Below are 144179 nucleotides of genomic sequence, written 5' to 3' on the forward strand. Positions count from 1 at the left end.
ATATTCTTATTCCTCTTTATAAGTTAAGATAGATTTCCCAGGGGAATTCCCTGGCGGTCCAGCGGTCAGGACTCCAAGCTCTCATTGCCGAGGGCCCGGGTTTGATCCCTGGTCGGGGAACTAAAACCCTGCAAACTGTGTGGTGTGGCCAAAAAAAAAGAGATAGATTTCCCAGGAAACAGCTTTAAGGTTTGCCAAAACTTGTGTAGGACAGACTAAATGTCTAAAAGTGTCTGACAGCTACTTTCATCTTAAAGCATCTGAGCAGGTATGGTCACGACATTCAGTATTTCAGATTTTAAACTGCAGTCTTTATCACTATTAGACTCAGAACTACATTATTTTCCTGAAATTGTGGTTTATTGTAATCTTAATCCATTTTCTCAAAGACCATTCAACAACACATTTATGCTATTCCAGTAATTACCATGCTACCCAGAAAAACAAGTGAACAGTTTATTAAGAATTAAATGAGGGTATGGAATGTGATACAAGTAAGACACTCAAGATGGATATAATAGTACTACTCACACAAAAATTTAAATCTCTTAAAAAAAAATCACAAGACAAAAGAAAAAGCAATTCCATCATCAATAAAGTAAGGTATTCCATGCAAAAACTTCAAAGAAATCCCCAGTCACCCCCAACCACCCCCCAAGCTCCTAACAAAAAGCTATCTGAAATATTGCCATGCTAACATATTAACCACAATATAATCATTCATAGAAAAGCAACACACTAATTAAGCAATGGATTAGATGAAACAACACAGGCTGCAATATCGTAAACTCATAGACCATGATGATTTTACATGATAAGCAATTCCAGAGTCACTCATAGGGTGAGCAATATGGGCTAAATGTTGAGAGATAAGGTATGTAAATATAAACTCCATTAACTCATCTCATTATCTTCTAATTATAAAACCTAGCTTCCAGAACCTGAAAAATTACATAAAATTTGGCATACTCCATTTGTGTTCCAAGAATGACGTTAGGATATCTGCCATTATTAGAGAGCTGTATAAAGCACTTCATGGTCAGGAATTGACCTCTTAAATGATCACAATTTACATCATAGAAACACAACTCCAGATATGCAATACATTTACTGTGATTAACTCTTACTCAAGACAAGAAACATGATTTTCTAGCACTTTATGTACAAGTTACTGCAAAAGCCCAGTTAATTTAGAGACCGAATAAAATGTAAAACAAATGTGAACTGGTACAGAGAGTGAAGGGGAACAGCCTCATTAACAAAGATTTAATGGGTTAACAATCTTGCCTTGACTTCTGAGAGAACTACAGTCAACAAACAGACTGCCAAGCTGTAACTCATGTCTCTGTACCAAGATGCTTTAGCATATTTCATGGAAAAGATAGTTTTATGTTAAAAAATAGGAATGGCATTTTATGGGATAGCATTCCCCTCCACAGCTGCCCAACGAGCCTGGTCACCAGGTGGTGCATAAACAAAGCGTTATTTCCAAGTGGGTGTACCACGTCATGATGAGGCAACCCAGGAGCGGAAGCACCCATTTCACTGCACCTGCCTATTCAGGAGGCCAGGAGAGAACTGGGACACCTACATTTCATGGTTTTGGGTTGAGCTTACCTATGGTGTACAGACTGGCTATAAGTAAAACAGTAAGGCCAAAGAAAAAGAACAGGAGAAAAATAACTTCAGAGAAAAAACTACCCACTCCCATCTGCTATTTTTTTCCCTTTAGATTTAAGCTAATTAGAACAGGCTGGAAAAATTTCAGGATTACCCTTCCCACATCTGAAAATTCAACTTCCTATTTACATTCCATGAAAAGAACACTATAATTGTTCAGTGGCAGGATTTAGCCTCTCTAAAAAATAGAAGCTCTTGCTCTAATTTTCACAAAATGACATGAGAAAATTTTCCAATGTGAAACCCAGAGTTTGAGGCTAGTAAAGAAGTGTCTTTAATAATCAGGACCATCATAGTTAGAGCTCTTTGGAATGTGTGTTATACATACAAAGTTATCACAAATTAAACTCCCAGAGTATTTATGAAACAAGCTCTTAAATGGGAAAGACTCCTAATGAGACATAAATGCTTCCATCAGCAAATTAAATCTGATGAATCAATCCTTCCCAAGTGACAAGGTCTCTGCTAACGACTCAACATAGCCTCTGGAATCAAAGGTAAAAGATCATTCAATCATGATGATGCAAGATGAAGTACAGATGAGCAGTACATATGAAAAAAATCTGTAAACCGCTGCAGTTCTAAAACAGTAGATTTATATTACAAAGCAATGTAAATAAATATGGGGCTAGTACAAAAGCTCTTATTTACAGTTTTACAAATGAAACTGTATTCAGTGTAAATGCTGTGTTTTAAAGAACACAGTACTATATTAGTAAAATGAGTTCTGTTGAGGGGAATTACAGTTTCTGTTAGAATCAATGTATAACGTATAAAAGATTCAAGTTAACTCTGTTTATAATTTAGTACAGACAAACCCAGTTTAACCTGGAATGGCATCTGTTAAAGTGCTGAAAAACAGGAAATATTTAGAAAACACTGTACATTATTAAAGCTTTATCAAGTCAGAATGTTAAAATCCTTTCACATTTTTAACCTTTTGCCACAGGCTTGTGGACAAGATGATTTTTCTCAGCAAAGGAGTAAAACTTACGAGGCCACCAGCTGCTTAGATGATTTTAGGTTCAGTGTTGCTAGTTTCCTAAAACAACTATTTATCCATCAACCATACCTTCAGGCCTTACAATCTGGTAAGTAATTAAATATTCAGGATAAGCCTAGAAGAGAAAGATTAATTCAAATATTGGTAAACAAATTTTTTGAAAGGAGATTTATTATAAGGATTCCTAGGGAAGAGGTTCTAAATTAGTGCTGTGGATCAGAAACATCAAAGGGCATTTTCCCAAAACAGCCTTACCTTGACTCCAATCCCTTAGACTCTCAATCAGCAGGTCTAGGATGAGTATTAAGCATGTGTTTGTTTTTAATAACTGAGGTGATCCTGATACGTATCCCCAGTACACAACGCTCTAGAGATGCTTTTGACTGGATCTATGTCACTAAGAGCAAGAGGGAATGATACATTTCTTTGCTACAGAGAGGTTATCTATTAAATATAGGATTCTAATTATATTTTACAGAAGCTAAAAAAAAAAAAGTATGGTTGACAAAATCTGAATAAGGTCTGTAGGTTAGATATATTACATTAATCATATTTTCCTGATTTTGACAATTTTAAGGGAATGTCCTTGTTTTTAGGAAATACACACTGAAGAATTTAAGGGTAAAGAAAGATGCCTATTACCTACTTCCAAGCAGCTCAGGAAAAAAAAAAGTATACACACATACAGTAGGGAGAGCATGATAAAGGAGAAACAGAGAATGCTAAAATGTTAACATTTGGAAGATCTGGGTAAAGGTTATAAGGGAATTCTCTTTATTATTTTTGCAATTTTTCTTTAAGTCTGAAATAATTTCCAAATATGAGTTAAAAAGAAATCCAGCTCTTAAGGCAATATGCCTTGTCAATTTAAAAGATTAGTAAGAGGTTAAAGTATGGCTCTAAAGCATTTTTGAAGATGAGCAAATAAAACTGAATTACCTGTTCTCCTCTGTAAATTACATATTCAGCTAATGCTAGTCCATTTACACTGGGTCGACCAGTGACTGAGTGATGTCCTGGAGGAGAATGTGCCATTTTCATTGCACTGAACTGCAGGAAAGACTTTCCCAAGGTTACCCGGCAAAAGAGCAGCTGCCTATAACATGTGAAAAGGAAAAGATCTCCCTGAAGACAAGTCGTACGTGACAATTTTATTTATGTACACTACATAAGCTTTTTAATGCATTTATACATGAACACTTATGATTGTTTCTATCATTTTACCCTTTAAAGAACTTTGTAAGAATGTCTTCTACTACTCTCACTAATGAAAGAATTTGTCACTTTAATTAATCCTTATTTTAACTATAAAATGATATCTTATAGCGATTGTAATAATCTTAAAGTGATATAGACTCTGCCATCCTGTTTGTATCCCAGCAAAAGCACAAATCATAGCCCAAGTGGGAAGGAGGAGGAGGTTTGAAGGGGCTTCCATGAAGTGCCTTACAAAGTTGAACATTTACCCAGGTAAGTCCCGTGGATTCCACTTTCAAAATGTATTGAAATCCATTCTCTTCTCTTAACTCTACTGTCACTATTGAGTCCAAATCACCAAAATTTTCACCTGGACTGTAACAACGGCCTTTGAATTTTCACCTGGACTGTAACAATGGCCTTTGAATTTTCACCTGGACTGTAACAATGGCCTTTGAACTAGTCTTTCTGTTTCTACTGTAATTCTTTTTTTTTTTTTTGCGGTATGCGGGCCTCTAACTGTTGTGGCCTCTCCCGTTGCGGAGCACAGGCTCCGGATGTGCAGGCCCAGCGGCCACAGCTCACGGGCCCAGCCGCTCCGTGGCACGTGGGATCTTCCCGGACCGGGGAACGAACCCGTGTCCCCTGCATCGGCAGGCGGACTCTCAACCACTGCGCCACCAGGGAAGCCCTCTAATTCTTGTCTAAATTATTTTCCATCCAAGCAACCAGTGATTTAGGGAAAAAAAACCAACAAACAACAAAAACCATAAATCAGATCGCATCGCTTTTCTGCTTAAAACCTTTTAGAGGCTACTCACTGTGCCTAGAAGAAAATCCAAATTCCTTTTAGTGGCTCTAAATTCTTGAATTTTACTCTGTGTTCATTATGCCCAGGAGCATTAGTTTTTCTTCCCACAGGCCAAACTTTCTTGCCCCATGGCCATCAGACATACTGTCTCCTCTATCATCTAGAATGATATGTATTCTACCACTCTTCTACTGGCTAATATTCATTTTTCAAGTTTCAGCTGAAATGTCACATCTTCAAATAGGTCTTCCCTCACCAGAAGTTTTAAGTATTACTTTCCCACTCCCCACAGGCATATGATTGGCCTTCCTTAGATCCAATGAACTTTTTATTACTTCATTGTTTCTCTAATTTCCTTTTTTCTATATAGGAGAAGAGGAGATTTGGTGGACTAATTGATGATTCTGTCTCCAAAGAAGACGGGCTATGTACTTTTTATTCTAAATATGCCCTATGGAAACCTTCTTAGCGTTTCTTTCTTTCTTTCTATATATATATTTATGGCTGCTTTGGGTCTTCATTGCTGCACATGGGCTTTCTTTTTAGTTGCAGAGAGCGGGGGTTACTCTTCGTTGCGGTGCGCAGGCCTCTCGTTAAGGTGGCTTCTCTTGTTGTGAAGCACAGGCTCTAGGTGCATGGGCTTCGGTAGTTGTGGCTTGTGGGCTCTAGAGAGCAGGCTCAGTAGTTGTGGTGCATGGGCTTATTAGATGCTCCGTGGCATGTGGGATCTTCCCGGACCAGGGCTCAAACCCGTGTCCTCTGCATTGGCAGGCGGATTCTTAACCACTGTGCCACCAGGGAAGCCCTTCTTAGCGTTTCTAATAGATTTTCTATTATAGTCACAATCAGTCCCATGATAATCCAGCATACAGAAATCTTAAGTTAATAAATAAACTTATTTCCAGACATACAAGCATTCTACTCCAAAGACAGCTGAGAAGAGGTACTCGAACAATGCTTACTACTAATACTAATAATCAGAACTATTTAGCCTCCAGATAATATATGACAAGTAAAAGTAGCAATGTTCCATTTACAGAATCTCAAGAAATTACAAGCCTCCTAACCATTCCAACTTATGATCTAAAATAGAAATGGGTGGGAGGTCATACCCAAGAGGACTGACTGTAGATACCTATGTGAGTCTAAATTTAGGGGGCAAACAACAAGAACAAAACATAAACAGTCTTTGTTTCCCTTCAGGACTACAGTCCTTTACCCTTGGTAACCTTTCAATGTCAGCTGGGAAGGTTTTAAAAATCCCATGCACAGACCAGACCCCAGACCAATTAAGTGAGAATCTCTTGAGGGTGGGACACAGGCGTTAGTTTTTAAAGCCCCTTAGGTAACTCCAATGTGCTGCCAAAGCTGAGAACTACTGCTCCAGGGTTTCTACATCAGTGATCAGAAGCTTCAGCATCAGCTAGGAACTTGGTAGAAACTGGCAGAAATTCAAGTTCTAGGGCTCCACCTACTAAATCAACAACTCAGGACGCATGGCACCAGAATCTTTGTTTTTACTAGCTGTCTAGGTGATTCTGAGCTTGCTCATGTTTGATAGTTACTGTTCTAGGTCTTTATAAGCAGTGTCCTAACTATAGAATAAACCTCAGTAATTAATCTTACTTGATTTTTCAAATGGTGAAAGATAATTTATTTATCTATAAGGATTTTATCAATTAGACCCAAGTCATTTGAATGATTTTAACAACTGAGTTAGACCAGGGTAACTGAAAGTAGGAAAGAAGTACAAAGTAGTTCTTTGATAATGTGCTTTCTAAAGGGGCTGATGTATTTTATTGTAACTTTTTGAGTGTAACATCACAGATTGAGGATTAAGATCACTATCACACTGGAAGAGAGACTCCCTCACACATTGCCATGAAATGATTAGGTGTAACAAGTAATGCCATTTTAGCCTTTGAATACTAGATTTTTAAATAGTCCACAATAAAATCTCTTTCATGCCCAGTGATATCTTCTATTCCATATTCTAAAAGCACCATATGCTCTAATGATTGAATGAGTTGAATAGGTCAAGTGTGTAGAACTGTGCTTGGCCCATACAGATCATTTAATAAATATTAACCATTACTAGAACTGGTGAGAGGACCAAAAGCAACCTGAAATATGACTAGCTTGGATTCCTAAAGTTGTCCGAGATAATGTTGTGCCCCCCAAATTTCTCAAATTTGAAACCAGTTCTTATCTGATTCTTATCAACATAAACGAGAACAAGTGATCTCTTACCTGTGGCAAATGTAACAAGATCTGTCTTTGTGTACTGGACACCCAGTACCTCCTCCGATTCCATACACATACTGATTGCTTTTGGAAGAGTTTTCAGCAAAATAGATCCCAGCTCCAAACATGCCACCTATGTAGGCATGCCTTTCGTCAAAGCCTTTATGAATAATTGCATTCACAAAGGGAGACCCTAAAATACATACAAATACATAACATTTTAAAATTATCTTAGAAGAAAAAGAACAAAAGCTAAAGCCTCTTAGAAGTTACATTCTTAAACATATATACACCACCACCACAATAAAGCAAATTCAAAACACAAGGGTTAACAAGTTAACTGTCAGCTAGCTCACCACTTTAGAATAAATAGTTATTTTAGAAGAATTGCTAATATGAATGAATGTTTCTAATAGGGTGGCGGTTCAGATGCCAAAGTAAGGACACATACAGATTCAACTAGAAAAACAAACAGATCACCTGAAATATCAATGCTAGAGTTATCAAATTCCAGGCCCCAAATTCATACGTATCCAGACCAAGAGTCTCATAATTCACCTCTTACGGCAAGGCTGAATGCAATTAGGTCATGCAATGATGCCCACATCTGTGTACTTTTTCTAGATATCAAAAGTGGCCAAAGTGATCTTTTCATGTTCATTTTCTTCTTTATACCTCTTCTCTCCTATCCTTCCACTTCTCTGCCTTTTATCACTTGCTAGTACCAGATTTCAACTGTAAATGTGGTGTGTTCCTTCTTTCCCTACATATTGACTTCTTTCTCCTCCTTCCTTGCACGTGTGCCAAGAAGGAGCTTAGCCAAAGGAGAGGAGGTACTAAGCATGGGTACCAGGCCAGGGAGTGGAGTGAGGCTGGGGGTTGGGAAAAGCCAGTATAACACAACTAACTGATCCATCAAGATCTGTGTCCCTGTTCATAAAGGGACAGGAAAATACACTGAATTCCACTTTACAGAAATACTGAAGAATACAATAACTTATTTGAATTTGGAAAACCCAAAACCATTTCTATTATAAAACAGAAAAAATTATTCATTACAACCATCAAGTCAATACATAAATAAATATGCTCTGTGCCAAGAAATTATCATGATGATTTTTAGGGTATTGGAATGAGAAGTACCATTTAGATATTATATACCAATTCAGTCTGCTATAGCCATTCTTCCAGGGGACTGTGAAATTTAAATGTTGTGTTTTATAGCACTTTACCAGTCTCTAAAAATTTTCTGCAATCAAAGCCAACTGAAGGAACAGACTGGACCGATCATGGATAATGTGCCTGAAGACTTGATAAACACTACAGTAATATCTATATTAATCTTTGCTATAAACACGAAACACCAATCATCAACACCTACCAACTTGCAACATAAACAGGAAATTTCAAGAATGACAAGTAATGGTGCTCGCAATTCAACAAAAGTTCTCAGAAAACTCCACAGGTTCAATGACAGTGGCTCTTTTCGCTGAAGTTACATGTAGCCTTGACACTTAGAATCAGTCAGAACAGGTTGCATATATTCTTCTGAGGCAATTTTCAGATCTTATTTTAACTTTAATTCACCCAACCAGTTAAAAGTAAAACACCATTTTTCAGAGTAATCATCACACAAAATCAACTATATTAAAATAAAAGGGAAAATATGAATAGTCAACATTCTCATTTCTACACTTTTTCTGTTATGGTAATCCTATTTATACACAACCCACTGTAAAACATAAAAACTCAAAAAAGACGTTAAAAATACAGGGACTTCCCTGGTGGCCCAGTGGTTAAGAATCCGCCTGCAAATGCAGGGGACACGGGTTGGATCCCTGGTCTGGAAGATGCCACATGCCACAGAGCAACAAAGCCCGTGCGCCACAACTACTGAGGCTGTGCTCTAGAGCCTGTGAGCCACAACTACTGAGCCCATGCGCCACAACTACTGAAGCTCACATGCCTAGAGCCCGTGCTTCTCAACAAGAGAAGCCACTGCAATGAGAAGCCCGCGCACTGCAACGAAGAGTAGACCCTGCTCGCCGCAACTGGAGAAAAGCCCATGCACAGCAACGTAGATCCAACACAGCCAAAAAAAAATCACAAAAAAATATAAATTTAAAGATTTACAGAAATACTATTTATTTTTTAAAAATGACATGAGGAATATACAGATTCATTATTATTTCAAACCTGACAAAAAATGCGGAGGAGGATGGTGGTAGGGTTGGGGGAGAGGAATCTTACCATGAAATAGCATTCTTTCATTTGCATGGTTGTGGTTTTCTTCAGAAACTTCTTTCCTCCTGTGAGTGTATCTTTCCCATAGTTTCTTGTTACAAACTTTCTGAATCTTTAAAAAGAAACCAGAAAAATAAAATCTCTACATCATAATAATTAATCTTATCCAAAAATGGGCCACATAGGGCCAGAAGAAAGGCAAAACTTTTCTCTGAAATATAAATTATGTGTTATTTTTAGTCAACTAAAAAACTTTAACCCAACCATAAAAATGGAAATATAGGTACATTTTGGAAATCAAAAAACTACAAAGGGGAAAAAAGCTATATGTAAAGGTCAAGAGTACTGTTAATTGATTGAAATACTTCCATTCTCATTACTTTAGAATTATTACTAAAACACCTCCAAATCAGACATGCTGAGTTCTGTATGGAAGTATAAGAAAGAGAATACTATCCTTTCCCCCCTGCTTTATCTGGCTCAAAGTACCATCTTTATCTGTTTTTAATTAAAAATATTTGAAATACACAAGTCAGAATGGCCATCATCAAAAAATCTACAAACAATAAATGCTGGAGAGGGTGTGGAGAAAAGGGAACCCTCTTGCACTGCTGGTGGGAATGTGAATTGGTACAGCCACTATGGAGAACAGTATGGAGGTCCCTTAAAAAACTAAAAACAGAACTACCATATGACCCAGCAATCCCACTACTGGGCACATACCCTGAGAAAACCATAATTCAAAAAGAGTCATGTACCACAATGTTCACTGCAGCTCTATTTACAATAGTGAAGACGTGGAAGCAACCTAAGTTCATTGACAGAGGAATGGATAAAGAAGATGTGGCACATATATACAATGGAATATTACTCAGCCATAAAAAGAAACGCAATTGAGTTATTTGTAGTGAGGTGGATGGACCTGGAGTCTGTCATACAGAGTGAAGCAAGTCAGAAAGAGAAAAACAAATACCGTATGCTAACACATATATATGGAATTAAAAAAAAAAAGGTTATGAAGAACCTAGGGGCAGGACAGGAATAAAGATGCAGACGTAGAGAATGGACTGAGGACACGGGGAGGGGGAAGGGTAAGCTGGGACGAAGTGAGAGAGTGGCATGGACATATATACACTACCAAATGCAAAATAGATAGCTAGTGGGAAGCAGCTGCGTAGCACAGCAAGATCAGCTTGGGGCTTTGTGACCACCTAGAGGGGTGGGATAGGGAGGGTGGGAGGGAGACGCAAGAGGGAGGGGATATGGGGATATTCGTATATGTATAGCTGATTCACTTTGTTATAAAGCAAAAACTAACACACCATTGTAAAGCAATTATACTCCAATAAAGATGTTAAAAAAAAAATTGAAATAGCCACACCAAACACACACACACACACACACACACACACACACACACACACACACAAACACAAACACAAACACATACACCTACCTAGTACTCCCTCTATCCCTCCCTACCCCTCCAATTCCTAAAATTTGTCTGGAGAAGAGTTAAAGATGGATACTGGTTTCATTAGGAGTACTGTCAAAATTTACAATCCTAGTGCTGTTTCCTAGCTGTATTTAAGGGTGCTACAGCCCCCTGCTGGTCCTAGAACACATCTGGGAGCTGGTGGTTTTAGTCTTGGTTCAAATTAACTCAAAATACCATCACAGACATAATCAAGGCACACAACTGGCATAAACAGAGCTCATTAATGTTTAAAAATAAAAGGGAACAAAGTTTTATCAATGAAAAAACTTTTATTAGATATTACATTAAAATACCTTTATAGAGGAAGAAAACAGCATACCTCCCAAATTCAGTAACTTTGGAAATCAAACACATATTCTCTTCCCTGCCTGCACCCTTAACAAACCTCTACACATTCTGTTACTGCTTGCACACAAAAGGGACTTGACTGAAATTTGCCTGTAGTAGGAGTAATTATTTGTCTTATTAAAAATTACTATATATATATCCATGAATAGAAATCTCAAGATGTCACTCAGGTCATACTATGATATGAACTAATAAAATACAGCTCCCAGAAGAATAACCGTTTCACCTGAATAATGTGTTCTTGTTTTATATCATCTTATTTCTAAATAGTATGAACAGAGCAATCTCAATGAATAATTTTAGTATTCACTAATTCTAAAATATGACATCTATTAGTATACTCATAATAGTATATTATTGTGAAACAGTACTACAACACAGCTGAAAGATTTGATACTGTTCACCTTTGAGTTTAAAATTTAGGTATTAGAAAGATACTTGCCACATTTTAATTATAACTCTAACTCTTATAATGATTAAGAATATACCAATGTAGTTAATAGAAAATCACTATGCATCTCAAGTAGAGTATGCAGTTTGGTTGCTATATAGCTTCAACAACAACAATACAAACTAGCAAAGCTGAAAAAGGTCCTGAGAAGAGTAACTGATATCAATAACAGTCAGGACTCTCTTTAAAACATTTTTTTTAAAGACTATTTTTGGAAATATGGAAGGTATACAAGGAGTACTACTAAAATTACCAAAAATTGGTGTATGTGGGGACTCACAGAAACCTGGAATAGTCACAGTTAGGACAAACAAACCATGGTGCAATTATAAAGATGGGAGTCCTTCCATGAGTCACAAAAAAATTCAACTTTGTTACAACAGAGTACCTTAATAGTAGTTTACATATTTAAAGTCCTAAACCTGCAGGATTTACCTTTACCCCAAGATAAAGCATAATCCCTAAACTTAAATATGTTCAACAGAGGCTGAACTAGTGTTTAGTACAGAGATTTGGGGATCTTAACCTTCCAAGGACATATTCTTTCCCAAAATATCCCCATATGCCCTGTGAAAGACTTATTGGGCTGGACAGATTACATTCTTGTGAAAGTTAATCATGGCTTCAGGCTTTGAAAACTATGGTCTCAGCAAACTTTATTTCCACTAACTTATTACCTTGAGAATATTGTATCTGTTGAAGATTCCACCTGCATGACCTCCATCTCTGTGCTCTCGGACTGTACTCTGCATCTGATGGAAAAATATTCCAAATATACGTGCATTAGCTTTTGTGTTTTTTTTTGATTTAGGGAACATGGTTCTTGACTCATATGATTCTATTTTTGAGAATACAAAATGGGTTTTTAACATTTTTGTTGTTTAGGGAATGAATTCTATAAGTTCACACGTACTATTTTTGAGGGATAGCAGATAGCTAATACAATCAATCTAAAAATACATATAGGTGAAAATTATACAATGCAAACTACAGGAAGAAAAAGAAACAAGCAGATGCATAGGTGAGCTAAACATACAAAGCCAACCACTTCACATACCAAAAAAAACCCCAATGATTTATTTGTTCCCATTTGTTTTGCTCTAATAAAGCACAATTTGTATTTCATTGAGAGTTGGAGTTTCCTGAGCTTTAGAACTAAGTCTCACTCAACTTTGTATCTCTGTGCTCAGCTCACACATTTAGGGTATGATGTTCTTCAAAGTGCAAGGCAGTATTCTAAGATTTTGGTGGATCCAAGAGTTTTATGGAAAGAAAGCTAGAAAAAAATTTCCTAGATAAGTAGCATTCACATGTTCTGGGTCTTGTCTAAGATACTGGGCTTTGCAATTGCCTTCATGAAGGAACAAAGTATTAGCAACCTCTTCTTCAACAGAATTCTGTGTATTAATTGCAGTGCTAAACCAAGTTATTAGAATTAAGGTTTACTGAGATAGTGTACTTTAAATGCTGATTTCAGAAGTTTTCCAGGTGGTAAAGAGTTAGGGACATTAAAAAACCCTGCTACATACATGTTCAAGTAGATCTGGAAACTTCTGGGAAATTTAGCCTACTGAACCAACATTTATTTAAGGTATATGAACATACCTCTTCCTCCACAGACTGAAACTCTTTATCATCAGGAGACAGATCTATGAGAATTGTTCCACTTCCAGAGGTGTTCAGAGTTAAGTATGGGTTAAGACCTATCAAATGAAATTTAAAGGTAAAAAAATATTTGCCAAAAAACCCCCCAATAAACATCAACCCAAAACAACCACCTAATTTATCTGATGCTTACTATCGATTTTAAAAAACTTTTTATTTTAGGATAATTTAGATTTACAGGAAGGCTGAGAGCACTCAGAGTTCCTGTGTGCTCTCACTCCACTTCCTAATATTACCATCAGGAACATTAATGTTTCCTTAATGTTACCATTTTACACAATCATAGTACACCTGTCAAAAATTAAGTAAAGTTCAGATTTTATTCGGATTTCACCAGTTTTCCCCACTAATGTCCTTTTACTTTACCAGGATCCAAACCAGAATATCACACTGCATTTAGATGACTGTTTTTTTTAATCTTACAAGTCATAAGGGTTTTGTGAGAATAGTTCACAAAATCTTTCTATTCTTTATTTCCTGTTTGTCACATGTTTTCTTCTTCAAATTATTTCCTTTATTAACTAGGCAGCGCTTTCAGCATTTGGTCCCTTTATTTTTTGTAAAATTGAGGAAGAAACTTGCGTGGCCTTAGGTAATTTTAAATCATCCAAGAATGAGAAGTCATAAAGTCTACTAACGATGGAATGCTTATTCTAACCCATGATAGATTCTTTAATTCAGCAATGAATTTGTCATATTTTCTGAATGTCAACAGTCAAGATAATCATATATATTTTTGTATCTTTACTCTCACAAAAGCTTTTTAAATGGAATCTTAAAACAGAATTTTCTAATTTCTTTGTTACAACTGTAACACAACTCTCCTTTAATCTCTACAAGATCTCCAGAGCTCCACTGTTTTCTGAGTTAGGGCTCAGATGCTTTACTGCTGGGTTAATGCATGATGGTTTACCTCTGGAGACTAAGAGCACTGTTCTGGTCTGAGTAACAGTACTACCACCAACATGCCAAACTCTAATAAAGATGTATAGATATGGCTGAATTACAATGTCTACAGGAAGTATGGAGACTATACAGAGAAGGTATTTTATAGAAAAAATACTTAATAGAATAAAGTCTGTGACAAACACTTGACTAAGCCATCTTCTAATGGCCTCAAGAAGACATTTATCAGTGCTGAAAGATGAGAACAAGTAATCTATTTTTTAAAAAAATAAATTTATTTATTTATTTATTTTTGGCTGCATTGGGTCTTTGTTGCTGCGCGTAGGCTTTTGCTAGTTGCAGCGAGCGGGGGTTGCTCTTTGTTGCGGTGCGTGGGCTTCTCACTGTGGTGGCTTCTCTTGTTGTGGAGCATGGACTCTAGACGCGTGGGCTTCAGCAGTTGCTGCGCACGGGCTCAGTATCTGTGGGTCACGGGCTCTAGAGTACAGGCTCAGCAGTTGTGGTGCAAGGGTTTAGCTGCTCTGCGGCATGTGGGATCTTCCCGGACCAGGGCTCGAACCTGTGTCCCCTGCATTGGCAGGCGGATTATTAACCACTGCACCACCAGGTAAGTCCCAGAAAAAGTAATCTACTGACTTGATGCACTGAATGATAGCTAAGGCTGTTAAGTCAGCGAGATGAGAGAGTGTCAGAAGCTTGCCACTGGTTCCATTTTGCAAATTGGGTATAATATAGGTATAGAATCTTGGCTTCAAATGAAAATGAGGAAGGTGGTAACTTTATGCAGGAAAGTGACCCTGATGTGCTAGATCAGACAGAGTCATTCTGTGTCATGATGTTTCTCCTCCATGTAGGAATGAATGTTCCTACTAAATTGTAGCTGGATGTTATCAGAATGACCAGAGGCAGCACGGAGGTAGGTACCTGACACTTGAAGGCGGTGTACCTGTTTCCATCGTTTCCTGAGCCTTTCAACAGTCTTAACTGCTATCCTACCAGATCCAGTGTTTTCTAGTAGAGTCATGATGCCAGTCCACAACTGAGGGTTCCAGCTCCTCTTCATACTAACATTCTAGGGAGCCATGAATCTTCCCTCTTCTTTATCTCATAAAATTTTGTCTTCTATACTAGAAATATCCAAGACTATCTCGCATTTTAAATGTTCTGCCCCAGTTCCTATCAGGCAAGTAAAGTGCATCTACCTTTAATCAATTCTATTCCAGAATTCCAGTCTAAAACATTCTTTAGCTTGAATCACCTGATTTTCAAAGCTCTCTTTTTTCTTCTTCAAGAGATGGACCTATCCTGGCTAGCATACATCCTTCCCTAAAAATGCTCTCAGTTTTGCTAATGGGGGTTTGTCTTTAACCACAGTTGTACAGCCAGGTCTTCAATTACAGGATGTTTCTGACCCTGGGGTACATCACTCCCTCAGTTTAACAATGAACTTAAAATGTGGTTCTGACACCTAAAATAATTCATCTTTTATACTCAAGACCTGATATACAGGAAGTGTGAATATCTACTGAACAAATGCAATTTGCATTTTCCTAACATATCAACATTCAAGAGAAATAAAATATTTTTCAACTTTGTTTTGCTAAGTTTCTTTAGTTGCAACATTACTATTCCCCAATATTTTTTTTTTTGTTTTTCTTTTGTTCCTCAATATTTTTACTGCAAGTGTTTAGAATTTAACTACAACAAAAGAGATTCACAACATTATTTTATGGGCAGGCCTGAACACCTAGTCATTACCTATTATATTACCATAAGATATTAGATATCCAAGTTTCAGATCTTTTAGAACCATACAATTTTTGAGCTACAATAACTTCAGAAATAAGTGAATGGAAATAACGGAAAAAACTTCAGAGATAAAGCAACACCCACATTTCTCAATGGCCCAGACACTTCACTTAGGTTCACAGAGTTAAAGGTAGCAGCTCAGGAAGCTTAACAGTGGCAGATTTAAGATTCGATCCCAGGTTTCTGGAATCCTACTCAGTACGCTCCTTATTAAGTGGACTCTCTGTTACAGATTTTAAAATTATCATTTACTAAGTTGAGGGCTGCCTTTGTGCAAGCTGTTAAACTGATGATAGCAATGACTTAAAATGAAATACCTTGTTGCCCAGAGATAAGTCTCTCAACTCCTTTAATTAGTTTGTGTCTATGTCCATAAGCATTGATTCCAATCTCCTTCAGCTCCTTGTGCCCCATCTCAACTAATACATCCAAAGTGATCTTACAAAAGAGAATGAAACTGTTTAGAAGACTTGTTTGGAAGACATTCATATATTGGTGTTCTCACAATGTATTAGATTTATCCATTTATTTCAAATTATTCTAAACAGATTAGAAATGAAAGCACACCAGCTGTTAAACTGAAACTGAAAAGATGCAGATAATTAAACAGAAAGTTGAGTCATGAACTACCAAAAATATCATTATTTTCATTTAATATAAGAACCTGAGCAAAACTAAACTGTAAAACAAAAATGCATTTTCAAATTAGCCACATTTAGGCACACTATTTTACCATCGCTCTGCATCCAACCTATTTACACAATGTCTTAATGTAATGTTCCTACAGACTCTGGACTATGCTAACTGATAACTTGAGCATCATTGTTCAAACTAAGCCTTTTACCTCAAATATATTATTCCCATTTTGTGAAACTGAAGACATTCTTTAAAATCCTGTATTTTTTTTACAAATCCTCCATGAAGCTTTCCCTGAACAGTCCAGCTTGTAGTAACCCTTTTTTTCTTATAATTTCTATGCCAAAAACTTGACTCTTTATATGTTCTTGGTATAGCTCCCTAACTAGATCGAAAGTTCCTTAGAGGTGCAAGTCTATAATAATTATATTTTCTGGACTCAAAAAATCAGTGAATGTATTCTGACAGAACACTTTAAATTAGGACTGTTCTAGAAACGCCCAGATATATAGTTTGTGTGTCTATGTGTCTCCCCATAGTGGCTAGCAAAGTGTCAGGCTTAGAGTGGGTAGTGACTGACACAACAGAATTGAACAAACTGAGCTCAAGGATAACTTACTTTTAAGAAATGAATACGCTAAACTTACTCAAGAAAGCTATTTTACTGCTACTACATAAGAAACAATTTTTATGTGCTAATAAACTAAATGGATATTCCAAGAACAAGCCAAATTAGAAGACTGACTGATTTCCAGTCTCTTAAAAAAACATCCTTTTCACCCCTCAACAGGCTGAATGGTTCAGGGCATTTCAAGTATGTTCTATTTTTCCCTTGAGGTTCCCCCAAACACCAAACCAAGCAAAACAACTCATGTACTTACCTGTTCTCTCTCAAATATATCCATTAGGTGTTCAAGTCCAAGATTCCTTACAAACTGAGTTATGCTAAAATCTACTCCTGGAACTAGAAAATAAAAAAAATCACAGTACACAAAATTTCATATCAGAATAACGTGTATCAACATTATAACAGCAAAGTTTTGTGACATTATTACATGCATGAAGAATGTAAAGATGAAGCAAAATATTAACAGCCGTTTGGGATATAATATTAAACTTAACATCAAAAATTGCAAGGAGAAAGCTATAAAATTTCAACATTATTAGAAGAGAAGAGTTAACCAATGGGGAACTCTCACGTTACAAAGATATCTTTTATCTTTTCTTTTTAAGAAATTTTATTTTTAATTGTATCTTTCAAATATGTTTCCATACAGCTTAAACTAATAAAATGTTATATGTCAATTATATCTCAATTAAAAAAGCAAAGTCTCCCTATCTTTGAAGAGGTAATAAGCTATTTTACAAAAAAAGTTTATGAAAATAAGTTCCAGTGTTGCATAGGGTGAGATCAATTTTGACAGGTAAAAGGTAAAGAGACTGTAGGTATGTGTCTTTTTTTCTTTTCTTTTTTTTTTGGCTGTGCCACATGGCTTGTGGGATCTTAGTTACCCAACCAGGGACTGAACCTAGGCCCACAGCAGTGAGAGCGCTGAGTCCTACCCACTGGACCGCCAGGGAATTCCATTTCTTTTCCTTTTAAAAAATGATATTCAAAATTAGGTATTTTGATGTGGGGTTAAAAGTATTTCATAATTCTATAATAGTACACTGGAAGAGATAAATAAAGGCATAAGTACTCAACCAAAAGGACTTCTATACCTTTCAAAAAGTATGTTTACATCTAAAGAGTAGGTTAGCAGCAGAACACTCATCAAGTCTCATCGCAGAGGGAGAAAGTTTCATTAGGAATTCTAATACTAATGTAAAGAAAACAATAAAAGGCTAAAACTTTTAGGCTATGTTAATCTGATACTAACAGTTGTATCTAAGGTTAAAAAAATGGCTTTTTAGTAATCCAAATGACAATATGTGGCTACAATACCAGTTATTTTGGCTGAATGTCTCACCTTCCTTTTTCTCCAAACTGGAAGCACCCTCTGTTCCACTTGAACTAACTACTGAAGACAATTCAGAAAAACTGCCGGATAAGTTGTCAAGACTGCTGGCTGCAGAAAGGCTTGATGGGCTGGATGGACCTGAAGACAGAGCATCTGCAGTGGCTCCTGGGCTTCTCACGCCATTGAGCACTTGAGATTTATAACATGAAGGCAGAGCAGAAGGGGGCATGGCTGCTGTCAGGAGAGCACTGACATCATCTGCCTAGGGTATATGTCAGAGAGATGAAATCTGCAATAAGCAAGTTTTAAAATTCTATACTATACCCAACAGAACGCATTAAAAAATATGAAAAAAACCCAGCAGATTTGCACTAGAATTGCTTATTATATAAAAATTATTTTACAAAGTGAACCAAATAAGTAATATTCAGCTAAATAAGTGATATTCAGCTATTGAACATAAAACATTAATACAGAACACATCTTCTGAGACATACAAAATAAAACTGTTAAATGTGGCAAAGCAAGAAAAAAATCCTAAGATACCATGATTGAAAAGCACTGAATTTTAGAAATATAAAATTTAAAAAGATTTAAAATCTTTTAAAGGCATTCTGAAGATGTAATTCAATCTACATAGAACTTTAGCAAACAGAATGAGGTGTGTTTTTTTTTTTTTAAATATCCAGTAATATATTTGTTCCTCAAAACTGAACATTTGGAAGGGTAGGAAAAAAGATAATCATTTTAATCAAATCTGCTAGAATGGAAAAAAAAATCCCAACTTTACTGGTATATTAATTTGTTTAATAAGTAACAAATAACTATTCTTTAACAATGCTCAATTAAGACACTAAGTAATTAACATTCAGCAAGAAGTAAACAGTACTTGTTTTCATGGCTTTTCATTTATACTGCCTTTTCAATCCTCACCCTTTTCTTCCCCTGAATCTGAGGACTCCCATGACACTCATAGTTGGTATCTAACACTTAAAAGTAACATTAGCACAATTTTTGGGGTGCTTTTTATGTACTTGATACCACGCCGAGGACTTTAAATATATCACCTCATTTAATTCTCATATTAACCAGATATATTTTACCTGCATTTGGAGATTAGGTAACTGAGGCTTTGAGGTTAGGCAACTTGCAACACTGTACAACTGTAAATGGTAGAGCTGGAATTCTAAGGCAGGTCTGTTTGACTCTAAAACCCATGCATGTTTAGTGCACCCTGTTTCAATGTCACTTAATTATATCTCGTGGACTAACATGTGCAGACTGAATTAGAAAAGGTCACTTCTAAGGTAGTTTGGAACTGGAAGGATATTTCTCTTAAGAAATAATGTTGCAAATATGGTTGGGTTGTCAGCCTGCTGAGAAAATTCAATTCAACCCCCAATGCAGCTGAACTAAATCAGCTTCTCAATGTAACTTGCAACAGTGGAATCTCAGTAGAAAGCAGTGCGCAGAAGAGACTCCCCTTCCTCTTCACCTCAAGAAGAATTTCTTCCCCGTTTCCCTCCACTGCTCTGGGTCAATGTCTTCAGTGGCAGAGGCAAGAGAAGCACTTGCATCACAGTGGCCAAAGCAGAGGTTGGAGGCCACAATGGAGACACCTACAGGAGTTTCCTTGGGAGAGGAAAGAAAAAAAGACTTCCCATGGAGAACTGGAGGAACAAACTTGTTTCATGAACAGTTTTGGTGGGGTAAGCAATAAAATCTTTGCGATGAGGCAGTGCTGGGAGGGAAGAAAATCTCTATAAAGGCAGGCTTTGCGGCTGCACCCTGAAGGCGATGTTCCCAGCTGGGGAAGTTCATAAAGACCCATGGGCCTGTAGCATCTTGTGCCCTATGCACTGTAACAGCATCCACTGAGGGCCTTGCCTGCTTGTTTCCTAACTAATGTAAGCAGCTATACCTTATACTTCTTTTTCCCATTTCTAAAAGTACTCAGCTTACAGTAACTGATAATTCTATTATTTACTCATTATGTTTTAATACCAAAGAGGTCTAAAATTTAAATTGGGCTAAAAGCCAGATTTTGCCACATTCACCATAAAGACATTTTATATATACCAAGTGAATTTTAAAAAGTCAGGAAAGCACTGAGATTTTTCAAAGAGCCCATCACTTACTGAAACTAAATCTAAAGGTGTTTGTCCTTCCTGATTTTTAAGAGTTGGATCAGCTCCATGGGCCAACAATAAAGCACAAAGCTGTGTTCGTCCCTTTTGTGCTGCTTCGTGCAAAGGTGTGAAAGCCCATTTGTCCGTAGCATTGACACACGCATTATACTTTATTAGTAAAGCTGCTACATCTACATGCTGTAAAAGAAAATACTCCTGTTACAGTCGGAAATATTATTTTATTGTACTTTAGTTCTTAAAAAGAAACCAGCTATATACCTATTTTTCCAGTTTTAAACTTACTCTAGAATGAAAAACTGTGTTTTCCCCCCATCATCATAATTTATGGGTAGCTGATTAAAAATTACAGTAGTAGACATTTACCTAACTTGAGAAAATATCTAGAAAATCATTAAGAATTCTACACAGGAACTAAATTAATAGGACTTTAACAGTTTCTAATTTATTTAAGTGTTATAACTGCTAAACATCAATTTATAAACCAGCAGCTTTCCTTAATTAATCAACTGAAGATGGTCAATACTGATTGTTAACATTCAAGGCTATTATAAGTCAGGAACAACGCATCTCATCTCTACAGATTCGTATGAATCCCAATGAAGTTTCTGGGCACCAACAAATAAACAAAATCACCACCATCTCACTGAAAATAAGATGCATGTGCTAAGGAAGGTAATACAACAGAAGACAAAACGTGCTGCATGTCACATGGCAAGCTACAGCAGATTCGGAATTGAAACCTGGAAGTTATTTAACCTCTTTAGTTCTCATATTTACTTCTCTGTAAAATGAATTCCTTTTGAATTGTAATACTGATTTTCACTTTAAAAATTTCAGACATTTTTAAAGGTAACATGAAAGAACTTACCCCATAAGATGCTGCATTGTGTAAAGGAATAAGTCCTCCTTTGTCTTGAGCATTCACATCAGCTCCATGTTGTAGCAGATACTCTGCAACTTCTAAGTTATTATAACCAGCTAATTTAGAAAAAAGGTAAAATTACTTGTTAATATAAAAAATAGCTACATATATGTATATATACAAAGGATAGGATTTTTAAAATAAGAGATTTTTATAGAAATCTGAAATTCTCCAATGGAGTCTATTAAAGATTTATCTTATGAAAAAAAAACTGCCCACCGGCCTCAAGTTGGAAGCTTTCAGTAATGATACCCATTTGTTTTGGAGACTCTAAAGTTCTATTGACTGTTATACTTAAATCTTTCCTTTTAAAACCTTCTTACCAAAGTCCCTGCCTTCATAGTTGTTGTATACACAACTTCCTGAACTCAGGTACATGGTCTCAAGGCTGCAAGCAAAAGACATCCAATCATATAAAAGCCAAGTTAGGAACACAAGTGGCTAGCAGAGCAGAAGACAACACACCAGTGTGGGTCTCAGGGCCCCATTTCCCCATAAGGCCACAAGGACATGCTTTTTGCTAGAGAGAACGTAAGGGTGCATATCTCTACAAGCAGCAGAATCCATTGCTGCTAAAGCCATGAAGTAATAAAACTTAGTATTTTATAAATGTACCGTAACCTCCCAGCTGTCATTTTGGGAACTGTCAGCTATCTTAGTAAATGCATGCTCACGGTAAAGTATGTATATTTTATTTGACACATAATCAATAGTTTGAAAGCAAATCTGGAACTTAATTTTGTCAGCATAAGATCAGGTATCACTTGAAACTTTAAAATAGTTCAAAGTATTTAACTCATTCATTTTTACTGTAGTTTTCAGCCTTTTGCTGAAAGAGCTAAAGCAAAACAAACAAAAAAAATTTAGTAAGATCAAGTGAAGAAAAACGAAACTACAAAACTACCATAAGCTAAATACTACACCAAATCCAAAAGTCCTTCCAGATCTCAAGGTATAATACCGCCTAAGTAAGAAACATTTTGTGTATACAATGTATTTGCCACTTACAAAGAACACAGACTTAAATAGTAATATTAAATGTTCTAGGTAAGCTACCATAAAGATACAAAGCTGATATACGCAATTATGCACAGCACAGCACAATTCAAATCAGAGGTCAGGCCACATTTTGTCTTCCATGGACTAGAAACTCCTGATTGCCAGTGGAAGAAGAAAAGCTTTACCTCACTTTGTTAGCATTTGTGGCTTATCACTTTTAGTGCACTTTTAATGCTCTAAAAGACACATAGATGGAGTAATTCTTTTCCTTTGCCAGTGGGGTTCCAACTTACATGGGGTCATAATTTAAAGGTAAAAACCACATACACTAAAATTATCTCTTAAGGGACTTCCCTGGCAGTACAGTGGTTGCAAGGGGCCCGGGTTCAACACACCTGGTTGGGGAACTAAGATCCTACATGCTGCACAAGGCGTGGCCAAAAAACACAACAAAAAACCCCCCCAAAACAACAAAAACCTAGGAACATAGTTGCTCACACTGTGAGACTGAAAGGAACTGAGAGAAGAGTAAACTTACACCTCCTACATTACACAAAGTGGCAGAAACACCTACATTCTTTTTCTCTTTTCAAACCACGTGTATTTAGATAAAACTTGTATGAGTCAAATGTGCCTATGATGCAACTCCACTAAAGTATTAGTTGTAGCTCAGTGATTTTAATGGCCCATTCCCTAGCATCTTTTTTTTTTTAAAGGAATATGCATTTGTAACTACTGTTTTTATTTATTTTTTATTTTTATATTTATTTTTGCGGTACACGGGCCTCTCACTGTTGTGGCCTCTCCCGTTGTGGAGCACAGGTTCCGGATGCGCAGGCTCAGCGGCCATGGCTCACAGGCCCAGCTGCTCCGCGGCATGTGGGATATTCCCTGACCAGGGCACGAACCCGTGTCCCCTGCATCGGCAGGCGGACTCTCAACCACTGCGCCACCAGGGAAGCCCTATTGTTTTTATTTAAAAATTTTTTTTTGGCCAAGTGGCATGCAGGGTCTTACTTTCCTGACCAGGGATTGAACCCGTGCCTCCTGCAGTGGAAGCATGGAGTCTTAACCACTGGACCGCCAGGGAAGTGCCCCTAGCATCTTCAATGCAGCTCAAAAAGCTGTGCTGAAATCACAATGCTGCATTACATGCAGTGAAGACAAAGATACACAGCACCAATTTTATGAGTGAAAACTTCGAACAAATGTTTTGTACTCAACTGTATTCCTCAAATATCCTGTGTTGAAGCCCTAACCACTAGTACTGTAGAGTGTGACTGTATTTGGAGATAAGGCCTTTTAAGAGATAATTAAGTTAAAACAAGGCCGTTAGGGTCAACCCTAATTTAATGCGACTGTTGTCCTTTTAAGAGGAGGAGATTAGGACATAGAGACACCAGTGATGCACATACACAGAGAAAACGCCATGTGAAGCCCCAGAGAGAAGGTGGCCATCTGCAAGCCAAGGAGCGAGGCCTCAGAAGAAACCAATCCTGCCAACATTTCCAGAACTGAGAAAAAACATTTCTGTTGTTTAAGCCACCTAATCTGTGGTAATTTGTTAAGGCAGGCCTTACAAACTAATATGACAAGTAACAAGAAGTTTATGTAACTTCTCGAAGTCTTTAAAGATTTTTTCCTGCTTATGCTTAACAGCTATCATCAGAAGAATGGAAAGATTTAGCGTTCCATGAGGACGGCCAGCTCAGCAGGCCTACTTTTAAAGTTTCTGTAGCCAAAACACACTCACCAAAGATGATTCAAACAATATGATGACCTGGAATAAAGGTTCCAAAGCACATGGTGACTGGCAGAGCCTCTTTCGATTGTTCTTAATGAATGTAACGTGCTAGCGCTAAAGTGAACATGGCCCTGTACAAATACACTAGAGTATAATTGCTGTATTAGAAGATACTTGATTTGAATCTTTCAAATTTACTTACAGGAAATATTTTACTCAGGTAAAACCAATCTTAGATGTCACCAGCCTCAATCTGTGACACTTCATTCACTTACCTGCTAAATGTAAAGGGGTCGAATGTCGGCCTTGGGTATCACGGCAATTCACATTATCTGGTGAAGACAACTTCTTTACTCTGGCTAAACAACCCTTCTTGGCAGCATCCAACAAAGCTGCATCTCCCCTAAGTAGATCTTGAATATCTGTATCTCCATCTTTAACAAGATCCAACGGAGTATTTCCATCTCTATTTTTCTTTGTAGGGTCTGCACCATGCTGGGCATGTGAAAAACAGAAAAGGAGGAATTACCTTAAGTTTGCCCTTGGTCAATGAGAAAATATTCAATGTAACGATACCAAAGAAAACTTTTTTTTTTAAACATCTTTATTGGAGTATAATTGCTTTACAATGGTGTGTTAGTTTCTGCTTTATAACAAAGTAAATCAGCTGTACATATATCCCCATATCTCCTCCCTCTTGCATCTCCCTCCCACCCTCCCTATGCCACTCCTCTAGGTGGTCACAAAGCACTGAGCTAAAGAAAACTATTTTATGCAGAGACTATACCTTAAAGGTTAACATGACTGTTAATAATGCTTAATTTAATAAATAAAAAATTACAATAAAAAATACAGAGGCACTTAAATATTACTGGACTTTAACAATGCAATAATATAGTCAAAATTTTAAACTACATTCAAAACAAGGTAGTATTTCACTAAAAATTACCTTTCACATATGCTATTTTTAGTTTTCACAAACATATTTCAATGTTTGTATAAATTTAACTATACTCTTGTTTTTACTGTAAAATATCTACACTGGTACCAGTATAGATAAACAAGTACTATCAATTTCATTAGTACTAGATAAACCTGGCTTATACTGTTCATGACATTTATTCTGAAATCTAGGCACAGAATTAGATTTTTGCTTCATACCCCCTAACTAGTTTAAGTTTATATTAGAATTATTAGAAATAGCATAAACATATTCTACATAATATACCCTGTCCATAAGTACTTAAATATACCTGGAGCAGAAGTTTGCAAATTTCATATTTTCCTTTTGCTGCAGCTTCATGTAAAGGTGTAAATTTCCATAAGTCTGCTACATTAACTACTGCTCCATGCTTAACAAGAAGTTCTGCAACTTCATAATGTCCGTAAGAACATGCATTGTGCAAAGGTACAAGGCCTCTGAAAAGTTAAATAAGCAACACAACACAAAGATATATTTAATTTAAATAATTACATACAGCTGATAAATTTCTTGACCTGCATAAGAAATTTTACTGATTTAAATTTATAGAACCTAAATTTATTGAAAGCAGAAATGGAATTACTTTGGGGCAGGGGGGTGGGCAGAGAGGACATTTTAAAAATATTTAAAATTGCAGAGAACACAACAAACATCTATTTTGCAACATCTAGAATTAAGAATATTCTATTCTATTCTATAGCCATGCAGCGCAGCTTATGGGATTTTAGTTCCCTGACCAGGGGTCAAACCTGGGGCCACGGCAGTGAGAGCACTGAGTCCTAACCACTCAACTGCCAGGAATTCCCAAGAATTATATATATATACTTTTTTTTCCTTGTCTTTTTTATTTTACATCTTTATTGGAGTATAATTGCTTTACAATGGTGTGTTAGTTTCTGCTTTATAACGAAGTGAATCAGTTATACATATATATATATATCCCCATATCTCTTCCCTCTTGCGTCTCCTTCCCTCCCACCCTCCCTATCCCACCCTTCTAGGTGGTCACAAAGCACGGAGCTGATCTCCCTGTGCTATGCGGCTGCTTCCCACTAGCTATCAGTTTTACATTTGGTAGTGTATATATGTCCATGCCACTCTCTCACTTTGTCCCAAGAATTACATATTTTTAAAGAAAAATAATTTTAAGATAAACTGGAAGAATTCAAGTATCCTCAATGCAAACTGAAAAATTTACCACATTGAAAATCAGCATCACACTATTTTTGTAGTCTCCTTGGCCATTATAAAAGGCATTATGCAACTAAGTCTTTATATAAATGCTACTCATCATAAAATCTCAACTGAAATTAAGAAGCTTTATTTAAGCCAGTTAGGAAGCAGACTTCTCTGAAAATAAAAGAACTACCATCTATCATAAAAATGTTTTCAGATTTTCCTAAAAAGGTCAGATAAAGGAACAGAGAGGCCATGGCAATTGTTGGTACTTGCCCTTTATCTTTAGCGTGCACATCAGCTCCGTGTTGCAGCAGATATTCCACCACAGACACCCGATTATAGCCAGCTGCAAAATGGAGTGGCGTAGACTGACGCCCTTCAATGTCTCTGCAGTTGACACTCTGAACAGTACACAATTTCTATAGGACACAACACAGTATACACATGATGTTACATATTCCGACTTCTTTTCATTCATTTAGTAGAAATTTCAAATGTCTGATTTATTTTCTTGTCTCATCTTATCAGTATTCTCATACACATGATGCTACATATTCTGACTTGTTTTCATTCATTTAGTAGAAATTTCAAATGTCTGATTTATTTTCTTGTTTCATCATATCAGTATTTTCAGAAACTCTTTGCTATTTATTCTTATTTCATCTTGTCATTTATTGAGAATCCCTCTGGTCCTCTTATCTAAAATCATCTACCTTTGCTAAAGCTAGTAGGTAAATTTTATTATTACCATTACTGCTATATACATAAAGGTAATGCAAGTACCTGAAAGCAATCATAGCTTTCATTTTGTGAAAAATGTATGTAGAGATACACTGGATCATAGAAGCATGATGGCATCACCTGGGAACTTGTTAAAAACTCAGATTCTCAGACTCCCACCTACTGAATCAGAATCTGCACTCTGACACGATCTCTAGGTGATCTGTAAGCACATTAACGTTTGAGAAGTACTGTTCTAGAACAGTAGTTCTTAAATTTTCATGTGCAGTGGGTGCAACCTCCAGATTTCCTAATCCAGTATGTCTGAGATGGGGCCTGAGAAGTTGCATTTCTAACAAGCTCGCAGGTGATGCTGATGCTGGCAGTTGAGGAATTACACTTAGAGAATTATACTGTACTATATGGAATGAATTAACTAATAGAATGATATTGGTTAGGTACCATCCTTGGGAGAATTAAAAAAAAGTCACTCAAAGAATTTTTTTGTGTTTGTTGGTTCACATGAGGACGTCCAGCTGAGAAAGGCTGTCAGAGTAACACTTAAAATACTCAACAGTATTTTGCATGAAAAGTATGAACATTTGGGGAAGGAAAGCAACATAGATAATAAATCATGGTGTTCAAAAAAAGTCAAGAGTATTTTAGTAAAGAATATTAGTAAAAACCCTTCCCTCCCCCCCTTTTTAAAACTACCCTACCCTAAAAGCAGGGATAACTTTAAGCCTAATAAACCAAAGGAGCCAGCTATCAGTGGATTTATCTCAACAGGTTTAGTAACAGGTCTGATAAAGCTCTTCAGTGCTTCCCAAACAAGATGTCCCAAGAAACACTGAGAAACAGTGTTTCATGGGTCTGAAGCCAGGCTCTAGGAATGAGTATTTTTAACACGTGTCAAGTGCTGCTAGGTTTGGTAGTTACCACTGGCCACTCTAACTTCCTAGCTCTCAAGTTTAATTTTGTCCACTCAGACAAGTTTTCTAATAGTAAGCTGTCCAAAAAGTATGTAGCCTGATAGCTCACCAGTAAACACAACCAAGCACATAATTAAGTGTTCACTGGGTAAATGTCCCAGTGATTCATACCAAGCCACCTGTCTAGAGATATACAAGGAACAGAAAGGTTGTTGGAGATAAATTTCCTCTAAGTGACTTTATTATTTTTTTAATTAATTAATTAATTAAATTTATTTATTTGGCTGTGTTGGGTTTTCATTGCTGCGCATGGGCCTTCTCTAGTTGTGGTGAGCAGGGGCTACTCTTCATTGCGGTGCATGGACTTCTTATTGCGGTGGATTCTCTTGCTGCAGAGCATGGGGTCTCGGCACGTGGGCTTCAGTAGTTGTGGTACGCAGGCTTCACTGCTCCGCGGCATGTGGGATCTTCCTGGACCAGGGCTCGAACTTGTGTCCCCTGCATTGGCAGGTGGATTCTTAACCACTGCGCCAGCAGGGAAGTCCCTCCTCTAAGTGACTTTAAAAGCAGAGATAAGGGAAGACAGCCTAATGACTATCACAGGGATAGAGAAAGGTCTTCCTCAATTCAATGGCATTCTGTTATTCTCTAAGTCCAATTCCTGCCCCCAATCTCATCCTCTCTTCATCTATTTCTTCCTCTAGGCTTCTTCTATCTCTATGAGAACAAAGCCTGGTCTTTAATATTAGATGGACTGAATGTAGTTTTATGCTCTTTAACATATGTAAGTAGATGAGCATTACAATTTTTTATCACCACCTCCACCCCACACACAAAAAAATCAGCTAGTTGACTCTAACTCCACCTGCCCAACTTATCACTCCTCCAGGAAAAAACTCAGCTCACTACCCTTAACTCAAGTGATTTGTTTTTCCACAAGTCATTAGTCAGTAAGAGAAACAAAATCCCCCCTTCAATATCATGTTAACCTTCTAATTAAGGGCATGAGAACGTAACTATGAAACAAGTCAAACAATAAAATTGCATAATAGCATTTTTCTTTCAAAAAATGAAATTATTAAAAAAAAACCCTTAAATTATTTGGAGATGACTGTACTACCTACACACATAAAGCAATAGGAAAAGATCACATGGACTTTTAAATCAACTTCCAGAAATCTCTTTATTTAAAAGGACAGTGAATAAATGTCCTCAGAGCTCAAGTTCTGATGAGGCCAACGTTCACATTTTGTTCTCAGGAAATGTAAAACTGACTTTGTGGGGTGGGTCTGTTCAGGATTAGCAACACCATATAGAAATATAGTGAAATTGGTTGAAATAGAGACTTCTGCCATGAATCAAATCAATAATTTTAGCTTTTTATAAAATTTCTTATTACCTATCAATGCCCCCTCAAATAGGACCTAGCACTGTTTTGAAAATCTGTGGGGGAGGTGTTGGTGGGGAGGGAGGGCACAACCGGGCTTCTCCCCCCGCCCAGCTTTGGAAATTAAAATTAACATTATTGCATTACTAAAGAATTATCTGGGCTTCCCTGGTGGTGCAGTGATTAAGAATTTGCCTGCCAATGCAGGGGACACGGGTTCGATCCCTGGTCTGGGAAGATCCCACATGCCGCGGAGCAACTAAGCCCGTGTGCCACAACTACCGAGCCTGCGCTCTAGAGCCCGCGAGCCACAACTACTGAGCCTGCGTGCCACAACTACTGAAGCCCGAGCGCCTAGAGCCCGTGCTCTGCAACAAGAGAAGCCAACACGCAATGAGAAGCCCACGCACCGCAACAAAGAGTAGCCCCCGCTCGCTGCAACTAGAGAAAGTCTGCGCACAGCAATGAAGACCCAATGCAGCCAAAAATAAAAAATAAAATAAAAGATTGTTAAAAAAAAGAAAAAGGAATTATTTAATCATGAAACATGCCGAGTTAATTTTAATTTATATTAGTTGACCTGAAAAGCAGTCTTGCTCTTTCAAAATTTTAATGTTCTGAGTTAGTTAGCTGGATATACAGTTTCTGTAGGTAACAGAAATATCTGGTATAGGCATTGAGACGTTACATGTGATTCTACAGTAAAAGCAAAATTTGAGAAAAGGTTATTCTAGGGAAGACTGTTATAGGAGATGGGGGCCATAGACGGACTCAAGTTGGCTCTTCTGAGAAAGAAAAAAATATTTCAGTCCAGATAAATTGAAGATTATTAGGAGACAGTGTCTCTGAAAGGTGGTGACACTATATTATTACTATATTTAAACACTGGGTCCTCACAGAGGTAGAGAGGGCAAAGAAATGAAGAAACCAGAAAAAACATATAGACAGAGGGATACATTTAGTTTTCTTCCTTTCCTGTTTTATGTGTCATATGTAAATAATAATGGACAATAATTTCATATATCTTATTCTTTGAAAGGGACAAATGAATAGGTTCTTTAAACAAAATGCATTCCCATAAACACAGTCACAAATTTAAATTTGTGACTATTTAATTTAAAATAGTCAAATTTAAATTTGTGACTATGATGTATTTATTGAGATGCATGTGAAACTAAAAAGTTTCTTTCATTACCCAATGATCCTCATTTGCAGAGCAGAACTAGATTAGCATTATTTACCTTTTAAAACAATGCACATATAAATAACTAGATTTTTCATTCTTACAGTATATTCATTAAACACTGTCAAAATAAAAACACAAAGTTAACAAAACTATAAGATTATGTCTTACTTTTACAGTTTCTACATCTCCAGCCTTTGCAGCCTCCAGCAATTGTCTGTCTGCCTCTGAATTACCTAATGGGATACCCTCTAAAAAGAAAGAGAAGTAAAGAGTGATTAACTCCCATTTGGAAGGTGGGACCAAGTTTTAAGGAAGGCATCTTATCTGAGAGTAAAGTTCTTTTTATAGTTTGGTGATAATTATGTAGGGAATCTCCATGGTAGTAGGCGAAAAGCAGTAAAAACTTTTGAAACATTACATATGTCAAATGTATGTAGATGTGAATAATAATTATAAAATGAGATTTAAGCAATATAAAGGAACATAATGTAATGAAAGATGGCTTGCTCTATAACCAAGTCAGTTGACTGGGGGTAAAGTATTAAATTAGGAGAGCAGGGCTTCCCTGGTGGCGCAGTGGTCGAGAGTCCGCCTGCCGATGCAGGGGACACGGGTTCGTGCCCCGGTCCGGGAAGATCTCACATGCCACAGAGTGGCTGGGCCTGTGAGCCATGGCCGCTGAGCCTGCGCGTCCGGAGCCTGTGCTCCACAACGGGAGAGGCCACAACAGTGAGAGGCCCGCGTACCGCAAAAAAAAAAAAAAAAAAAAAAAATTAGAGGAGAGCAACAGCTAGATATCTAACCATGGTTCTGCCATCGACTAGCTACCTGAATTGGAGCAAGTCACTTGAACTTTCTGGGCCTCTGATTTTTCCAGTTCTAAAAAGAGAGAAGTTGGACTAGAAACATCTGAAGTTATGTTCAGGTCTGAAACTCTATGATTTATAGCTCATTTAAAATCTCATAGGAAAGGAAGAAAACATGTACCTTGTTCTCAGAGCAAATAAACTTCAGATGGATTAAAGATGCTAAGTATAAAAAAATTAAACCTTAAAAATACTAAAAGAAAATATAGGTGAATATTTTTTGTCTTGGAGCAGAAAAGCATCTTAAAGCAGTATATCAAAGGCAGAAACAAAACTAATTTGGAAAAATATCTGTCAGGCAATAACACAGCATTAAACAAAATCACAGGCAAAGAACAAAATGGAAAAAGTACTGCAACATAAATCTAAGAAATGCAAATTAAAATAATGAAATACTGGGCTTTTTTTTTTCATCCATTAGTGGGCAAAGAGCAAATGGGGAGTTACACTGTCAATATTTCTATAATTTGCATTTTAAAAAGAGTCTATTACTTCTGTAATTTACATACACGCACATAGACACACATTCACCCAAGGAAATGATTAAGAATCATAATACCTGGGGCTGACAAGGAAAACAGGTCCTGTCACATACTACTGGTAGGAATGTAAAATGGTACATAACAGTTTTTCTAGAAATGATTTAACAATTATGTTAACCTTGACTTGGAAATTCCACTTTGATAATTGACTCTAAGAAACTGGTTGGAAAGGTAAGTAATAGCACTTAGTATAAAACTAGGAAGACTGTAAATGTCCATCACTAGGTAACTAAATAGGACTAATGTTATTACCCCCAAAACTGACACTGAAACAAATGCATGGTATACGGGGAAGTAAAGGTAATTTTGAGAGCAGTCTTGTAGTTAGTTCACAATTTTAGAAGTTCACAGGAGATCTTATTGATCTGCCTTCATCTATTCAAGCAGTGTTTTTCTCAAAATGTAGTTTCCAGCAAGGATCATCAAAGGTGACTACAAAAGGTACAAAAGGCTTGATCTGTTACATTTCTTCTCATTTGAGCTTTGAGATGTCAAAGACACTCCATTAAATTCTAGTAAAATACAGAGATATAGGCAAAGACACTAAAATTTATGGGACCAGATTTCTAGGCTGAAATGTTTAACCTATGCCAAATGTGTAGATATCTGATCTAAATTGATTTGATTTTAAAATGTAATAAGTATCAGTCCATTCAACAGTTACATGTAAGTCAAATAGTTGGTTACCTTGTATGAATTCTATATGCTTTATATGAAGGATGTAAAAAAGAGTGAAGAGGCAGGGCCAGTCTTTAGAATACTATTTATCACTATGGTTGCTCTTCTAAGAGACTTCATCTACCCTTTTCAGTTTTCCTTTCTTTAAAAAGAAATAGCAACTGTCGTGTCTCAATTTTAAAAACTTTCTAGATAAAAACTTAAGAGACAGCTATATACTCACAGAAGCTGGGCAGCAAATGCTACTGGAACAAACTCATAAAAGAATTGCAACATTTGGGCATTGAGTACAATGAGTTGATTAAGAAGAAATAACAGCCAACAATTCTGAAAATTTTTCTTTTCACTACCAACTCCTACATGATATGTGAAAAAAACTTCAAGGTTAATTTAAACAATAATAATTTCATGGAAGTATTCAATACCTTGAAGAAGTTGCTGCACGTTTTCATTTCCCATCTGTAAGGCAGTAAAGCCCTGAAGGGATATAATGTTAGGATCACACCCATAGCTGAGGAGCAGGCGACAGGTTTGTAGATGACCACAATGCGCAGCTCTGTGCAGAGAAGTCTGACCGAGATTATCCAGAGCATTAACCTTAACAATCAGAAAAAGGTGAAATTAGCCTGCGGTACAAAATTTAAAATGATCTACTCATGTATCCAGCACTTGTTACTAATTAAAAAATCTCAATTAATCTCTTATGAAGCCCATTATCCAGTGCCAAAGAAAGTATTTTTGCTCAAATCTAGAGTATAAATTCACCAATTCATGAAGGTCCAATTTTTGATTAAAAATATTGAATAACAGTTGTTTAGCATTGAAGTACTCAATAGATTCACCACATTTAGAGTGAGACACTGCCTAAGAAAGTCTAATGCATGTACTTTTATGGATCTCTGAGGTGCAGAAACGTCGAGAGACTAACCCCAAGATAACAGTTGGTAACAAAGCCAGAGACTAAATTAGCATTAAAATACTTATTTCTATTGTCTTAATCTTCTATCTTATTTATCGTGTAAAATATAATCTGTATGGATAAGGACACTATAGTATATTCACACAATAGAATACTTCTCAGCAATAAAAAGAACAAGCTATTGATACATGGTTCAATCTCCAAAACATTATCCTAAGTGGAAAAAGTCTTACATAAAAGAGTATATATTGTACGATCCCATGAAGGCCCAGAACAGGCAAATCTAATCTATGTTAGAAAAAATCAAAATGATTGTTGCCTCTAGGCATGGAGACTGCCTTGGATGGGACACTGCCTCTGCCATGAGATAATGTTCTCTATCTTCAAGACTTTTGGTTACACAGGTGTATGCATTAGGCAAAATTCAGTAAATGTACATTTAAGATTTGTACATTTCATTGCATGTAAATTTCACATCCAAACAGAGACTATAAACAAATATTGACCTCTAGCTGATGCCTATTAAAAGAATTTAAGGAGAAGTGTGTAGTAACTTGTGAATTACTCTGAAGTGTGTCAAAAAATAAGACATTGATGGATAGAGAGAGAAATTGATGGATATGTAAGAAAATAATACGGTGAAATGCTAGCGGTAGAATTTAGGTGGTAAGTATATGGTTATACTCTGTAAAATTCTTTCAGCTTGGTTGTATTTTTGAAATTTTTCATAATTAAAAAAAAAAAATCACCTGTAAGACCCCTCCTATCTCATCCCCACCCCCCCGCCCAGGAAAATAATTCTTCGAAACCTAACTGAGAAATCAAATTCCTCAGTAATCAATCATGTGACCACTAGTGTTTTGAGACACTGTCCAATTCATATTCATGGAATCGGAGAAGACCTGCAACAGGATTACATAGTAAGACTTTCGCAATGAATCTAAAAGTATCCTATAAAGAGCTAGTCTCCATGCTTACAGAATCAGAAAAATCAACTTAAAATGCCCAGAGCAATTAATCTGTTTATTCATGTACCAAAACTCACTGCAATGTGAACTATATATCCACTTGAAAACTTTATTTGGGTGCCACTCTGTGTTAGGGTTTGGGTGACGAACTCGTCCTGGTTTGCCTGGGACTTTTCCAGTTTTAGCACTAAAAGTCCTGTGTTAAATCCCTTAGTCTTGGGACAAACCTGGATGGTTGGTCACCCTAGACAAGATTGTTTCACTGAGCTTCACAACTCAAATTTAATATGCAACCAGATATTCCTCAAGTAACGCACCACATGTAAAAAAAAGTGCAATCAACGAAAAGTTATAGGACAGACAGACAAATGAGATATGCCAAGCAGTCAAGCAGAAATAAACTTTATTTTTTCAATACTTTACAATAGGAAAGATTGAGATTATACATTATCAAGAATTCCCCCAAATAAAAGAGAAATTAGGACACTGAGAGTCAACATAAAAAGAAACTGTAGAATTCTAAGTGGTTCCTTGAGTGGAAACCCAAGGAAGGACAGATTAGAAAATCAATCTGCAAAGTTCATTTAGAGAAGAGCCTCAGGGGTCCCCAAGGGGTAAAGGGATCTCTATTTCTTTCTTCTCCCTTCATCACAGCAGCTCAATTCTATTATATAATGAATTCCTACCACAGATTTTGTTTGAAGAAAGCAACAATCGATGGCTATAAACTGAAAACTGTTGAATTAGGCGACTGTTATCTCTTCCAATCTGAGATGCTATGTGTATTGCTTACTGAGTAATTTTTTTTAAGTTCCTGGGTAAGAAATAATGACTTTTAGCCTTGATGAAAACCTGATTATTCCATGAATAAAATGCTTTGTTTTCTTTAAATCCACTTGACTTTTTTTTGAGGTATAGTTGACATATATTATATAAGCTTCAGGTGTCCAACATAGTGAAATCACCTTTTAAATCACTTTTTACTTTTAAACTTAAGTATACCGTTTCTACAAATAGGAAACCAATATTCTCCTAATAAAAATTAAAACTCTTATAAAAATGTTCATTTGGGATATTCCCTAAAACCATCTTACATGCCACATTTTAGAATACATTTCTCTACTGAATGCTCTGGAATGAAGGACTTTTGTGATTGATTTAAAAAAAATGCTTTGTGTACAAATGCCAACTACAGAACTTCGCAATATGAGGAGCTGTGTTTTTATTCAAGTTACTTAATTTATTTCCTTCTGTTCCATGATCTCTGGCTTAGTTATGAAATAACAGAGGGTAAGAGAGACTGTGGTTGGGGTAAATAACAGGAGTTATCATGGTAACCAAGCAACAGAAGATAACAGAAGAGAATCCCAGAAAAGATGATAGGTCATAATAAATATGCCTGGCTGGGGATATTCTTAAGAGTGTATTGTTAGAAAAAGAAGGATAACTTGACCAGTGGGGTGTGGTTAAAAGGAAGGGAGAAGGAAGGATATATAGGAATAATGTTTCTTGAGTAAATCCACAGACTTTCTAGCAGAAAGATATAGAAAAAGTATCTGTAGAACTAATCTGAGGGAAAAATACCTATGAAAGAGTAAATAGCTTGGGAAGTCAGGCATTTCACCTGCTAAATAGAAAACAACTCACTGGATTACCAAAGATTACCAAAAATGAAGTATACCTTTGCTTCATGTTTCACCACTACTTCGACAACATCGTTATGAGCTTTCTCAGATGCAACGTGTAGAGGAGTCAAGAATCTTAAAGAGAAAAAGTCAGCCGGACAATGAATGTATTTTCCAAAAATAAAAGTGTCAATAATTTTTAATTATTAAAAGCAAACTTACTCTTTAGTCTTTTCATTGATGTTTGCTCCTTTTCTTAGCAGCAGTTCACATATTTGCTTTCTTTTGGGATATGGAGATGCGGCAGCACAATGCTAGATAATTTAAATTGCAGCATTAATCAAGGACTATACATAACTGATTTTTAAGAACTTTCGTGTTTCCAGTCAAGAACAATTAAGAAGTTATTTCATGTCTTTGTTTCATTTTTGACTTAACTTTGCTCTTCAAAGACTTTCCTTTGGATAGAATGTGCAATGATTACCAAATTCTGACAGGGCCTGAAACCCCTATTTAGCAAGTGATACGTTATTAAATATTTTGATTAAGCTTCACAGTTGTCCTATATCTCTGAAAAAGCTACTACTGCTGTAATGAAAAACTTAAATTGTGACCAACAGTCCTTTCAAAACTGTTCCCAAAGAGCATGGTGTTTATGTTATTTTTTAAAGGTTAATAAAACACCCCAAAGGTTGGGATTTCTTTACATGAAGAAATAACACAGCACTTGTCAGCTCTGGATTCTGCTTAGAAAAACATTGATGGAATAGCCAACAAACTGGGTGGTATTTATATCTTCCTCAATGAGTTGCTCCAGCAGGATAAGGACTTTGAATTACTTGTTTGGTAAAATCAGTGGTAGAAAATTATATACTCTGAGTTGGAGGCTGCAGGATCTATGTCTATGATGTATCAAGGAGAAAAGGAGATAGGAGATAGGGATTTGCCAGTTATAAACCCAATAAGTATCTCATGGTCATGTCCCAGATCTTCATCTCTCCACCATCCAGGATTATACCCATACACAACAGGTGTTCAATAAATGTCAGAATGAGTGAACGACTAAATTAATGCATGAAAGTTAAGTTAAAACTGAAACCTGAGATTTCATGGAATAAAAGTTCTGGATAACTGTCAAGCTAACTTGCGCACACATCTAAACATAGTACATATGAAATGTGTCTGATTTTAACCTATTGCTAATTATAAAGCTTATCTGATCTTCATGACTTTGCTTCAGATTCATTCTTTGATGTTGTTGCTGTCACCAAAATCATTCCTTTGCCCTCAATAAAATCATTTCTAATTGGTGAACACAGCTCTTTTGGTATGTTTTGAATAATCATCCCAGGACATCTATCAGGATGGCACAAAGAATGGAAAATAGTTTATAACCAAGAATTCTTGAGTTCATCCATTTCAAACTGCATCCTTACTCTTCTGCCCCATCCTGTTACAGACAGGGCCTGTAATCTCTGGAAGCCTGGAAGACAATGCCTCTGCAACACAACTATCTACCAACAGTTAATTCCCTGTATTTTAAGGTTAATAAAAAAAATGAGTCGTTTAATGGTAGAATACTCAGAGGAAAATAACATGTAGAATTAACTTTTCAGACTGGAAGATTTTCCAAGTCAGTTTTTCCAAGTTTCCCTGTACCATCTTGATACTGTTATGATTTAAATTTTGCAGTGGTATTTCTTATTAGTCTGCAACTTTGCTATTTTTTTTTAACACGGATTTTTTTTTAAAGTAGCAAAAAGTTCTACAATGTTTTATAGATAGGTTTCTACATAAAACTTCAGAGTTTATATCATGGCATAAGGAAGAAAATTAACCATAAAAGATATTAGGTAAGTAAGGCTATTACAAGTTAAATCTTCCCCTAAAGACATTAATTTACTTAGTGTCATCTTCCCTCACCGAAAGCACATTCTGCAACTCATACAACTTTGTTCCTTTAAATTTCTACTTCTAAGGTAGCCTTTGATCACAACATTCCCTTTCCTATCTTCCACCACTTACCTCTACTAGCTTCCATTCTTTTCTTACTGCTTTTCCATAGACTGCCCAATTCTCATCTACTTTGTTACAGTACCACAGAGCTGACATTACCTCCATCAGGGAAGCTGCCTCTACTCACACAGATACTTTACTCACACAGTATAAAGGGGATATATACAGACTTTAGATCTAATTCTGAAAAAATAACAATACCAAAAGGAAAATCAAGTGGCTTTTATCTTGATGGCAAGATTATTTTCTTTTTCAGTGGGTTCCAAATTTTCAATCATAAACATTTATGCTCTTTATAATTAAAAAAAGCAAATGATATATACGATTTATGATAATAGAAAAGTCACATATAATACATGCCAGTATGTGAATAAAATTTTTGTCTGGAAGGATGTGCAAATGAACAACAGTACTGCATTCTGAGCAGATGTGGTTGTCTATTTCTCTGTATTGTTTGAAATTTTTTCTTTATATACCTACAGGCATTAATTCTTAAAAAGCACATATTTTTAAAACAATACTATTATTAAAAGTAGGACATTATGTTAGTCATCCGCCATCACCAAAAGAAGACATTATGATTAACTTAGCATGTTTTTGGTTATTTCATTTTAAAAACTTAAATCTGAAACATTACCAATGCTGTTTCATGTGTTTGAGGATGCTTAAAATTCACCATTTCCAGAGAGAGATGTTTTTTGATTCGTGTAACATCAGCTTCCCGTGCAGCTTGAAGCAACGAGTGACCTTTAAATTCATCTAGATAAAGAAAAAGCATTTAAATCTGCATGAGAATTATCAAATTTATGGGGCTTGCCAGACGTGGTATTTTTCTTGAACTTATTTTCAAAATTATCTACCAAGTAGCCAGAATGAAGCTCTAAAGATAGTCTCCAAATATAACCCTTGGAAAGGGAGACAGTGGTATGCCAGCTCCCCTCAGTTATGACCCAATTCATTCCCATGTGTATACAACATGGCCTATTCAAGGTCTATTTTGGTCTGATATAAGGATTATTGCTATATATTCCCAGACCAGAGAGTTCTGAGAATTTTCCAAAGCACAGAAATTTTCTCAGTGAAGAAATAAAAGAAAAGGTGATCATAGTCCCCATATTAACATTACAGCAGCAGCAGATGGTTCTGCTCACACATCAGAGAATTGGGGACTAGACTAGTGGGATATTTCTAAGAGCCACCTACTGATCACAAATGAAAGAGGGCATTTTCTCAAGATTCCTCGCTATTATTCATCAGACTTGTGAAACCACCCATTATATTTTACTATTCCAGAATAATACAAGCTTAACACAAGTTTCCTATTTATGTATAGTAATACTATATCTGAAATACGTGGCTATTTCTCACCACTACATCTATTTCAGTTATAGACAGAAAAGCACAGAATTGCCCAGATACCAAAGAATATTAGATGGTAAGATCTGGGGACTATGTTTACAAGACAGCAATCCTACAAATAACACTTTAAAACTTCACAGCAGCTAATAAGAAAGTCACATCAAAGATAGGAATAAAACTCAAATTCTTTCTTTCCAAAAGCATACCATCCATAAGAGTAACACACACAAAAAGCATTTAACTTGACTTGAAAAAAGCAAATACAAATATACTTTCTTTTCATAGCATCTTAAGAGCAAAATGAGTAGAAAACATTCAAATGATTAAATATGTTAGTGTGGACAATAATAGATACCCACGGCTAAGGAAAATACCTTATTATTCAAAAATTTCCAAAAAACAAACAAGAAAGAAAAACTGTTAGTTTACTGATATAACAGCTTAGCTGAATGAACATTCATCATTTTATACTTACATGCTAATCTTTCTTTTAACTGTGGCGTTGGAGCCAAGTCTATAGCACTTTTATTGTGACAATTCAGCAGTGTTGGATCTGCGCCGTAACTTAGGAGAAGAGAACACACTTCAACTCTGTTCTTGGAAGCTGCCTCATGAAGAGGAGTGAACTGCCACAAGTCCATTGCATTTACGCAGGCACCATGCTGGGGGTGGGGTAGGGTGGGTAAAGCATATACTTAGCGCTCAATTTTTAAGAGAATTTAGAATTATCAGTGGTGTGTAATTTAACAGCATGCAAGCTTAAAAAGGTTATGTTCCCAAAGGTCACTTTTCAAACCAATTACTTCAGAAAGAGTAATTTTTTTCCCCGCAGAAAAATAGTCAGTGGTTGCCAGGCCTACCCACAAGTGCCTATTGAATTTTATTGTTAAAAATAGTTTAAAATGAAGCTTTACATTTAACCTGCATCTTTTCCAAGAACTATTTTTTCCTTTCCTGAGATACAATGTACATACGGTAAAATGCACAGTTCTTAAGTATACAGTTTGATGAGTTTTGACAAATGTATATACCTGTGAGACCATCACCCAATTCAAGATAGAGGATGCTTTCATCACCCCAGAATGTTCCCTCATGCTCCTTTTATAGACAATTCCTGCCCCCATTCTGACTGTTAGCACTATATATTAGAATTACCTGTTCCTGAATTTCATAAAAGTAGAATAGCACAGCATGTACTTTTGTGTCTAGCTTCTTTCACACAATGTTTCTGAGATTCATTCATTTTGTTGTATCAAGTTTGTTTTTATTGGGGACTTCCCTGGTGGTGCAGCAGTTAAGAATCCGCCTGCTGGGGCTTCCCTGGTGGTGCAGTGGTTAAGAATCCGCCTGCCAATGCAGGGGACACGGGTTTGAGCCCTGGTCCGGGAAGATCCCACATGCTGCGGAGCAACTGAGCCTGTGTGCCACAACTACTGAGCCTGTGCTCTAGAGCCCATGAGCCACAACTACTGAAGCCCGCGCACCTAGAGCCCGTGCTCCGTAACAAGACAAGCCTCCGCAATGAGCAGCCCGCACACCACAATGAAGAGTAGCCCCCGCTGGCCACAACTGGAGAAAGCCCCGCGCAGTAACGAAGACCCAACACAGCCAAAAATAAATAAAAGTAAAAAAAAAAAAAAAAGTTTGTTTTTATTGCTGAGTAGCATTCCACTGTATAGATATACCACAATTCACTTATCCATCATCCTGTTGATGGGCATTTGGACTGTTTCTAGTTTTTGACTATTATGAATAAGTTGTTATGAACATTCACAACAACTATGAATGTTGGATACATGCTGTGATTTCTCTTGGATAAATGCCTAGGGGTGGAATTGTTGGGTCCTGTGGAAGACGTATGTTTACTTTTAGTAGAACTGCCGAACAGTTTTCTAAAGTGGTTGTATTATTTTTGTATTGCCATCAGCAACGTTTTGAGTTCTAGGGCTCCACATCCTTGCTAATATTTGGTATTGTTAGTCTTTTTAATTTTAGACGTTTCCAAGTATTGGATATGGATAAATCACAGAGGTCATTCTAGCTCAACCTCTCATCAAACACAAAATCCCTTCCATAGCATTTCTGCAGAAGGCAAACTAGCTACTTACTCTTTTAATACTTTCAATGATGGGAAACTAATTCTCAACGAACACAGTGTTTTATAACTATTAGATAACTCCTGACTCTCCTGAGCTTGACTGCTCTGGCAACTGCACCCTCATCTCACTTAGCGTCCTCTCTATATATGACCTCCTCCCACTCTTATTTAGTGAACACTAGGTCTTAGGAAAACACCATTCAGTTGCCTGTAAGTCCCAATGCAATCTATCTCATATTTCACTCTCATCCACAATTAACATTCCAAATATTCTGTTAAATTCAAGATTCAGTTTTATGATAAGCAAAAGCATTACTGTTAAATGTGTAATATTATAGTCACCTTATACATTTTAAAAGGCTTATGGGCTACTCAGAGTATCTAATCATTATAGTAAAGTTATTTCTGTGGGAAAATATATTCGGTGGTAGCACATGCCCAAAAGGAAGCAGAGAGGCATTGGAAACAAATGCTGTCTTTCCCTTCTCATGACAGCTGCTGACAGAATGAGGAAGTTTCAAGGGCAGAATGAAAGCGGAGTGAGAGAAGTGTAAAGAAGGTCAAATACATATGTAGAGACTGGGGGACAAAAAGAAATGGGTGTGGGTAACATCCTTGAATCCACTCTCAAGGAGAATATATAGCTTCTATTCTCATCCAACAGGGAGCAAAACAAGAAGTTTCTTGCCAGTCCCTGGAACCTGCTTGTTAAACAAGAGCTGCCCAGCATAACGGAAGAAGTGAAGCTTACCAAGTAAGCCTGTTCCAACCCAAAGTACAACTGGGCAGGTCTTGAAAATCTAACTGGTCGTTTTAATAACATATGGTCCACTAAAAATTACTTCTGATATTTTCAAGAGTTTTGAAACTTCAAAACTTTATTCTGATATTCACAAAATGGGACAGGTACTTTATATAAAAACTCTTACTGTATCTCAAAAATCTCAAAGCAGTCAGATGCTGATCTATCGATCATCCACATTTTTGTAATGATTATAAATACTCTTTCTATATCTACCAAGCACTAAAAACACAAAGAAGACATATATACTATGTATTTCAAGTAATATTTTATAAGAAAAGTATACAAGAACTAACCTTGACCAGAAGTTCAGTTACTTCATAATGACCATAGGAACAGGCATTGTGCAGGGGCACCAGGTCACTACAATACGAGAAGGGGGAAAACCCTGTGTTATTAAAGATTCCCTAGGCTTTAATTTAATTTTAATTAAATTTACACAAATTTAACTAGCAAATAGCTTATGTGACCTTCTAACAAAAGTGTATAAAACTTGATAATATGTATTTGAACCCTAAGTCCTAACAATTCTAATGCCCAAGTCTCTTTCAAATCAACCCCTCCACCCCTGCCCCCACTGTTACTGCCATCCCCTTAGTTTGGGCCTTGTTTATTTCTCCCTGTACTACTGAAATGGGCCCCACTTCAATTTATACTCCAAGCTATAGCCAGTTTTCCTAAAAGGTAAATCTGATATGGTTAGTCCTCATTTTCACGTCCTTCACTGCTACTTCCTTGCTTTCAAATGGTGGCTCCAACTGTTTAGCCTGGCATACAATGATCTGACTCTCTAGCCTTACTTACCCTTCCATAACAGTATGCTAAACCATTTAAAGTTCCCAGAACTCCATAGTATCCCCTGGGTGTAATGGGATAGATTTCCCTTCCTTCTGATTTCTACACATCTTCTACAAACTCAGAGCTCAAACACTGGCTCTTCTTTGAAACTTTTTTTTTTAAAGATTCTGTAAGGTAAACTGCTATATTCCATAATATAAAACCCAACTCCTTCATGACGGCAATGGAGGAAGAACTTTCTATACAGGAAGGTACAGCAGAACCTTAAAATCCTGAATTATATCTATAAGTTGCTCCTCCTTGGGAATCACTCACTAATCACCACAGACATCATCATGATGGCCGCTGCTGAGGGATGGCCACTGCTGAGTGATGGCTACCCATGGCTTAGTCTTTAGTTCTATCAGTCCTCTCTGTAGAGGCTCATGGCTTTCCTCACCATTTTGATTATGATTTCTTACTTACCTGAGCACCAATTTCATTCTCAACTATCTACTAGCTACCTCCACCCAAGTTTCCATCATCATCTCATAAAACCAAGCCTTCTAAAAGTGAACGCAAGGTTTCTCCCCTCCAAGATAATTAATTTTCTCTACTGGATTTCAGTATGTGTATCATTGGGTCTCACTCATTCAGCTTCAGAATATGAAATGGAATAATCTCTACTATTCTCCCTCATCACATCCAGGTATTTGACAAACCTTAACCATTCTTACACTGTAATATCGCTTGCATCTGTGCCTTCTTTTTATTTCCATTTCCTCTGCCACTACTATTGCAGATCTTACTACGCCTGAACCCCTACAATGCTCACTCTCCTAACTGCTCTTTTTGCCTCTAGTCTCCTTCTTCAATCTACCCTACACATTGCTGCCAGATTGTGTTTCCTAAAACTCCTCTTTGCATAGAACTCCTCTTTTAGAAGAAGCATTCCCCTTGCTTAAGATCCTTCAACAGCTATTGTGGCTCACAGAATCAAGCTGAATTCCTTAGGCTAGAATACCAAGTTCTTTAAAAGCTGGTTCTTACCTACTTCTCCAACCCTAACCTTTACTTCTCCCCTATATTAATCATAGGCTTCAGCCACGTTGGTCTAGTCATTGTTTCTTAAGATATGCTGCAGTATCTGTTTTAGCACCTTCTCTCACATCAGTTCTCTTGCACGGAGTGATGTTTCCTAAACTCTCTGCTTTCTTGAATTAAGTCCAGGTCAAGTATCATCTCCTCCTGAAGGATTTCTCAACCACTACAGCCAGCACTAAGCATTCCCTCCTAGGAACTCCTATAAGTGCTATCCCTTTCTATTTATCACCTCACACTTAGTAGAGAACTTATACTGTTAGGTATCTTTTCATGCCTCCTAGAGTACAGTGTAAGACCTATGGGTGGTGGCCTTAAGGTTTTATAATTCCCTGTGCTCTCAGAGCAATCTGCATATTATAAAAGCTCAATAAATGTTTTATGCTGTTTAGTAAAAAATATGATTTTTACAAGATTACAGAGATTATCACAAGTACAGTAAGATTTAAGAAATCCTCATTTTTGTTTAAATGCTTAGTTACCCTTTATCTTTAGCATGAACATCAGCTCCATGTTGCAACAACAGCTGTACAATCTTTACTCTGTTGTAACCCGCTGCCAAATGCAATGGAGTTGACTGAAATGTTAAACAGACAAATTAATAAAATTCAATAGCTAAGAAATATGCATGAAAAGGTAAAAATCCAAATATAAAACCAGAAATCCAGAAAAACCTTTATAACTTCAGTCTAAATAATAGTAATAATCTGGTTTTACAAAATCCAACATATATACTGAAGGCATAGTATAATAGTTTACAAGTTCACTATTGCAAATAGGAAGCTACCTAAATGTTCATTATTAAAAAAGTTTTACTAAGGTTAAGAATTAATCCAAATTATTGCTTAAAAGAAAATATCAGCATTTTTGTCAAATGTTTTAAGTTAAGAGATAAACACAATTTCATGTTACCAGGAAATGCACACAAACTTAGTTGCAAAAGGAAGTACCTTTCTGCCATCACTTGCATGGCAGTTGACATTTAATGGTGTAAGCAGAGCCATCATTTTTTCCTCATTGCCACTCCTAGCATACAAAAAAATGTATTAGCAATTTTTATTCTTTATCAGATCCTATCTGGAGACATGTATGTGACCATTAAAAAAAATGCATTCTCTTTTAGAGAGTTTGTTTATTGTAAAAAAAAATAAAATTAAAAATTAAATGGTGAAATATTTATGATACATATTTATAACACTAGTACACACCTGGCACTCTCCAAGAGTTCATCTTTCTTATATTCACCTGTGAATTAGGGGAAAAAAAAAAAAGCAGAAATTAAAACAAAATTAATTACAGAAGTAATGTCAGTTTTATGCATAAAGATGCTCAGTGAACTATATTTAAAGTAGAAAAAATTGGAAATAAATGTCCAATGAATGGAAAATAGTTAATCAACAGAATACTGTGCAGTTTAAAAATATATATATGAAGACAGACAGAATACCTCTGTTATGAAAGTGAAAAAAAGATTCAATGTTATATAATGAAACATTACCGCAACTATATGAAAACAATATGCACAGAAAGAGGAAAGCCGAGAAGGAAATAAATCAAAATTTTAACAAAGTTTGTCTTAGGGGGTAGGTTATGGGTAACCTTTTCCATTTCTTTTTTACTCCTCAAATTTCATAAAACCAATGTTATTTGTTTAACAGACAAAATGCATTCACGACTTCATTCAAAATCAGAACAAAACAAAATCCAATATAAAAATATAACAATATCACAGAAAGTACAAAAGATACTCTATAGCATCACCAATGGAACATAATCATTAACATTTTTATGAATCCAGAAGATTTTTCTACACTAAAATTGTTTTATTACAATGCTGCTTTAAATATATACAAATAGGGCTTCCCTGGTAGCGCAGTACTTAAGAATCTGCCTGCCAATGCAGGGGACACGGGTTCGAGCCCTGGTCCGGGAAGATCCCACATGCCACGGAGCAACTAAGCCTGTGCGTCACAACTACTGAGCTTGCTCTCTAGAGCCTGTGAGCCACAACTACTGAAGCCTGCACGCTTAGAGCCCATGCTCCGCTACAAGAGAAGCCACTGCAATGAGAAGCCCACGTACAGCAACGAAGAGTAGCCACTGCTAGCTGTAACCAAAGAAAAGCCCACGCGCAGCAATGAAGACCCAACACAGCCAAAAATGAATAAATAAATTTAAAAATATATATATATATACACACAAAAGCAGGACTAAATAAACTTCTTATGCCTATAGCCTTTATATTTACAAATGAATACAAGCAAAAACTTTAAAATCGATACAATTTAAATTAACATAATAAAGTGTTTACTTATTTGCTTCAACGAAATCCTAACTGGTGTCCACAATATGAATTGTATATTGATTGCTGTGCAAGCCTTCTTTTGAGCCCCAAGATTTTTAACAAAGGTAAAAGTAGGGAATAGCATGGAATAGGGAAGGAGGAAATGAACACTGAATTGTTGGTTACAATAGCTCACTTTTCTAGAACTCTTTTAGGGGGCTAGTCTAAATTTGCTCAGTAATACCAGAAGAAATATCACAAAGCCCAAGCACAAAAGCTCACAGCAGAGCCCCTCAAACTCTTGACTATTAGACATAATTCTAATGGTGATCACACAGTAGATAAGAATACAAAAAATAATATGGCAGAGAGTTGCTTCAGAGGAAATACTCTGGTAAGGGAGAAAATATGTGAAGTAGATACTACCACTCAAAAAAGCCTGACAGTCTGAAATAAACCTAAACCTAGGGAACACAGCCTTATATATCTTAATATGTTCCAAGCACATGAATATGTTCTAGTAGAACACAGTAATTCTTACTCTTCATGGTACTGAAATTGATGTGCCCAGAATCCTGTTTAGAAAAGCAAGAGAATGATTACTAACACACAATTATCTACCACCCCTGCCCCCAATAAGGCAGGAATCACAAATTTAAAAGCTAATTCAAAAAAAAAAACCACAGGAAACTTTACCTTCCTTGGACAAGAATCAAATGTCAACTGTTCAGATGCAAAAAAGAATAGCAACTGAGGGCTTCCCTGGTGGCGCAGTGGTTGAGAGTCTGCCTGCCGATGCAGGGGACACGGGTTCGTGCCCCGGTCTGGGAAGATCCCACATGCCGCAGAGCGGCTAGGCCCGTGAGCCATGGCCGCTGAGCCTGTGCTCCGCAACAGGAGAGGCCACAACAGTGAGAGGCCCACGTACCGCAAAAAAAAAAAAAAAAAAAAAAAAAGAATAGCAACTGAACTGATACTATTAAAAAAATCTCATTGAGGTCATTAACTGACAGTCTACCTAGCAAGTTCATTCTTTATATTCTTCCCAGAATACCCAAAGAGAGTATGTAGACTTACCAGTCAGCACTGCTTTGGCAGACGGGTCTGCTAAATCCAATGCTGTCCTTCCATCTGTATTTCGAATGGTTGGCTCAGCTCCATGCTGTAAGAGCACTGCAAAACAGCAACACTACCTTTCAAAATGGTAATTGTGACAATTTGATTTTAATAAATCATTTTCTCAAAAATTCTGGTCCAGGGGCTTCCCTGGTGGCGCAGTGGTTGACAGTCCGCCTGCTGATGCAGGGGACATGGGTTCATGCCCCGGTCTGGGAAGATCCCACATGCCGCGGAGCGGCTGGGCCCATGAGCCATGGCCGCTGAGCCTGCGCACCCGGAGCCTGTGCTCCACAACGGGAGAGGCCACAACAGTGAGAAGTCTCAAAGTAATTTAAAGACTTTTTATATCCTGATAGTATGGTAAATGTTATATTTTAAAGATAAGAATATATAAAATATTCCATTATTTAATGTATTAGACACATTTAATTTATCTCCCCTAAGCTCAATGTCAGATTTTCCTTTGCTAAACAAGTGAGTAAGGACAGATAAAGAACTAAAAGGCAAGTTTACTTGAAAGCTTGTTTTCTCACACCAAATGAACACTGTCTAGAAAGATTACTCTATAATAGCAAAAATGAAATTTCTAAAGCTGTGAATAGCCCAGGAATAGGGATCTGCGGGATTAAAAAAAAAAAAGAAAGAAAGAAAAAGAAAAAAGCACTCTGTAGAGTTAACAAATCCCCAATCAAAACTGCTACATTACAACCCAAAAAGCATAAAAAGACTTGTGCTATACTCTGTACATATTGCTATTTGGTTATATAAAGATATTCCATCACAATGTATAAATAAGGAGCTGGGGAAAGACAGGCAAATACATGCAAAAAGGGAAGCTCAGCTCCTGTTCCTTTATAGGGTTAATGTTCATTCCACTGTACTCCTATCTCTAACAGTGATGTCCAATAGAAATAAAATGTGAGCCACATATGTAATTTAAAATTTTCTAGCAGCCAGATTATAAAAATAAAAAGAAACAGGTTAATTTTAACATATTTTATTTAATCCAATATACCCCAAATATTGTCATTTCAATATTTACATTTATATTGTAAGCAATATAAAATTGAGATATTTTGCATTCCTTTTCTTTGTACTAATCTTTGAAATCTGGTATGTATTTTCCCCTTACAGTACATCTCAATTTGAACTAGCCACATTACAAGTCTTCAACTACCATACTGGACAGTGCAGATCTATAACTATATTTGGAAAATCCTACATTATTAAAGCTAATTATTTATATGCCTGAAACTCAGGTACCAGAAAAGGATTCTGAGCAGAGGGCAGATAACACAAAGGACAAAAACAACCAAAAAAAGATAACACACAGGAAAGGAGAACTGGACAGAGGTTACTAGGTAATCCTTTTCTTATCTTTATAAATTACCTAACCTAATTTAAACTAAGCTCATGACTTCAGTATAAGGTGATTTGGGTTGGTGGAGGGCTGGGAGAGAGAGAAAGAACAATTTAAGTCTAGCATAGAGCCCCTAGACTTTTCCTAGTGCACAGAACTGGTTTTCTATCTGTCTCAAGGATTTCAAGTGTCCCTGTTTTGCATCAGGAAATAGAGGTAAGGTAGCAGTCCAAAATCTGACTCTGTTAAGCTCAGAAAAGTCAATACCGGGTTAATGACAATTCTCAAATAAGCAGCCTTCTCGCGTATAATTTTCTGTCAGTGACCAAACTGTTAAGCAAATCCTATTTCATTCATTAAAGTATCCTAAATGACTGACAGTTTTTCCTTCAAATGCTTCTTGACTTATCCTGCCATTTCTACTCTCCTACAACCACCCTAGTTCATGCCTTCATCATTTCTCATCTGCATTATTCTATAGCTTCCTAGCTAGTCTCCCTAATGCCATCCTTTCTACTCAGCCCTCTACCACATCACTCTTTCTAAAATATACTGCTCTCACCACACTGTCCCCTCCTTAAAAGTTATCAACGATTCCAAACTATTTACGTAACAATATCAAGCTCCTTACCCTGGAATCCGAAGCTCCTTATAAAGAAGTCACTACCTACCTTTTTGACCTTTCTCCCCAGTACTTCCTGGGAAGACTCAGGAAGGAGTGACTCAACTCCAGCCCAGTCACTGCACTCATTATCCTCTAACACTCTGTTCACTTCCACCACGCCTTCATCTGGTTCTTTGTGTGTTATTCCCAAGAGAATCCATATTTCTAGAGAAGAGAAATTCTGTACTACTCTATTCTCTAAAATACTTAAGCTCAGTACCACATACAAAAAGACACTTAGTAAACAGTGGTTGGATTAATCACGAAATGTTCTTAAATACTTAAATTCAGCCTGGCAGAATTTGATCACATTAACAAATGAATTCAATTAAGATCGAGAATAGTTACAAACTATTTCAGAAAAATTCTGGAATGTAAACAGTCTTACCAATGCAAACATCAATCTTTCCTTTAATTGCAGCTTCATGGAGAGGAGTATAATTCCAATTATCACGAGCATTTGGGTCTGCACCATGTCGCAAGAGGAGATTGACTACTTCAGCATGACCAAAAGAGCATGCGTTATGAAGAGGAATAAGCCCCCCATCATCACGTGCTTGGACATTTGCACCATTCTGAAGCAAATATTCAACTACATCTTTCCGTCCAAAACCTAGAAGAAAACAAATGATCCACATTTAAATTCTCCAAAGAAAACATATCAAATTAGAATCAATAAGTACAAGCCATGCTAAAATGTTTTTGGATGCAAAACAGTAACAGATTCAAGAATTCATTGATGAAATATATCATTAACTAATCTTAATTAGAAAGTCAAAGGGTCTCTCCAATACATTAGGTAGTACTACTACTAACTTCAGAGGAAGGTTATGAAATTAGTGACTGAAAGCCCAAAGTTCAAACATTTCCCACTCTACAATAGCATTCCTAATCGCAAATGATGAGTTCTGCATATTTTGTGTGCAGACATTTTCAGGTATTCAAAGTATATACTAACCAACTCTTGGTAGAATCCCTTTCCCACATGTATCTCATGAAATGTTTCTATTGAACTGGGGGACTATGAGACAGCAACAAAAATGTTTGTATTTGTCTATGTAGTGAAGATAGAGAGAGGTGATACTAGGCAGAAGTGTGATATGAGGTGTCTTCAAAGGAGCCCTTACTTTGCCACCTGCACAACACAAGCAACTTCTGCCTAGGTAGGAGGCCTTCTTTAGAAATCCATGTCCCACAGTTCTGCTGCAATTGCCCCCGTAAGGAAAAAAAACAAAAAAGACAACTCATTTATACTGGTTAATAGATTTAGTACCAATGAGTTTCAATCTTTTACCATTCCTACGTAACAGCACCTGAAATCTTTTTACACTTGATAGTAAAAAGAAAAGGATTTCAGGCATATGTTAAAGTAGTTGGGGAGACATACCTGTGTATTGGGAGAGAGACAAAAGACCTTTACATTCATCTGAAATTTTATCAGAATATTCTTAAAACCACCAAGCCTGAATATAGTCCTTCTAAGAAGACCAGAGTGGAGTTGAATGAGAAAGCAACAACATACAATGTTTCCAAGGTGTATGTCTGAGGCTGGCCTGGCTGCAACTGAGGGAAGAGTTACATGACTGAAGAGATTAACTGTCTTGTTTTGTTTTGTCTAAACATTCTAAGCTCTATGTCACAGAGGTGGGTGTCTTTGATACTCCCTATTCTTGATCTTTGATTCTCCCTACTCTCAAAGAGTTTACGATTTAGGATGTGGAGAAACAGTAATCTCAATATACTATAACTGTCATAAAAGAGGTATATAGAAAATGCTACTAGAACTCAAAGAAGAGAATACCTAATTGGGGGAAAGCAGAGAACAGGAAGGACTATCCCAAAGGAGAGTCCAGTGATGACATGTCAGCTGAAGGCTTACAGAAAAATGAAGGGATCATTAGGAAAATGAGAGGAGAGAAGTGAGGTGAGGAGAAAAGAGACAGGGAGTGGGAAAAAGCTAAGCAAGGAAAGAGCACTGCAGTTGAAGCAGAAGAAATAAGATGTACACAGGCATTGAAGTGTGAAAGAGCTAATCATTCATAGTAGCCAGGACACAGAATGCCCAAGTAGGCAGAAGCCAGATGAGGAAGAACCTTACAAGCCACACTAAGGTGGTGCATGGATTTTGTCCTATAGACTAGTGTTTTTCAAGCTGCTTTCAGGCAATAGATTTAATGCAATTTTTTTTGCCTTAAAAAAACTGAGATATAATTGACATATAAGGTTATATTAGTTTCAAGTACACAACATAATGATTTGATACTTGTATATAGTGCAAAATGGACACAATAGTCTAGTTAACATTTATCACTATGCATAGTTAAAAATTTTTTCTTGTGATGAGAACTTTTAAGATCTACTCTCTTAGCAACTTTCAAATATATAATACAGTATTATTAACTACAGTCATCATGCTGTACATTTCATCCCCAGGACTTAATTTCACATAACATAATGCCCTCAAAGTCCATTCATGTTGTTGCAAATGGAAGATTTCATTCTTTTTTTACAGCTGAATTATATTCCATTGTGTATATACACCTCAGTTTCTTTATCCATTCATCCTTGATAGACACTTAAGTTTTTTCCTATGTCTTGGCTATTGTAAATAATGCTGCAGTGGCTCTATTTACAATAGCCAAGACATGGAAGCAACCTAAATGTCCATGGACAGATGAATGGATAAGACAAATATCATATGATATCGCTTATAGGTGGAATCTAAAATATGATACAAATGAACTTATTTATAAAACAGAAATAAACTCACATAGAAAACAAGCTTATGGTTACCAAAGGGGAAACGGAGTGTGTGTGTGTGTGTGTGTGTGTGTGTGTGTGTGTGTGTGTGAGACAAATTAGGAGTTTGTGATTAGCAGATACAAACTACTACATATAAAACTTAAATAACAAGGTTCTACTGTATAGCACAGAGAACTTTATTCAATATGTTGTAATAAACTATAATGGAAAAGAATATGAAAGAGAATATATATACATATATACACACACACATATATAAAACTGAATCACTTTGCAGTAACCAGAAACTAACACATTATAAATTAACTATACTTCAATTTAAAAAAAAGAAAAATAATGCTGCAGTGAACATGGGGGCGCACAAGCTTTTTTGAGTTAGCATTTTCTAATGAAATCCTATATAAAATTCCAATATGTGTCTCGTTCACTGCAAAAATACCCAATGCCTGGTACATAGCTGGCACTCATAAGTTGCAAATTAGCTGAATTCAATTTAAAACAATACTATTCAGGTTGAATCTGCTGCCTTCTCCTTCACAAAGACCCAAAGGAAATTACCCCCCTATTCCAGAGGCATCCTGTAGAAACAGTATGAAAAATACTGCTACATAACACATCAATGGTCACTGAAGGACAAGCAAATACTTACTAATATATTGTATATTTTAAACCCCTGTTTTGCATCTTCCTTAAAAAAAAAAACAAAAAACTAATAACATGCTAGAAATCAACTCCTATCAGCACACATTTTATTGACTGCAAGTACCAAAATTTAACAAGTTCCTTTCTCATGAATAGTTAGGTTGTGTCTAATCTTTTGCTACTGCACACAATGTTGCCAGGAGTAACTAAAGACAGAAGAGAAAACTGACAGTATCTGACAACTTCTTTAATTTTGGGAAAAGAGATGACTATCAGATATCTGAGACACAAAGTAAAACAGGATATTTTGTGAGATAAGATTATTTGTTTTTGGAAATGCTTAGCTTGAGGAACAAATGCCCAGTAAGTAGAAGGTTCTGTGGATTTTGATCTAAGGAAATTAGTATGAGCTAGCAACTGACATTTTGAAGTCCTGACCATAAAGATGGTGTTTGAAGCCATGCAAGAAAATGAATGAAGTTGACTAGAGAGCACTACTAGTTTTCTGTTTTGTTGAAAGAAGTGTATTTTCTATCAAGGATCAATCCCTTCTACACTGTAGCCCTTGCTCACCTTCTCAAGGTCTGCCCACTCACATCAGTCTCTCCCTCTCCACCATATCATTCCCGGAAGTATGTAAACATGTTCTATATCTTCCATCTTATTAAAAACATTCTCCCTGAATTTACTTTTCCATTTCTCTGCTCCCCTGCATATTCAAACCTCTAAGGATTGTCACCAGTTCTCTCATTTACTCTTCTCCCAAATCCAGTCTGGCCTCTTCCTTACAACTGCTTTCATCAAGGCCACTTACAATCTCCATGTTGCCAAACCCAAAAGACACATGTCTGTCCTCATCTGACTGACCTCTCAGCAACATTCGACAACTGACTACTTCCTTCCTTGTGAAACATCTCTCCGAGTTTCCATGACATCACACACTCCTGGGTTTTCCTTGTTTCATCTGTTCGTTTAACAAATGATCAGGCAATATCAACCATGTAATGGACACTTTTCTGGGTGCCTGGGACATACTAGTGTACAAAACAGCCCAAATCTCTGCCTTTGAGGAACTTCTACGGAGGTGGAGCAGATGAACAACAAATGCACAAAATGAGTACGTTAGAAGGTAATTAGAGGGAGACTTCCCTGGTGGTCCAGTGGTTAAGACGTACGCTCTCAATGCAGGGGGCCCAGGTTCGACCCCTGGTCAGGGAACTAGATCCCACATGCATGCTGCAACTAAGAGCCCGCATGCTGCAACCAAAGATACCGTGTGCTGCAATGAAGATCTGGCATAGCCAAATACATAAATAAATAAATATTTTTTTAAAAAGGTAATTAGAGAAAGAGTAGAATAAGAAGTAATCAGGATGTGTGTATGGAGTGGGTCATAAAATGGAACAGGGAGGTCATCATAGGCCTTACTGAGATGGTGACATTTGATGAAAGACCTGAAAGAGAGAGTGTTAGCCCTACTGACCAACTGTTAGAAGGTCAGAGTAAATGGAGCCAAGTAAGAAAGGGGTAGCATAGCAGGAGATGAGGTTAGAAGTAACGAGGACCAGCTAGAGAGGCTTGAGGATCACTGTAAGAACTTTGGCTTTTTTACTCTGAGGAAAAAGGGAGCGTCACTGCAGGGTTTTGAGCTGGTAAATTACATGGTATGACTTATATTTGAAAAGTACCCTCTGGCTGTTGTGTTGAGACTAGATTTAAGGGGGTTTAGGATAGAAGTAGATGAGAGATTATGGTGGTTTGGACCATAATGTGGTGGAACTTGTCAGAATATTAAGTAACAGATTCTGGGTACTCTGAAGGTAGAGCCTGCACAGTTTGCTCACATATTGGACGTGGGGTGAGGGTAAGAGTGAGGAGGTTAAGAGAGGTTGGGGCCGAGAGAGGAGTCATGGATGACTCCAAGGTTTTTGGACTAAGAAATGGAGTGGTGGAGTTGGCATCAACTCAGATGGGGAAGGCTACAGCCAAAACAGGTTCATGGCAAAAGATGAGGAATTCAGGTTTTGGACATGTCCTACTTCCCTGGGGGCTTCTTGCTTATTCTACCCCATTTTTAATGCCAGGATTCCTCAAGACTCAGTTCTCTACCCTCTTTTCCCCTCTTAGATGATCTCATCTTCTCCTATGGCTTTAAGCACCACATAGATACACAACCTGCAAATTTAAATCTCCAGTCTAGACTTTTCACCTGAATTCCAGGCTGTTTACTGGACATATCTCCACCTGGGTATTTCAAAGGCATCTCAGACTCAACATGTTCCCTAACTTCTCTTCATTCCACCGACACTGCCCCAACCCACTGTCTCCAGCCTGAACTACTGCAAAAGTCTCCTTAATTGGGCCTCTCATTTCTACTCTGTCCCCAGAGATCTTTTAAAGACAATCATCATACCATACCCCTGTTTAAAATAATTCACTGGCTTCCCACTGCTGCTTAGAATAAAATACAATCACGCTCCCATGGCCTACAAGGTCTGCTGCATGAACTGGCCATTACCGCCTTCTCAAACTTCATTTCATACCACTCTTCCCTTTCTGAGCTGTGATCCAGCTTTCTTTCAGTTCATCAAGTATGCCAACCTTACTTCAGTGGTACATGCTGCCTGTCTGCTTGGACTCCTCCCTTGCTCTTTGCATTCCTCATTTCTACTCACTGTCTAACCTGTTTAAATGTCTCCACCTTAAGAAGGCCATTCCTGAGCATTCTATTTACAGCAGACCATTCGGCACACCCACACATTCAATTCAGTTGGTTTTCCCCTCTCCTTCACTAGAATGCAAACTTCAGAAAAAAAACACAGGAGTTTTTGTCTTTGTTGTTCACAGCAGTATCTTCTGGCACTTATTAAAACTTGTAATTACTGTTTAGTACTTATCTCCTGGACTCTCAAGTTCCATAAAAGGGGATCAATGTCTATCTTAGTTCATCATTACTTCCCCAGTGTCCTTCACACTGCATGGCACATAACAATTTGTTGATATTTGCTGAATTAATATATCACGGTATGAGAAAAGGAGACTGAGAAATAAAACTAAGAAAGAATGGCGGGCTTCCCTGGTGGCGCAGTGGTTGAGAATCTGCCTGCCAATGCAGGGGACATAGGTTTGAGCCCTGGTGCGGGAAGATCCCACATGCCGCAGAGCAACTAGGCCCATGAGCCGCAACTACTGAGCCTGCGCGTCTGGAGCCTGTGCCCCGCAACAAGAGAGGCCGCGACAGTGAAAGGCCCGCGCATCGTGATGAAGAGTGGCCCCCCGCTTGCCGCAACTAGAGAAAGCCCTCGCACAGAAACGAAGACCCAACACAGCCAAAAATAAATAAAAAAGCAGTTTCTTTAAAAAAAAAAAGAAAGAAAGAAAGAAAGAAAGAATGGCAAAGCAGAAGCCACGAGGGAAAATTTCAAGGAGGGAAAGGCCAAATCTGCTGCCACTATGCTCTGACCTGAATCTTCCTTACCACAGCCTGGGTACTGTTGATCACACTGTCCTCCCAAGTGAGCCACCCACAGCTGCCCCAGTCAATGGCTCTGCTATCCCAGCCACGCAGCACCCACCTGGAAGAAAAGCTTTTAAAAAAGACTTAGGTTGGAGAGTAAGAGAAAAGGAATCAAAATAAAGAAAAATTAGTAAAGGTATCTCTTTCTTTGGAAAGTTACTTGATGTGCCCAAGCACTTTGAGAAGGATCACTATTTCTTCGGTGGTGATCGACACATGTGGAGTAGTCAAAATGGTGACTCACAGAGTAACTTCCCAAAAAAGGAGTGTGAGGTGGGCATAGAAATAGGTGTAGTAGAACATCTAGTTGTTACAACAGATAGTGTCAATTAGGAAGATATCTGTTCCAAAGGATCAGTGATCAAGCTGAAGAAAGGTCAAGTGTAGCCTTTTGTTAAAATACCATTGAGAAGAGAAGATGGCTGCCTCAAACCAGAGCCGAAGAGAGAGAATCGATACTGATGTGTCTGACTAAACACTGAAATTGAAGTTTTAGCTAGGGAGGAGACAGGGGGAGAAAGGGTTACGGTGATTTTATCTACATAGTTACCAACAGTCCAAGACACAGATGACTTCTACTTCAATAACTGTATCAACATGATTTCCTAGCCATTAAGAGGTCTGACACCCATCTGGAGACTGACTGACAGACCAGCATGTTTTCCAAGTCACAGTGTAAGGACTATATATGTGTGCAGAGGTCATGCTGCTATCCTGAGACAGTAGATAAGAGTCTGAGATTTTCAATGTTTGAAGCCACTTCTTGACATGAAAGGAATTATTTAGAGGGGGTCAGCAGGTAGCTAGTTCAAATTTTAAAATCTACTTTTGGAAGTTTGGTGAAACCTTAGCTTTAAATGGCTTCCCAAACTCTGAGGGTTAATTCCTGATAAAATCCCCATTCTTACAGTGTCAAGAATAGTTCAAAGCACTTCTGTTAAGTACTCATTTCTTGAAGAAAAAATAGTTTTGCAAGGTATATTCTGTTCATGCTCTCACTGGCCAGGTAAAACATGAATAAGCATATCCTCAGAGTCAATGCCAATCTTCATATCCTAAGGATCTCTTTATAAAGGAATCAGAAGCCTACAGTTAGCAGTCATGGCTGCTCAGGATACACTGTGGTTTATTTTATAACTATGGAATAGCACTCATCTTCAAACATGAAAATCCTGATGAAATCATACACTGAGTTTGAATCCACTATAAAGCACTGACAATGAAACAAAACAGGCTTATTTGGAAAGTAAATCTGCTGATCAATAAACTGTGTTACTTAATGGCAGGCATTGTCCCCTGTTCATTTCTGTTTACTGGATAAGGCTAGTATCTGGTATATAGGAGGACTTGACAAACATTTGTTTGGTGCATAGCTAATACTTTGTTGGAACAGTAAGCAAACGACCTCCACAGAAAATATGAAGTTAATGATTTGTGATGACTAAGAAAAGTAGTCTATACAATTTCTCTTTTGTCAAGTTTCGTTACAATCTAGATGCCATCAGTTTCAGCAGTCCCAGGAACTGTCTTGCCAACCATGACTATTGTTAACAGTATCATATTTTGCTGCTCTACTGGAAACATGCTTTCATCTGCATGGCTTCCAGAAAGCTGTGAAGCACTGGAAGTCACTATAGAGAAACCAACTTAGACTCTTAGGAAGTTTCATTGAGAGCCACCACCTCCCCCTTTTTACAGTCCAAAGGTGGAATGGGCCATTGATGATGCAGCTGGTCCAATATGAAATGACAGTGATGTCTTGCCAACCTAAAGGTAGGCTGGTGTCATGTAGGGCTTTGTCAGAAGGAAACATTCAGAAACAGAAAATGTCAACCAATGCCATGAAACAGAGAAGGCTCCTGTGGCCTAGGAGATGGGAATGTATAATCAAGCAGCCTTCAGCTTGACTTACACAGCCAGGACTCGTGTCAGATTTTTTTTAAGGGATATCATTTTATGCTTCTCATTTACTATTAACTTTAGTTTACTAAGATCTAGAAAAAGTACTTCCCACGTATATTTCTTGAGAATGAGGAACACAAGGGACAAGGTTTTGCCTAGCTCAACTTGGGACAAATAATCTGGTCAGAGTGGAAGAAACTTGGAAAAGGATGCCATGGCCTCTGGGGTGATGAAATTCTGACAACCTGAATGCGGAAATACTGTAACAAGTACTCCAGACTGGTTGTTACTGAAGTCAACTGCCTACCTCTAAATCCAACAAGAGCTGAGGAAACAGGTATAACTCAAGTCTTGATAATATACTGGGAGATCTGATAAGTCAAAAAAAATTCTGAATTATTAAATAGACTGGTTTTTATTTGATACTGGGGTTTTCTACTGATGCAGAACTTAATTATTCCCCACAGCAAAAACCAATCCTGGAAACAAAAGTCTATAATTCTAGCCCTAGGTAAGAAATGTGGGTACATTTTGTGCATCTCCCGTAATTATGACAGTGACCTACAGCCAAAAGAAGGAAATGCTTTTGAAACATTACTGGAGGTCTTCAATAGCACCATTTTGGGAAAGGATATCAGTGGCAATCACAAGAGCTATTATATCTTTGGTAGCTGAGTTGTTAAAATCTTCCATTGGAGGAATCATTCCACTTTCTTATACCAGTCAGAATCTGACTTACTGGTCCAATTGCCTACCCTATACAGAAATCCTTTCTACAGCATCTCTGAAAGATGCCAATCCAACCACTGTTTGGAGACTTCCAGCCAATCCCACAGTTGAACAGACTGTTAGAGGCAGTCTGACTCCTTGTAACCTTTCACTACTAGCCCCTAGTTTTGACTGCCAAGGCCAGAGGAGTCATATCCTCTCACTTTTCTACTTGACTATCTTACACATATGTGTAGATAGAAACATTGTTTAACCTTAGCCTTCTTTTATCTCTAGAATAAGTAACTCTAGTTTTCGTATCAGTTGCTTGTATAATAAGTTCCAGATGCCCTAGTTCTATTTCCCTCTTCCAGGGGAAAAAAACAAACAAACAAAAAAACCCCTCTTATATGCAATTCACTTAATTGAATATAATAAAGTTAAGTCTGACTAGTTCAATGTATATGGCTGAGTAGCATACTACAAATACAGAACAGTAACAACATGCTACAAATACAAAACAAGTGTTACCTTGTTTAACTAGAACTCTAACAATGCAAGTTCTTTTTAAACCTGTCATTCTCTAGCTACATACATATGTGTCACCTCCTTTCCACCATCTCTGTACCTGAATTCCCTGAACCTAATAAATTATTTTACATATTTTCCTACTGAATGATACCTCTCTGCACACTCCAAAGAATGTTTAAGATTCTCAAGCCAGGGAATTCTATTCCTCACTGCCCAGTCCCCCAAGTTCTAAGATTCTTGAGAATACTGTGTATTTCTTTCTTTGGCTATGATGGACAACAGGATGACTTTCTCCCAAAGATTCTGTCCCTCTTCATTTTTCAGAAATGAGCTCAGAGAAGCAATCTCCTTTACTGAGATCTGCTGTTTTCTAGGGGATTATACTGTCAAGAATTTCAGATGCGATTGCTTTTAGCAAAATTAGAGCTGTAGCCTTCCTACCACCAACCTGCCTCTACAAGTTTCATTCATATCCTGTGTGTGTGTGTGGGGGGGGGGGTGTAGGTAGGGGGCTGGTGGCAGAGCGACTGAAGAGGGAACAATTTTTCTCGTTAAGAAGTGACTTCTTAAAGCATGCTTATCTAAGAAATGTAATCTAGACCAATAATAGGAGAAAAGTTCCTATTTACATTGATTACTCTTTTCATTTGATAGAAGAACTTAACTCCTTTAGGACTGGCAATTGATTATTCCTTTAATCGAACTAAATATTTTACATGAAAAGACAGACCAAATTTTTTCTAATCTGTTCTATCGTGATTCACTTTATTTTTCATTCCTGTTCCTTGGAAATCCAAACAAAAGACAAAATCATGTCTACCCTACCCCCCAATAAAACCTTCAAGCTTTGATCGGCTTAAAAAAAATTTTTCCCTCCCATAGCTTACCCTATAATGTACAAACACAAGAAACTGCTTGGTCAGGCAGTTACATAGTCCCACCTACACTGAGCTTCCAATAACCTGCTTACATGCATATTAACATAACGAATAACTCACCACCTACAAAGAGTTTATAAAATATATTCTCCACATATTAAGAAAAATGTAGCTGGATGCACTTATTTAAAAATTAAAAAAAAAATTAAGAAAACAGGTTCTCTCTCATTAATCTAATAATAATTTAGATTGAATTTACTGAGCTAATTAAAAAAAGTTTCTAATATACCTGAGTTTAAATGCAGGGCTTTAAAGCTCTGATTTAATGTAGACTATTAGTAATTTTTATTTTATTAGTTTCTTTTATACCTTGACTTCTTAAGCTTATAACCTGTACCTGAGAATTTGGATAAACTGTGAGAGGTAAGTTGGTTCCTAAAATAAGTTTTCCATTTCAGTCTAAACAAACCACATGAAATCTATGTAAAAAGTACTTTGCAATGTTGGGACAGAACTCAGGGTGGGATGGTTGGGAGGAATAAGGTCAATAAGAAGCTAATCCATAATCTTAAGTCTCTAAATATTACTATTTTCAGATATGAACTCACTAATACAACAAATTCTTGAAAGGTAGCAACTAAGATCTTCTTTGGTTATTTTTATCCCACAGATCAAGTGAACAGAATATAAGTAACACTACCCCTTGGATTACATATCGTTGGTTATGACGGTTTGCCAAATCAGTTATTTAAATGCTTACTACACGGACAACCAGGACAATCCAAATTAGCTGAGGACAGGCAGCACTGATCACCAAAATTTTAGGCAAAATGGCCAAACAGAAGATTAGACTTCGGTATTCTTCATCCTTCCCCCCTTTCTGCTGCCCACAGGCTGTTTATAGTTCTCCCACCGACGGTCCCCCAAACCTTCTCCCTTAAAAGGCTCAATGGGAACCCAACAAATTTGTAATTGATGGAGAAAGCATACCTCCCAGTAGTATTTACATTTTCAAACAGGTACAGGTTAAAACAAACAAATCTCCCATTGGTAGAAAGTGTAAAAGCAATGCCTGTGAACAAGGAAATCTTTCTTATGCTCCTCTGCTCATCATTCCTACTCCAAAAAAAACAGAGTGCTTTAAAACATACCCTTCTGCTTTTTCAAAAAATTATTTTAAACAATCATGTAACGCACCAAGTGAAAAACCAGCATTATCGGAAGTATGAGACTCTATTCCCGCTTTCAACTGTGCATGGCTCACTTGAGGATACAGGTAATCACGATCCTTCCTCAAAGTGAAAAGTATAAATGCTTTATAGAAATAAGATGTAAATTTTAAAAAAACGTAATTCAAACGATCTAAATCTCAGAATGAGGCGAGATTAGTCCCAATTTAAATTGTAGATCCAAGCTGGAGTACCTGCACCATCTTTCCTCGCATTCTACTACTTTCCACCCCAACTTGTACGTGTCTGGCAAAGATTACCCGCCCGCACACAACCTAAGTCAGATATCAATTCTCCCAAACTTGACTCTTTCCAGTTCTAGTCTCCAGAAACTTGCTAATGACGGCTACCGAGGTAAACCTATTAACGCTAATGTGTCAATGATCAATTAAGCTGCTGCCCCTAAATCACATCCCTGCATTTTACAAAAGCATTAAGAACGTAACCCAAAGGCTTTTTAAGAGTTATAGTGGAACGTGCAAGAACGATAGATTTTGGAGATAACTGGCCTTTAAATCACAAGGTCTACCACGTCCCAACTCTTTCTAGTATGTAGAGGCCTTTTAGGGTAGTAAGACCGGAAGTTGGTACAGGTATTGTCGACACAAAACAAAGCAAAAAAGCCCAAACAAACAAACGAACAAAAAAACCCACAGCTTCCAGTGAGTGCGGCACACTCGCCCCCTAGTCCCCACTCCACGACATCGAGATGACCAGGACCGGAGCCCCAGGGGGGGAGGGCGGGGGCAGAGGTGCACTGTGTCTGGTTTCGGGCCTGCGAGCCGGGGTGCACAGGTGGAGTCTGGGGGCGAGGCGAGGCGGCGCTGGCCCCGGTTACCTGCGGCGAAGTGGAGCGGGGTGGACTTCCTCCCCGCCGTGTCGCGGCTGTTCACCTTCTCTGGCGTCACCAGCCTCTTGACTCGCTCCACGTCCCCGTTGCGGCACGCCTCGAACAGCTCCCGGGCGGCCGGTTCCACGGCCTCGGCCGCCGCGCCCGCGCAGGCCGCGCCCCCGCCAGCGCAGCGGCGGCCCGACATGATCCTGGCCGCCGCCGCCGCCAGCAGCAGCGCCAGCAACGGCAGCAGGAGCCCCGGCCCCGCGAGCAGGAGGGCGAGGCCCCCCGGAGGAGACGCGCTCAGGGCCCGGGCCGCTCGGATCCCTGCTGTCACCGGGCTCGGCGCAGTCCCATGGCCGCGCCGCCGCGCGCCCCTCGCTCGGCCTCGCGACCCCGGCTGCCCCGCGGCGGCGGCAGAGGCACCGCGAACCCGCCGTTCGACCTCCGAAGCGACGCGGAGGCGGAAGCTGGCAAGGCCCCTCCTGCCAGCTCCTCAGAGCCCTGGGAGCGCACGTGACGTCGCGCTGCGCGTGCGCACTGGTCGTAGACGGCCGGGCAGGTTTCGGCGAGCTGGGCGGTGCGGAGGGGTTTGTGGGAAATGTGAGGCGAGAGCCTCCGGCTTTAGGAGGAGAGGGGGCTTCGTCCCACCGCCATCTTTGTGGTGGGTTTTGCTGAAGTCGAGCGACTCTGCTTATCGTCTTTTTTAAAGAATGGATTTCGTGATCTGAATTTCATTATTACACTGAAAAGAACTCTTGAAAGTTTTTCCCCGATCTTGCATATTATTTTGGGCTTCTTTTGTGGAAAATTTCCATTTTTTCAGCTTCCACAATCCCTTTTTCCTGGGGGTTTCTTTTCTGTTTCGCTTGTTTGTTTGTACACCCCCTCCCCCATCCCCACTGTCTCTTCCCTTCCCCCGCAACTGCTAATTTGCTGTTTCTTGTGGGCCACTTCTCGGAAATGAATGAGTTGCTTGATGGGAAGTTTGGATGAGCTGCCCCAAGGTCATTTGAAGAAAATTAGGAAAGCAATGAAAGTTTGTTCCAATTCTAAATTAATAATTGAGAGGCATGGCTTAGATTAATTAGTGTGTCCATAGTTATTAGTTTAGGACTAAATGAGTGACCACTTGTAACTCCATATTATGCTGCTTTGGCTGAGGTGTGGATATACTGGTGACAAAGTTCAATGAGTTGCGATTTATTTATTTTTTTCCTATGAAAACAAGAAAAGCACATAATTCTCACGCTTAAGGTAGTGATCAGCTGGGTTTCTTTAAATAAAGATTTTTTTGGTGTGGACCATTTTTAAAGTCTTTTATTGAACTTGTTACAATATTGCTTCTGTTTTATGTTTTGGGGGTTTTTTGGCCAGAAGACATGTGGGATCTTAGCTCCCCAACCTGGGATCGAACCCACACCCCCTGCATTGGAAGGTGAAGTCTTTTTTTTTAATTAATTAATTTATTTATGTATTTATTTTTGGCTGAGTTGGGTCTTTGTTGTTTCGCCCGGGCTTTCTCTAGTTGCAGAGAGCGGGAGCTACTCTTCATTGCAGTGTGCAGCCTTCTCCTTGTGGAGCATGGGCTTCAGGTGCCTGGGCTTCAGTAGTTGTGCTTGCGGGCTCTAGAGTGCAGGCTCAGTAGTCGTGGCACACGGTCTTAGTTGCTCCACGGCATGTGGGATCTTCTCGGATCAGGGCTCGAACCAGTGTCGCCTGCATTGGCAGGCGGATTCTTAACCACTGCGCCACCAGGGAAGCCCTGGAAGGTGAAGTCTTAACCACTGGACTGCAAGGGAAGTCACTCTAGACAGTCTAATCATCTGTGAATGTGAATGTTGGAAAAAGTTTTTCCTTTTCCCATCCTAGGCCTTAGGCCTTACTGGGTTGGCTAAGACTGCTAATGTAATATTGAGTAAAAGTATTAATATTGGATATGCTTGCCTTGTTCTGATTTTTAAAAGGACATCTAACCTTTTACTGTTAAGAATGATGTTTGGGGGATTTCCCTGGTAGCCCAGTGGTAAGAATCCGCCTTCCAATGCAGGGGACGCTGGTTTGATTCCTGGTTGGGGAACTAAGATCCCACATGCCGTTGGGCAACTAAGCCCGCGCACCACAACTACTGAGTTCTCGTGCCTCAACGAAAGAGCCTGTGTGCCGCAAACTACAGAACCCATGCGCTCTGGACCCTGTGCACCACAACTACAGAGCCCACGCGCCCTGGAGTCTGCGTGCTGCAACTAGAGAGAGAAAACCCACACGCCACAACTAGAGAGAAGCCTGCGTGCTGCAACAAAAGATCCTGCACACCTCAACAAAGAACCCACGTGCTGCAACTAAGACCTGATGCAGCCAAAAAATAATAATAAAAAAAAAAGCCACCACTAAAAAAAAAAAAAAAATTTTTTTCACCTAGAAGAGAACATAGGCAAGACATTCTCTGACATAAACCGTAGCAATATTTTCTTAGTCTCCCAAGGCAAAGGAAATAAAAGCAAAAATAAACAAATGGAATCTAATCAAAGTTATAAGCTTTTGCATAGCAAAGGAAACAATAAACAAAATGAAAAGACAACCTACAGACTGGGAGAAAATAATTGTGAATGATACGACTGAAAAGGGCTTAATTTCCAAAATATACAAACAGCTCAGACAATTCAATATCAAAGAAACAACCCAATCAAAAAATGGGCAGAACTAAATAGACATTTCTCCAAAGAAGACATACAGATGGCCAACAGGCACATGAAAAGATGCTCAACTTTGCTAATTATTAGAAAAATGCAAATCAAAACTACAATGAGGTGTCATCTCACACTGGTCAGAATGGCCATCATCAAAAAGTCTATAAGGGCTTCCCTGGTGGCGCAGTGGTTGAGAGTCCGCCTGCCGATGCAGGGGACACGGGTTCGTGCCCCGATCCGGGAAGATCCCACATGCTGCAGAGTGGCTGGGCCCGTGAGCCATGGCCGCTGAGCCTGCGCGTCCAGAGCCTGTGCTCCTCAACGGGAGAGGCCACAACAGCGAGAGGCCCGCATACCGCAAAAAAAAAAAAAAAAAAAAAAAAAAAAGTCTATAAATAATAAATGTTGGAGAGGACGTGGAGAAAAGGGAACCCTCCCACACTGTTGGTGGGAATAGAAATTGGTGGAGCTACTATGGAAAATAGTACGGAGGTTCCTCAAAAAATGAAAATAGAGTTACAATATGATCCTGCAGTCCCACTTCTGGGCATATATCTGGAAAAGATGAAAACTCTAATTTGAAAAGATACATGCACCTCAATATTCATAGCAGCACTGTTTACAACAGCCAAGACATGGAAGCAACCTACGTATCCCTCTACAGATGAATGGATAAAGAGAATGTGGCGTATATATATATATATATATATATATATATATATATACACACACACACACACATACACACACACACACACACACACAAAATGGAATATTAGCCATAAAAAGACTGAAATTTTGCCATTTGCAGCAACATGGATGGACCTAGAGATTATCATACTAAGTGAAGTAAGCCAGACAAAGACAAATATTATATGATATCACTTATATATATTGAATCTAAAAAATAATAAAAATGAACTTATTTACAAAACAGAAACAGACTCACAGACATAGAAAACAAAATTATGGTTACCAAAAGGGAAAGGAGAGGGGGTGACAAATAAGGAGTTTGTGATTAGCAGATACAAACTACTATATATAAAACAGATAAACAAAAAGGATTTACTGTAGTACAAGGAACTATATTCAATATCTTGTAATAACCTATAATGGAAAAGAGTTATAGATATCTGAATCACTGCTATACACCCGAAACTAATATTGTAAATCAACTATACTTCGATTAAAAAAAAAGGAATGATGTTTTTTAAGATGTTGTTTTCCATAGTGTTTTGGTAGTTACACTTTTTTCAGGTGAAAGAGGTTTCCTTCTGTTTGCACTTTGCTAATGATTGTTGTCATGAATGGATGTTGAATCTTTATAAAATGCTTCCTTTTTTGTTAAGTTTTTATCATAATTGGATGTTGAATTTTATCAAATGATTTTTTTCCTACACCTATTGAGGTATATTTTCTTCTTTTATCTGTCCATGTAGTTAATCTTATTTATGGATTTTCTAATGTCAAACCAATCAATAATTTAAAATTTTCCCACAAAGTAAACATCAAGTCCAGAGAGTTGTTTAGGCAAATTTTACCGAACTTTCACAGAATAATTCCAGTCTTGTTCAAACTCTTTCCAGATACTAGAGGAAGACAAAATACTCACTAACTCATTCTATGACACTGTTATAACCTTGAAACCAAAGCAGGTAAGGACAAGAAAGGAAAATTACAGACCACTTTCAATCATGAACATAGATATAAAACTTCTAAATAGACGATAAGCTAACAGAATCCAAAAAGGTGATGTAGAACCAGCTGGTGCTTGAAAAAAAAATACTCAAAACAAATACAACACACAAAAAATAACTCCAGAGGTGTTTATATGTATAACTAAAGCAACTGTGGGACTGAATCTGACAGTCATTTTCTTAATTGGAAACAAGATACTTTCCCTTACCTATCTTTATTTTTCCCTTCATTAAAAGGGAAGTGATGGACTTCCCTGGTGGCGCAGTGGTTAAGAATCTGCCTGCCAGTGCAGGGAACACGGGTTCGATTCCTGGTCTGGGAAGATCCCACATGCCACAGAGCAACTAGCCCGTGTGCCATGACTACTGAGCCTCCGCTCTAGAGCCCGCAAGCCACAACTACTGAGACCACATGCCACAACTACTGAAGCCTGTGCGCCTAGAGCCGGTGCTCCACAACAAGAGAAGCCACCGCAACCAGAAGCCCACGCACCACAACGAAGAGTAGCCCCCGCTCACCGCAACTAGAGAAAGCCCTCATGCAGCAGCAAAGACCCAACGCAGCCAAAAATAAATAAATAACTAAGTTAATTAAAAAAAGGGAAGTGAACAGCTTGGACTTAGAGATAGTGAGTTAAAACAGAAATAAGGAGGTACAGAAAAAGACTATACCAGGTTGAATTGTGTCCCCCCCAAATTCATATCCACCCAGAATCTCAGAATGTGACAATGTGAGGATGGAGGCGGAGATTGGTTTGATGCATACACAAGCCAAGGAATGCCAGGGATTGCAGGCAACCATCAGAAGCTAGAAAAGGCAAGGATCTTACCCTAGAGAGCCTTCAGAGACAGCACAGCCCTGCTAATTCCTTAATTTCAGACAGCTAGCCTCCAGAATTGTGAGAGAATAAATTTCTATTATTACAAGACACCCAGTTTGAGGTACTTTGTTATCATAGTCCTAGGGAACTAATAACAGATTATGATGCTATAAAGTGGGGTGCTGCTGTGACAAATACCTAAAAATATGGAAGTGGCTTTGGAATTGGATAGTGGGTAGAGGCTGGAAGAATTTTTAAGTGCATAATAGAAAAAAGCCTACATTGCCTTGAAGAGATGGTTGGTAGAAAAAGAAGTTAAACATAATTCTGGTGAGGGTCTAGAAGGAAGAGAAATCTGTAGAGAAAGCTTCTGTAGTCTGAGGGCATACAAATATCACTAACAGAATGTTACCAGAAATATGAATGATAAAATGTTTCTGATGAGGTGCCAGATAGAAATGAGGAACATATTAATGAACACTATAGGGAAGGTAATCCTTGTTACAAAGCAGCAGCAAACTTGGCTGAATTATGTTCTACTGTTGGGTGAAAATAGAATTTATAAGAGATGAATTTGGATAGATTTCCAAGCAACATGTGGAAGGTGCAGACTGGTTTCTCCTTGTCACTTACAGTAAAATAAGAGAAGAGATAAATTGAGAGATAAACGGTTAAGGAAAACGGAACCTGCAAATGATGAATTGGAAAATTCTTAGCCTACCCAGATAGCATACTCTGGAAACAGGGCCAAGGGTGTGAGTGGACAACTCTTCGCTATAGAGATCAGAGGTGTGTCATTTATGACTCCAATCAACTATCTCAGCAGCAGCCAGCAATAGACAAGTTTACCCAGGAACGCTTGTGTCTGATGGTGTGGTTTCTCTTGACATCCACAGAAGATTGACAAGGTTTTGGAGAATTTTACACCAACAGAAACACTGCCAGCCCGGATGGAAGGGGACAGAGACAGGATGAAATGAATACCCTTGCGGGCAGAGCCATGAAGGCAGAGGCCAGAGAGGGTGGGGCTTCCACCTAGGAGGGCTGAGAGGATGGAGCATCCAGCCACAAAGGATGACTCTTAAGCCTTGAAGCCTAATAGAATTTGTCTTTCTGGGTGGTGAACTGTTTTAGAAAGGTAATCTCTTTACTCCTTTTTTTTTTTTTTCAGTTTAGGAATGGCAATGTCTATCCCATGGCTGTCCCATCATTGTATTTTGGAAACAGTTTGTTTTCTAGTTTCACAGGTCTGTGGACAGAGAAGAATTTTGCCCCATGATGAACAATACCCAGAGTTTCACCCATACCTGATTTAGATGACAAGATTTGGAATTTTTTTTAAGTTGACAATACTTTGGAATTAGATTTAATGCTGCAACAGGTTAAGACTTCAGGGGACTTTGGGATGGGGTGAATGTATTTTGCACATGGGATGGATGCGAGTTTTGGGGGAGGCGGATGGCAGACTGTACTGAGTTGATAGTGTCCCCTCTAAAATCATGTCCAGTTTGAACCTCAGAATGTGACCTTATTTGGAAATAGGGTCTTTTCTAGTGTAATTAAGTTGAGGTCGTATTGGATTAGGATGGGCTCTAAATACAATCACTGGAGTCCTTACGAGAAAAGACAAAGACACACAGACGCAGAAACATATGGAAAAAGGTAATTTGAGGATTACTGGCAACCACTAGTAGCTAGAGGAGGCAAGAAGTATCCTCCATAGAGTGTTTCAGAGAAAGCATGGCCCTGCCAACACCTTGATTTCAGACTTTCAGCTTGCAAATTTTGAGGGAATAAATTTCTGTTATTATAGGCCACTCAGTTTGCAGTACTCAGTTCAGCAGCCGTAGGAAATGAATACACAGGGCCACTGATACTTGTGAGAAATGCTTGTCAAATATAAGTGCTCAAAGAACTGAAAGCTCACAAGAGCATGGCAAAGTGGGCAAATGGACTAAATGTACAACTTGTGAGGGAATGAAAAGGGTTACCAACTGACCTCTGCTCAAGGGTTATGTTGTAGGAGCTTGGGAAGGAGACAGAAACTGCAAAATGATTCAGTGGAAAAGCTTTGCCTTGGTATTTAACTTGCTGCCTAATGGAAACAGATTATATGCCTATTTACTCTTCACCTTTCATAGCCCTTTGAATTTCCCTAGATAAATAGTGAAAGTATTTTGGCTGTTCAGTTTCTGTGGTACTTTCAGCTATTTTATGTTCATGACAGAAAATTTGTCATGTTTTGTTATGACTAAAGCTGACAGAAATGCATTCTCATTTTTTTAAAAAAAATTTACTTGTTTTTTCTTTTCACAAAATGTTTGTTGTTGAAAGTTTGAAAAATAGAAGTCAGCAAAAGGAAAAATATGCTCACAAAAGTCAACACACACACACACACACACACACACACACACACACACACATTAACGTTCGTGTCACAGCTTGCGTTCTTTGGGAAGCTGACTCTGAGATGGAGACTAGCGTGCAGGATGTTTATTAAGGAATGGTCTTGGGATCAATACTTGTGGAAGGGAGGAGAAGGAAGCAGGATTGGGTAGAGGGAGAAGTTGAACTGAGATACAGTTCCAATCAACTAACCTGATGACAAACTCTGGATCTCAGATGGCCCTTAAAATTGTCCCAAATTTGGGCATGAAGAACAGACACTTACACCTCCTACGTTGATCAGTCATTGAATAGGAACTACCCTTCCAGGGAGGTATGATCTTGGGCCAGTTTTATTTAGGCATAGTAATCCCCAAACAGGGCTGAGAACAGAGGGCTGTCTTCCTGAAGTACTTCCAGTGGCTGGGGGAATGAGTCCACCCATTTCTGGGTGGCACATTGCAGCATCTGCCACATATAGGTATAGAAAACTGAGTTAATCATATTCTGTAATTCATGGCTGCTATGGACTGAATGTTCGTGTCCCCCCTAAATTCGCAGGTTGAAACCCTAATCTCCAGTCTGTTGGATTTTTGGATGTGGGGGCCTTTGGGAGGTAATTAGTTCTTGAGAGTGGAGTCCTCATGATGGGATTAGTGCCCTTAGAAGAGACATAAGAGAGATGATCTCTCTCTCTACCACGTGAGGATACAGCAGCAGGTTCTCCAGAACTGTGAGAAATAAAGTTTGCTGTTAAAGCCACACCTTCTATGGTGTTACAGTAGGTCCAGGCTGACTAAGATGGTGGCACGTTCTCACCATCTGTTTTGGCAGCCATCTCTTTTATTTTATTTTTTTCCCTTTCAACTGATCCCTAGATCCATTCTTCTACCCTGATACGTTTGGTGTCTATTCCTTGATTATGAACTATTATTGAAAAATATATAATACTGTTTTGTGTATTTATGTGTTTTAAATTTATATCAGTGGTACTAAGCTGTGGTTCTTTTCAGTTTTCCATCAGTTACATTGATGATACTGTGCTGTTGCCGTCTATAGTTGTGCTCCTTGCTGTTTTTCCCAATATTATGTTCTTCAGATTTATATATCTTACTGTATGTTCATCTAGTACATTGCTTCCAGATGCTTCATTTTACCTCCCCATCTTTTTTAGTGATGAAAACCCAAGTTAATTCCAACTCTCCCTACCATAAGCAATTTTTGTACGTATTCCCTTTAGGTAAAAAATTTTTTAAAAAAGGTATTTATGGGTTAAGGTGGATTCATATATCAATTAAAATAAAGCTAACTGCTGTAATAGATAAGCCTTAAAATCTCAGTGGCTTTACATAATGCAAATTTCTCACACATATGAAGTCCAGCTGGTGGTGGGGCATGCCCCATAGAATCATTCAGCGCCTAGACCGGTGGAGGCTCTGCCATCTTTTGCCGTGGTTCTAAATGTTGATAGCCAAGCAACACATGCGGAAAGAAAGAGAGAGAGTAGAGGACTGCATGGGCGATTTTTACAGGCCAAGCCTGGAAATGGCATATATCACTCTACTCACATTCCACAGGCTTAAGGTCGCACAGTTGTTCCCAACCAAAATGGAGGCTGGAAAATATGGTGTAGTTGAGGGTCCAGGAGAAAAAGGAATTAGGTCTGTTGAGTGGGTGGCCAGTCTCTGCCATAGTTCACTCTTCTGGCAACCGATATCTGCTTCATGCTTCTTCCCACATAGTTTACACCACATCTTAAGAGAGACTACCCAAACTCTCATTCAGTCACTGCAGGCAACTCAAGTTCCAGAATTTCCTGGTGATATGCAATTCTTTCCATCATAGGTGGTCAAGCCACCTATGAACTAAAGAGATAAGTTATTTGTACCTCTTCTCATCCCTACTCCCACACACCCAATATATTAATGGGATGGGGCTAGAATAGCTACAATTAAAAATTCTTATTTGGAAAAGGAAAAGATGGGAGACAGCAGTCAGGGGTTCATAGTAATTATGAAATCCTCTGGGACTTGCATTGTGAATACTTCCTACCCTCAGGTGTGGGGTAATTTTTGATTAGATACTGATCCTGTTCCTGTTGAGGAGTTCCCTTGTCCATTGTTTCTCATGGTCCTTGAGTTAACCCTCCTGGATATTCTTCCTTGTCCATTTTCCTTCCTGGCCACAGCTGAAGAGGTAGTTGAGGAGTAAACCCTTCTTGGGGACTGCAGAGTTTTCTCAGTCTGCTTGCAGCCATGCAGATTTGAAGACCTGAATTTGGAAGACCAGAAGAGTCAATGCTTCTTTAGTAGACTCTGTTTTTGACTCTGTTTTTGGTTTTGGCCAGATAATTCCTTCAAAAACTTATTAGGTTTCTGATCAGTTTGCATCTAGTCAATTCCTGGTGCCTGTAACCACAGTTAAATTCTTTCACAGACACTATCCTCAATCCTAATTTAATTTTTGCTTCCTTGATGCCACGCTTCTTTCTCTTACTATAATGATAGCTACATTAAGTCCATAAGGCTTGAGAAGGAGGGCCAGCCTCTTAATTTATTCTTTGCTACCTGACTAAGTCTTAATGGTCCTTGATTGCACAAGAGTTTTCTCAATGCTATTTCCTTCTGTTTAGCTTTTGTGACCCTCCTAGGCCCCACATTCTGGATTCTCTTTATTTCCTTTCATTTCTGCTTGAAATTAGCTAATTCTTACCTGAGATGATCTTGTTTTCTAATATTTTGCTAAATACAATCAGTAACAACCATAACACACAGTTAACTTTTTGTTTTCCCAATGTCTTCCCCTAAGCTATGGACCTGGTAAATACCTGGTCTGTCTTTCAAGTTATCTCTGATAACAGTTTACCATATATTTTGCCATTGCATATATGGGTCTCTATATCCATTTCCAACACTATCCCCCCAAATCATAATATTTTCCTCACTGCCTATCCACCATTAAGCCAATGCCACATGATTTAGATTTTCTTTTACAACACTCAACTTCAAGGTTCTAATTTCTGTATTAATTAAGGTAATACAAAACTACCAAAATTTCGGTGGCTTAATACAATAGAAATTTATTTCTTACACCATAAAGTCTATGTGATTGGGCTGTGGGGAGGGAAGGTTTTTTTCCACATGTTCATTCAGGGATCCAGGGTAACAGAAGTTCTGACTTTCCAATGAGTTTCTTCTAAGGTTGCCCTAGCTAGTTCTGTGCCATGAGCCTAAAATACACATACATAAATATATCTCATTAGTATTACGTGTTAAAATGAAAATATTTTGGATATATTAGGTTAAATAACATATATTATTAAAATTAATTCCCCCTGTTCCTTTTAACTTTTTAAATGTGGTTACTAGAAAATTTAAAACAGCAAAGACTTATCACTTTATATCCATCAGAATGACAAAAATAGGAAGTCAGATGTGGGGATGATATGGAGAAATCAGAACCCTCTTGCACTGTTGATAACATATGGGACTTGTTCAGTTTTTACTGGGGCACAGTCATGCCCACTTATTTACGTCTTGTCCATGGTTGCTTTTGTGCTATAACAGCAGAATTGAGTAGTTGCAACAGACAGTCTGGTTCCCAAAGCCTAAAATATTGAGTATCTGGATTTTCACAGGAAAGGCTTGCTGACCACTGGCCTAGTTGATTAAAACCTGTTGTTGTCGACATTACAAATATCTTCTGCAAATGCAATCCCTGGCTGTTTAACTTTCTCTATGGTTTTCTTTGTTGAAAAAAAAATCCTTTAATTTAACGTAGTCAGATCCTTTAATTTTTACCTTAAGATTTGTGCTTTTTGGGTCTTTTTAAACAAGTTTTTCCATTCTCAAAGATCATAGAGATATACTCCTTCATTCTCTTAGCATTTCACACTTAGGCCTTTGATCCATATCAAAGTTACCTTTTTAAAAATTGACGTGGGGGTTTCCCTGGTGGCACAGTGGTTAAGAGTCTGCCTGCCAATGCAGGAGACATGGGTTCTAGTTCTGGTCCGGGAAGATCCCACATGCCACGGAGCAACTAAACCCGTCCACCACAACTACTGAGCCTGTGCTCTAGAGCCCACAAGCCACAGCTACTGAGCCCACAGGCCACAACTACTGAAGCCCGCACGTCCTGGAGCCTGCGTGCCGCAACAAGAGAAGCCACCACAATGAGAAGCCCACGCGCCTAGAGCCCATGCTCCACAACAAGAGAAGCCACCGCAATGAGAGGTCTGTGCACCGCAATGAAGAGTAGCCCCCACTCGTTGCAACTAGAGAAAGCCTGCACGCAGCAACGAAGACCCAATGCAGCCAAAAACATCCCCCAAAAATGATGTGAAATTATTATCAAAATTAGTAGGATAAACTATTTTCCTTACAGCATCCATTAAATAATCCATTTTCCCCATTGTATTATGGTATTACCTAGAATTCCTATTTCATTCTATAATCTTGTGCAAGTTCTATGTTTCAGTTGCCTCATCTGTAAAATGATGATAATAACATTACTTACCCCATGAGGTGACTGGGCAGATTAATTGTGTTATTACAACTAAAGTACTTAGGATAGTACCTGGGATAAAAAGTCTACAGTAAGTATTTGCTATTGCTATTTGTATTACCTCTTTCTGTGATATGTGTATCGTGTGTGTGTGTGTGTGTGTGTGTGTGTGTGTGTGTGTGTGTGTGTGTTCATGGCAGGTGGCAGATACGCAAGAGAAGACAAGCCACGAAACACATGTAAAGCCTCTGCTCGTGTCACATTCACTCACATTCCATCGACCAAAGCAAGTCCTATGGCCAAGCCCCAAAACAGTGGGGTAAGGATATCTGTCCATAGTGAAACTATGGCAGGGGCCAAAAAGAAAGGAAGAATTGTGACAATATTGTCTTCCACATTATTATTGTTGCTGTTCTTATTATTTAAAAAATTCCCATATATCCATGTTCTGTTTTTGAATTTCAATTCTGTTTCAATGGTCTCTTTGCCTGTTCCTGCAATAGAAGCATATGTTTTTATTATTATAACTCTGTAATATACTTTCATATCTTGTAGGTTAGCTTTCCTCCTCTTTGCTCTTCTTTTATAAAATTGACTTTTCTATTTGTGGAATTTATTTTTCTACATAAATATTAGAAAAAGTTTGAGTACCTCAAAAATTATGGAATTCTAATTAGAATTGCTTTTATTGATTAATTGGGGGAAAGACTGACATATTTCCAATGTGAATTAAGATGAGAGACTACCTTATACTCATTAGATCATTAGATAATATTAGGAGAGGGTGGGGAAACTGGGAAACCATTTATGGTTGAATGATATAGTGCTGCCATTCTGGAGAGCAGTCTCTCAATGTTTAATAAAATTTATGTGTACATGCTATGATGTAGCAATTCCTCTCAAGAGTTTTTACCTGATGCACAAGTAGACATGCACAGGATGTTCATTGCAGTTGCTTATGGTAGTCAAGAGTTGGAGACAACTTACATGTCCTTAATAAAGGAATGGATAAGGGAAATATATAAGCATATGATTGAATATGATGCAATGATCAGAAGAAATGAACTGGATTTTCATACAGCAACATAAATAAGACCTCATAAACAAGATTGTACAAAAATTGAAAAAGAATGCAATTGATAGAATAGTTTCATGTATGTAAATTAAGAAATACACAAAATAATACCACATATTTTCAAGGACAAATACATGTATTGAAAGGTAGATTGGAAGGACATACATTATATAATACATAATAAAGAGACCTTATGATGGGATGTAGAAAGAACATGGAATTGGAGACTGGGGACAGAAATAAAGAAAAAAGACAATAAACACTACATTTTAAAAAATGTTAATGGGTCTTAACTTGAATGGATAATGATAGCTTGCCATGAAATTAATATTATCAATTCAATTCTATACACCTGAGGTAAAAAAGAAGCCTCTGCTAATAGTTTACTAAGGTATAACACTTTTTGAAAGGATTCTATTTTTATTTTGTAAATATTTTAGTTTATCTATACCAATATGAAATAAAATTAACATTTCGCTTCCATCTTTTAAAATTGCAAATTACTTTATTAGGTTAGTGCAGCATATATTTACTTAATAAGAGCATTTCTATTCCTATGAAAACCTTACCACATTCTCTTTTTGCTTCAGTCTTGAACAAAATTTATTTTCAATGTCCTTTATTAATTGCATGTTTGTTTTTATTGTGTATATTTATTTTTCTCATTTGTTTCTTGACAAAATAGTCAAATGGCAAGTTCTCTTAATTAATTTAAATTCACATTTTGTCAAAAGGCGCACTAATTACTATACAGTTAGTATTTAGAGATCATCATATACTTGATTAAAAAAAAGAGAGAGAAATTCTCTTATTCAGCAATCTAACTTCCTTAAGCAAAATCAATAGCTTCACTGAAGGGGAAGCTCTAAAACTCTGTGGTCGGGACTTCTACTTTTAGCATGGTAGAGTAACTTATGTCAGAAAAATGCATCCTTTCAGAATAACTAGAGAGAAGTTGGATAAAACAAAAACAAAAACAAATAAAATTTCTTTATGGGTATTGGAAAGCTGATAAACAACTTAGAACTTGAGAGGTCAAGATTCTGGAGAGGAGAAAACCACGGAGAGCTGAACTAACATTCTGCAGACGTTTTTCCAAAGGGTATTTCACAATTCTGGGCTCAAGGAATGTGGCTGAACATGCAATAAAAGTCTTGGGCAAAGGACAGCTGCTGGAAGGCAGAAAAACCATCAGAGCATCTGGTAATCCTGTGGGTCTAAAGCAACACAAATTAGAGCCTGGAGGGGTAGAAAAATGAACTCAACTGGTCAGGTTTTTTTTTTTTAAAAGCATTTTGCTGAATTCTGAAGCTGTATAATATAGGAGGCAGAAAGTTTCTGAAAAGCAGAGTGGGGTTTCTGGCTGTCCCAGGCTACTTAGCAGTCAAGGATTAGAGTTCAAGACAAGCCATGGGAGAAAGGCCTTGGGGAACTAGTCAGGCTTTTAGTTGGAACTTTGCAGGCTATGCTCTAGGGTGGGAGTGATGAAGAGGTAGAAAAAGCTTTAGTAAAACTGCAGCATAACCTTGAGTTAGCTCAGTCTGTGATTGGATTAAGGTGACCAGACCTAACTCTACCTACCTAGCAGATGAAATGGTGAATCCTCTCTAGAGATTCCCTCCTCATCCAGAATTTCTACAGCTTTTCAACACAATATCTGACTGTCAACTAAAGAGTACTAGGCATGCCAAGAAATAGGACACAATAACCAAAAACATAAGGGAAAAACCAGACAGGTGATTCAGAATTATAGATATCCATAAAATTTTTAATATAATCATGGTAAATAAAGAAAATAGAGAAAATAGAGGAAAAAGAAGAAAGAACTAGATTAAGAAAATAGAGAAAAAGAAGGAAGAACTAGATTAAGAAAAAGAGAATTTCACCAGTGACAGATAGGACATAGCAAACAGGTCTAACATATACGTAACTGGAGTCCCCGCAGACTAGGAGAAAAAGAGAAAGCAAATGCTCCAAGATAGAAAAAGAAAATGTGGAAAAAAAGTGAAGGGTAGTGAAAAAGCTAAATGTATGAATAAATATATAGATAAACATGAATGGATTCTGAGTGTATAAAACAACAGTAATGTTCTTTGCAATTTTAAAATATGTGGAATTAAATCCACGATAACAATAACACAGCAGGCAGGAAATGGTAAATGGAATTAAAGTGTTCTAAAGTCTTAGCATTGTCAGGGAAGTAATAAAAGTGATAATTAATTTTAGACTGTGTGGTGGGTTAAATTGTGTTCCTCCAAAAAGATATGTGAAATGCTGACCCCAGATACTCAGAATGATCTTATTTGAAAATAGGGTCACTGGAGAATTATTAGTGAAGTAGAGATAAGGTCATACTCCAGTATGGTGTTCTTATAAGAAAACAGCCATGTGACAACACAGAGACGTAGGAAGAATGTCATACGAAGATGTAGGCAGAGATTGGAACGATGCATCTACAAACCAAGGAATGCCACGGATTGCTGGCTATCACCAGAATCTAGAAGAGAGGCATGGAATAGTTCTCCCTCAGAGCCCTCAGAAAGAACCAACGCTTCTCACCTTGAGTTTTGGACTTCTAGCCTCCAGAACTATGACAGAATACATTTCTGTTGTTTTAAGGCATCTAGCTTGTAGTACTTAGTTATGGCAGCCTTAGGAAATTAGTACATGTGGTAATAAATTATAGTATTTAGGCTAACCACTAAAAGAATAGCTTAAAAAGTATAAATAAACAATAGATGGAAAATATAGCATTATTTAATAATAAGAATGTAGCATTATTTAACTAAACCAAAAGAAGATAAGAAATGAAAGATAAAAACCATCTGGGTGAGATGTAAAACAAGTAATAAGATAGTAAACATATTATGATATTATGCATTAATCATTACATTACATTAAGTGTACATTTAGTTACATTAAATGTAAATGAACTAAATATTTCAATGAAAAGATTGTCATATTGGTTAGAAAACAGAATCCTATTATATGCTGCTTACAAGAAACATACCTTGATATAAGAACACAGAAAATGTGAATCTAAAAGAATTAAAAAGAATTAATGAAATAAAAACGGATGTAGCTATATCAATATTAGACAAGAACATGTTACAGCAAGAAATATTACTAGGAGTAAAGAGAAACATTTAATAATTTTAAAGACATGAATCCTTCAGGAAGATATAACAATTTTAGATTTATATACACTCAATAAGACAGCTTCAAAGTACATGAAGCAAAAATTTGACAGAACTAAAAGACGAAATAGGGAAATCCACAGTCACAGTGAAACACTTTAACATGGATCTCTCAACACCTGTTAGAACAAGCAGACAAAATATCAGTAAGTATAAAGATTTGAACAACATGATTAACAAAACAACTGACCTACATAGAACACTACACACAACAACATAATACACATTCATTTCAAATGCATGTGGAACATTTATCAAAATTGACCATATGCTGGATCATAAAGCATGTGTCATAAAAATTTCAAAGGTTTGCAATAATACAGAATGTGTTCTTTGACCATAATGAATTCAGTTAGAAATCAAAAACTGGTAACTAGAAAACCCTCAACTTTAAAGAAATTAAGCAATATAATTTAAAATAAGTCATGGCTCAAAAAACCATGATGGAAACTAGAAAGTATTTTGAATTGACTGATAATGAAAATATAACATATTAATACCCATAGCTGCTACTAATGCTATGTTTATAGGGAAATATATAGCTTTAAATGCATAATCAGAAAAGAAGGAAGACTGAAAATAAAGAATCTAAATATTTACCTTGATAAATTAGAAAACAGCAGCAAAATATCAATAAATCTACAAAAGTAGAAAGTAAATAAAGATAAGAGCAGAAATAATTAAATATATAACAAATGTACAATAGAGAAAACAGAACAAAAAATTGCATCTTTGAACAGACTAATAAATTTGGCAGACTTATCAAGATAAGTCAAGGAAAAAAGAGAGAAAGCACAAAATTCCAATATCAGGAATAAAAAGAAACTCCTACAGATCTTACAGACATTAAAAATATAATAACTGATATATACAACCCATGTTGTATAGTCTCGTATCTAAATAAGTTGATTCTGTAATTTAAAAAGTTTCCAATAAAGAAATCTTCAGGCCCACATGGCCTTATGGGTGATTCTTCCAAATATTTAAGGAAGAAATATTAATTTTATACATCCCCTCCAGAGAAGGGAAAAAGATGGAACACTTCTAACTTATGTTAAGAGGCTAGCATAACTTTTGGTACTGAAGCTTGAAAAGGACATTTAAGAAATGAAAATTAGAGTCCAATCTCTTTCAAGAACAGATATATAAATATCCTAAACAAAATAGTAGCACATTGAACCCATCGATATATAAAAAGGATGATATATCATGACCAAATTGGCTTTGAATGAAAATTAATCAGTGTAAGTCACCATATTAACAGAAAAAAGAGGAAACTCACATGATGGTGTCAGTAGATACAGAAAAAGCATTTGATCATGCAATAATCATTCGTGATTAAAAACTCTTAGCAAATAGTTTCTTTGCTCTGCACCTGAAACTATCACAACATTGCTAATCAGCTATACTCCAATATAAAATAAAAAGTTAAAAAAAAAACTCTTAGCAAATAGAATAGAAGAAATTTATTTTATCTGATAAAGAATATCTAAGGGGCTTCCCTGGTGGTCCAGTGGTTAAAACTCCACGCTCCCAATACAGGGGGCCTGGGTTTGATCCCTGGACAGGGAACAAGATCCCACATGCCACAACTAAAGATCCCACATGCAGCAATGAAGATCCTGCGTGCTGCAACTAAGACACAGCACAGCCAAATAAGTAAATATTAAAAGAAAAAAAAGAATAGCTACAAAAATACCTAGAGAAAACATAATCCTTAAGAGTGAGTATTTAAAAACACCCCCTTGATATGGGCAATGAGACAAGCTTACCTTTTATCACTCAACATTGTACTGGAGGTCTGAGCCAGTCCAAAAGAGTCAAGAAAAGGAAGAAGGAAACACATTAATCTCCGATGATATGGTTATGTGTGTAGAAAATCCAAAAGAGTTCATGAACTATTAAAACAAATAACTGAATTTAAGCAAGGTTGCAGGATGCATGATCAAAATGTAAAAGTCAATTTGTGTTTTTATATACCAGTCACAAACTATAGCAAATAAAATTTTAAAAGATAAAATCTATAATTGCATAAAAGAACACATCAGATATCTGGCAATAAATATAATGAAATATGGGCAAGACCACCATATCAAAAAACTACAAATCATTACTGAAAGAAATTTAAAATGATCAAATTAATAGAAGTCTATATCATGTTCATGAATTGGAAGACCCAATCTGTAAAAATGCTGTATCAATCAGGGATCAACCAGAAAAGCAGAATCACTAAGACAGGATAAATAAATAAATACACACATATTATATATACATATAATATATATACATACCTGTATATATATGTATAATATATATATATATATGAGATTTGTGATAAGAATTTGACCTTACACAGTGTGGGAGTTGGTCAAAGAGTCTCTGTAAAGCTGTTGTCTTTGTGTCTCATGCTGGAGCTTGAAATCTGTATGGCAGGCAGCTGAGAAAGGAGGATGGATATAAAGTGGGTAGAGCAAAGAAAAGCTGGAACACATGAGGACACATGAGTGAGCTCAGCTCTCACTGCCTCCAATCTTGGTGATGTGGGTGTCCTGCAGGAGATACTGGTGCCCACTATCAAGGAGTCAGAGAAGCTGTAAGAGGATTCAGAGGAAGCTGGAGCAATTATAGGCCTGACTGCTGTTCCTATACCAGCAAAGTGAGCCAAAAGATAAGTGGCACTGTTCATGAGCTCTAACGATGCCTGCTCTGGAATTCTGAACATGAAAATCATGACTGCTGCTTCACTTCTGTCCTCCAAATCTCAGGCAAAAAAAAATCTCCCATGGCTCACTCTAACCAAAAAGCAATCAGGGAAGGAAATTCTGGGACATGTAGTTTTGCTTACCTAAATTTACACATTATAAAGCCACCACAGACATCAATTTTCCGCCAAACTGATTTAATCCAATTCCAATAACAATCCCAGCTGTTGTTTTTATTCTCCCTGTAGAAATTGACAAGTTGATTCTAAGATTTATCTGGAAACGCAAAAGACCAAGAGCAGTTAATAGAACCTTGAAGAACAAGGCTTAGGGACTTACACTACCAGATATCAAGACTTGTTATATTGTTATAGTAATGAACATAATGGGCCCAAGGAGAGAAAAATAGAAAAAGGAAAGAGAATAGAAAGTCCAGAAACAAACCTATATATATATATATATATATATATATATATATATATATTTATATATATTTATATATATTTATATATATTTATATATATTTATATACATATTTACCTCATTTGTGACAAAGATGAAACTATAGTACAGTAGTGAAATGATGTCATCTAAATAAATAGTGCTGGGACAACTTGATATCTGTATGAAAAAATGAGTTTTTGTCCTTGCCTCACACCATACACAAAAAGCAATTGCAGGTGGATTATATCTAAATATAAAGGGTTAAATAATAAATCTCCAAGAAGAAATCATAGAGTAATATATTTATGAATTTGGAACTGGCAAAGAGTTTTAAAAACAGGACTCGGGCTTCCCTGGTGGCGCAGTGGTTGAAAGTCCACCTGCCGATGCAGGGGACACGGGTTCGTGCTCCAGTCCAGGAAGATCCCACATGCCGCGGAGCGGCTGGGCCCGTGAGCCATGGCCGCTGAGCCTGCGCATCCGGAGTCTGTGCTCCGCAACAGGAGAGGCCACAACAGTGAGAGGCCCGCGTACTGCAAAAAAAAAAAAAAAAAAAAAAAGGACTCAAAGAATGTGCTAACCATAAAGAAAAAAAATGATAGGGACTTCCCTGGTGGCACAGTGGTTAAGAATCCGCCTGCCAATGCAGGGGACACGGGTTCAATCCCTGGTCCGGGAAGATCCCACATGCTGCTGAGCAACAAAGCCTGTGCGCCACAACTACTAAGCCTGTGCTCTAGAGCCCGCGAGCCACAACTACGGAGACGGTGTGCTGCAACTACTGAAGTCCATGTGCCTACAGCCCGTGCTCTGCAACAAGGGAAGCCACCACAATGAGAAGCCCGCACGTCACAACAAAGACCCAACGCAGCCAAAGATAAATAAATAAATAAATAAATATAAATCTTTAAAAAAATGATAAATTGGATTTTGTTCATCAAAGATACCACTATAGAGTAAAAAGTCAAACCCCAGAGTGGGAAGAGGTGGTTACAATATATTTATATCTGACCACTGATTTGACAAACCTCAGATATATAAACAACTCCTACACATTAATTTTAAAAAGGATATAAAAAACTATAGAAAAATGAACAAAAGATTATAATGTTCTTAACCTGTAAGCATATAAACAATTTCAGTAGGAAATGCAATTTAAAACCACAATGAGATATCACGCTTACTTATCAGAATGGCTACAATATAAAAGGACTGACTACCAAATGCTGGGGAAGAACTAGAGCATTGGAACTCTTATACCCTGCTGGTGAGAGTGTAGATGGTTACAACCATTTCAGAAAACTGGCAGTGTCTACCAAAGCTGAACATATGCAAATCCCATGACCCAGCAATCTCACTTCTAGGTATATCCCCACCCCAAGAAATGCATATGCATTTCGGTTCCAGAATTTCATAGAAGCACTATTCATGATAGTTCCAAACTAGAAAACACATGTGTCCATTAATAATAGAATGAATAAAAAGTCGTATTCCACAGCAGTGAAAACAACACGGATGAGACCCACAAACACAATGGAAAGTAAAAGAATTGAGAAGATTCATATAAGTTTCAAAAACAGGCAAAAGTCTAATAGCATTAGAAGCCAGGGTTATGGTCACCATCTTGGGCAGGTAACCAGGGGGGAGAATAATGGGCTTCTGGGTGGCTGTAGTACTCTTAGTACTCTAAGTCTTGATCTAGGTGCTGATTACTTGGGTGTAACCAAACAAATAGAAAATAGAATCTAAAAGGATAAAATCTACAATCGCACAAAAATATTTATATTCATTTCACTTTGTGAAAATTTATCGAGCTGTACGCTTACAATTTGTGCACTTTTCTTTAGTTATGTTATACTTCAATAAGAAGTTTTCAAGGTGCTCAATTTTTCTACTAATCAAATAACGAATTATCAAATACTAATAAATAACAAAGCATGTGAGGGGGAAGAAACAATCTCACTGATGATCAGAGTAGAAATTGCAGCATATGATAAATTCTACTCAATGGATTATGTTTTGACTTAAAAGTATCTTTATCACCTGGGGAAAAAATGCAACACTAATGTCAATTATAAATATCAGTAGCCAATCTTTTCTCCCAAATATCAAACACTTAATTTTTATAATCAACAAGTACTTTTTTTATTTTTTATTTTTTTTTACATCTTTATTGGAGTATAATTGCTTTACAATGGTGTGTTAGCTTCTGCTTTATAACAAAGTGAATCAGTTATACGTATATATATGTTCCCATATCTCTTCCCTCTTGTGTCTCCCTCCCTCCCACCCTCCCAACAAGTACTTTTTGATCTGAGAATATGAACAACAATTACAAAGAGATAATTTTTATATATGTCTTTCAGTCTTTCTTTTGGGTAAAATTCCTTATTTCTTTAAGAAAATTTTCAGATGTTGTTTAAGGCTACAAACTTGCAATGAGTAGTAAATAAGTCCTAGAAATTTGTGCATTAGCATAGTCTAGTGAATATAGACAACAATATTGTATTATAATCAACAAACTTGATAAGAGACTAGAACTTAATTGATCCAACCACGAAAAAGAAATGATAATTATGTAATGTGATAGAGGTGCTAATTATTGCTACAATGCCAATCATATTACAATATATAAATATAACAAATTAACATGTTGTACACCTTAAATTTATACAATACTATGAGTTCAATTAAAAGGAGAAAAAATTTAAGCAGAAACAAAAATAATTTCTCTATTTTTTAAAAGCACATTACGTTTTTAACATTTATTGACTTTTTTCAAAGTGGTGCCTAAAAAAATGGAATCATAGATAAAAGCTTTGTATTAGTAAGTCTACTAAATGGCTGCATATATATATATACTTCTCTGTAAAAGGTAGGCTTTAAAATTTGCAAATTGCTACAAGCTGGCATAGCTCTTACAGTTCTTGGTAAAGACAGCCATCTAGTGGAAATGGCTTTACTCATTTTTAGAGACTGGCAAATAGCATGTAGTCAGCCCAACTACAAAGTGCAATGTTGGTTTAAGGCTTAAAAAGAAATATAAAAAAAGCGTTCAGTTGCTTCCTTATGTCCAGGTCTGAAAGTGAAGTGGGGGAGGGGAGGCAAGTTGTGGGGTAGGGAGAGAAATTGGTGCTTTGCACATAGTCTGGGGAATAGTGTGCCATTAGAGTAGAGAGAGCTCTGGACTCAAACATGCACTGCTTTGAGCTGCATCGAATGCTCTTTCAAGGAAGTAGGAAGAAGAAAATTTTGCAGGATAGCAGGAAGTTTCGTAATGAAAGCTGAACAACTAGCACCTAGTTGTGATGTCAGAAGTTCGGTTAGTTAGTAGTCATCAACCCAATTAGAGCTCCAGGTGAGTATTCCTTTAAGTTGATGGTTTAAATAACGAAAGCATTGTACTATACCAAATGCACCCTAAAGGCTCCAATTCTGAGAAGGAATGGTGTAAAGCAGAGTCTAAATTAGGGGTGAGGAAACCTGAGTTAGGTCTGCTTCTCGTGTGTACAATCTATATGACTCTGCTCATTTTACTTACCCAAATTACAGTTTTCTTGTTTAAAAAAATAGACAGTACAGTATAGTAATAATACCCATTTCCATGACTCATACCTAGGGAGAGAAAGAGTCTTTCCTTTTGATTCCTGTCTGAAACCTTGGATACTAGTTGTAAATCAGTGCTACCCAGAGGCACAGGGTAAAACACTCTCTCATCATAGCTTACCATGAAACTGTGTTTTTCTAACTTTTGATGTCCACAGACCATTTAATGGATTTTTAGAGCATATGCAAATCACCAAATTTAGCCTTAAAATCTATTAGCATTAAAAAATAAAGCATAGGGACTTCCCTGGTGGTGCAGTGGTTAAGAATCCGCCTGCCAATGGAGGAGACACGGGTTTGCTCCCTGGTCCGGGAAGATCCCACATGCCATGGAGCAACTAAGCCCGTGTACCACAACTACTGAGCCTGCGCTCTAGAACCCGCTAGCCACAACTACTGAAGCCCACGTGCTTAGAGCCCACGCTCCACAGCAAGAGAACCCACAGCAATGAGAAGCCCGCGCACCGCAAGAGTAGCCCCCGCTCGCCGCCAACTAGAGAAAGCCAACATGCAGCAATGAAGGCCCAGCGCAACCAAAAATAAATAAATACAATAAATTAATTTAAAAAATAAAGCATATTAAAATTATTAATAATAATCTCTGACCGGTTTGATCATGGATAACTTGAACTGACTACTGAGCCCGTGCTCTAGAGCCCGCGAGCCACAGCTACTGAGTCCTCGTGCCACAACTACTGAAGCCTGTGCACCTAGAGCCTGTGCTTCGCAACAAGAGAAGCCACTGCAATGAGACGCCCGCACACCACAATGAAGAGTAACCAACGAAGACCCAACGCAGCCAAAAAAAAAAAAAGGTCATGAGAAACCTAGGGGCAGGACGGGAATAAAGATGCAGACTTACTAGAGAGTGGACTTGAGGATACGGGGAGGGGGAAGGGTAAGCTGGGACAAAGTGAGAGAGTGGCATTGACATATATACACTACCAAATGTAAAATCGATAGCTAGTGGGAAGCAGCCACATAGCACAGGGAAAACAGCTGGGTGCTTTGTGACCACCTAGAGGGCTGGGGCAGGGAGGGTGGGAGGGAGGGAGACGCAAGACGGAAGAGATATGGGGATATATGTATATGTATAGTTGATTCACTTTGTTATAAAGCAGAAATTAACACACCATTGTAAAGCAATTATATTCCAATAAAGATGTTAAAAATAAATAAATGAAATATTTCTTCTCATTGCAAACTTAAAGTATTTATTAGCTGTCCTTAATCATTGGCACAATTCACTATTTTCTTCAATGCTGAGTGAAGACCCAGAGGTATATGTAGATTACCCGCTGAGCTATGGATCTGTGTTTAGACACTGGTTCTTTTATTTGCATAGCAGCACATCCCTTGCTCTAATATAGCTGGTACTCCATCATTACTAAATCCACCACACCTTTTCCATTTCACATCACAGGTTCACAAAATAATTGTCAATCATAAACTCTCCCCCTGTAGCATGAGGTTTCAGTGTTAAATACATAAAGCCATCATGTGCGTATCTACTGCCTGTATAAAATATATAGAGTTACGAGGTGACTCATAATTTCAGTGCTTTTAAGCAACTGTAGAGTGAAGTAGCTTCTAAACTGGGTATGTGATAGTAATTGCCTTCCACAGCTATATTCCAGATATTCAGAATTCAATAGTGTTATTTGATAAATGAATTTTGCTAAATGCTTTCTAAGAGGAAAGTATCAATTTTACTGATATGGCTCTTAGTACAATCATCGTATTAATACCATCACTGTTTTTATAGCTGTTTTTACTATGAGGAATGAAATTTTGAATGATGTTTCTTTAATTTTGTCCTCTTTTCTGCCTTTAGCAGCCCAAATTCCTCAATTTAAAGCTGGGAAGCATTATTTTGTGCATATTTGGCTTACTAGAGGGATCATGGTATTTTAATTAAAAATGACCCTTATGTTTCCATGGCATGAACCATTTGACAAGTTTCCATAACAGGTAATGCTCTGGAGACTAGGACAACAATTCTAGTAAGAAAATGTGCAAAGGATATGAACATGAATTTGCCTAACTTACAGTGCAGGGAACTCCAATAAGCAAATTAAGAAATGCTTAAATGCATCAATAATCAGAGAAATTCAAATTAAAACGATGAGATATCAGTTTCTATTTCTTAGAAAGCTATATCATGCCAATTTTGGAGTTACAGGAACTCTCAGGGACAGCTGGTACCAGTAGACAGGTGTAATCTAGCAGTACTTGATAAAATTAAAGTTTTATCAAGTATGATATATAAAATTATATATTATATACATTAATATATAACTCTGCTCCCAGATATGTGTGCCAAGGAAATTTCACATAGGTAAATGTGGGAACTCATTTAAGAATTTTAATTTCAGCATTATTTGTAGTGGTAGGTGGTGGGATGTTCCCTTGAGTGTCCATTACTGGGACAGGGGCTAGGTGTGGTGGTTCCACACCATAGAACAAGGAAATAATCAGAAATAGCTAAGCAGATTTACACATGGCAGTATAGATGAACTTAAAAGCATAGTGTAGAGTGAAAAAAAGAAATAAAATATATAGCAAAATACTATTTAAGTAAATTATAATTATCTTTACGCAAAACAATATATTTTGTAAGTACACTTAACAGCCAAAAAGATATCTATTCAACTCATTGGCATGGTTGCCTATGAGGGATGAAGGAGAAAGGCATGAGGAATAGGGGTGAAAGGAAATAAATAAAATAAGGGTGAGGCCGTGCACAGACCAATGATGATAATGGGCCATGAAGTGGAGAATATGATTAAATCAACCCTGTGCACCTGGGGCATCCACCCCACCTTCCCACCTCCACAAAAAAACCCAAAAAAGACCTATGATTAAAAAAAGTCTGCACCCTTACAATCATGTCTTTGTCTTGCATGTATATCTCATCTCTTCAGATAAAGTTGTTCCAAGCAAGTTTGGGCATACCTGACTTAGAAAATCTTGCTTTTGAATTTGCCTTTGAAAAGGAGCTGTGAAGGACTAATATTTAACAGATTTTATGCTTTTCCCAAACCACAATAACAAGAATTAAAGAGCTCCTCCAAGCCGAAGCCAAAATGGAAATAGAATAAAACTAGAATGAGATATATAATACTATTTATAGAAATGAAAATTACCTTCACACAAAACAATATATTTTGCAAGAACACTTATAAACAGAAAGATACTCATTCAACTCATTGCTGTTAAGGAATGGAAGGGATGCTCCCATATACATCCCTACTGGCTTGCAATAGTAAGAATGTTTAGAGATGGGGAGAGGTTCGAAGGAAATTCACTAGATTCTAGGCACTGAAATAGGTATTTCATATAGATTCTCTCATTTAATTCCTACAACAGCCCTGTGAAGTAGGTTATTATCTCTATTTTATAGGAAATAGGAAAACTGAGACTGAAAAGCATTCTAAATATCATGTAGCTCTTGAGTGGTAGAACTGGGACTCAAATCTTGATTAATTCTGAGGAAGAGCATAATAAAAATCATGGATACGCTTGAATCTGTTTGGTTTTGTCCTCACACTAGACAATCATGGCTTAAATGATATAGATACTGGGCTTCCCTGGTGGCACAGTGGTTGAGAGTCTGCCTGCCGATGCAGGGGACACGGGTTTGTGCCCCAGTCCGGGAAGATCCCACATGCCGTGGAGCGACTGGGCCCGTGAGCCATGGCCGCTGAGCCTGCGCGTCCGGAGCCTGTGCTCTGCAAAGGGAGAGGCCACAACAGTGAGAGGCCCGCGTACCGCAAAAAAAAAAAAAAAAAAAAAAAAAAATCTATCTATCTATATCTATCTATATAGATAGATATAGATAGATAGATAACTGGTAGAGAGATCCTAAGGAAAAATCAGGCCCAGACCCTTGAGAGTAACTTAACCTGTAATTAGAAGCGTTTAGTTTTTCAATTCTCCTAGCTATGTGGTATTTTTCCATGGACTTTTAAAACATATTTGTTACTCTTTAACTGTGTTAAACGTAGAAAATGCAGTGGTCTGGTTTGTACATATCATGCTACATCAAGCTGACATCTTACCCTCTAGCTAGCTACTCATTAAGTAGAGCATATGATAATCAGACATTTGATACTGGAATTGATTGAAGTCGGAGCTCTGGATTTCCTGTTAGACTCATGTCAATGAATCCAGTAGAAAAGAGTTTATAGTAGTTCATATCTATTGTCATATCATAATGTGATATTGGCATAAAACGAGTATGCAGCCTTCCAAAATAAGTTTCCTGAGAAAAAATTTTACATTTCTCCTTAAAACACTTTATAATGAATACTAAATACAACTGTATTCAGATTTATAAAGAAATAAATGATCTATTGGATCTATTGTTATCCAGTTTTAATATACTGACCTTAAAACTTCAATTATAGATTACCCACAGTTCACTTTTTAAAATTTCTGTTGTTCAGGAAGAGGACAGGAAAAACGAGCCAGAGGACAGAAAAGGGAAAGTGGGCAATGTAGTAATGACTGGTGACCAAAAAAGTTGTTTTTGTTTTGTTTCGTTTTTGTAAATTGAGAAGAGAAAGAAAATAGGCCAAAAGGAGAAGTGGAAATCTAAATGACTTGCTATTGGTAACGGGACAGAAGGGAGTATGAATTTGACTTGCTTGGTTAAAAAAATATTTGAAAAAATGAAGTGTGTTGGTGGATGTGTGGGTACAAACAGAAACGATTAGAAGTTGGACTTTTTGTTTTGGAAGATTTATTTCCAAGTCTACAGGCTCATCCTGGAAAAGCTTACTTGGTATGTTCACTGCCAACGACATCAGCTAATGACTACAATAAAGGAAATAGGCAGGGTCCACATTTGGAAGAGAATATAGTCTTCCCTTTACATCATGGACTGGCACCCTTTTATTTATTTATTTATTTATTTATTTTATTTTTGGGCCCTGCTGAGCCACATGTGGGATCTTAGTTCTCCCACCAGGGATCGAACCCCTGCCACCTGTAGTGGAAGCGTGGAGTCCTAACCACTGGACTGCCAGGGAATTCCCACTCCTTCCTTTCTAATTTGGATTCCTTTTATTTCTTTTTCTTGCCTGATTACTCTGAGTAGGACTTCCAGTACTATGTTGAACATGAGTGGTGAGACTGGTGAGTGGACACCCTTGTCTTGTTCCTGATCTTAGAGGAGAAGCTTTCAATCTGTCACCACTGAGTATGATGTTAGCTGTGGGCTTGTCATATATGGCTTTTATTATGTTAATGGAAGACCCACATCCATTAAATCAGAATTATTTTAGATTGGGATCAACCACTGGCTCGGCTCTGCAGATGGGCAGAACTGCTCTGGCACTGCTGCAAGCAGGAACACGGTCTGCCAAGATTGGAGACTGGTTGCTGGAAGCCCTGCTCCCCTTCTCCATCTCTATCTGATCCCCAGTGGTTGAGCCCTGAAGATCCCCCCAGCGGTCCCTGCGAGATGAGAAGTGAGTGAACCTCCTGGGAAGAATCCTGCAATGCTGGGGGAGCTGGATATCCACCTTGGGCTCTCTTTTCCCACTGGAAAAATTATAGTCCTAGGGGAGTCCTCTTGGTGCAGTGCTATGCCGGCCTAGAGGAGGGGTGACGTGGTCAGGGTGCCCCCTGACACTTCGAAAGGGGTCCTTCTCAGTCTCTGTGGTCCAGGAATATGCTTTAGCCTCAACCCCAGTTTCTGGGATTTTCACAGTGGGGCCACGTCTATGGATGGTTGCTGATGGTGTTTTGTGAGAAGGACTGAAGTTGGGAATGATTATGTTGCCATCTGGATGGCATCACTTTTAGCCAGGCTTCTGATATCAGAGAAGGTGCATTTAGATATCAGAGAAGTACATTCTCTGGCATGAACTTAAAAAGCAAATCTTTTGTGTTGGTTCTGTGAAGGGAGAGTCGTATTCTTGTATAAAACATGCAAGACTCATAGTTGACAAGTTAGGAGCCTGGTCTGAGAGCCTCTTTACTCTGTACTTAGATCAGCTACTGATGAATGATGAAGTTTGGGGAAGTATGACTCTTCAAAGGACCTTTTATTTTCATTATTTAAAGAGCAGAGGCTAGAAAATAAGATCTACCAATGAAGTGACAGGGAGTTGGATCTCACTGGTCAGGTGATCTAAGGCAGAGCCGGAAGTGCTTAGTCAGTTGGTTGCAAGCCTGACTGCTCACTTAAATTATCTGGGCAGATTTAAGAAAGTGAGTAAGGGAGAGTGTGCATGTGTGTGTATCTGTGTGTATCTGTATGTGTATGTGTGTGTGTGTGTGTGTGTGTGTGTGTATCTGTGTGTGTGTGTGTGTGTGTGTGTGTGATCCCACCACCCTAAAATAGTTCTGATTTAATTGTTTTGGGGTAACGTGGACTGGCACCCTTTTAAAAGTAGGGTGCCAAGGTTCCTACTCCCTTCCCTTTGACATTTTGGAGGCGGCTGGCCATGATTTCCAAACAGGGAGGAAGCAGGAGAGCTCACTGACACTGAAGTGGAGGAAGAAGCATGCTGGCTGCCAATTTTTGTCACTGAGGCAGGTAGCAGACTGTCATAGGCAGCAGGGAGGTAGGCACGTGATGGCAATCAATTTTGGCATAAGTGCTATTCGTTGCCGTTCTATATTCTGATTTAAAACATATGCATTTTTGATTTGGCGATGGGGATAGCAGTGATGCTGGGTGAAAGGGGAGGAGTGGGACTGGGTGGCGATGGTTAATGTCTGACCTAGTAAGTTCTCGTGTTAGGAAGAAGGAGTTCTTGTGTTATCTTCCCTTGCCTGTTAGGAAAGACTTTGCAAGGAGCGTATGGTTAAAATTGATAGAGTCCTGCAGAACTTCTCAAAGGAGGATTTGGGTCTTCATTTATTGATGCTGATAATAGTATCCTACTTTCTAGTTTAATCCAGGATTTATCTTTGACCCAATAAATTGCTGATAACTCTTGAAACATAAAGAATTTATATTCAAACAGTCATCTGCACCTCGGTCACATAAACTGGTAGGTCAAGGGTCTGTACTCTTCCCATTCAACAAGTATTCATTGCATTCTTGCTGTTCTAGCTGTGATGTGGGAGACTGAAAAAAAGTACAGTGTATTCTAAGGATTTACTTGTGAGTAGGAAACTCTGAGTATAATGAGAGGTAAGCTATAACTTAGATCAGTTTGCAGTATAAACAAATATATATTTAAGAGAAAACTTGGATCTAACAACTGCAAAAATTCATCAAAAAAAAGGAGCCAACTGTGGTCTGGAAAGGTTACTTGGAGAAGGTTAGATTTTGACTTGGTTTCAAGGGATGGAGCCAGATTTAGATGGGAGGAGAAAAGATGTGTTCTAAATGGTCAGGGCCTGATTTAACTTTTAGAAGAAAATTTATGATGTGTGTATACCATATGCAATTCAAAATAAAACAATTCTAAAACTGTAAGCACAAAACATGCATGCATGATGAAATTAAACAGTTTATTTTAGTTTTCTGGTTGCAAAATTCTGGATAAATGCATTTTAGTTGAATCTCTCTCTGCCCTCTGCTTTGCTAGTATTTTAAATACCTACTTACTTTCTCTATTAGATTATCCAGCAACTTGGAATGGGGAGATCAAGGCTTAGATATAATAAAGAATAAGAGAACAGTAAGGACAGTTTGTTCTTATTTATTTGTTTTTATTTGAGTGGGAAGATTTAGATTAGGAAAGAGTAGGAGATAAATTCAATGGATTGGTGTGACTGGATTTTAGAATCTTTGAATGCTAACTAGATGAACATTACCTGGTAGATTATGAGAAGTCATTAAAGGTTTTACAGTGTGATGGTATGAAATCACTGTAACAGATTTATCAAAGAAGTGGCTTACTTTATGATCTTTATGTACTAGTGGAAGGTTCAGATAAAGATAGATTGGAGGAAGTTGAAACTAGGTAAGATATTGGAAAAAAAGTATATTTGCTTCTTTATCCTTCCTGTAATTTACTCCACTTCCAGGATTATTTCATCCATAAGTTAGCTGAGTTTGTTTCTCCCTTCCTTCTCTCCCTCTTTCCTTCTCTTTTCTTATCCAGAATGTTCTTCTACATAAAATAAAAACATATTTGTCATCACAAACACATTCATAAATAAAATAATTGAAAGAGCTATGATTTCATTTGGCTGTTAATAAAGGAAAACCTAACTAACAATAGCCTAAACCATAAGAATATCTATTGTTTACTTAATAAGAGCATCGGAAGTGAGCAGTACCAGGCTTATTCACTGGCTCAATGATGTCATCAGGATAACTAATAAGAACCTACTGTACAGCACAGGGAACTCTACTCAATGTTCTGTAATAACCTATATGGGAAAAGAATCTGAAAAAGAATGGATATATGTATATGCATAACTGAATCACTTAACTGTACACCTGAAACTAACATAACATTATAAATCAACTATACTCCAATATAAAATAAAAATTAGAAAAAGAATATATGTATGTATAATGGAATCACTTCGCTGTACACCTAAAACTAACACAACATTGTAAATCAACTCTTTCAATAAAAAATGCACCGTTTATGATTTTGCATGTATTTCTAATGAAACATTAGTTTGTTAGAGATTCTTTTATATTTGAGCAACTCTTTCTCTGTCATAATATATTACATTTTTCTCCCCACAATTTGCCTTTTCTTTTTTGTTTGTGTTGTTTTTTCTTGTTAGAAAGAAATTTAAGGTTGTGTGGGGTTTTTGCCAGTTTTTATATTTTGACTTCTTTTGATTTGTGCTTAGAATACCATTTGATTTGATTTGAGACGTTACTGTTATATTTGGGTCTTTTTGGGATTTTATATTCTGTTCCACTGACCTGTCTATGATTGCCCAAATTTCAGCCTAACGTTTATGTTATTGTGGCTTCTTAGCACATTTTGTTAGCTTGTTGGACGGGTTTCCCTGCACTGATATTCTTTCTATATTGTTCTGTGTTTTTTTCTTGTATGCTTATTCTTGCAGATGAAATTTTGAATCATGTCAAATTGGAGGAAAATCCTGTTGGCATTTTTATTTTCATTGTGTTGCCATCTTACCACTGAGCCTTCCTAGTCCAGAAACACCTCTTACAGTTTTCCAAGACTACTTTACGCCCCTCAGTAAAGACTTGTAGTTTTCTTTACATTCGATCTGCATATTTATTTTAAATGTATTTTGAAATACTTTGTATTGTTGTTATTACAATATATAAAAACCATTATTTTGGTATGTTTTACAACCAACCACCAACTTATTGGAATTTCTTCCACTAGTCTTTCATTTGATTTATTTTTGTAAATTCTGTTGGAAAACCAGTTCATCTACAAATAATGACATTTCTGTCACCTCCTTTTCAATATTTATATATTTTACTTATTTAATTCTACTAGCTAGAAATTTTACTTATTTAATTCTACTAGCTACTTATTTAATTCTACTAGCTAGAAATGTCAGATTAATTGAAGAAACAATGAAGGTAGTAATAGTGGGCATTCTTGGCTTTATGGGAACCCATCTAGTATTTTATCATTAATAGCATTTTGGATATCAGCTTGAGAGACTTTTTAAAAATCATTTTATGAAATATTTATGAAATTCTCTTAGAATGAAAAATATCAGGCTTTAAAAATGTTAGCTGAAAATTTAAATTTTAACTAATTAATATAATTTATCATATTAATATTTTTTCAATATTATGTAATCTTTGCCTTCATTGCATGAAGCTTACATGATTAAAATATTCTAAAATATACTGCTGGGTTAAAATTTTCAATATTTTCTTGAGGATTTTAAAAACAGCTTTTTAAAGGTACAATTGAAATATACTAAACTGCACCTATTTAAAGTTTAGAATCTGATAGGTTTTGACATATGCACACGACTGTGAAACTATCATCACAATCAAGCCCCGAAGTTTCCTCATTCCCATGTGTAATCCTCCCCTCTCTCCCCATCCCCACCCCTTTCCACACTCCTCTCCACACCCTATCCCCAGGCAATTCTGTTCTGCTTTCTGTCACCATAGATTATTTCCATCCTCTAGAATTTTACATAAATTAAATCATACAGTAGGAATTTTATCGGCAGGGGTTGACTTCTTTCACATAGCAAAATTATTTTGAGTTGCACATATTGATACTGTATTCCTTTTTACTGCTTAATAGTAGTCTATTGTGTGGATATACCACCTTTTGTTTATCCAATTACCTTAGTGGACATCTGCGTTGTTTCCAGTTTTTTGTCATTACAAATAAAGTTGCTTTGAATATTTGCGTGTGGGTCTTTGTGTGGACACATACTTTCATTTCTCTTGGGTTGATACCTAGGAGTGGAGTAGGATAGCTGTCTCCTATAGTAGATTTATGTTTTATCTTTTGCTCAGTTTTAGCATTTTGGTTTGAAATATTTTAAACACACAGTGAAGTTGAAAAGACTTTTAAGTGACCACCTTTATACACACTATAAAATTGTATCATTAACATTTTATGCTCTTGCTTTATCAGATATCTATCAATGCAATGAATTCTCTGTCCACCCATCAATCTACCTTTGTTTTGATGCAACACAAAGTAAATTGCAGACATCAGAACAATTCACCCTAAATATTTCAGTAAGCATTCATTAGCTATTCAAATCATTAGTATTCCATACTTGTTTACAGCTTTTTCTTATGATATGAAGTTTACATACAATGAAATGTATACAAAATTGTTCCTTTGCTGAGTTTTTGACAAATAAATGCATGTGTGGAACCCAAACCCATGTAAAGATATAGAACGTTTCTAGCACCCCAGAAAGTTGCTCACGACTGTGCATAGTCAGTCCCCAGCTCTGCTTCACCCAAAACTAGAACGTCTATACAATGCTGGTGAGAATCTAAAATAGTACAACCACTTTGGGAAAATTTCTGGCCATACCTTATGAAAGGAAACATATGCCTACTTTACGAGCCAGATATTGAATTCCTAGGTATTTACCCAAGAGAAATGAAAGCGTGGTTCACAGAAAGACTTGCATGAGAGCATTCATAGCTTTACTCATAATAGCCCCAAGCTAGAAACAGCTCAGGTGCTCATCCGTAAGAGGCTGGATAAACAAACTATGGTTTATTCATACAACTGAGTACTGCTCAGCTATAAAAAGGAAAAAACTACTCATATATACAATAATACAGATAAATTTCAAAGGCATTGTGATGAGTGAAAGAAGATTTACACAAAATGGTAAATACTGTGTGATTCCATTTAGATGAAGTTCAAGGACAGACAGAGCAATCCATGGTGGAAAAACTGAGAATTGAATTTTTTTTTTTCAAGAAGCAGCCAAACAATTTTCCAAAATGGTGGTACCACTTAACATTTCCTTCAGCGTTATATGAGAGTTCCAGTTCCTTCACATCCTTGCCAACACTTGGTACAGTCAGACTTTAAAATTTTAGTTATTCTAATAGGTATATAGTGGTTTTAATTTACATTTCCATAATGACTAGTGATATTGAGCATCTTTTTATGTGTTTATTTGCCATCCATGTATCTTTTTTGGTGATATATCTGTTTAAATATTTTTGCCCATTAAAAAAAATTGGGTTCTTTGTTTTTGTACTCTTGAATTTTGAGAGTTCTTTTTATATTCTGGATATAAATCTTTTATCAGGTACATGCTTTACAAATATTTTCTCCCTGTCTTGGCTTGTCTTTTTCATTTCTTAACAGTGTATTTTGAAGAATAAAAGTTTTTAATTTTGATGAAGTCCAAGTTATTAATTTTTTTCTTTTGTGTATTGTGCTTTTATGGCATATTTAAGAAATCTTTGCCCAAAGTAAGGTCACAAAGATATTCTCCTATGTTTTCTTCTAAAAGATTTATACTTTTAGGTTTTACATTTAGGTCTATGATTCATTTTGAATTAATCTTTGTATATGGTGCAAGGTATGGATCAGTTGTTTTCGCTGTTTTTTACATATAGGTATTCAAGTTTTCCAGCACCATTTGTTGAAAAGACAATTCTTTGAAGAATTTTTTTTCATCCCTTTGTACCTTTGGCAAAAACAGGTTGTTCATGTATTTATTTTTCCCTGGATTCTCTGTTCTGTTCCATAGATCAATTTATCTCTTTTTAAGATAATACCATGCTGTCCACACTGTACCACAATAATAAAGTAGTGCTTTAATAAATCGTAAAGTCAGTTAGTGTTAGTCCTTCAACTTTTTTCTTTTTCAGAGTCGTTTTGCCTTTCTAGGTCCTTTGCATTTCCATGTGAATTTTAGAATTAGCTTGTAAAGTTCTTAAAAAACTGCTGAGATTTTGACTGGGATCGCATTGAATCTATAGACCAATCTCTCCATGTATTTAGTTCTTTGTTAATTTTTTTCTCATTATTTTTGAACTTTCAATTTTAATTGTTCATTGCTAGTATGTATAAAAATACAATTGCTTTTTATGTATTAATCTTAAGTCTGCAATATTGCTAGGCTTATTTATTATTTCTAACAGCTTTATTTTTTGCAGATTTCATCATATTTTTACATAGACAAACATGCCATCTCTGAATAATACAGTTTTACTTCTTCCTTTCCAATCTGGATGCTTTTTATTTCTTTTTCTTGGCTATTGCACTGGCTAGAATCTCCAGAACAATGGTGACTAGAAGTGGTGAGAGCGGATATTCTCATTTTGTTCCTGATCTTAGGTGGCAAACATTTAGACTTTCACCACTGAGTTTGATATTATTTGCAGATTTTTCATAGATATTTTTTATTATGTTGAGAAAATTTCCTTCTATTCCTAGTTTGCTGAGATTTAGATGTCAAATGCTTTTTCTGTGTGTGTTGAGATGATCACACAGCTTTTACATTTTTAGTTTGTTAACAGGTGAACTACATTAACTGAATTATAAATTAAGATATTCTAAAAATATACTTCTGGATTATAATTTTCAGTATTTTATTTAGGATTTTAAATCTCTATACGTTAGATAACTATTTTTTTGCATATTTTTCAGGTTTAAATGTCAAGGTTATATCATCTGGTAGAATGAAATGGGAAACATTCCTTTTTTTTCTATATTCTTTAGCATATAAATTATGGATTTCTCTTTGTGATTTGTAAGAACTAATCTGTGAAACCACATGGGACTATAACCTGGTATCTTTTGGGGGGATATTTTTAGACATGTTGAAAAGTCTTCCCCTTTGGTTATTATCCTACTAGGTTTATCACCTTTTCATCAAAGATTTTGTCATATATATACATAATATGTATTCAGAAAATAGAGATTAAATAAATTTATTTGTGTTTGTGCCTCCTTTCTCATTCCTTATGTTGTACATTGGTGTTTTTTCTCCTTAACCTTGATAATGATTGCCAGAGCTAAGTTTTCTTAGTCTGTAAAAGTGAACCATTTCTTAAAAATAATTGATACTTTGAACTGATTATGCTGTGAGCTGCTGCATTCTGTCTTTCCTCATATTTTCCTTAAATTTATTTTTTGGTGCTTTTTACAGCTTCTTGACTGAGCTATATTTAAGTTATTTTGATTTTTTGTTTGTTTAATATAAATGCTTGAGGCTTCATGTTTTCCTCTGAGTACTTTTCTCCACAAGTTTAGATATGTAGTGTTTTCTAAAAACACTAGACTTTCGTCTTTTAGACTTTTCTAAAAAGTCTGTAATTGCAATTTAATATTCTTTTGTGGCCCAAACTATTTAATATAGTGTTTAATAATTCCTAATGGTCTACTTTTTTGTTTGTTTTCCCTTTTGTTAATTGCATTGTGGTTAGGAAGTGTAGCCTGTACAACTTTAGTTTTTGGAATGTATGGAGATTTTCTTGTTGGCTAGGATGTGAAACAATTTAAAACTTATGGGATACAAAGTATGATATATATTATTAACTCAAGCTTCCGTTATATTTTTATACATTAACTGTGTTTGCTTTTAGATCTATTAAGAAGAGAGAGTATGTTAAAGTCTCCTATTATGGTTACAACTTTGGACTTTTCCCTGTGCTTCTAGCAGCTTTGGTTTTATCTATTTTGATGCTATCTTATTTGGTGCATAATCACTCATGACTGTATTCCTGGTTGAATTTTCCCTTTTATACATCTGACATTACTCCTTTTCCTGTTTTAAAAAAAATATTTTCCATTGAATTCTATTTTGTCTAAATTTAGTGTGTGTGCACACACACTGAGCTTCAAATTTGTTTCAGACATTTTTTAAAAAAATAAATTTATTCATTTATTTATTTTTGGCTGTGTTGGGTCTTAATTGCTGTGCACCGGCTTTCTCTAGCTGCGGTGAGCAGGGGGCTACTCTTCGTTGCGGTGTGCAGGATTCTCATTGTGGTGGCTTCTCTTATTGTGGAGCATGGGCTCTAGCTGCGTGGGCTTCAGTAGATGCAGCACGCCAGCTTAGTAGTTGTGGCTCATGGGCTCTAGAGCACAGGCTCATTAGTTGTGGCGCACAGGCTTAGTTGCTCTGCGGCATGTGGGATCTTCCCATACCAGGGCTCGAACCCATGTCCCATGCACTGGCAGGCGGATTCTTAACCACTGTGCCACTGGGGAAGCCCCTGTTTCAGACATTTTTAGATGAGTCTACCAGTCAGTGAGATCAAGCATCTCTTCTGCCACAATGCCTTCTGATATGTGGATGGCATCCTTCTCTGATTTCCAACAGTAATACAAAGTATTTTCTTTGGTACTTGCTTCATTATTCCAATGGAAATTGGTAAGTGAGTGGTGTTCTGATTACCACCTTGAACTTGAAGGCTCTGCCTCCAGGTTTGACTTCTTTTTGTACACTCCATCCTCCACGTGGATCCTCAGGCATCTTTCTAAAATGCAAATCTGATTCTGGCTCTCCCCAAAGACTTTAATCATTTGATGTCCTTATTTGTGTACAGTATACTACTCCTGACCACCACACCTCATTGGCACTCCAGCCATCGTAAAAAAAGAGCCCTTTTTTGATGCTTCACTTTTGCACAGGTTCTTTTCTCCCTCTGGAGTGCCTTTTGACTTTTTCTTCACCTTAAAAAAGTCCTCCTAACTCTCATTCAGTTTTGATCCAGCTTAAATATATTTCTGGGATGAAGCCTCCTCACTTCCTTCAGACACAGTAAGTTTCTTCTTTTCTGTGTTCTCATAGTATGTAGTTTATGCCTCTGTAGTAGTGGTTAGGACAGAGTTCTCAGGAATTAGACTCTTTTTAAACTAGCCATATGACCTTTAGGGAGTTAATCTTGCTAAAACCTCACTGCCTAGAGTTGTTGTGAGAATTAAATAACTCATGTAAAGAGTTATACAGTGTTTGGCACATAGGAGACACCCGGTAAATGTTAGCTTCACTATTACTCTGAACTTTAATCTATCTGCTTAAATTTCTATGTCCTTCACTGTCCTGTGAGTCCCTCCAAGGTAGCGGCTCTGTCTTTTTCACCTTTTTATCCTCCAATGCTTAGCACAGTTCCTTAACAATCATTAGTTAAATGAATGATTACTTCCCTACATACTACAATTCTGTGTGCGGGGAAGCAGTCTTTAATAATGTAAAACTCCCACTTTCCCCTACTTACATATCAGTGAATGTTAAAGTTTTGAATAAGAAAGAGTTGACATCGGTTTTTAAAAATTATAGCTTACTTAAAAGATCTGTAGTTCTTCCAGAATTCAGCAGTTTGAATTTAGATTTGCTGTCCTCAAAACAGCTGGAACTGTTTATTTCCCATTTTAAACATGTAATTTATGGTAAAATTCACAAGTAAATGCTTGGAAAAATGCAACATGGCTTATTTAATTATTGGCATGAATAGATCTGGTACTTCATAATAATATAGCAACAGTATAGAAGACAACGTTTGGATGAAAGGCAGTATTTTGATAAAAACTATAAATAAATATACGGCTCTTCCCATACAAAGATGATATACTGAGTATTTGGTTTGACTAATTTTTTTTTTTTTACATCTTTATTGGAGTATAATTGCTTTACAATGGTGTGTTAGTTTCTGCTTTATAACAAAGTGAATCATTTATACATATACATATGTTGCCATATCTCTTCCCTCTTGCGTCTCCATCCCTTCCACCCTCCCTATCCCACCCCTCTAGGTGGTCACAAAGCACTGAGCTGATCTCCCTGTGCTATGCGGCTGCTTCCCACTAGCTATCTATTTTACGTTTGGTAGTGTATATATGTCCATGCCACTCTCTCGCTTTGTCACAGCTTACCCTTCCCCCTCCCCATATTCTCAAGTCCATTCTCTAGTAGGTCTGTGTCTTTATTCCTGGGTTTGACTAATTTTTAAAACAGCAGTGTCGGGTTTAGGATAAGCTGCCTATACTCTTTTACTCATATTAAAAAATAATGAAGATAATTATAATAGAAACAACAGCTGCTATGTACTGTATACCTACTGTATGCCAGAGATGGAGGTAGTATTTTGCATTTGTTAATTTTTGTTATCAAAACAGCCTAGCAAGGTATATATTATTTCTGTTTAATAGATGAAGAAACTGAGGCTTAGCGAGTATATTAGTTTTTCACGGCTGCTGTAACAAATTACCACAAAGTACGTTGCTTGAAACAACAGAGATTTATTCTCTCACAGTTCTGGAGGCTAGAGGCCTGCAGTCAAGATGTTAGCAGGGCTGGTTCCTTTTGGAAGCTCCAGGGGAGCATCTGTTCCTTGTCTCTTCCAGCTTCTAACTGCCGTTGCATCCTTTGGCTTGTGGCCACATCACTCCAATCTCCACCGCCACCTTCACATCATTTTTTTGTCTGTGTGTGGCATCTACTCTCCCTCTATCTTTCTCTTTAAGGACACTTGTGATGGCATTTGGGGCCTACTTGGATAGTCAGGGTAATCTCCTCATTTCAAGATCCTTAGTTAATCACACCTGCAAAAACTTGACCATATAAGGTAACATTCACAGGTTCCAGGTATCAGGATGCAGACATATCTTAGGAGCCATTTTCAGCCCAGCACAGCAGGGTTAAGTAACCTGATCAAAATCCATACCTAGTAAGTGGCAGTTATGAGAGCTGAACTGTGATATACTTGACTTCAGAGTTTATACTCTGCACTATTTCAAAAAGGAGGCATTTGCAAGATAGCTGCCTTGTCAGGAAATGGTGGTGATGGGACAGAAACAGAAGAGTTCAGAACTGGGGATTCATCCCAGTAGGAGGGAAGGGTGTAGGTAGGCATCTAACTTCTCTCAGAGTCAGTTTCTTCATTTAAAATGGTGACTCTCTAGAACAAGGTGGGTGACTGTGGGCGCTTAGTGCAGGTGGCTGCAGCACAGGAGAGGGCCAGGTCCTCTGGGGGGATCCACTGGGTCTTACAAAAGGGGTCTCCATAAAAGAGCCAAGTGGCGAGAAGGCTGGGGGGCATCCTCAGTTTTGGGAGGCAGGCAGTGTGTGCACCCAGGAGGTCTGGGCTCCTCAGAAGCTCTTGGGATTGTGGTGGCTGAAATGATCCTATGACAGAGACTGTTTTCCTCCCTGCTCCCATTTTTTGTCTTCTATGGAGAATGGTTGTCTCTAAGGCCAGAATTGCTTTATAGGCCTAAAGAAAAATTCTGTCAGGGAAAAAGACACTATGATTGCCTCCTAACGCTGGTTTGGATTATGAATTAAGCCAGTGACTATGACACAGAATTTTTTCTGCTTCAGTTCAAGAAGGCTACACAGGGAACTTCCCTGGCGGCACAGTGGTTAAGAATCCGTCTGCCAATGCAGGGGACACGGGTTCGAGCCCTGGTCTGGGAAGATCCCACATGCCGCGGAGCAACTAGGCTCATGAGCCACAACTACTGAGCCTGTGCGTCTGGAGCCTGTGCTCTGCAACAAAAGAGGCCGCGATAGTGAGAGGCCCGCGCATCCCGATGAAGAGTGGCCCCCGCTTGCCACAACTAGAGAAAGCCCTCGCATAGAAACGAAGACCCAACACAGCCAAAAATAAATAATAAATAAATAATTAAAACAAAAGAATCCGCCTGCCAATGCAGGGGACACGGATTCGAGCCCTGGTCTGGGAAGATCCCACATGCTACAGAACAACTAAGCCCATGCGCCAGAACTACTGAGCCCACACACCACAACTACTGAAGCCCGCATGCCTAGAGCCCGTGCTCCGCAACAAGAGAAGCCACTGCAATGAGAAGCCCGCGCACCGCAACAAAGAGTAGCACCCGCTCACCGCAACTAGAGAAAAACCCACCCACAGCAACAAAGACCCAACGCAGCCCAAAATAAATAAATAAAATTTTAAAAAAAGGTTACACAGATCCTAAAGGGTGTCTTATGGCCTGATTGTCATCTTGTTCTGTCTAGCAGAGCTAATACTATAAACACCTCAAATTTAGACTCCATTTAATGTTTTAACTAACCAGTGTCACAACTGCCAGGAAAAGTAGTTTAAAAAATCCACATTGTGAAGAAAATGAAAATATGTCAGATTATATTAAGTACCGTGTAGATGGAAATATTCAAAGGGAAATAATATAATGTGAAAAGTCACTGCTGTCAACTTTAGATAATGCCAAATTTAAATAATAGAACGTCTTTAAAAGGTTGGAAAAAGGCATATACACTGTATACAAAATAATAGTGTCACAAAAACATCCACCTCCCCTTCCCTGACAGGAAAGGAAAGGTCACAATTAAGTGGAGGGTCATTGCTACACAGAAAGTCACTGGGGGGGGAGAAAAGCAGGGAGGCAATTTTTCTTCTTATTATTACCAAGGACCAATCATTTTGGATCAATCATTCCTGTTCAGGATGATTTTAATGCCCAAATCTAAGGATATTTCAGAAAATTTGACATTAAATTGTTTACCATCTGAAGGCTGTATCAAGGGACATATATAAAAACAAAAACATGGGGACAATATATAAGCTTTTAATATTTAAACATTTGCATAGTAGTTAAAACCTTTGGATAATTCATAGGCATATATTCCCCCCAACATTTTATTATGAAATCTTTAAAAGATCCAGAAAAGTTGAAAGAATTATATAGTGAATATCCATATATGCATTATTTTGATCAGGGGTTGGCAAACTACAGTCCATGGGTCAAATCCAGTTGCTTGCCTGTTTTTGTAAATAAAGTTTTATCAGAACACAGCTATGCCTATTAGTTCATGTATTGTTTCTGGCTGCTTTTGTATTATAACAGCAGAGTTGAGTCGTTGCAATGGGGATTGCAAAGCCTAAATACTATCTGACCCTTTACAGAAAAAGTTTATCAAGCTCTGATTTAAATAATATAGTTGTTAACATGTTGCTGTATTTGCGTATCATCTATCTATCTATCCATACATCCATCTATCTATCCATCCACTATAAGCTTATTGTTAACAGGAAAAAAAGTACGAAATGGTCATTTGGTGGTCAGGTTCATTTCTCAAATAGTTAAAGATTATTACTAAAATTTTAAAAGGAAAAAGTATTCAAAAAGGAAAAAAAAATCACTTAACTTTGCTATTTGTATTATAATTAGGCTTATTCTCAGCCATCATGTAGATAAAATTAGTTACGATGTTAGACGCAAAAAATCATATTAACTGAACTTTTTTAACTGAATTTTTGAATGTTACATTATTTTTGTTTGAATCATACTGATTTATTTAAGTTTTGATGTCTCCAAATCAATTACTAGGTAGTTTTTATCAAGGTGGTATTTATATTCTGAGAGGAAAATTCCTCAAAATAGTTGAGTAAAAACGAATTTTTCACTCTTTAATAGTAGAACTATATATTGTTGCTAAGTTGTTAATGAAATTGTATATAGTTAGGATTATTACCGTTTGTGCATTAAAATCTACAAGCATTATTTATTGACTTTTTCCTATGCCTTAGACAGAGTTAGAGTTCTAGGTACTTTGGGGGATGTGAAGATTAATCAAAGATTCTGTCCTCCAAATACCATATGATATCACTTATATGTGGAATCTAAAATATGACACAAATGAACATATCTATGAAACAGAAACAGACTCACAGACATTGAGAACAGACTTGTAGTTGCCAAGGGGGAGGAGGGTGGGGGGTGGATTGGGAGTTTGGGATTAGCAAATGCAAACTATTATATATAGGATGGACAAACAACAAGGTCCTACTGTATAGCACAGAGAACTATACTCACTATCCTGATAAACATAATGGAAAAGAATATGAAAAAGAATGTATTGGGTGGGCCAAAAAGTGCCTTCAGTTTTTTAAGTAAAAATAAAAGACGCATTTTTCATTTTCACCAAGAACTTTATTGAAAAACATTCACCCTTTTGTTCCACTACCTTCTGCCATTTTTCAGGCAATTTCATAATTCCATCTTCCCAAAACTTTTTATCTTTTTGAGCAAAGAACCATTCTAGGTGCCTTTTACAGTCTTCCAGAGAATTGACATTTTTTCTATTGGGAGAATTTTGTAAAGACTGAAATAAACGGAATTCTGAAGGTGCAGTGTCTGGTGAATATGGTGGATGAATCAGAACTTCCCAGCCAAGCTGTAACAGTTTTGCCTGGTCATCAAAGAAACATGCGGTCTTGTGTTATCCTGATGGAAGATTATGCGTTTTCTGTTGACTAATTCTGGATGCTTTTCGTCGAGTGCCGCTTTCAGTTGGTCTAATTGGGAGCAGTACTTGTTGGAATTAATTGTTTGCTTTTCCGGAAGGAGCTCATAATAGAGGACTCCTTTCCAATCCCACCATATACACAACATCAACTTCTTTGGTGAAGACCGGCCTTTGGTGTGGTTGGTGGTGGTTCATTTCACTTGCCCCATGATCTCTTCTGTTCAACATTGTTGTACAGTATCCCCTTTTCATCGCCTGTCAAAATTTGTTTTAAAAATGGAAAGTTTTTGTTACATTTAAGTTGAGAATCACAAACAGAAATATGGTCAAGAAGGTTTTTATCACTTAACTTATGTGGAACCCAAACATCAAAGCAACTCACATAACCAAGCTGGTGCAAATGATTTTCAGGGCTTGATTTGGATATTTTGAGTATGTCAGCTATCTCCCAAGTGGTATAACATTGATTGTTCTCAATTATTGTTTTAATTTGATCGCTATCAACCTCAACTGGTCTACCCAACAGTAGAGCATCGTCCTGTGAGAAATCTCCAGCACGAAACTTGGCAAACCACTTTTGACATGTTTGATCAGTCACAGCAACATTTTCCATACACTGCACAAATCTTTTTGTGTGTTTCAGTTGTGTTTTTACCTTCCTTGAAATAATAAAACATAATATGTCAAAAATGTTGCTTTTTTATTCCATCGTCAATATTAAAATGGCTACACAAAAATTCACCAATTTTGATGTCTTTTTTAAAATGCACGCTGATATGATAGCTGTCACATACAATCTAACAAAATTGTTTTGAATGAAGTCAGAGACGACTAAGTGCTACTAGAACCATCTTACGGAAAAAACCGAACGAACATTTTGGCCCACCAAATATATATACATATAACTGAATCACTTTGCTGTACAGTAGAAATTAACACAATATTGTAAATCAACTATACTTCAATAAAATAAATTATAAAAAAGATTCTGTCCTCAACGAAAACACTAACTCAAAAAGACAACTGCACCCCCATGCTCATAGCAGCATTATTTAAAATAGCCAAGACGTGGAAACATTTCGTGTCCATTGATTGGTAGAGTGGATAAAGAAGTTGTGAGTGGAATAGTGGAATATTATTTATCCATAAAAAACAAGGAAATCCTACCATTTGCAACAACATGGATGGACCCTGAAGGCATTATACTAAGTGAAATAAGTCAGACAGAGAAAGACAAATACTGTATGATCTCACTTACATGTGAAATCTAAACAAAACAAAACAAAACAAAACAAAAGTTACCAAACTCATAGAAAACGAGGTCAGATTTGTGATTATCAGAGGTGGGGTGGGGGAGAGGGGGGATTGGAGGAGGGTGGTCAAAAAGTACAAACTTACAGTTACAAGATAAATAAGTCCTTGTGATGTCATGTACAACATGATGACTATAGTTTACACTGCTGTATGATATATAGGAAAGTTGTTAAAAGAGTAGATCCTAAGGGTTCTCATTACAAGGAGAATTTTTTTCCTTTCTTTTTATTGTATCTCTATGGGATGATGGATATTAACTAAACCTTTTGTGGCACTCATTTCACAATACATGTAAATCATATCATCATGCTGTATACCTTAAACTTATACACTGATATATGTCAATTTTTTTTCAATAAAACGGGGAAAAACAGATCCTATTCTTAAGGCATATATAGCTGAGTATGGGAGATGGGCACAACGACTGTAAGACAGAGTGGACAGTGTTTGATGTTGTGAGAATATAGTAAGTGCTGGGGGAGAGCAGAGGAGGGTGACATTAGGCATCTTTTTCTCCTGATAAGGTGGGATCCTGAAGGAAATGGCATTCGATTTGGATCCTTATAGACGGATGACATTTGGAAACGTGGAGCGGGAAATGAAGGGCTGTCTTTGAAAAGCAAGTTGGGAGATTGCATGAAAGCAGCAAACTGCATTTGGCTTTCTGGTGGTATAGGCAAAGCTTGTGAAATTTAAACACACTTGTGAAACCCATCTAGGGTTTTCTTTATCATTGGTTCCTAACGACTTGCAACCAAGAGACAACTTTTCGTAAAACAAACAATAATCTTATGAAACTGCGGTTTACTGGAGGGTAGTTGCTAATCATTCTCTTCCTGCTGGCACATTAGCCAGTTCGGTTCTTGGCAGTGATACAATTTAAACAATCATTTCCCATGTAGTACACAGGCTTGAATGAGTTAATGCAACTCCCCAGTAAAGACATTTCTATGAATATATCTTAAGGAAATAATAAAAAAATGTGAATATTTAAATATGATGATAATCATCATAGTATCATTTATATAAAACATTGGAAAATATGTCCAAGTTCAATATAGAGTAATTGTTAAACAAATTATGATATGCAGTGAAATAATACACAGGTCCTAAAAACCAGGGTTTTTTGAATGAATTTTTAATGATACAGGAAATGGTAATTATCTAATGTTTTAAGATAAAAACAATACATCAAGAAGGCAGTTTATAAAATTTTATATACAACATATGGCCAATTTTGGCTCCACTACTTACTTTCAAAAAAGAAATTTCAGCTGGGGAAATGAACCAAAGTTATTTGGGAAATGGAAACAACATTTTCTGATAAGAATTTTGCCAAGATAATGTATGCTTTCCATTTAATAGAAAACTTTATAAAAATATATTTTCTGGGTTCTGAGGATATGGCTTACTGAGATAGCCCATATTATCTTCTTTCCTCATTCCAAGCACGTGTAAATGCAGGACAAAATATTGAAACAAAAAATTTAAATACAATACCCGAGCTCAAAATGAAGAAAGAGAATTCCCTGGGAGCCAAAACCAATGAGGAAATGTGAAGCCAGATGTGTGACTTTGAGATCTGGTGCTACAATGGCTCAGAAAGATATTAGTCTGGAAATAGACCAAAGGGACTAGTCACTGGGGGCTTAATATTTATGTTCATTTGAGGACAGAGGTGTGGCCTTGGGCTTTGTAAGAGATGAAACTAAATCTGAGAGCTCTCCTTAGAGACAGAACGCTTCCAGGGCTGCACCTTTAGTAAAATAGGACTAGAAACAGTTTGCTCACTTAGGGAAGTGATCTAAAGCATTTCTATGCCTTTGAGAAATCAGAGACCCAGGCATGTGAGTTGTGTAGGTGGCGTTCAAATTTATATTTACCCAAGTAGTCCCAGAATCTTCGATCCAAGAGAGAACATTAAAAAGGTAACTCAGGGCTTCCCTGGTGGCGCAGTGGTTGAGAGACCGCCTGCCGATGCAGGGGACACGGGTTCCAGCCCTGGTTCAGGAAGATCCCACATGCCGCGGAGCGGCTGGACCCGAGAGCCATGGCCGCTGAGCCTGCGCGTCCAGAGCTTGTGCTCCGCAACGGAAAGGTAACTCAGTGTAATTTGTAGAAGAAAATACCAAATTTCTCTGTAGCAACACTTCTGTAACAGGATACATGGGATTTCCATAGGCATCTCTCCCCCCCTGCAAAAAAATCCCTGCTGAAAATGTGCTCACAGGAGAAAACACAAACACATAAGGAAGAAATACTCCATGAGGGAGAGTCGACAGACCAAACAAGAGAATTGGTGTTATATTTGAGATCAACAAGCTGAAAGATACTATAAAAAGTATGTTTAAAATTATAAAATAGGCAATAGAGGAATTAAAACCATAATGAAAGCATAGGACAATATGAAAAAATTTTTTTAGATCTGAAAATGGTTCATTGGAGCAGTTTAAATATTTTAAAACTTTATGATCTTTAGGGTAACAACTTAGATGACTTCAGGATAATCAAAGATCATACTCTGGGTTGGCTCTCCAGGAATTAGGATGGATTTATGTTGCACCAGCTGTGTGTGTGTGTGTGTGTGTGTGTGTGTGTGTGTGTGTGTGTGTGTGTGTATATATATTTCTTCCCCCTTTCTTGGCTTGATGTAACCAATGCCATGAGTAGGTGGGAGGACTGGTCAAGACTGAGAGTGAAATGTGTTATTATAAAAATAGGATGGTTGCTCTTTTGTCCTTAATCTCTTCAACACTATTTTAAAACCAGTTGAACTAAATAGCCACAAAAGTGGTGTGATGCCTTCAAGTTACTTATTTAGTACAGCAGCAACTTCAATCAAAATAGTTTATGAACTTATTGGCAACTCTGCAGAAAATTTGAGTTACAAAGTCCAGAGATGTGAACCAAGGGCTGGGGGCCAAATTCAGCCTGCAAGTGTGTTTTATTTGGCCATAAAATATTAATAAAACAATTTTTGAATTATTTGTCTTTAATTAAAAACTGGGAGATTTCACATAAACGTATGGATCTCCGGCTTCATTTGAAAAGCTGGACGATCTGACCATGCTGAGAATGGGTACTTTTGGTTGGCAACAATGACCTGGAACTAAGCAGCATTGGCCCCTTCTCCAGTTCTATCTGGATCCTTCTATTCCCTATTGAGTGTTTAGCACTGTGGACCAGTATCAGTGCTGTTTATTATCACCCTTGAAGTGTGTGGGTTGTGCAGTTCAGATCACCTGCCTTTATTTGTCTTGTCTATAGGGATGCTGGGAATCAGGACAAGTTACATGATTAGAAGCTGGGGTCAAGCAGCTGCTGGGCTCAGGGCAGCAGCACTGGTGTTGCCATCTGACAGTCTGACCCTCGCTCAGTCCTCAAAGACTAGATCTATCGTCCCTCCCTTCCCTCCTACCTTCCTTCCTTCCTGACACACTCATTAAACAACTACGCTGTGCTAGGCACAAGGACCAAAGCACGCAGGGCCCACTTCAAGCAACTCAAAATTTAGTAGGGAAGTTAACTCCATGATGGAGGGGTGTGAGGTCAGTGGTTATCTCTGTGCTCTGGGTAGGTTGCCAGATTTGGCAAATAAAAATATAGGATGCCTATTAAATTTGAGTTTCAGATAGTGATGTAATATTTGGGACATACTTGTACTGAAAATTGTTTATCTGAAATTCAGATTTAATTGGGCATTCTTATTTTATCTGGAAACTCTAATTCTAGGGCACCTGGGCCTTTATCTAGTCAGTGACTTGGTTGGTAAACTGAACTGTTCACATTTCCCCTGGAAAGAGAAAGCAAGAGGTAGCAGTCTTTTCCTTTTAGAAATTTCTGGTCAAGTCAAACTTCTGAGTAATGTTCGGCCAGCCTGATGAAATCCAAACCTAGATGTTGGTCACTTTAAAATCTAACCACTACCCAGAGAATACTAGTCAATAGATAGAGATCTGTTAATCATCCTAAAGTATAAAATTTTAGTGAGCACAGCATGAGAACTAGCAGCAAAGCATATGGGACTGTAACACATGTTTTTCCAACAAAACACAAGCCTACCACTACAGGGCAAAATTTTTGTGTGTGTGTCAAAGGTAAGGGTATATCTTCTCTTCTGGAAGAGTCATATAATTAAAGCTTAAACATGTGTATTTAAAGGGTTATAAGGACTGGCAATTGTGAGGAATGTATTGGTAAGGTGATGGGTATGAAATCGAATTTAGAATCCAACATTTTATTTTATTTTTTTGTGGTACGCGGGCCTCTCACTGTCGTGGCCTCTCCCGTTGCGGAGCACAGGCTCCGGACGCGCAGGCTCAGCGGCCATGGCTCACGCGCCCAGCCGCTCCGCGGCATGTGGGATCTTCCCGGACTGGGGCACGAACCCGTGTCCCCTGCATCGGCAGGCGGACTCTCAACCACTGCGCCACCAGGGAAGCCCTATTTGTTTTTTGAGAGACATGTCCTAACTTCACAAATGACTGTAGCTACCCCAAAAATGATAACAATCATAAAAATACCCGCTTCTTATTGACACTTACTATGCTGTACGCACTGTAGCAAGCATTTTACGCCCCTTACCCCATCTAACCCTTACAACCCTGTGAAGCAGGTTCCATTACACCTGCCACAGAGATGAGGAGCTTGGGGCCAGTCCTCAGAGCAGGGAGATCTTTCCACGGTTACACCACAGTAAGTGGTGAGCTTGGTCTTGAACCCAGACCGGGGTCTCGAACTCTGCATTCTGAATCTTATCTACTCGACTGTGCCAGTGATTCAGTCGAATCAGTGCGAGGACTCAGCAGCAAGCTTGCAGGTGAAGTCCTTCGAGGGACTGAAGAGAGTGGGTGTTTTTGCTGTTAATACCTGTGGATTCCTTTGTGAGGAACTACTTGTCTTTTCAGAAGAAACTGGGGAAGAGTACACTGGTTGCAGTGAATTTAACGTCCTCAAAATGTGTAGTTGTTAGACTCTCTAAAAGACCTGTACTTTAACAAGATTGTCTAACCTTTCATTCTTTAGCTTTTTAGATTTATTTATTTAAAAAATTTATTTTTATTCATTTATTTTTGGCTGCATTGGGTCTTCATTGCTACACGTGGGCTTCCCATTGCGGTGGCTTCTCTTGCTGCGGAGAATAGGCTCTAGGCTTCAGTAGTTGTGGCGTGCAGGCTTAGTTGCTCTGCGGCATGTGAGATCTTCCCGGACCAGGGTTCAAACCCACATTCCCTGCATTGGCAGGTAGATTATTAACCCCTGCGCCACCAGGGAAGACCTAGATTTAAATAACTGAAAAATTTTAGAAAACAAACGAAACCCACCACCCATTAAGACAGCATGTTCTTTTGGTTATATTCTTTCTTAATGGAGTTTGCCCTCATTTCAAAGGTTCTTTTCTTGGGTAGCACCCTGGGGAATCTTCATCCTCATGGGTAAGGAAGTGTTGTGCCAGCGAATCTCCTTTACTTTTTCCCAATGATGTCAGTTCCCTGTTCTTGGACCACCCTGTTGCTTCATTAGGTTGAACTCAGAGGAACTTTTGAAGGACAAGCGTACAAAAGAGTAACCCACTTGGAAAATTTCAGGCCTAGTTAATCCTCCAAGAACTATCTCAATGTGAAACATAACAAAGTAAAAACAAACAGGCAAAAAATAAAAAGTGAGGATTTTTCTAAAAGACTTATTGGTCATTAACTTTTTTTTCATGTAGTCACACACATGCAGACACACACAATTTGTTCATATAGTCAATCAACAGTATCAGCCACTGTTCTAGGTGATGGTATTTATCAGTGAACAAAACAAGGCCCCTGCTCTTAGGAAGATTACATTGTAATTGGGGCAGACAGAAAAGAAGCAAAATGAATAAGAAAATTATATAGAATGTTCAATGGTGATAAATGGTATGGAAAGAAAACACAGAATGGGGAGATGGACGTCACTATTTTCAATAGTGTGCTCAGGGAAAGCCCGAAGGAACTGAGGGAGCCAACCATGTGGATATCTGGGGGAAGAGTATTCCATCAATCAAGTGCAAAATCTGAGTACAGAAACTATTATGGTTAAAAAAAAATCAAAGAATACAGAAGTATTTATAATGAAAAGCAAAACCCTTGTTTTACACCTTCCTCTACAGCCCCACTGCCCAAAGGCGACCATCCTATTTCTTTTTAGTTGTTTGTGTTTTAAATTATGTTGGTTACTTCCAGCTGTCTAATTTTTTAATTCCATCTCCATTTATCACCTTTAAATGTTACATATTAACCTCCTGCATCAGATGAAGATTTAGCTCACCCTGTCCCATATTCCCTCCTTGCTCCTCCAATATTTGATAGATACAGATGATTTTTTACTCATGACATTAGTTACCATTATGATTTTAATATACTTGAACCTCTATTTATGGTTCCATTGATTTTGCGAAAGAAAAACTGGAATTGGGAAGTGCAGACAGATCCATGGGATTGGACAAAGGTCACAAGTCCGGATATTGGCTCAAAGTCCACAGCCTTTGCAGAGGCACACGGAGTTCAAAGCTGGTCAGGGTCTAGATCAACCTCTATGGACAAAGATGATGAAATGTGACATCGGTCAAGGTGCAAACAGAGATTAAGAGTGGGAAGTACAAGTGGGTCTGGGGCTGGTGTGGGGGACCTATTCATGGGGAAGCTAGAGTTGAAAGAGCAATAAATGTGAATATCTGGAGAGACCGAGGCACTGGGCAGTCTTTCATGAGCAGAGAAGTAACCTCTTCATGGCAAAATACTAGCTCATTGCTGGTGCCCTGGGCCACTCACTGCTTATTTGATCTGAGATCTCATATCTATTTCCTCTGCTCTGCTCTAAATCCCAGCAGGGCTGCCCTTGTAGATTGCATTTCCCCAAGCTTCCTTGCCAATTGGTTTCTGTCTGCATTTCACAGATGGAGAGTGCAGGAGGGAGGCTGTAGAAAAAAAGAAAAGGAGAAGCCAGGGTATTTCATCAGGGGGTGTCTTGAGTTTCCAGTTTCTGCTTTGTAGCTCTGGCTTCTGGGTTTCGATAATATGGTATAACAACTCCCTGCTGTTGTGAATTGCTGGGTTATCTCATTGTCCTTTGTTTAGTTGCTCAATTTTTCCAATACCTTTATAACTGGTTCCCTGTATTAACTTATCTCTATTGAACCATCTGGCAGGAGCTCCATTCTCCTGAGAGAAGTCTGATTAATATATGCTCTAAGCATTGAAGAGACTTTCCTATTACTGAATTAAATCCATTGATTCCAGATTAGTAAATGAAGACAGTATTGGATTTTAGGAAGGTTCCGTATTATGATCACTAATTTTTTTAACCTTAAATTTGACTTCCATTCCCTTTGGTGGCATTTTTTTCCACACGTGATTTTGCCTAGTGTCTCTGAGGCACTCCAGCAATGGCATCTCGGACAAGATGCTGGACACTTAATTCCGGTAGCTGCCGAGCCAGGCCAGATGGTGCATGTGAAATGATGATGCACGCACACAATGTTCTAGAACAAAATGATAATTCAGATGGAAATAAATCACTTGAGCATATGGCATCCACCCAGGTGTTTCTCGAGGTAAAACTGTGGGACCATTGGCTAAAATATAAACCTTAACATTACTAAAGGTTACCAGCTAGCTGGTGGATTAGTGACATAACACATCTATTAGGAAGTTCCAGAGGTTACCATAGGAATTATGGGCTAGTAAGTTATTCTCACCGTAATTCTCAGCAATATGGTAGAATCACAGGTAAAGTATAGGGTCAGTAGCATAAAATAAATATAACCTACTGTGAAAAGGTACTTAGTAAAGAGCTTTGCATGTAGTAGACACTAAACAGACAAGTATAGAACATTGGAGAAATATGCTTTTTGTTTTGTTTTGTTTTTTTTGTGGTACGCGGGCCTCTCACTGCCGTGGCCCCTCCCGTTGCGGAGCACAGGCTCCGGACGCGCAGGCTCAGCGGCCATGGCTCACGGGCCAAGCCGCTCCGCGGCATGTGGGATCTTCCCGGACCGGGGCACGAACCCGTGTTCCCTGCATCGGCAGGCGGACTCTCAACCACTGCACCACCAGGGCAGCCCTAACATCTATTTTTTTAAATTTAAATTTTTTAACCATTAAAAAAAATTGAAGTATAGTTAATTTACAATGTTGTGTTAGTTTCAGGTATACAGCAAAGCGATTCAGTTGCTTTTATCAGATTCTTTTCCACTATAGGTTATTACAAGATATTGAATATAGTTCCCTGTGCTATACAGTAGGTCCTTGTTGCTTATCTATTTTATATATAATAGTGTGTATATGTTAATCCCGAACTCCTAATTTGTCTCCAGCCCCTGTGCTATCCCCTTTGGTAACCATAATTTTGTTTTCTATCTGATATCTATTTTCAATTCTCTTCATTAAAGAACTGAGTAGAGAAGCGATGAAAAACGTTCTTTCTTGCTAAGTGGACTTCTATGCAATGCTCAGTGCATCTGTAACCACTAGTGCACTGTCTCTAATTCCTGCTATGTCCTCTGTGAGGACAGGAATAGGTCATCTCATTCCCACTGTACCCCAGTGCCTGGTGCAGGTCCCAGCATGCACTGGTGCTTCATCAGTGTTGTAAATTGAATGCCATTTTCCCAAGACTGACTGATGGGTTCCTTCTTCTCCAGAGGAGCTGCTGTTTTAGGACCTTGGTCTGAGCCAATAGAAGTGTTCTAGAATTTTACACAGAGCTGTCAGGGCTGGAATCTGGGCTCTGTAAGGTTTGCCTTGAACCATCCACGCTACCCACTTGGGCCAGCCTGCCTCTGTCTGCTCCAGGTAAATCTCTAAGTTGATGGCTTGTCTCCTTGGATTCCTTTCTTAGTCATCTTATTTCTCAGGCCTGGCCATTTGCAAATTTTCTCCTTGGGCAGCCCTACTGGTTTCAGCCCCGTGCCCAGGTCTTGAGGTGCTGCCTTCTCTCTGGCCTTGAGGTGATTGGTCCCAGGGGTTCCAAAGTATCTAGGAGAGGAGAATGAGCAGTCAGTCCCTCCTCTTTGCCTGAAGAAGGAGTTGTCTTGAGGACAGATGACACTTGATAGGGCAGTGGGGGGCTTCGAGGAGAACTGACCCTTGTCCTGTATCACTGCCCTTCCCACAGCATAGCCACAGCCAAGAGCACAGCCTTCACCACCCATACAGTCCCCAGCCCAGTGTGTCTAGATCCCAGCAAGAGCTAGCAATGTTGAAGGTCTTTGGGTCACCATTGTCCTGGGGAGACTGGAAGCAAACCTTCTTAGTGCTCTCATCAACAGAGCCAAGAGGCTGCCAATTGTTCAGTCCTACAGGGAGCCACACATGTGAAAGCTGTGATGGGCTCCTGGCCCACATGTCCCCCTGAAAGCCTGCCCTTGGCAAAGAGTGTAGGAGGAGGTACAGACTGGGGCAGGGCCTCTCCCTGATCCGACTGCTTCATGGAAGCTGGGCCTGGCCCATGGCCTATGACTTGGCCTGGAGCAAGGCTGCTCCTTGCTTGGTTCCATAAAGGCCTGGCAGAGCCTCTCTGGGATGAGCTGGCCTGGGCCCTGGGGCTTTGGTTGGGAAAGTAGGTTGGCCACTGTCTGTACTTCCTCATTGGTTCTCACACCAGTGCTGCTCCCACTAGAGCCCTGAGCAGCCCTGTCTTAGTCGGTTTGGGCTGCTATACCACTGACTGGGTGGCTTAAACAACAGACATTTATTTCTCACAGCTCTCGAGGCTGGGAGGTCCAAGATCAGGGTGCTGGCAAGGTGAGGGTCCTCTTCCTGGTTTGCAGATGGCCACCTTCTTGTGTCCTCACATGGTGAAGAGCAGAGGGAGGAGCAGACTCTCGGGTCTCTTCTCAGGGCACTAATCCCATTCACAGAGGACTCCACCTTCATGACCTAATCACCTCTCAAAGGCCCCACTTCCTAATACCATCACATGGAGGGTGGGTCAGGATTTCAACACAGGAATTTTGGGAGGGGAGATACAAACATTCACTCCCTAATAAGCTCTCAGGAACACGAGTGTGGGTGTGTAGAGGGTGGGGTAGGGGCTTGCTGTCTTTTCTCCCATCTCCATGGGAACTGCCTTATGGCCTCCTTCCACTGGTTCCCTTCTGCTGGTTTAGGCAGGGCTGCTTGTCAGCCTTTGGATTAAGTATTAGGTAAAATCATAGTGAGTGAGGCCTCGGCTCAAGGAAAGTACCATTATGAAAAGAAGAATTAGATCGAAAAGGAGAAATTTCAAACCCACGACATTTTGCAAAAGAAGAATGGAAATTGTGCTTTCAACACAAGCAGGCCAGCGCGGTATTTCTCTCACAATGGCCGTTTCCACTAATGACTATAATGACTTTGTATATGGTAACTAAAAAAAATGCAGTGGCTCAGTCCAGCCCTTCTGGGGTTTCTGGACCAGCCCTATGGTTGACAGACGTTCGAGGCTGAAGCAGTGAGGCAAGAATCAGTTGACTGGCTCCAGTTACCACCCTGGGAAGTCAGTAGGTCTGTCCTGACTTACCAGCAGAGAGCAGGTCACAATGACCTCTGTCCCAAATTAAATCTCCAGAGCTCTATAAAAAAAAATTCTTATTTTCAGAGCACAAGCACTATATATAGTACAGTAACAGGAGAGTGTCTTCCCACCTGGCTCTGGGAAGAACACCCGTTTGTCTGAAGCTTTTGATCTCTTAGTTCTCTGCCATCTTAAAGGACCCTTCCAGCTGGGCTTGCCTACACAGCCATCTGTAAACCACCAGACCACCCAGAGCAGAGTCCTTAAACCACAACATGGCACATTTTTGAGGATAATCTATTATTTTAGATGAATTTCTAAGTATCAATACTTGAACAACTGCAAGCACGGCCGAAGTTCAAGTGCGATTTTGAAGGAACTAGCTACATCGTAAATATGATGTCGTATAGACACAAATCAAAAAAAAAAAAAAAAACAAAGAAGAAAAAGAAAAACTAGTGTAACCAGTGGCAATGCTTTTCTTAAGAGAGGGAATAGAAATATGGAAATATCTGAGGGGCAACTTTTCTATTTCTTATCAAAAGGCTGAATACCACCAAGGTTTTCTGGGCCTTTGCTTGGCTCTGTCCATTTTATGGATGCAGCCGTTGAAGTCCAGAGATAGCCCAGCTAATGTCCAGGGTTAGCAATGGAGATTCACTGGGTGTCTGGGTTTCCACTGTGTCATCTGAACAGAAAAAACAAAGATGATTGAGGCCCCTAAGATGGGAAAATATATTTGATAGGTTGGATTGTTCTTCTTCCAATACTTCCTTCCCAGTTCCCAATTGGCTTCTTATAGAATTATACCTCCATACACTTTGCCATGTGGTTTTTTTGGTACCATGGCAGACAGAGTGGCACCATGGCACTCTGTTAATGTTGGTTTTGGCCCTATGACTTGTTTTGGCCAACAGAATATTAGCAGATGTGATGTGAGCAGAGTCTGTAAGCATGCTTGCATGTTTTGTCTAGACCTCTTGTGCTTATGTGATCCACCATGAGAAGAGCATGTCTTGCAGGGCTCTGGGTCCCAGAATGAGAAAACGTGTACAGCAAGCCTGAACCCAACTTGCAGCCTGTGGCCCAGCTCAGCCAAATCTCTGCCTGAAGCAGAGCTTCCCTAGCTGTGTGAGAAAAACAGCTGTTGTTGGAGACTGTGTGTATGTGTCTGTTATGCAGCATTTTTACACCGATAGCTGATTAATACAGTAAACATCTGTGGAGCAGGCTCGATATCAGCTAGGGCAATTGTAGCCTGGAACTCACTTATTTATCACATAGGCACTAAACTGCTCCTTTTAGCAAGCGTTGTGCTGGGCTTTGAGCATCAAATAGGAATAACACGTGGTCATGGCTGGAGGGGCAGTCAAGTAACATAACAGGCACCTAAAAGACAATGTGCAAGGGCGATAGTAGGGCCATGTACAGTGTGCTGAAGCCACACCATATATCCACAGGAGCTCACAGAAAGTGACACAGAGGCTGACAATTGAATCAGGTCTTCAAGGATGAGCAGGAGTTTGTTAGCAAAACTGAGAAAGGCATTCCAGGCAGAGGGAACCGTGCAAAGGCAGCGAGCGCCATGGAATGTTCACAAAATAGAGAGTAGCTCAGTGAGGCTAGAGAATGAGGGGAGTGGCAGGAAACAAGGCCAGAAAGTTGGACTGGGGTTAAGCTGGAAGGGCCCAAGCCTGGAGAGTGTGGACCTTATTTAGTAGCTTTAGTTTGTGGACTCTTAAAGGGAACTCTCTGAGATTTTTTAAAGCAGTGGGTGATGCCATCAAATTCACGGTTTAGAATAATGTTTCTTAAGGTGTGGTCCCAGGAGCAGCACATCAGCATCGCTTAGAAGTTGTTAGAAATGCAAATGTCAACCTAGAAACCACTAAACTCTTAGAAATGCAAATTTCGAACCAGACCTACTGAAGCAGAAATTCTGGGGTGGGCCCAGCAAAGCACTCCAAGTGATTCTGATACTTGCTACAACTTGATATGCAGCTGCTTAGGACAATCGCCTTTCAATCATCAGAGGCTGGAGTGAGGCACTCATGCTGGGAAGAGCTTCTGAAGACCCCAGTAGATTCAAGGTAAGGAAAGATGAGAGATCCTAACCACTCAACTGGCCCCAGAGCAACCAGATCGTGGTGGCCAGAGCATAGGCAGAGTAGGCACGCACGCATGCATGCATGCATGCATGCATTCCTTCACTCACTTGCTCAACAAGCCTTTCTTGGCAATGACTATGAACAGGGACTGAACTGGGTGGGTCCTAGAGGCAGAAATCTGGAAACAAGGGTGTTGCTGTCCTGTAAGGGACGCACCCCTAGTGGCATCAGCCTTGTTCTGGCTGGAGCAAGATTCCAAATGTTTACTAACCTCTTTCTCTTTAGAGGTTAATGAGCAAAACTTTGATTAATTTCAAGGTCTCTGATGAGTAAGTTGATGACATTGGCCCTCATTGACTGAACATTTGCTATGTACCAGACTCTGTTCTAAGCTCTATGCGGCTATTGAGAGAATAAACATCCTGCCTAATTTTTTTCTTAATTAATTTATTTTTGGTTGTGTTGCGTCCTTGTTGCCGCGCACGGGCTTTCTCTAGTTGCAGAGAGTGGGGGCTACTCTTCGTTGCGGTGCGTGGGCCTCTCATTGCGATGGCTTCTCTTGTTGCAGAGCACGGGCTCTAGGCGTGCAGGCTTCAGTAGTTGTGGCATCTGGGCTTAGTTGCTCCACTACATGTGGGATCTTCCCGAACCAGGGCTTGAACCAGTGTCCCCTGCACTGGCAGGCGGATTCTTAACCACTGCGCCACCAGGGAAGCCCGATCCTGCCTCATTTTATGCAAACCTGTAAGTGTAGAAATGGGATTTGAACCCAGCCAGCCATTGTGTTGATGACAAGTTTCAACCTGCTGGGCTAGCAGAATATTGAGAATTCCTGGTGAAAGTAGGTAAACATCACATTTTAAGAACAGAACTTTGGAGAGTACAGAGAGAAACCAACTTAATTCTTTCCCACCACCTGCTTGAACCTGTTCTGTGGAGCTAGTTCCCTTCTGCTCTTGGGTATGTGTACGGCAGGTCCCCTGACTTTTCTGGTCATCTGTAGATAATGAAAGGTTTTCCAGTTACTTGTTGTCACAAATGTGATAACACTTCAAGAATAAAAGTTTCCATAAAAATAGAGTTGCCATATGATCCAGCAATCCCACTCCTGGGATTATGTCCAGACAAAACTCTAATTCAAAAAGATACATGTATCCCTATGTTCATAGCAGCACTATTCGCAGTAGCTAAGACATGGAGACTTAAATGTCCATCGACAGATGAATGGATAAAGTAGATGTGGTACATATATACAATGGAATACTACTCAGCCATAAAAAAGAATGAAATAATGCCATTCGCAGCAACATGGATGGACCTAGAGATTATCATATTAAGTGAAGGGAGTCAGAAAGACAAATACCATATGATATCACTTACATGTGGAATCTAAAATATGACACAAGTGAACTTACCTATGAAACAGAAACAGACTCACAGACATAGAAAACAGACTTGTGGTTGCCAAGGGGGAGGGATGGATTGGGAGTTTGGGATGAGCAGTTGCAAACTATTATATATAGAATGGATAAACAACAATGTCCTACTGTATAGCACAGGGAACGATATTCAATATCCTGTGATAAACCATAATGGAAAAGAATATGAAAAAGAATGTATATATACACATAAATGAATCAGTTTGCTGTACAGCTGAAATTAACACAATATTATAAATCAACTATACTTAATAAAATAAATATAAAAACAGAATAAAAGTATCCAGCCAGGGCTTCCCTGGTGGCGCAGTGGTTGAGAATCTGCCTGCCAATGCAGGAGACACGGGTTCTAGCCCTGGTCTGGGAAGATCCCACATGCTGCTGAGCAACTAGGCCTGTGAGCCACAACTACTGAGCCTGCGTGTCTGTAGCCTGTGCTCACAACAAGAGAGGCCGCAATAGTGAGAGGCCCACGCACCGCGATGAAGAGTGACCCCCACTTGCCACAACTAGAGAAAGCCCTCGCACAGAGACGAAGACCCAACGCAGCCAAAAATAAATATAAAAATAAATAAATTAATTAAAAAAAAAAAAGTATCCAGCCAAAGGTGTTAGTTAAAACTCTAAATTTCATTCGAAGTTCTTTCTGGCAGCTCTAGCCTGTGCCAGGCCTGGAAGCTTAGTGTGGGGTAGGGCACGGTTGGCTTCTTCTTGGAAGCAGATTTTTTTCTACAGTAATTGAGGGAATAAAGGGATAGAGAACTAAGAGTCAGCTCAGCCCCAGAAATCCCTACAGAAGGCATGACAGCCTCACTGTGCTCGTTCATGCAGGCCTCTGTCTCTGATTACAGCCACCCTGATGGGGGACAGGCATGTCTCAAGGCCCTGCTGGGAGTATGATCTGTTACTAACAGTCCCCGAGAAAGGATGTCAACCCATCAGATATAATCTAAGAAGTCAGAGTAAGAAGGGAATCAAGCGTGAAGGTGAAAATGCTCTAAACCCCTCCACAGTCTCCATCCTCACAAGAAGCTGTGTGTGTGTGGGGTGTGTGTGTGTGTGTGCACGTGCACTTGTGCAATTCTGCACTTGTTCTATGGTTCCTGCTGACTTTAGTTTCTGAAGATAAACATGCATCAGAGTTAGTTCAGAAACACCTAGTTCTTTTTCAAACATTGATTAAGAATTCCAGGTAGTGCCCCCAAATTTTCAAGCATTAGGAGTCCCACTGCAGGAGCTCAGTAAATATTCATTAAATCGACTAATTAACAGGAAGTTTGCTCAAAGGCAGGAAGGTGATAACGGGTTGGATGGCACTTAGGGGCCCTGCCTTTACTCCTGTGTCCCCGCTGCCTCCCTTCGTCCTTCACTTAGCTTTCTCTGCTTGGCTAAGTCAACACCTGGTCATCCTTAGAGGCTGCCTGAGAATGTCAGCTCCTGTAATGGAGCCTTTCACAGATTTCCTCTGCAGAATGAAAACTGCCCTCTTCTGGATTTGCCCAGCATGAGTATATGCCGTGGTCTGCTTCATGAACCACACTGTAGTAGCGATTTGTTTGTGTGTTCATGGCCCCCGTTCCAGGCTCTCGTGTCTCATTCATCTCCATTCCTACAGTGCCCAGCACAGGGCCCTCCCAGGGAGGGCTGGTAATGGGTTTGAGTGAATAAATCCTAATGTCCATTCATCAAATACTAATTGTACACAGTGGTCCCCTCCAGCAGACTCGGGACTCTGTTGCTGAGAGATTTCCCAATTCAACTGCCACCTTTTCATTTTGTAGGTCAGTTAGAGCTCACATTGGGCAATGCCTCCCAGCACTTGGCTGGGTGCCTGGCACGGCCCCCTGATGCTGCCACTCCATCGGGGAGACTGGAACAGAACTGGAGCTCTCAGGGACCTTGGCATCACCAGTTATTAGGTACAGAGAAGCTCTCTTGATCCCTAATTTGAGAGTGTTGAGTTGAAGAACTGACATGACCACATAAATGCGATTCTGTAGCATAGAGAAAGGCCCACTCACAGGGCCTTCAACATCCTCATCCAGAACTTGTGTCACTTTTCTCTCAAGTACGAGCAATCCTCATGAAGAAGACAGGCTGTTGCTGGCCTGACCTGAGGCCTTTTAGAGAGTCTGGGGTGCTTCCATTTTTAGAGACTCTTGGGATATTAAAAAATGGTGAAATGCCAAGTATTTCCATGCTAAGAGGTGGGTGCTTTTAACCCACAGAATGGCAATGTGATTGTGCTATTACCAAGGATTTATTTTTAAAAACAATTACATTGGGCTTCCCTGGTGGCACAGTGGTTAGGAATCCGTCTGCCAATGCCGGGGACACGAGTTCGAGCCCTGGTCCGGGAGGATCCCACATGCCGTGGAGCAACTAAGCCCGTGAGCCACAACTACTGAGCCCACGTACCACAACTACTGAAGCCCATGCGCCTAGAGCCTGTGCTCCACAACAAGAGAAGCCACCGCAATGAGAAGCCCGCACACCACAACCAGGAGTGGCCCCCGCTTGCCGCAACTAGAGAGAGCCCGCGTGCAGCAGGGAAGACCCAACACAGCAATAAATAAAATTAAATAAATATTAAAAAAATAAAAACAATTACATCATAGTATAGTAGTGAAGCATAGGGACCCTGGAGCTCAGATAGCCTGAGTTCAAATCCTGGCACTTATTAGCCAGGTTACCTCATCAGCTGTGTGACTTTGGGCATGTTATTTGGTCTTCCTATACCTCAGTTTCTGGTCTATAAAAGGGACATAGTATTAACTCCTTTTCGGGTTTTTGTGAGGATTAAATGTAAGTTTTATACAAGTACCTAGACTCTTTTTATGCTTTCTATACATGTCAGTCATTATTATTATTATTATTACCTTATTGCACTCCATGCAGTGTCATCTAGTAAGAGGATGCTAATTTAAAGTTTCATCTTGAATATTATTTTCTTTCACTCTTGTCAGGGGATCTCACTGACTGTATATATAATTTCTCTTGCAGGTCATTTCAAAATTCTATGTTTGAGGACCTTTGTGAACACAGGCCTGGGCTAACTGGTCTCTTGATGCCCCTTGTGAAATGGGATGCCTGCCCCTACTTCTGAGAGTGGTACCCCACTTAAAACCTTCCCTCCCCGTCCCCAGTGGCACACACCCAGTCTCAGGACTAGGGCTGTCGCTGGGCTTCCGCAATGACAATACAGTGACAGAGGGTGGGGTGGTGGAGCAACTTCCAAAAAAAGACGCAGACGCATAGGTCTTCGGATTCAATTAACCAATTGAGTGTCAGACCACAAGGGTGTGGTTCTTCAAACAGCAGATGCTGTTCTCTCCCTGGCTCAAGTTAAAGTGATCGTTTTCCCAGTTGGCACAGAACAAGTTCTACACTACCAATAAGCTGGCTGGCACAACGCAGAGAGCCCCGGTGCCAGTACTGGCAGTACCCACGGAAGGCTGTGCTGATCCCCTTCCCTAATTATAGCTGCCACTGTCACGATCCAACTTGCGGGTGATGTGCAGTCACTACCTGCATGCCATATAGGATTGAATGTCACCTAACACCTTGCTGCTACCCTAGCAAGAGGCTGGTATGTAGGAGGAGTGGCATCCACGAAGCATGGAAGCTGAGTGAGTGGGGGCCTGGACACAGGCAGGGTGCCCTGACCTCTGAGGTCACACTGAGCTATGTGGTGACCTTGGCCCCTAACCCACCACTGTCAGGGCTCAAATGCTGGCACCAAAGCCCTGTGTTTAGATGCCTGCTCTGCATCCTTCTGAATCCTGGCCATGTTTCAGCACCACCAATGATCTCTTGCCTAGCAGCAGTGAGGTGGCAGTCACCACGCAGAGGTGAGGGGCGGCTGCTCTGTGCTCCCAGGCCGGTGCTGCCAGGGAGAGTGACTACAGAATCCCTGCCACTCTCCCCGCAGCAGCAGGGGAAGTGGCACCTTGGGAGCCTGAAGGCACGAAGTGCAAATGAGGGGAAGGAGTTTATTTTCAGCTAAACATTCCAAATCATTCTGATGGCTGTGAGCGGACTTTTTACCAAAGCCTTCTGGGATGCTGGCTTGCAGCATTAGCTGCTAGGAGGAGTGGGCACCTGGTGGGGTTTGGGCGAGGGATGCCCATTGACTGAGTTATCTCTAGGGCAATTATTTTCCTGGTTTCTCTTCCCGCAGGAAAAATTACCCACATCAGTAGCACGTTTGCAGGCCCTGTATTTCTAATGTGCTTTGCCTGGAGCCGGCACTGGGCACTAGCCACCACCTGGGGAGGAGTGAAGGGTGGACGGAGGGGTGAATGCATTCAACTCCCTGGGCCTGCAGGAGGGGTGCTTGGCCTTGAAGTTTTAAAATTCCTACCTCTGAAGTACAACATTTAAAATATTTATTCTGAATATTGAGAAAGACTTCAGTAAAAAAAAAGAATATTTTTTTCCTCTAGCACTTTCACTCTGTCCCCAATGAAGACAAATTCTCTAAAGAAACAGTTTCCAAAAGAAATAGAAACCGATTCACAGATACAGAGAACTAGTGGTTACCAGTGGGGAGTGGGAAGTGGGGAGGGGCAAGATAGGGGTATGGGATTAAGACAGTGGTCCTCAATCTTTTTGGCACCAGGGACTGGTTTCGTGGAAGAAAATTTTTCCACGGATGGTTGAGGGGGGATGGTTTCGGGATGATTCATGGGCATTACGTTTATTGTGCACTTTATTTCTATTATTATTACACTGTAATATATAATGAAATAATTATACAACTCTCCGTCATGCAGAATCAGTGGGAGCCCTGAGCTTGTTTTCCTGCAACTAGATGGTCCCATCTGGGGGTGATGGGAGACAATGACACCTGAAGTGTGTTGCTTATGTCCAGTCTGCTCCGTAAGATACGGCTTAATGGTCACTTGCCACTCACAGATAGGGTTTTGATATGTCTGCAAGCAACTGATTTATTATGGTCTCTGTGCAGTCAAATCTCTCTGCTAATGATAATCTGTATTTGCAGCCACTGCCCAGGGCTAGCATCACTGCCTCAGCTCAACCTCAGATCATCAGGCATTAGATTCTTTTTTTTTTTTTTTTTTTTTTTTTTGCGGTATGCGGGCCTCTCACTGTTGTGGCCTCTCCCGTTGCGGAGCAACAGGCTCCGGACGCGCAGGCTCAGTGGCCATGGCTCACGGGTCCAGCCGCTCCCCAGCATGTGGGATCTTCCCGGACCGGGGCATGAACCCGTGTCCCCTGCATCGGCAGGTGGACTCTCAACCACTGCGCCACCAGGGAAGCCCAAATTCTTATAAGGAGTGTACAACCTAGATCCCTCACATGTGCAGTTCACAGTAGGGTTCGTGCTCCTATGAGAATCTAATGCGGCCGCTGATCTGACAGGAGGCGGAGTTCAGGCAGTAACGTGAGCGATGGGGAGCGGCTGTAAATACAGATGACGCTTCGCTCGCTCACCCGCCACTCACCTCCTGCTGTGCGGCCCAGTTCCTAACAGGCCACGGACCGCTGCTGGTCTGTGGCCCAGGGGTTGGGGAACCCTGGATTAAGAGATACAAACACTATGTACACAATAATAAGCAACAAGGATATACTGAACAGCACAGGGAAATATAGCCATTATTTTGTAATAGCTTTAAATGGAGTATAATCTATAAAAATATTGAATCACTATGTTGTGTACTTGAAACTAATATAATACTATAAACCAACTATACTTGAAAAACTGGTTCTAAAGTATGCTTTTTTTTAAATCAAAGGAATTTTTTTCTTTCATGTGAAATCTTATGCTACACTCAGTATATAAAACTGGAACAACAACCCTCCCTGCTGATACCTAGAGGTGGTACCAACTCTTTTTTCCCCAGGAACCTTGGGAGCAGCCCCACAGATTTCCAGCATCCTTGGTGCTACTAAACCTCTTGGTTTGATTTTACAGTCATCTGCCTCACGCTCAAAGTTCCCAATTTGACCTCTTATATTTGCAAGGGGGGGCCTTTGGGAGTCTTTAGGGACAACTGGGTATTGTCAGTGAGCCTTTGATGTGGAAGCCTCAGGGCCTGGGTATTTCATCCTACATGATTCAGGTGCATAGATATGAGTGCACAGAAATCTGAGGTTCTTTTTCTCATATGATTTGTATTGGTCAGTGCTTGGCAAAGATTTGTAATTTGTGGAATCACTTGTCATTCAATAAGTACGAATTGCACTCTTCTGTGTGGACAGTGTCCCTCATCTATCTCATGGATTTTACAGTCTCAAGGGGGAAGATGACAGTAGGACACAAGCAAACAAATGATTATTTCTGCTAGTGATAAGTGTTATGAAGAAAACAAAGCTCATGGGAAAATAAAGGTTCATGGGATAGAGAGAGAATGACTGGACAGATGGAGAGGGGGTGGGGGCTGGCGGTAGTTCTTTAGACTGGGAGCTCCAGAAAGGCCTCAACAAGGAGTGACCTGGATGCCAGAAGCTACCCAGCCAGGAGAAAACCTGGGGGAGAGTATGTGCGGCAGTGAGAATAGCAGATGCTTCGTCCGTGAGGAGGGCAGAAAGCTGGCCCACGTGACAGAGACCTCAGTGACCAGGGAAACCAGATTTGGGGCCTGATCAGAGAGGTCAGGGCTGGGCATTTGGGTCTTATTTTAAGAGTCATGGGATTGTGGTGGAGGATTTTAAGGTTTTCTCCCACTTGAGTCTTTTTCGCTTCTTCCAGTGTTTGAATTGCAATTCATAACCAGAAGATGAGCAGGTTTATCTGTTAATAATGCTACCTTAACAACAACCCACACCTACGAGTGCCCCAAATTGAAAAAATGAATGGGGTCTCAAAGGAACCAGAGATACTAATTCATATAACAAATAATATTTTCTTTCTATTGCTACAGAATCTATACTTACAGCTGTGTGATCTTAGCCAAGTCACTTAACCTCCCCGTGCCTAATTTTTCTCATCTGTAAAAAGGGGGTAATAGTATATCCCTTATAATGTTTCAAAGATAAAATACTTGTAAGTGCTTAGAACACGTGGTTAACAATAGGTTTGCTATTATTATATATGCAAAAGCACAATTAACTGACATTTGTTTATTTCACACATATTTCTTGAGAACCTACCATGTGCTGAGTGAGTGCTATACCAGGTGCTGAGGATACAGTTGTGAACAAAGCAGGTTCAGTCCCTGCCTGGCACCTGGCTTCCTGCTCTTTACTCAGTAAAAGGAGGCATGGGATTCCTGAGGAGGGACCCACCACCTTTGGCCAATGCATGTGGAAGCGGTGAGGGAAGGTGCCCTCACCTTCCCTCACCCAGGTTAGGGTTTATTAGCCCAGGAGCCACTGGGGGTCCAACCCCGTTTCCATGCCCTGGAAACCCCCTGAACTCTGCAGATAATGTTCAAATATGAAGAGAGTTCCCTCAGAGGGATCTGATGTGGTGAGTGTAGCACTTGCTGGGTTCTCGGTCCCTGCAGCTATCTAGCTGATAACATGCTATCACTGAGCCCTAATCCCCAATCCTGAGACTTCATCTCTTCTCAGCTCCAGTCCTCGCGCCTGCTTGAATCGGTACCCCCAAAGGATTCGCCTGCATCTCTTTTCCCAACTTAAGAATGTCCACCAGGCACGTCCCAAGAGGACAGAATCAGGCACGCATGTTCAGTGAGCCAAGTTAGCTTCCCAAATGAGGGCACGTGTTACTTGCAGGTTCCTATCAGTCTAGATTCAGATAAGTTATTGCGATTTAAAAAAAAAATCACACCAGTTATTTGAAGCATAGTTTTAGAGCAGGAAGGGTCAGAGAGCTCACCCAGGGAACGGCATTTTAGAGATCTTTCTAAACTACAGCCATTCACGTGGTATTCCCCACCTAAAACACTTCCACACTTTGCGGAGCTTTCCAGGTGATCCGCACATCGTGGTGCCAGGCCTTTGTGATGTGGCTCTCATATGCTGCAGTGGCCTTGTCTCCTCCCTGTGTTTCCACCACAGTGTGCTGCTTCAAGTTCTCCCAGCATGCCCTGGCCTCTCTCCCTGCACCCTCTGCCAACCCCTACCCAGATTTACCCATGGATACCTCTCAGCTTTTAGGACTCACTTAGGCATCACCTCCCCCAGGAAGCCTCCCACTCTTGCTCAACACTAGATTGTATGCCTTGGGCTCCGCTGGGCTACAGCACTCCCACACTGGCCCACCTGGGCCGTTTCCTTGTATGCCTCTCTCGGTAGACCTGGGCCTCCTAGAGGGTAGGGCCCACCTTTTTATCTGTATAGCTTCCCTGAACTTAATAAATGGCTTTTAAATGAATAAATGAGTGAAATAACTTTTCCCTACGGTCCTATTGAAAATCTCTAAGCACATTCACGTTTATCATTTCGTAGGGGTCAGTTTTTGGGTCAGGTAAAAATACAGTCATTATACCTATAAAAGTCCTTGGAACACTGGGATTTTTTTCCCTGTGATATAGCTTTTGTATTGTCAGATAGCTATTGTTTTTTTTTTTTTTATGCACACTGGGAAGAGTACATTATGATTACAGCTGTTTAGAATGTCTGCTAGGGTGTTTGGATTCGGGCTTGAAGAGCCACAAGTGGTATCAGAAATCCCTTGTAATTGGGTAAATGTAACAGCTATAATTAATTTCAGCTACATATAACAGAAGGTACCTTACACAGATATTTATTCCTTAAACTGCCCTAGAGGTATTTATTTATTCCTCTCTCATATAAAAGAGGCCTGGAAGTTGGCTGGCATCTTCCAACTCCTAGCAGTGAAACCATGGGTAATTAATACCTACTAAACCCAATATTATTTTTAATTTACAGAGATTAAATTAAAAATAATATTAAATTAAAAATATGTAAATTAAAAATAATATTATCGGACTTCCCTGGTGGCACAGTGGCTAAGAATCCACCTGCCAGTGCAGGGCACACGAGTTTGAGTGCTGTTCCAGGAAGATCCCACATGCCACGAAGCAACTGAGCCTGAGAGCCACAACTACTGAAGCTCGCGCGCCTAGAGCCCGTGCTCCACAACAAGAGAAGCCACCGCAATGAGAAGCCCACGCACCGCAATGAAGAGTGGCCCTCGCTCGCTGCAACTAGAGAAAGCCCACGTGCAGGAATGAAGACCCAATGCAGCCAAAAATAAATAGATAAAATAAATAAATAAATTAAAAAATAATATTATCTGTAAATTAAAATTAATATTATCATAGGGCTTTTGTGAAGCTCTCGTGTGATGAACCCTGGCCCAGCACAAAGTAAATATTCAATAAATGTTAGGAAAAAAGAAATCTATTATTTCTGCTAGCTGTTTGCTCTATCAGTGCCTCTTCAGATTTGCTGCTTTTTAAAATTGATAAACTTCCAGAGCTATGCATAATTTCAGACATTAGCTGCAAGCATCCCTGTGCCACCACTTATTGTAAACGTTTTAAACATTGCGGTGAGCGCTGACACAGCAATATTCTCTTGTCCTCAGAGACTGCTGTAGAGGGAGTGCTTCTTGTGGAGAAATAAGTCTATTGCAGGAGCCAGAATGCCGCCCAGCTGCCTTCAGGCCAAATTCCCAGAAATGTGCTTCTTATAAATTTAGGTAGTAAAGAAAAAAATTGAAAGTGAATCATGCAGAAGAAGAAAATCATGCTTTCTGACTTTAACCTACTTGGAGTTCAGAAAGTTAACTAACAATTTGCATGCAATGAATATAGTCCCCTAAACACAATAGCTGATGAATTATTTTATACACACATTTTAAATACAACGTATTATTTAGTTATGATTGGGAAGCAGTCTTAAACTTTTTTTTAAGCAGCTGAAATATACACAACAGTTACAAGTGGAAATACTATTGCAAAGGGCCCTGCATTTTTAGCCCAGAACTGAACCACAGAAGTCTCAGGTTACTTAGAAAAATACAAAACAACAGTTTCCAAGTTAAGAATTATGTGTTTTCAGGAGGGAAGAAGGGAATAACAGCTTTGGCTTAAAATGCTCAACCGTTCAAAGTCATCACACTTACAATTAGAAGAGAGCAGCTCCTAAGGTGGTCTGTATCCGAAGAGGGAAATCCAGCCTGGAAGCAAATTATCGCTGATTCCTCACTAGACATCTTCACAATGCTCAGCTGAAGACACTCCCATTAGAAGCTGTTGAGGCCGCTTCTATCACTTCAGAAGGGCAAACATTTGGTAATACGAAAGATGTTTTCATCTTCTTAACTGGAATGAATGGTAACTAATGAAATGTTTTCCCCTTTTTATACGTAAGTGTCTCTGTAACCCAACCCAAAGCAGACATGTTTGTGTATCATCTGCAACCCACCAGTCCAGAGCCCTGGAAGCAGGAAGGGTGGAGGGTGTAGAGTAACCTTTCCACCACGACTACAATCACCGATGTGCCCTTTTTCCTGGTATCCTAGTCTCACTCGAGGCTTTTCATTAACACATCATCCCTCTGAACACATGGGGCACAACGTACTGGAAAACTGCAGGCAGGGGGCAAGAAGGAGGCGCTCACTCTCCCTGGTTTCTCAGGAACCCAGGCTTATCCAGCATGAAATTACAAGTGTACCCTGTCATCTGTGTCTGCAGGGAGACTTCTCCCGTGGACCACACCCCACCGGACACCCTAAGTCTCTTGTGGCGATTCTGTTGCCTCCATCATCCTGGCCTTGGCTGCAGTTCTGGTCCAGGAGGCCAGCATAGCCTTGGGGCTGAAGTTGTTACTACAACGGTATTAGCTCCCTCAGGGAGAGCGGGAGATTCTTCTAGTGCAGGCTCCCCTCCTCAGGCCAGAGGATCAGTCCCCTCAGAGCACATCTTTTTCTTAGACCTTTCTAGATACGTTTCCCCTTAGTCCACCTTTGATCTTCTTTATGAGTGTCTGGATCTTGGCCTCCTTTGCTGTGATAGGAATATTCTTTTGATTTGGGGAAGCGCATTCGGAGAGTTGCTTATAATGCGTCCGACCTCTGCTCAGCTGTCACTGATGCCAGGCCCACACCAGGTGTCGGGGAAACAGGCTGACTGGTGGCAGTTTAGAGGGTAATGGAGGACGAGGTATCTTCTTCGGAGGTTTTAGGCTCTCGTTGCATGTAGCATTCTATTGTGCACAGCAGCCTTGTCATCCTTCACAGATGATTCTCATTTGGTCCCCTTCGAGGAGGGAGGAGGTGCTTGGTGAACCTGAGGCACTGGCTTGCTTGAAGCTAGGTGTTTCTCTCCAGCTTTTGCTGACAACAGGTTTGAATTTGAGAGTCACGTATTCTTCCCCCAACTTCTCTATGGAGTTTCACTCCTTGCCTTTTGCGTTCTCCATCGTCTGAAAAAGAGTTGAGGTTGATAAAAAGAAAATTCTTCTGACTTCTGGCTCAAGGTTGTTTTTCCAAAAGTCTCCTTCCACTCCCTGCCACCCAAAGGCATTCCCAAACCCACCATTCTTAAAAATGTTTATTTAACATGGACTTGTTAGAAATGCAATAAATCAGACGTTTTACTCTAGGTAGATCCATTTTTAAATCCTTAGAGTGCTAAAGCGATGACGAAAAGAATAGCTGGACAGGTGCGAGAACCCCAAAGGGAGTTGAATTTTTGGGGAAATCGGCTTAAATGGATGTTCCTCTTTCACCTGAAGTGCTTTACAAAGTGCTAAGAACAGCTGACTCACATTTTTACTGATTGAATCTTGCTGGGATAAGGGTATGAATTCAAGTTTAAATTTAGTGCTTCTGCTAATTTTGAAAAACTGGACTTATGTCCCATTCTCTCTCCTGTTGTGTGGCTCAGACTCTACCAATGAGGATACATCTAGCAAAGAACATGGTTTATGAAGCCATCCAGACCTGGATTCAGATCCTGGCTTCACCATTTCCTAGCAGTGTGATCCTGGACAAGTCACTTAACATCTTTTAGATTTCCTTATTTATACATGGGGATCGTAGTAAGCATTAAAAGGAATAAAAACATAAGGCCTGTTAAAGTAAGCACTCAGTTTATTAGTTTTATTTTGTGCTAAAGATGCACACTGCATCTGTGAGTTCCTCTTTCGCGGGGATCTCCAGCTGGGACACGTTTACAAGCCAGGGATGAATGGGTGGGCACGTGAGTTAGGTATGACGAGTTAAGTTCAGCTGTAAAAATTGGATAAACAATATTGTCTTAAACGTGGTAGAAGTTCATTTCTCTCTCACTTTAAAGTCAGAACATAGGCTCTGCTCTACGAAATCCCCAGGAAATGGGCTCCTAGACTATGGTGTAGCCTCCATTTCCAAGGTCACCTCATGGTATGAGGTTGTGGCAGTAATTCCAGACATCTGGTTTTCATTCCAGCCGCTAGGAAGAAGGAGGTTGAGATGGGAAAAGGGTGATGCCAGCTCTTTCTTCAAGAAGGTTCCTGGGGACTTCCCTGGTGGCGCAGTGGATAAGACTCCATGCTCCCAACGCAGGAGGCCCGGGTTTGATCCCTGGTCAGGGAACTAGATCCCACATGCACACTGCAACTAAGAGTTCACATGCTGCAACTAAGGAGCCAGCAAGCTGCAACTAAGGAGCCCACCTGCTGCAACTAAGACTCAGCACAACTGAATAAATAAATAAATATATATTTAAAAAAAAAAAGAAGGTTCCTGGAAGGTGCTGCGTGAATTTATGTTTACATTTCATTGGCTAAAAAGTAGTTTCACGGCTTCACCCAGCTGCAAGGGAAAATGCAGTGTTTATTCTGGGTAGCCACATGTCCAGCTAAACCTGCCATCTCTATGGAAGTGTGGGGGAATGGACATGGTACCAGTTATTCTCTGGACAGAGAGCCACTCTCAGGGGCAGCCAGAGCGGGGACAGTCTTGGGAGTCTGTTGGAGCTTGATGGTGCAAGGGAAAATAATTATTAAAAGTAGTTGGTGCTACTAAGATCAAAGGCAAATCCAATTCATCAAGAAAATATCATCTGGAACTGCTCTGTCCAACGAGGTAGCCACTAGCCATATGTGACTATTGAACATTTGAGATGCGGTTAATCCAAATTGAGATGTGCTATAGTATACACCCTGGACTTCTAAAATAGTGTAAGAAAAGAATGTAAAAATATCTCGTTTTTTTTTTAACAGGGCCTACATGTTGAGGTGATATTTGTGTATTAGATTAAATATATTATTAAAATTACCTTCATCTGCTTAGTTTTACTTTTAAAATTTAAAGTTATATACGTGGCTTGCGTTATTTTTCGATTGGGAGCAAGGATCTGGAATGTCCCAAATCTTAGAGTCTGTCTCCTCAGGAAGGAGATTCTATATAGTACTGAGAGGGATTGTTTCCTGAATGATGAATTCTCTAACATGGGCTTGAGAGAGCAAGGTTTCGGTAACATACCAGGAAGTATCGTCCAAGCGAGGGCGTTCTGTGTTCCTTGCCCTTGACAGACCTGTCCTCACAGGGGATAGATCTTAATGTCACCAGCCCCTAAGAGCATTCAAGTGACCTCCACCTCACGCTGTGGTTCTAGTTCAGTGAACCACTATGATTCTATTTTCAGATGACCCTTAGAGTTTCTATGACTATTTCTACAAAGCGAGTAACTAGTTAGCCAAGTGATGTGCTTGCGGGGGTTGACATTTCTGAACTTCAACTTAAAGATTGGAAGGCAAATAATGATGAGGGAATGCATTTGCCAGTAGAGATGCTTTGTGTTTTTATTTCTCTCCCTGTCAAAGATCCCCAGTTAGCTGGGGCCATAGCTCTCAAAGTATGGTCTTTGGACCTGCAGCCTTGACATCACCTATGAACTTGTTAGGGATGTAAATTCTCTGGCCTCACCCCAGACCTAATGAATCAGAAACTGGGGGTATGGCCTAGCACTCGGTGCTTTAACAAGCCCTCCAGGTGATTCTGACGTTAGCTAAAGTTGAGAACGATTAATTTAAAGCGATAGTTTTCTCGACAAACAGATCTTCATCCCCCTAAGATGCACCCTGTAGTTTTTTTTCTTTTTTTAAGGCTCATCCTGTTGAATGTAATATGTCATGAAAGGGAAAGTATGTAGGAATTGTTACCTTTAGGTTTGTAAATAAATGTGATACCACATTTCTTGCTGGTTTCTAAGTGAGTAAGATTTGGTAGGAAAAAGAGAGCTTTGAAAAAAATCTGAAAAATAGAATCATCTGGAGGCTGCTCTTTGGGGCTATGAGTCTCCGTAACTTACCTCTTCCAAACCTCACTGCTGAGCCCAGCTCCTTGGTTCTCTAGAATTCCTGTCCGGACGTGGTCACGGCTGGAAGCAGCTGATCAGCCCATGCTCCACTTACTAGCGCTGGTGCTCGTCTGGTCTTCCTGTCTGCTCACCGTCTCTGCTCACCGTCTCTTGCCCCCTGCATCCCGACTTCCATCTCTGAGTGGCGTTCTTTATCTTCCCAGACAGCTGTCCTCACTTTCCCACTTTTAATCATTGTGAGCAGTTTTACCTTGTCAGGCTTTTCCCCACTCCGAGTCCCGTAATAAGTCTGTGCTGGACTCTACAGGTATCCGACCCCGTTCTTCTTCCCAGGCACAGATTCTGTGGTTCCACTCTTGAAATCTGAGGCGTAATGACAGTTTCAGCCAGCGGCACTGAGAACGTGTGGCCCCTTCTGTCACTGAACTCTTGGGAACCTGCAAAGAGCCCAGGCACACGGGTCAACCTGTTCCTTTGCTGAGCAGCAGCCCCCCAACTCCACCCCAGGGGACTGACCTCTGCCCCAGGAACTCTGAGTACCCTTGGTGTCCCTTGAACCGCTGATGGAAAATCGTGGCTCAGATGCAGGCCCTCCCGTCAGCAGATCTTCTTGCCCCGCAGGGCAGGGATTAGGTGGGGTAAGGCTGGTGTATTACTGGATCTGACAACGGATGCTTTGTCCTTTCCAGCTCCTGCACAGGCAGGCATCAGACAATGTGTATGGAGTTTTAGAGTTTATAAGACACCTCCAGATGTCATCATTTACAAAGCATTCCACGTCTTTGAGAGGGGAGCAAAGAGTTAATCATCCTCACGTTTTACAGTTGAGATAACAGTACTGGGAGATTGCCATCTTTCCCTGAGTGGCTCAAACAAGGAAAGGCAAAGTTGGGTTTGTAGCCAGGTTTTATTTCAGCTTGACATTTTGTTTACGGACTCCTCCTTGCTATGGGTATAAAATCCCACACTAAAACCCACAAGGAACAATTTTTTTTTTAACATCTTTATTGGAGTATAATTGCTTTACAGTGGTGTGTTAGTTTCTGCTTTATAACGAAGTGAATCAGCTATACATATACATATATCCCCATATCTCCTCCCCTCTTGCGTCTCCCTCCCACCCTCCCTATCCCACCCTTCTAGGTGGTCACAAAGCACCGAGCTGATCTCCCTGTGCTATGCGGCTGCTTCCCACTAGCTATCTATTTTACGTTTGGTAGTGCATATATGTCAATGCCACTCTCTCACTTTGTCCCAGCTTACCCTTCCCCCTCCCCGTGTCCTCAAGTCCATTCTCTATGTCTGCGTCTTTATTCCTGTCCTGTCCCTAGGTTCGTCAGAACCAGGTTTTTTTTTTTTTTTTTTAGATTTCAAGGAACAATCTTAATGGCTTGGTTCAGTGAAGATTTAACACAATGCATGCATTTATGGAAATCACACTTGCGTTCAGTTTACAAGTGGCTGTCACATCCATTACTTTATCTGGTCTCTATAATGACTTATGTAGAGGATTTCATTATTTTTGTTTTACAGATGAGAAAAAACTCAGACTCAAGGAGGATGGGTAAATTGCTCAAGGTTACACGGTGACTGAGTGTCGTCCAGTTCTTTTCACAGCAGATCCTTTGTTCACTATGTTCAGTTAACTCCTCTTTGGTATAAATTCTAAACTGCCAAGAAAGGAGATGAATGCAGTAAGGCAGGGGTTCCCAAACCATTTCTGTCTAGAAATATAGATCTTGGCATCCTTCCACCCCTTCCATGAACTCTCTGAGGTGCTAAGAGTGGGAGCAAATGCCCCAGGTGATGTTCCTGATTGGCTGAGGCTGGAAAACACTGCATCATGGAAAGATGCATGCAGAGTACAGCAGTTTATTTCCTCTAAAGGCCTCAATTTTTGTTGTTGTTATTTCCTTTTGATGGATGTTTTGGGTGGGCCTTTGAGAAGGAGGTCATTGAGAAAATTTGACCACTACATCTTTTCTCTATGTACACTTTTCTATTCATCGGAGGTTTGGCTTCCCTGGACAGCAACAGGGACTGTAATTAAATTTCATCTGGTAAAACATTGACCTGGTTGGCATAAGTTTAGATTCCAGTTTCATCCTCTAAGGGATAGTTTTCTCTTCTATCTTGCAAATTCTGTGTAATTCTAAGAGTCACAATTCTTTTGAAAATAGACGTCAGTTGTTAAATTGGTTCTTAAATATTCCCCATCAGGGATTCCCATTGTTGGAAGACTCTAGAACCTTCAACCAGCCTCAGCATCATCTGGGAGCTTGTTACAAATGCAGACCCTCATGCTCTGCCTCAGGTGTACTGAATCAGAATCTGCATTCAACAAGATGCCCTGTGATTCACAGGGACATTAACATTTGAGAAGCACCAGTTTGGGACATCTTCCCTTTTAGTAATAGTTACAACTTATTGGATACCCACTATCTCTCAAGGGAGGTGCTTTAAATTTTAAAAATCTAGTCCTCACAGCAACTTTGCCGGAAAACGATTATTCTCCTCAATCTGCAAAAGAGGAAACTGGTTCTGAGAGATTTACACTTGTCCAGTTATACTGAGATGGAATTAAGACCAGGTCTGTCTACTCCTTCTTGAAACACTTGACTTAATACTTTTTTCCCTTCCCTTCCTCAGGCCTCTCCAGTCAACTTAGGGATTTTTTTTTTTTCCTCACAATCTCCCCAGGCCTTTTTTAAAGGAATCATGGTACAGAAACAAACAGTAGAAAAAAATGCAAAAAATTGTATATCAAACTTTTGTGGGTAAAAATTTTATTAACAAAATTAAATATCTGGAGCAAATATATATTTTAGGAAATATATTTGTAACATATGACAAAAATGTTAATAACCCTAATATATAAAAAGCTTTTGTAAATCAATGAAGTACTTTGGTAGAGAAGAAAAAATAATAGAAAAAGGATTAATTAACATGAAAAAGTTCAACTTCACTAGTAAAGTGTAAAAATGGAAGTATCTTTTCATCCTCCAAATTAGCAAAGGGTTAAACGAAAAGATAAAAGCCAGTGTAGGTGAGAATGGGAGATAATAGATCCTCAAATATTTCTATTATTAAAAATGATGTTTTAGAAGAATATTTAATGAAAAGGAATCATGAGTACCATATATTAGTAAGTAAGAAAGACATGTGGAAAATGTATATGATAAGCCTAATATTTTAAGTTAAAAAAATTTCTACACTATGTACAGGAAAAAAAAAACCCCTCAGAATAATGAACACCAAAATGTTAACAAGGTTTAGCTTTGAATAGAAAATAGCCCCTACACTCTTTAAAATGAAAGTTTCTCATCTTCAAAGAGGGAAAAAGATCAGACTAGTGTAACTTAAGCCTTAATTTCTCTGTCAAAAACTTAGTAAAAGAGGGGAAAATTGAGTGGTGGCTGGCTGATTTTTCTCTTAGGGCCAATTTACTTCCAGTTAAAATTTTAATTACTGGCTCATTATTATCAATAAACAATCATGCCTGAAAGGACAGGGCGCCTCTATTAATAAAATATGTCAATTTATTCTTAGTTCAAAATAAATAAATAAAATTAATCATCAGACAAATGTGTCTGAAAAGTATCAAACGATCTGCAGCTCAATCCTGAAAATTAACCGTATAATGAGTTCTTTTACTGTCAGGCCAAGTTCTATGGAATTCTGCTATTCTCCCTAAGAGAATGCTCTGTCTATGGCACGCTCTTCCCCCTCCCCATTTTCATTCAGCTGTCTTCAACCATCACCTCCTCAGAGAGGCCTTCACTAACCACTTATAAAATGAACAAAGAGAAACTTGCTTCCAAATTCTTTAAATCTCCTTATTCTACTTCACTTTTCTTCATAGCACTCATCTTCAGCTTTGCCTAATTGTTATAATTGAAAACAAATTTTTTTTGGCCCTTGCGGTGCAGCTTGTGGGATTTTAGTTCCCTGACTGGGGATCGAACCTGGGCCCTTCACAGTGAGAGCACCAAGTCCTAACCACTGGACCACCAGGGAATTCCCTGAAAAATTATATTTAACTGCTTGTTCTTCTTCCTCCCCACTAGAATGCAAGCTCCTTGAGGACAGGGACATTGTACACTTTATTCTCCACTCTACCTCCAGAACCTAGCATGGTGACTCGCACCATAGATACTCGTTAAATATGTGTTGAATGAATGAATATGAAAAGAGCTGAGCCAGATGTGAATGTCACTCAATCCAAGAAGAATTCCATAACTGTGGTTATGCTGGGGTGGCTTTGGAAACCCAGCACTGAAGACAATGAGGTGCTTTATTTATTTTATTTTATTATTTTTTTATTGTGATTATTGGGTTTTTTTTTACATCTTTATTGGAGTATAATTGTTTTACAAAGGTGTGTTACTTTCTGCTTTATAACAAAGTGAATCAGTTATACATATACATATGTTGCCATATCTCTTCCCTCTTGAGTCTCCCTCCCTCCCTCCCTCCCTATCCCACCCCTCTAGGTGGTCACAAAGCTCCGAGCTGATCTCCCTGTGCCATGCGGCTGCTTCCCACTAGCTATCTATTTTACGTTTGGTAGTGCATATATGTCCATGCCACTCTCTCACTTTGTCACAGCTTACCCTTCCCCCTCCCCATATCCTCAAGTCCATTCTCTAGTAGGGCTGTGTCTTTATTCCTGTCTTACCCCTAGGTTCTTCATGACTTTTTTTTTTCTTAAATTCCATATATATGTGTTAGCATACGGTATTTGTCTTTCTCTTTCTGACTTACTTCACTCTGTATGACAGACTCTAGGTCCATCCACCTCACTACAAATAACTCAATTTTGTTTCTTTTTATGGCTGAGTAATATTCCATTGTACATATGTGCCACATCTTCTTTATCCATTCATCCGATGATGGACACTTAGGCTGTTTCCATCTCCTGGCTATTGTAAATAGAGCTGCAATGAACATTTTGGTACATGACTCTTTTTGAATTATGGTTTCCTCAGGGTATTTGCCCAGTAGTGGGATTGCTGGGTCATATGGTAGTTCTATTTGTAGTTTTTTAAGGATCCTCTATACTGTTTTCCATGGTGGCTGTACCAATTCACATTACCACCAGCAGTGCAAGAGTGTTCCCTTTTCTCCACACGCTCTCCAGCATTTATTTTTTTCTAGATTTTTTGATGATGGCCATTCTGACTGGTGTGAGATGATATCTCATTGTAGTTTTGATTTACATTTCTCTAATGATTAATGATGTTGAGCATTCTTTCATGTGTTTGTTGGCAGTCTGTATATCTTCTTTGGAGAAATGTAAGACAATGAGTTGCTTTATTTAGACAACTCACCTCTACCTGGAAGACAGCCCCAAACTTCATTGCCAAGCAACCACTAATTGCTTGTAATCAGCAAATATAAAAGCACATATAATAAAAAAAAATTGGTAACCTGGAGGTTTTTCTATATATGACCAGGTATTTTATTGTTATAGTTCAGTAGACTTGGGGCCAAAAGGGAGATGCAGCTGAAGATTTCTTGCCATAAAAGGATAAAAGGCCATTAGTTGTTTGCTGCCAGGAATAGTAATGCAATTGCAATTTAGTATTTGGAAAGTGTTCACTTAAGCAAACCAGAGCTTTCATTAGTTTTTCTTTTTCTTTTCTTCTCTTTTTTAGAGATTTTTTGTTTTTAACTAACAGACTTTATTTTTGGGGGCAGTTTTAGGTTTACAGAAAAATTGTGCAGAAAGTATGGTGTTCCCATATTCTCCTCTTCTCAGTTTCCTTTATTGTTAACATCTTGCATTGATGTTGTACATTTGCCAAAATTGATGAACCAATATTGATGTATTATTAGTAACTAAAATCTACAGTTTACATTACGGTTCACTCTTTGTGTGGTACATTCTATAGGTTTTGCCAAATGATAATATAATTCACTGCGTTAAAAACCCTCTGTGCTCCAGCAGTTCATCCCCCTCCTCTTCCCCTATATCCCTGGCAACCATTATATTTTCATTGTCTTTATAGTTTGGTTTTTCTTCTGTAATTAAAAAGTGATTATTGTACATGGGAGAGAAGATGGAAAGAAGTAAATCACAAAAAATTGAGAGCAGTATTTTGTTCATCTAATTCTTCATTGTCTCTCCAGTATCTAGAATAGTGACTGGGGGATAACTAGGGAAAGCTCTTTACATTTTGATATGTATCCATCCGTATATGTAAATATATGTGTATAAATGATTACATATATACTTATATATACAGCCTCCTGTATATGAAAGGATAATCCATTTATGCTAAGATTTATTAAATGTTTAATATGCTTCAGACATCTTGCTAGGGACTTCATATCTACCCTCTCTTAATCTTCAACCCCCCCAAAACTGAGAAATTACAGATAAGCTCAAAGTGCTTCTTAGCTTAATGTTGGGATTTATAATCTAATAACAATAATACGTGCTTAATAATGGACATTTGTAGTTTGCAAAAAAAATTTCGTGTGAATGATCTTACCCTCAAAACAATCTTTTAGATTATTATTAGCTTTATTTTGCTGTGAGTTTGAGTGACTTACCCTACCTTAAGATCTAGTCTTAAGTTTTCTGATGCCAAATCTGCACCATCACACTATTGATTTATACTGAACTCGTGACGAACCAAAATTTGTATTTTCCACTTGTCTCAATGTTTAACCATGTCATCTTCAGTCTAAACTTGTGCAGTTGTCGAAGATCAGTAATGTATATATTTTTCTTCCAATAAATGTTAAAAAATATTTACTAAGCAGCTACAATTCTGCTGGGAGCTCTGTTTACATGGATGAATAAAACACATTTGGCCTTTGCTCTTGTGGGGCCTATAATCTGTTCAGCTGACACTTGTTTGATTGACTGGGTTGCAGTGGGGAAGGTTTTCTGAGTTTTTTTTTTAATATTAATTTAATTAATTTATTTTTATTTTTGGCTGTGTTTGGTCTTAGTTGCAGCATGCAGGATCTTTGTTGTGGCGCATGGGCTTCTCTCTAGTTGTGGCACGGGCTCAGAAGTTGCAGCGTGCAGGCTTAGTTGCCCTGCGGCATGTGGGATCTTAGTTTCCCGACCAGGGATTGAACCTGAGTCCCCTGCATTGGAAGGCAGATTCTTAACCACTGGACCACCAGGAAAGTCCCTTGAGTTCTGTTTTTCCATTAAGTTATCAGATGTACTTTGCATCATTTGCAAGTTCAGGAATTACATTTTATGTTCTCATACATGTCTTTGGATCTCTATGTTAAGCCCTTTATTATTTTCTTTCTTGATGGGTTTGAAGAAGAGAGCTAACGATGGACTCTCTTTGGGTAATATTGGTCAGCAGGTTTTGTAGCTCAGGTTTCTTTATCTTGTTCACAAGGATATCATGAAAGACTTTATCAAATTATTTCCTGAATTTAAAGGTCACTATGTATCAGTATTTCCTGATATCTAGTGGTTGATGCAGGGACTCTGGAGCCTGACATCTTAGGTTCAAATCCTGGCTCTGCTATAATTAGCTGTCTGATCTTGGCCATGTAACAATATGAATAATTTTCTGGCAAAATATAAATGAGCAAAATTGGTGCAAGAAGAGATTGAAAACCAAAAATAATAGGAGAGGTGGAAAAGATTGTTAAACTTTCCCTTTAAGAAAAAAAACCTACTTAGGGCTTCCCTGGTGGCGCAGTGGTTGAGAGTCCACCTGACGATGCAGGGGACACGGGTTCGTGCTCCGGTCCGGGAAGATCCCACATGCCGCGGAGCGGCTGGGCCCGTGATCCATGGCTGCTGAGCCTGCGCGTCCGGAGCCTGTGCTCCGCAACGGGAGAGACCACAACAGTGAGAGACCTGCGTACCGCAAAAAAACCCCAAACAAACAAACAAACAAAAAACCTACTTAATTGTTTTATAACTGAATTCCTCTGAGCTTCAAAGAAGAGTTAATTTGTATGTTAATCAAATTGTTTCAGACCCTAGATAAGTATGGAAAGTTCCTCAATTAATATTATGAAACAAATATAACTTTAA

General features: G+C 38.8%; 1 protein-coding gene across 3 annotated transcripts; it reads right to left on the minus strand.

Annotated features, from left to right (window-relative positions):
• Positions 1 to 338: 338 nt before the first annotated feature.
• On the minus strand, positions 339 to 63175 carry TNKS2 (tankyrase 2). Of its 3 annotated transcripts, XM_079900920.1 has the most exons (27): positions 62841 to 63175; positions 50221 to 50445; positions 47767 to 47862; positions 45614 to 45650; positions 45356 to 45431; positions 44888 to 44982; positions 42824 to 42890; positions 40103 to 40289; positions 38906 to 39027; positions 36475 to 36566; positions 36309 to 36387; positions 33166 to 33337; positions 30823 to 30902; positions 26703 to 26848; positions 25522 to 25687; positions 24544 to 24763; positions 21472 to 21581; positions 20592 to 20780; positions 18463 to 18715; positions 17374 to 17456; positions 16174 to 16294; positions 13082 to 13179; positions 12154 to 12228; positions 9186 to 9291; positions 6942 to 7128; positions 3623 to 3779; positions 339 to 2798 (listed from the first exon to the last, which is right to left on the minus strand). In XM_079900920.1, the coding sequence occupies exons 1-27, from the start codon at positions 63037 to 63039 to the stop codon at positions 2736 to 2738; spliced, it is 3501 nt and encodes a 1166-aa protein (XP_079757046.1). In that variant the 5' UTR covers positions 63040 to 63175; the 3' UTR covers positions 339 to 2735. The 3 variants fall into 3 exon arrangements, with proteins under 3 accessions (XP_079757046.1, XP_079757047.1, XP_079757045.1); XM_079900919.1 differs by lacking the exon at positions 339 to 2798 and having other exon boundaries at positions 2809 to 3779; XM_079900921.1 differs by lacking the exons at positions 36309 to 36387; positions 36475 to 36566.
• Positions 63176 to 144179: the final 81004 nt, after the last annotated feature.

Source organism: Stenella coeruleoalba, assembly GCF_951394435.1.
Source record: "Stenella coeruleoalba genome assembly, chromosome: 16".
NCBI classification, from domain to species: domain Eukaryota; kingdom Metazoa; phylum Chordata; class Mammalia; order Artiodactyla; family Delphinidae; genus Stenella; species Stenella coeruleoalba.

Coding starts and splice junctions, on each gene's coding strand:
- TNKS2 (XM_079900919.1), bottom strand. CDS start 63,039: ATGTCGGGCCGCCGCTGCGCTGGCGGGGGCGCGGCCTGCGCGGGCGCG. Junction 30,903..33,165: donor CGTGCAGCAACTTCTTCAAG/GTATTGAATACT, acceptor CTTTCTTTTTAG/AGGGTATCCCATTAGGTAAT. Junction 3,780..6,941: donor TCTTGTTACATTTGCCACAG/GTAAGAGATCAC, acceptor CACATGTTATAG/GCAGCTGCTCTTTTGCCGGG.